Genomic DNA, 144,179 nt, shown 5'->3' with positions numbered 1-144,179 from the left:
TTATTAACTGCTGCTCCAGGCCCTCATATACATTTTTCATTGAAAATAATTGTCTTGAACTCCGGAACCAGAAAAAACACACAGATTTGATTATGAACTGGTAATATCCGATCTGGAAATAAGTGATCATAATAAAAATTTCATCTTCAGTGTCCAGATCGGATATTATAATGAATTTTTTCTCAGTGCACACTCCAACAGAGGTACACTGGGAATTCCTGCTTGAAACTTAAAGAGTCTTAGGCATACAGAAGATGATTCAGACCACGGCATATGAGGAGCCTTCCCCAGCTGCTATTAACCCCTGAAGTGGTTCCAGGAAGCTGCTGTTTGGTAAATTTATGTATAGCCCATTGATTCTTATAATGGACAGAAGGTTGTCCTACTGCCGACAGGAAAAAGACCCATCCCTTTTAGTTCTGTTTAGGTGTGAGCAATGCTGGCTGCTGCCAATCAAGATCCCAGGAAGGACTGGAGGTGCCAGAAGAGAGGAGAAAGTGAGAGGGGAAAAAGCTATCACAATGTCAGCTCAGCTCAGATAGGGTCTGAACCTTCAGAGAAGGATAGACTGGAGGAATCCTATCTTCGAGTTTGCTTCGTGTATAAGTAGGTTAAACCAGTGAATGTGTGGAGACAGGGTTTGTGTCTCCAGAATTTAATTGGGAGAGAACCTGCTCTGGATACTTTAAGAGTCTCAGAATCTGTCTCCTGGGATAAAGCAGATCAGCTGAAAGAAAAACTCAGTTCTGCCTTAAGACAGAAGCGGGAAACTTCCTCAGCAAGAGACCAGGTAATTTTATGTATAGCTCTGCTTGGTGGTGTGAGGGAATGGTTTAATGCTTCCTCTAGGAGAGGATAAAGTTGCGAAGCCTTTCTCTGATGATGAGTAGACCTGGTAATTTAATAAGAGTTTATACACCGCCCTTCTGAACAGATTAGTGCCCACTCAGAGCTGTGAACAATATCATTGTTGTTATTGTCTCCACAATACAGCTGGAGAACTAGGGCTGAGAAGAGTGGCTTACCCAAGGCCACCTGCTGAAATGGCAATAGTGGGAGTCGAACCAGCAGACTGCTGATTCACAATCCAACCACTTAACCACTATGCTACAGCAGCTTTCTAGGGTTGGTGAGAGAAATACTCTTAATTCCTCTGTACCCAATTTCTTCCTGAAATCCAACAATATTCTTCTTCTTTCTAGGAATTTGAAGTCCATTGCTAATCAATTCTGTTTTAAACAAAGAGAATTTTAAAGAGAGGAGGGGGAGGAAGAGAGATTCTGCAAAATTTCAGAATTTTGCTCTGTAGATGCTCAGAGGCAGGCAACGTCTTCTCAAGCTTTCCTGTTTTCCTGCTGGAGCACCACTCTGGGGTGTATAATATAAAACAACTGCAAGGGTTGAAGTTACCAAAGTGTGCCTTGATTTCTCTTCAAAGAGAAATGAAAGAGAAATCCTGTTCTTAAAAGAGACAAAAGAGAATAAGACGAATCAATGGCTATATCTAAAAAAAGGGAATTTTGGAAAAAAGAAATTGCCCACCCCATAACAACTCTAGTATTTCATGCATTAAAGAAAGTTCATCACATGACCTGCAGGTAATTAAATCTTGTTTTTTGTTTTGTTAAACCTCCTGCTCCAGGGATCTCTGTACTCGTCATGCTCAATACAAAGATTACCTCCCAGTAGCAACCCAAAGCCTTGACATTCACTATGAGCCTAAGAATATCTTGAAACTGAGGGGAAGGTTTATATCTCAAAACCAGCCAGATCCCCAAATTCATAAGTGGTCATGTGGGTCTCCTCTGACCTAAGAAAGGGCTTATCACAGTACCCTTGTAGTCCAACAGTACATTTAAGTTTCCCCAATGGGGAAAATAGTGGCTCCCCAGGGCTATTTCAGGTCATGAATATGACTCGAAGGAAAGCTTGATCCACCTCTGTTCATGCAGCGCAGTCCCAGTTTGGATCACCCCCATATGCTGGGGAACCTACATTTGAACCAGGATTCTCAGCCCACATCTGCTTGACAGGACCACAGGAGGACCAAGAGATGAACCTGGGAACAGTGTATCACTAAGATCCAAGCTACAAGAGTCGAATTCACGAGGAGGAGCACATGGAGTTGCAATATTAGCTGGGAAGCTGAGTTTTAAAAGAGATCGGAAGTCTTTGTTAATTTCCCCTCTCTAAAGAGTCAGGGAGATCACTGCTCAGAGGGTTTGTTAATTTCCTCTTTGCCTCCAGAAGGCTCTGTGAGTTTCACCTCCCCTTCTAAGAGGCAAAGAGGAAATAAACAAACCTAAGCAGCAATCTCCCTGGCTGTGTAGAGAGGGGAAATTGACAAAGCCTTCTGATCTCTTTTAAAACTCAGCTTCCCAGCTAACATTGCAACTCCCTTCACATGCTCCTCTTCATGTAATTCATCTCTTGTAGCTTAGCTCTAAGAGTCTCTCTACACAAGACCTCTTATATGAGGATGCTCAAGTGAAGGGAAACGTAATGTTAGCTGGGAATCATAGTTTCAAAAGACAGAGCCAAAGGCTCTGTAAATTTCACCTCCCCTTTGGGGAGGCAAAGATGAAATCAACAAACCCTCCGAGGAGGGATCTCTGCTGGCTCTAGAGAAGGAAGACTGACAGAGCCTGTCTTTTGAAACTATGATTCCCAGCTAAAATTGTGTCTCCCTTCACTTGAGCATCTTCATGCAAGAGGTCTCATGTAGAGAGACTCATAGTTAGGCCCTCAGTAAGAACTAGATCCCTGAGGAATAGTACAAATGTAGTTATTCCTTACAAGTAGGTTATGAGGTGCTGAGATCTGATTTGAGTGATGATGAAGCCAATATAGCTGAATGCTTACAAGCACTTTGAAAGACATTGGTCAGGATTAGAGACGGGCACAAACCGAAATATGAACCAAAATTAAGCACGAACCAGGCCGGTTCGTGGTTTGTGAACCAGCAGTTCATTAGATCCCATTTTCAACAAACCACCACAAACTTTAGGCTGGTGTGTTTGGTTCGTTTTTTGGTTCATCACTGCAGACAGCCTGGTGCCAATCAATCAGTTTCCTAGGCAACAGAGGATGGACTTCCTGCAGACCTTCTGCTGACCTGGAAGTGATGATTTTCTGACCTGGATGTGACGTTTTCACGAACCAAACAAACCAGTTCATGAACCAGGGGAAGGTTCGTGAAAGTCCGTGGTTCGTGGTTTGTGAAATTTGACGAACCATGAACTGCATGGTTCGGTTTTTTTTGGTTCGTACCCAACTTTAGTTAGGATACAGAAAGCCACAAACAGACCTTTTCCTCATCCTCCTTCTTGCTGAGTTACTCATAGTCAGTCCTGAGGACTGAGGCCCCTTCAGAATACTGTGGGATGTGGTGCATGGGGCAGCAGCCAGGGGGGGAATTGCTGGAAGTTGGAGATCTACCCAGGAACAGTCAGAGGTCTGCAGCTCTCTCTCCTACTGTTTACAAAGGAGACTATAAAGCCATTCAAGTACTGCATATATTGCATGCCGGCTTTAGTATTTAATAAACGATATGGAAACCTGTGACTCTCGTGTGGCATGTGACCTCATGAAATGGCATAAATGCCATCAAAATTCTATGTTTGCTGCTCCAAATTACTTTCCAAATCAAATGACATTTGGCATTAATTTAGAGATGTGCAAATCCACAATCACAAAAAATGTCACTCATCAAGAATCTGTTTGCACTTCTCCATATTCCTAGTTTTGCCTGAGATGGAATCTCAAATAGTTTGGATTTGGGGGTGGGGAGGTTTGTGCTTTTATGAATGCATTGTTCTTGGAGCCTTTGTTGTATGGCACCATGATTAAATGGAGAGGCAAGGGGATGTATAAAAATAAAGACTCTGAATTTTGGTTTCGTTGGAATGAGGTAAACAGGTTTCTTTAAAAAGCATTTGATATGACAGAAGTTGATAACTAGAGCTTCTAATTGCTCAGATTTTCATTGCTCCATTGCTCTGGTCAATGTTAACCTTTTAATGAAAGATTGCTCTGACAGTAGCCACAATGCATGGTACGATTGGGGAGAAAATGATACAGCACCCTTGCTGGATCTAAGCAAGTACAAGTCTATTCAGTATTTGGAAGGAAGATTTACTATATTTGTCTCTTTGAGTTCCATGATGGAAAAAAGGCAAAATAGCAGTGTTGCACATTATTTTAAAATTATACTATGTAAAGAAAACCCATGAAGTTGGATTCCGTGGATCCATTTCACGGACGGTGATGCTTTCCACAGACACAAGGTGCATATACTGAAGAGGTTCTTGCATCAAAGGAAGGCTTCTTGTGCTGGAGGGAAGTGTCACAGATAACAGAACTGTGGTATCCAACTAGAATCCCTTTCCCCTCAAGAAAGGCATTGAATGACTCCACTGTGTGTAGAATTATGCCTTATAAATAGGGTTGCCAGCCACCCAGGAGCCCCCTGAAGAGGCACGACATCACTTTCAGGGACACCTGGAAGTGACATCTCTACTCTCTTGGAATTGCCAAAAATTCTATGGTTTTACCATAGAGTTTCTGGCAATTCCTAGAGAGGCATGACATCATTTCTGGGTTTTCCCCAGAAGTTATCTCACACTGTTGCTGAGATAACTCCCATGTCCCCATCCCCTAGGTCTCGTGCTGATTGCTAGGCTGGGCCTGATAACCCTACTTATTAATTAGATCATTTTATCAAAGGGCCCAAATAAATATTTGTAAGTGTTCAAATAAATATATTGAGCACTGGGAATTGTTTATAGTGTTTTGGTAAGAGAGAAAGGTTTCCTTATGTGCTTTATTAGTTATAATATCTCATTGTTTATTTCTGTGATTGGGAGTATGTTATGTTATAAATGTTGTGTTATACTTTGCATTGTGTTCTAGCTTGAAAAATGTAATAAAATCCAATAAAATAGCTTGAGAAAATTGCCTAACAGCTTTTTTGTTATATTGAGGACTCAGTTGTCACCATTTTTATTTTATGAAAATCAGAAGTGTAATGCATAAAAATGTTACATGACTTCTTTCCCCCTTCCCCCCAAACCCTACTCACCTCAATTGTTTCAGCATGCCATGAATCTTAAATCAGGAATGCTGCTTGTAAAGCAGCTTTAGGTTTAGTCTCAGCATGACCTAGAACTGTAAATGGCAGGTGCTCTGGGCAGGCATCCAGCACTGGGGATTAGTATAAGATAAGAGAGCCCACATCTTAGCAGAATGCTGATGTTTGGGTTCATGACACAGGTAATGCTTGGTTTAGGTTATAAGATAGATGTGTGGATCTTCATTTCCCCCTGCAACCCTCACCCACTCATTCCTTCTCTTTGGTGTACTGTATTCTTTGGACAGTGATTATGCATTCCAGTACATGGTAGATGGAAATACTAGCATCGTTTTTTTGATAGTTGAAGGAACGACTTAGAACTTTAGCAGTAATTTTTTTGGCGTTTAGAACTATTTAGGTACTCTTTCTAAGATGTATATGCAAAGACACATTTCATGCACCAGGCTTTTGCTTGCATGCAGGAATGGAGTTAAATATTTGTTTCTCACCTACTCCCTTTTGTCTCTTCAAGGACTATTTGGATGTATTCATTCACAGATTACTCAATTTATTCAGTCCTGTAGGATTTGAATCTCATTAGGGATTTAACTTCTATCTTCTTTTAATATAATTGTTACTTCTTGCATCTGTTTTAGCTTTGATCCCCATTTTATTCAATAAAGGTTTTTAACTTTATGTGTTTTCCCATAGGGACATCAGCATAGTGCCATTTTAATGGTGTTTTACTAGAAGTCGATAATAGCTGCTGGCAATAACCTGAATTCAGAACCATTAGTATTACGGGGTTACTACTGTTGTTTCCTTAGTAACATGACTTTCTCATGACCCAAAAGAGCGATCTGTTGCCTTGAAGAGGTAAAACAAGACAGACTGCTGAGTCTGGCATATGGTTGGCATGTATACAGATCCTGAGCCGGTGGTTGAAGAGCTGAGAGTAAAGCCAGCACATGATCAATAGTAACAGCAGATGAGCGCTCTTTGACATGATTTGGAATCAGTTTGTTAAGTATGAGCTGTCTTGCTAAATAATCACGGGGAAAGTATTTGAGCGTTCTGTCCTTGGCTGTGAATGTTGGCGAACACTTGCTGGATGCACGTCAGAGCCAAAACAGATGATGCACCTGATGCGTGGAGGACACTAGTCAGTTTTCCATAAGGGTCCATGGGAAGTATAGTGAGAAAGAACCACTCCTAGCTGAGCCCCTCCAGTGCGGCCTCAGCGGCTTGAAGGCGGAGAAAGGGAAGTGACAGCAGCTGCAGCTCAGCTGGGCTCGGAGGTGGCACACACTGCTTCCAATTGTGCCCCTTGCTCCCCTAAATGCACTCGGCAGCCAGAGGGAGCCGAGCACGTTGGCAGCAGCAAGAGGGACAAGGTGGCAGCAGCTGGGATATGCCCTCGTGCTGAGGGGCTGGGAGCCAATGAGGATTTGGAGAGTAATTCATGGTTGCTGAGTGGGAGAAGAACTGAGCGCGCCTGCCCTGTCGTCACTCTTCTGGGGCTGCCAGCAGCAGGAGGATGGATGGTGCGAGTGCAGGGAGCCATGGTGGGGCTCATGCCTTGCCCACCTGGCTGAGGTGCTCCTGCAGTGGGGTGCAATTGGAAGCATCGTGCGCCTCCTCTAAGCACAGCTGAGCTGCAGCCGCCCCTCTTCCCTTTCTCCACCTCCAACCTCTGAGGCCACACCGGAGGGGCTCCACTGCTCCTCACAGGTGTGGAGGCTGCAAGGAGCAAGCTTTTAGATGAGCAAGGGGAGCTTTTAGGGGAGAGCTTTTAGGGGAGCAAGGGGAACTGGCAGTGGTGAGAGGAAGCTCTCCCTCTTCCCACTGGCAGAGGTTCTTTCTCATTACACTTCCCGTGGGCCCTTGTGGGAGACTGATAAGTGTCCTCCATGCATCAACCATCTTGTCTGTTTTGGCTCTCAGCCTTATTGTATTGGCCCTGGAAACTGTTCCCAATGCTTGCTAAGGTTGAAGCCTGCTTAGAAATTCAACCTGGCCTAAAAACACACTCAGAGCACAGCTAGAAGGTACGCTGTCCCTGGGGACAGCCATTTTACAACAGGCATTATCTTGCTTTAAGAGTGCCATGAAGGCCTGATCTGTTTGAGACCACAACTTGGGGAGAGGAAGGTCTCCTGTCTCCCCCCCCCCAATATTTTTTCAACAATCTAAAATGCTAGGGCATTTGGGATTTAGGAGAAAGGCAAGGGGTAAGACAGGAGCCCCTCCTCCCCCTGTGCTTCAGTCTCAAGCAGGATTGGGCTCCCAGCATTTTTAAAGCAAGAGGATGCCTGCTGTAAAATGGCTGCAGCCTCCCCGGATTGCCTCTGGGGGCATTGTATCGTCCTGTTGTGCCCCCAGAAGCAAGGGGTGTTTCTGTGTTCAGTTCAAGGTGCAGGATCGCCTGTTTCAGCCTGTGTGACACTTCCATTCTTCACAGTGACTTCTTCTCTCTAGGCTCTCCAATACTGGCATATGGTTAGCAGCTACCTCTGTGTGTGTGTGTGTGTGTGTGTGTGTGTGTGTGTGTGTGTGTGTGTGTGTGTTTGTAGTTGGCCCCATGATGTGGAGCAGCCTCTCAGAACAGGTGGTGAAAGCTTCACCTTGCTTCACCTTTAGACAGGCTGTAAAATGACTCAGAAGAGTGTTGGGACCTCTTAAAGTAATGGAATTAAGAGCAAAGAAATTGCTTCTTTCTCAGTGGACTATTTATTGGTGATGGAGAATGCTGTTGAGTCATTACTGACTAATGGCAAGCTCTGCTGGGGTTTTCATGGCACAAGATATCAGAGGTGGTTTGCCATCGCCTGCCTCTGCAACCATGGTCTTCGTTGAGGGTCTCCCATCCAAATATTAACCAAGGGTGACCCTGTGTAGCTTCTGAGGTCTGATGACATAGGACTTGCCTGGGCTATCCAGGTCAGGGTGACAGTTTATTAGGGCACTGTTATTGGTTTAATTGTTATTTACTATTGAGTCTGTGTTTTTTTTAATTCGGGAGGTATTCTTTGTGGGGGAGGTTCTAACTGCTTTGGTTGGGGGCGGGTTGGTGGAGTTTGCCATAGAAGGTTTCTAGGTTGCCTTAGGCCAGTCACACACTGTCAGCCTAACACACCTCGTGGGGTTGTTAGGATAATGTGGAGGAAAAGAAAACTTTGGGTCCCCATTGGGGAGAAAGACAGGATATAAATGCAGTAAATAACTGATTGATTGATTGATTGATTGATTGATTGATTGATTGATTGATTGATTGATTGATTGATTGATTGATTGATTGATTGATTGATTGATTGATTGATTGAATGTTTTGCTTTCCTATCCCAAGCAAGGAGCTGATTTTTCACTAGGCAATTTTGATGCATTTGAGCGCATTCATTATGCACAATGAAGTGGCATTGACATGAACTGCCTCCTTCACTGACCACCATTTCACTGGTCCAGAGGAGTTATCCATGTTAGCCTGTAGTAGCAAAATAGTAAAGGGTCCACTAGCACCTTTAAGACTCATCAATTTCATTGCAGCATAAGCTTTCGAGAACCACAACTCTTTTCGTCAGATCTGATGAAGAGAGTTGTGGCTCTCGAAAGCTTATGCTACAATAAAGTTGTTTAGTCTTAAAGGTGCTACTGGACTCTTTACTCTTTCACCATTTCACTACGCTGCACCACTAATCATTTAAAGTAGCAATACAGGGCCAAGCTACAAGTGACGAATGACACTTGAATGGCAAGTGGATTGAGTGGAGGGCAAGTGAACAGGGAGAAATACACTTGTCGTTCAAGTGTCATTTGTCACTTGTAGCTTGGCCCAAAGTCAAATGACATAAGCGTTTTAAAGTTGCCTGGTAAATACTGGGTCTTACAGTTGGGGGCTGGTTTGAATTTGTTACGTGATGTTAATGGCTGCCAATTGTGTTACGTCTTGTGCATGTGCATTCTTGCATAGCCTCGTGAGAATTGTAGTTCATTCCCCATCACTGAAAATGTTTTGTTTTTTTTACTGTAAAAGTAATTAAGGGATGCATTGTTCTGTCACTTCCTAGGCTGCTGTAATTGGCTGCTTCATATGCTGTATGTTTCAGTTTAAAAAGTTGGCCATCAGTCAGAAGGAAATGAAACTCCTCCACCACAGTTAGCTAGCTCTGTGCTCAAATGAGATGGCAGTGAGGTAAGGAGAACTGAGTGTCCGCTCATGATGAGTGATCACAGAGTTATCATGAGTGATCACATGCCTGTTGAATGTTTCCCACGAAATTCATGGCATGCCTAGATATAATAATAATAATAACATTTGATTTATATACCACCCTTCAGGGCAACTTAATGCCCACTCAGAGTGGTTTACAAAGTATGTCATTATTGTATTGTCGAAGGCTTTCACGGCTGGAGAACGATGGTTGTTGTGGGTTTTCCAGGCTGTATTGCCGTGGTCTTGGCATTGTAGTTCCTGATGTTTCGCCAGCAGCTGTGGCTGGCATCTTCAGAGGTGTAGCACCAAAAGACAGAGATCTCTCAGTGTCACAGTGTGGAAAAGGTGTTGGCAGGTCATTTATATCTACTCAGGAGGGGTGGGGTTGAGCTGAGTCATCCTGTAACAGGGCACAGTATCTTATTCCAGGACACCAAAATACTGGACAACACTTCCAACTACTTTGTCAGACTGCACAGGGAAGCCATTGAAATTCACAAGCATAAGCAAAACTTCAACAGGAAAGAAGAAACCTTAAGAATGAACAGAGCATGGTTTCCAGTTCTGAAAAACACCAGGCTAACAAAACACTCTACACCTGACAATAGCCCTGCAGAGAAGATTAGCACATCAAGCACCAATCCATATGCAAAAGAACCTCCTCAGGATACAGTGAAGCCTCCCGCCATTAGCATTCCACACCCTGGGAAACTCTTACAGGATGACTCAGCTCAACCCCACCCCTCCTGAGTAGATATAAATGACCTGCCAACACCTTTTCCACACTGTGACACTGAGAGAACTCTGTCTTTTGGTGCTACACTTCTGAAGATGCCAGCCACAGCTGCTGGCGAAACGTCAGGAACTACAATGCCAAGACCACGGCAATACAGCCCGGAAAATCCACAACAACCATATGTCATTATTATCCCCGCAACAAAACACCCTGTGAGGTGGGTGGGGCTGAGAGAGCTCCAGAGAGCCATGACTAGCCCAAGGTCACCCAGATGGCTTCAAGTGGAGGAGTGGGGAATCAAACTCGGCTCTCCAGATTAGAGTCCCATGCTCTTAACCACTACACCAAACTGGCTCTCATAAGTGCTTCATGTTTGCATAAGAGATATTCTCTTATGAAATGCTAGAGGAATCTTGCTTATCAGTGAAAGAGAGTAGTTGCAACGTTTCGCCATTCCATTCTGAAATCTCTGTTCTAGTAATGTGAGTGATCACATAGGCCAGATTGAATGTGTTGACTGTAAAACTCCTGAACTCAACAAATCAAGAGAATCTTCAAAGGAATTTCTGATTTCTATCAAGCTAAGGCACAGCATTCCCATACAGGGTGAATTGTTAATTAGAATTAGTTGCACTTTAGAACAGAATCATTTGTCACAATATAACTCACATTTCCTAACAAGGAAAGATGACCGATTTAATTTTCTTGTGCGCATGCTGTTATGAAGAGGGGCACGCTCACTAACTGTCCAGAAAAACGTCCATAAAGGATTTGCTGACACAAGTGATTTTGATATCCCTAAATAGTGAGTTAAGTTGTGCTTGGTTCTTTCATTAAAAGCACCATTAGACAGCCAGATGCATAGAAAAATGAGGGCAGCAAATGTTTTTTTTTTTCCAGGCTGTTTCTGATAATATTAAATGTGGTTGTCATTTCAATTGATCACTAGGCACCTTTGGTTGAATAGCCATTCATCTGTGTGAGCTGACTGCTCAATATCTTGCATGAGAAATAATTGGGGCAATTTGAAGGAAAACGCTCGTCGGCTTAGCAGAACTGTGAAAGTGTGTGTGTACATTCTCTTTAAGAACCAACAAGTGATGCGCAGCACCTCACTGGAAATCCAGATGTGTGCAATTTGGCTCCTAAAACCTGCTGCGAGCTGCCCAGTTTGGATTATGGCTGTGGCCTGTTAAGGAATTTTAGGGCCCCTCCTCAAAAATCCCATATGTGAGCGTTCATTCTCTCAAGGCAGAGGACACATGAGGCAAATTTGCCTTGGTAGACAGATTCTTTCCCCCACACTTTATAGACATTAAGCAGTAGGTCAACTTAGTCTTATAGTGAAGCAAGGAAGTTCCTTTTAACTATAACAATTTCTTTTGTTTTCACTTTGCAACTAAGTTTTAGCCTTGGATAAACAGTTTCCCAGGGAGGCCTCAATTCCATAAAAAGAAGAGCAGCTCCAAACATTTAAGTCATTTGTATTAGAATAAGATCTGACTGTCCTGTCACTTAGGGCCAAGCTACACATGACGAATGACACTTGAACGGCAAGTGTATTTCTCCCTGTTCACTTGCCCTCCACTCAATCCACTTGCCGTTCAAGTGTCATTCGTCATGTGTAGCTTGGCCCTTAGTGTCAGAAGTTCTGGGAACTATAATTCTGAAGAATTGTTTATATTAATCCTCTTGATCTTTTATTCAGTAAAAAATTAACACTAAAAGTATATAAAACAGCTATCCAATAAGTGTTGGAAGTGTAAGGAGCATGAAGGTTCTCTATTTCATATGTGGTGGACTTGCTGTAAGGCTAGAGACTTTTGGACCAAAATATGTACTGAGATGTCTTTGATACTTCGGTATAATGTTGCAAAGAATCCAGAAATGCTGTTATTATCACTGCATTTGGAAGATGTTAATAGAAATGATAAGATATTGTTATATTATATGATATCAGCAGCTAGAATAATATATGCTCAGTACTGGAAGAGAGAAGAAATACCTGAAATTGAAGAGTGGACAAGGAAATTGCTATACATGGCTGAAATGGACAAATTAACAAGGAATTTGAAGGAGCAAGATCCAGAAGCATTTTTGGAAGGTTGGAAAAAGTTGAAAAAATATATGGAAAAGAAATGGGATGTTAAGGGACAATTATGGTCTTTCGAGGGGTTTTAAAGAAATTAAGTAAGACAAGAAATAACTAAGATCTTTACTAATAGTAAGAAAAGAATAATATTAATATAGTAATAAGCTATTAATAATGGGGGGTTGGAGCGCTGTTGGAAGTCATTATTGCAAAGCGGGGAGGGGAGGGGTGGGGAAATATATATAGGGGTATTGAAATGGAGTGTATTTGTATTTGAATTTGATTATATATTGACCCATCCAATAAAAAAGATTTATCAATTAAAAAAAAACACTAAAAGTATATAAGGTTCTCTGATGTAACTGATCTTCATGCATATAATCTAGATAGAATATGCGTCTGAGTATTAATGAAAATGAAGCTCATATCTCTTTTAAGATCACTGTTTGGTGTCTTAGCTCTGTGTGAGGTTATTGGCTGAAGGGGGATTTGAATTGGCATACAGAGTACTCTAAAATAAATCTCCTTTCATGGCCCTCAGGAAGGGCATAGTTGCCTGCTCTCTGGTAAAAAAAAACAAGGTTGCTTCCATTTTGGGTTACTTTAGGCCTAGTGAAGAAAATACAGTACAGGAATCTGTCCTACTGAAACCTACATTTTTATAGGCCTGATTTCATAGGGAGGGGCTGTGGCTCAGTGGAAAAGCATCTGCTTTGCCTCCATAAGGTCCCAGGTTTGATTCCTGGCATCTCCAGCTAAAAGTTTTGTAGCAGGTGATGTTAAAGTCCTTTACATGAGACCTTGGACAGCTGCTGCAGGTCAGAGCAGACAATACTAAACTTGATCAAAAATTGCCTATTTTAGACAATTTTCAGAATCATCTAACTGGCCCCTCCCAGTGTGGGGGGATGCGTGCCCCAACCTATATTTATTAAATCTCAGCCACCCTGCCCCGTGGATCTTAAGGATGATAGATGTAGGGTGCAAGGTGGGCTGTCTTAATATGTTTTTATTGCTGTATTTATATGACTGCTACCAGAGTTTTAATTGTTTTTATTATATGCATTTATATGTTGTTAATCTGCTCTGAGCCCACATTTGGGGAGAGCGGACTACAAATAAAAATAAATAAATAAACAAGGTGTTTGCGAGCCAAACAGGGTTGTCCAGCAAGCCACTAGATAGAAGGCACTGTGATGTATAAGTTTCAGAGGTAGGGCCATGGCTTAATAGTAGAACATCTGTTTCAGTCCAATACTTGCCATCTCCATGTAAAAAAGATCAAATAGCTGTTAATGTAAAAGACTAAAGACCTTGGAGAGCTGCTACCAGTAAGAGTAGAAAATCCTAACCTTGATAGGGTCAAAGGCAGTTTTACATGAGCTCCTCCAAGGAGTTTAGGGTTCTGTGCATGATTGTCTCTTCCTCATTTCAGTCTTACAATAATCTGGTGATATTATGACTGGCCCAAGCACATCTACTGATGTTCTTGACAATGTGGGGATTTGAACAAGGGTCTCTGTGATCCTAATCCAACCCTCTGATCATGACACTGCACTGGAGAAGTAGATGGGGGGGCAGCAAGAGGAAGATTTAACCCTTCTTAATTCTACAACCTTGTCCCAGGCCATGCACCAATTCCCCCAGCCTCTTATTAGAACTAAACTAGACCACTCATATCACTTCAATGTTTAGCCCTGAGATTTCGGGAAAGTGCAAATTAGGGGATGTTATCCCTCATTCTTTTTCAGCACATTGTTTCCCACAACTGTTGCAATCTATTATATTCTCAGACATTGAGGACTTTTGGCCCAAAAACTGTTTTTCCTGAAGGCGGAAGCCCTTCTTTTATGTCATTGTTTTGCTTTGGTCAATCATTCATTAGTATCAAAGCAGGACATGCTTTTTCCTACCTATGATGTGTTTCCCAAAAGTCCTTGAGAACTCTGTAGCCCCTCCAACAACTGTCTGTGTTATTCACTAGAGAATTCAGATCTATATTTGGCTCATAGATCTTCTACAGATCTAAAAAGACAAATCAGCCATTCTTGCTGACCCACTGAGAAGGATACTCAAATGTTCAAGGTGTTTCTATGGCACACGGAAAGCTGACATCTCAGACATGCAAAATCCAAGGAGCCCACTTTAGTAGAAAGGTTGAGAAGCAGACATGGTTACGTTGTTTGCTACGTGCCTCCTGTGATAGTTTGGATATGGGTCTAGCCAGTTTTCTTTTACTAAATCTTCCCTATTTTCCCTCCCTAATACAGCCCCCATCCATGGAATTTGTACATGCAGGACCTATGATTCATGGAATAGCCTTTTTGAGTGGTTGAAAATGATACCTTCTTACTTTTCCTCATGTAGAAAAAATGTCTACTTCAACACCCAAAGTCTACTAGTAGAGGGCAAGCCATAGCAATAATGGATGGGAGCAATGGGCTTTGAGATGTCTAGCATACTCAGAATGTGGAATGGTGCTGAAAAGCACTGTAAGTTGAATAATGAAACACCCCCTTTGCATACCTTAAAAACCATTCTCTGTGTCCTTTGGAAAATTGTCCCAAAGCATTAAACATACTTCTTTTGGAGGCAAAAAAACTCGGGAGTGGGAGGAGGCTGAAATAATGTTCTCTCTTTCCCAGATGCACAATATGACTGACTTGCACAATCATAATGGAGGCCAGAGACTCTACTATGTAGCATGCTATAATTATGTACTATTGTGGTAATACTTTAATTCACACCCTCTTACAAATTATGCTCTTCCAGATGGGAAGGACTTGTGTATATCAGAATATAAAAGCTTCCCTGAAGAGGCTGTTTTATTATTCATATTTTCAAAGCAGGCAGTATTTTGAACACCTGCTGCACACCCTTCATTTTTATGCTGGTGACTAGAAATTGCTTTGCAAGAAGCTGTAGGTGACAACACTTCAGTTTAAACTTAGAATCGAAAGGGGAAGACGAATAAATGATTGTAGACTCTGAGACAAGTGGCTGCCAATTAGACTTCAAGCAACTAGAGCGGTGTCCGTTTGCAGATCATATTCAGATTTTGAACTCACAGATAATGTTGTCCCAATGTAGTGAGCGCGTCGGAAATGAGTGGTGCTGAGGCTAAATGCTTAAAAGCCCTCAAATAACAAGAGTACATCTTGAATTTCTCAAGGGGATTATGTTGAAAATGGCCTTCCTAGTGATACCCGCTGGGGCCTGTAATATTTACGAGCACTTCCTATGTGGAACTTAAGCATCACAGTATGAATCTCCATGTCCCTCTATTAGACTTCAGAATATGGAGTAGAGATTTGCGGTGAAAAGTCCAAATTTCATTGGTAAATGGTTTTGAACATTAAGCATCAAGTAAGGCTCTCTCCACTGGGAAGCCATTTTGGCAGCATCCCAGGTGACTCCCGTGTGTGCTATGACCCCAGCTCTTCTTTTGCCCCCCCCCCAGTCGAAATAAAAGGCAGAGACTGTGTTGGGATTTAAACAAGGGCCACTTTATTAATTAACATAACATAACGTGTCATTGCGGCATGGGATCTAACTGTGGTACAGGTCAAGTTCTGGGGTCCCCACCGGACCTCCTCCTTGACCTGTCTGGACAACCCCCACTGCCTCGGGGGTGTTCCATCCATAGGATGGCTGGGACCCGGCGGACATGCAAGTGGTTCCCCTTTAAAGCACCAACCCCTACCAGCCATGGAGCCTGGGGGCGGCCTTGTCCAGGGGTCCCACCAGGCAGTCTGCCCTCACAGCTGGCAGCCGTACAGCCTCACTAGCCACTCCTGACAGACCCCCAATTCCTGACTAATGGGAATGTGCCAAGGGGGTCACCAGCCCACTCAATTTATCCTACCTGCTAGTGGCCAAACTATTTACAAAAACTTCCAAACCACTCTAATTAACAACTCCCACAGTGCAAGGTAGGCGAAAAACAACTCTGCTGTTGTGCCAATTAGGGAAGAAGAAAAAATTCCTACCCGGCCCTGTTAAACAGTGACTGGCTCATCCTGCACTGTATAAAGGGAGAGGTGGGTGGGCCGAGCCAAATGCGGCGACTGAAGGGGTCTTGAGGGTGGAGCCGGCTTATAAGCTTTTGGCTTCACCCCCGGGCCAATGCCCGGATGGCCGGGAAAGAACGAGCTGCCTTTTACCATTCCAGGGCAGCAAACCTGGCCCCCTGTCCTAGCAGCTTCAGCTGCCGACTGGGAAGGGCCACATTGTTCTTTCTGATCTTCTAAATAACCAGCTTCAATGCCTTTCATGTCCGGGATGTAGGAGGAATGTCTTTCCCTTCCCTTTGCCATTCTGACTTCAAATTACAATGCAAGTGCAGACAAAGTATCTAACTTAAATGGGCAAAGCCTAGAAGCCTTCTTGGCACTCAGACAAAAGAGTATCTAGGCCACTAGAAGTAATAGTTTCACTCTATTTCACAATATATTTGGAATACTGTGTCCAGTTATGGGTTCCACACTTTAAGAAAGATGTAGACAAATTAGAACAGGTTCAAAGGAGGAGGATGAAGATGGCTGGGGTTTTTGAAAATAAGTGCTACAAGGAACACTTGAAGGAAGTGGGTATTTTTTTATCATGGAGAGGATTGAAGGTTTGTTATGCATAGAAGAAGGAAAAGATTTGTTCTTTGCCACTCCGGATAGACTAGATCTATCAGGATCTATTATTTATTTATTTAAAGGTATTCATTTATGCACTTCATTTATACCCTGCCTTTCTTCCCCTACAAGGATTTAAAATGGCTTACTTTGTTCCCCTCTCCTCCATTTTATCCTCATAACAACTTTGTAAGATAGGTTAGCCTGAAAGTGTATAAGTGGCCCAAGGTCACCCAGCCAACTTCGATGGCAGAGCAGGGATTCAAACCTGGGTCTCAAATCCTCGTGCAACATCCTGACTCCACTGACCATATCACACTGGCTCTCAAGGCATTAGACTACAAGAGGGTAGATTTTGATAGAACGTTAGAAGAAACTTCCTAATGATGAGAGCAGTTCAACAAGGAAACAAATTATCTAGTGTGAGAGGAAGGGAAGGCTCCAGCTCTGAAATCCAGCATTCAGAAGGGCACTGAACTAGGTGGCCTATAAGGTCCCATTCAGCTGCAGGACTAGAGTGATCACAAGGAGATGAGGGGAACCAGGGGTCATTTCATAGAAAAAGAGCTGGAGGAACTCATTAACATAACTCATTAGCACATGCCATGCCCCTTGCCATCACCAGAAGTGTGTCATTAGCATAACTGATTGCATATGCCACACCCCTGACATCACCTATCCTGGCTGTTTTGGGCCCAATCCTGGCCATTCAGGGCTGAAATTGGGCCCAAAATGGCAAAAAGAGGGCTGAAAATGGCTGGAAAAGGGCCCAAAATGTTCAGGATTGGGCCACTGCTGAGTGTGAGAGTGATCCACCACCTGTCAGAGGCCCGATCCGGGCCGTTTCAGCCCCAATCCAGGATGAAATGGGCCCAAAATGGCCGAGAGTCAGGTGGGTGGGGCCACCTGACATGTGACCTTTTTGGGGAACTGCTGGAACTGCATTCCTGTGCATTCCCCCTCGAAATGAGCCCTGAGGGGAACAATATTATATCATTATGTATTATACTTTATATCAATTCAATCTAGGTAAGTATAACTCCTCCTTCACCATCAGAAACCCTGAAAAGGCAAGGTTCTGACATTCAATTAAATATATGTCAGTTGGGAGCAGGGACAGTGCCTATAATACAAGCCTAATCCCTCTGCAATGCATTCAGTTAACTTCTGAAAGGGGCTTTGAAATTCAGCAGTTAAATATACCGATCCATTGGGCTGAAGTCAACCACCATTTCTATTGATGAAAAGGGGAAGGATCATAAAAGAGGCTATGCTGGAGATCATGCAACCTGCATGGACAAAAGTTGTGAATGATGGAGGCTGTATTAAGGAGGGGGATTGGGTGAGATTGAACACAAAGTTGGCTGGATCCAACTCACATTTAAGATCAGATGAGATGAAAGTTCAGGGGTTTGTTTTTTTTAATTAAAAGTTGTATATAATTAAAAACAAACCTAGAAAAAACTACAACAAAAGAAAAACAAAAGCAACTAATCAACATACAAAAAACATACATAATACTGAAAAAACAACAAAAACAAACAATCTAAACTAAAAGGTGTTCCAATTTTCTCCAAAACAAATATTTGCATCATATCAAATCTACGCTTTCTTTAAGTATTGATTAACAGTGCTCTTTTTTCTGATGTCAAAATCCCTTAATCCAGAAATCCAAAATTCATCAAATCGTTATCTTTTTCATATAACTTCAGTTTACGATGATGAAATCCACGATGGCTTCTTGAGACATAATTATACCATTAGCTTTTGCTTTTTATAATTTTTGGTTGGGAGTAAAAGGAAAGTCATCTGCTTCAACCTTCTCATACACACTTGATTTGATTCAAAGCTTGGTTATCAACTTGAAGTATCATTTTCCTCTGAAGATGCCCATTTTCCTCTTGTAAAGCAAGGAACATAAATACGTGTAATTATTCGGGATGCAAGAGATAACAAACATTGCAAATGATGTATGGATTGGCTCTCATCTTTATTGATTCATGCACTAGTCCTCTTTTCCTATCTTGTCAGAGCGAGCCTTCCATATATCATTTTAGCATTGCATAGATTTATATCTTTACAATCTGGGATAATATTAAAATAGATATTCTTATCTCCTACTCCAAACATCAGGACATCTCTTGCAGATAACAATGTGGTTCATATATGCCTCCTTGTATTTCCCCCCAAACAACAGCAACACATGTGCGCGCACACAGAGGCTACTTCCAGACCAGCTAATTCCATCTAAAACTTATCTGCAATATTCGTCTATAGCTATCCCAAATTCAGAACAGTTACAGGTTGTTTCTTTGACCTTCAAGGTAGGTAAAGGCCATCACTTTCCAAAAACTGTAGGATCTACAAAATTATGAACATCAATATTACAGGTGCACAAAAATACACCTTTTCATTTATTTTCAGTTCTGTATGTATGTTGAAGAAGGCCTGTTTTCTTTTGCCCTTTTTGTTTCTTGCTTTTATGATATTTTAATGTCATTTTTATGATATTTATCTGTAGGTGACACCAAAACAGGTATTGTTTTTAATGTCCATATTTCTATTCAATTTAGTTAATATAGTCAGGAAAAGGTTGACAGCTGTGTGGTTCTGAAAGAGAAGAAAGCTTTTGAATCTAACAAAATTGGCCATTGAAACTGGCAAAAGAATGCAAGTCTTCCTGATCCTCTGCAAACCATAAAAGGAATTTAAAAAGTACATCTTGATACACTCGTACTATTGATGTTAATGGGAAGAGTCCATGGCTCCACAGTAACTGAGCCAAGCTCAGTTACCAGCACCTCCAGTTAAAAGGATCAAGGTGATGTGAATGACTGAAACCCTGGTCAGGTGTTGTCAGTCACAGTAGACAATAATGACCTTGATGAATCAATGGTTCAATTCTTTATTTGTTGATTTCTGTTATTTATAGTCTGCCTTTCTCATTGAAAAGAGTCCAGTAGCACCTTTAAGACTAACCAACTTTATTGTAGCATAAGCTTTTGAGAACCACAGTTCTCTTCGTCAGCTGCAATGACTGTGGTTCTTGAAAGCTTATGCCTCAATAAAGTTGGTTAGTCTTAAAGGTGCTGCTGGACTTTTTACTATCTTGAAACTACAGACAGGGCCAGCGCTAGGGTTTCTGGTGCCTGAGGAGAGATACCTGCTTGCGCCCCTTGCATCGTGCATGCATGGCCCTGCTTCTCTCATTCCATTCCTGTCTTACTGACCAGGACCAGATGGGGATAACTGCCCAATGCCATAGTATTTATGCTGCAGGAATCCCTAAGCCTCTCTTCTCTCACCCATGCTAACCAATATTTACACAACACCACTGGAAGAGGTCATACTGAGATTTAGAGCACTATCCAAAGCCCACTGACTTCAGTTGAAGGCTATAATTCTGCACAGGATGGTACGGTTAGAACATGCTGATGGTATATAAATCTATTTCTCCTTAACAGTACCAAGTGAGACGGTAGATGTTCTGATCCAGTCATAGGCTGGATGAGGTCCCGTAAACGGAAGTTCAGTCTAGATAGTATGCATCTGATGAAGAGAACTGTGATTCGCGAAAGCTCATGCTACAGTAAAGTTGGTTAGTCTTAAAGGTGCTACTGGACTCTTTGCTATTTTGCTACTACAGACTAACACGGCTAACTCCTCTGGATCTTTCTCATTGAGACGTAGTGTACACAGTGTAAGTCAATACTATCAACGGCTGGGACATTCAATAAACATTTCAATACGGTAGCTTCATATGTTCATGCACAAACAAAGATGTTATTAAATTCATTAACATTCCTAATCCAGAGGAGTTAGCCATGTTAGTCTGTAGTTGCAAAATAGTAAAAAGTCCAGTAGCATCTTTAAGACTAACCAACTTTATTGAGGCATAAGCTTTCAAGAATCACAACTCTCTTCGTCTTCCTAATCCACAATCATTGCGGAACATTCAGTACTTTTGTAAGGTTCCTGACCATCTATTAATTGGGCAGGCAAAAGAACACAGTGATAGAGCCATTCTTAGTGCAGCTCATTACAATGTGTTTGTACCCTCATGACAGATAATGCAACCAAAATCAAATGTATGTAACAAAGGAAATGTTTAACACTGCACAACCTTTAAATGCAATTGTTGCTGCTCTGACTTTCTGTTACTTGCTGGAATTTTGAACAAGGTAAATATTTTTTACCGTAATATTTTTACACAGCATCCCATCCCAGGAACTAGCTTGCTTCTCATGTGTCCAGCTAACTACAACTTCCTTATCTTTCCTCCAAACCTATCAAAATCTTCACAGGTAAATGTTGCAGGTATCTTTGCACTGGAGTAAAAAAGGTTGCCTTGATGGGGAGACAGATCCAGATGAGTTAGCCATGTTAGTCTGTAGTTGCAAAATGGTAAAGAGTCCAGTAGCACCTTTAAGATTAACTAACATATTTGTAGCATAAGCTACAATGCATCTGAAAAAGAAAGCAGTGGTTCTTCAAAGCTTATGCTACCATAAAAGTGGTTAGTCTTAAAGGTGCTACTAGACTCTTTACTATTTTGATCTGGAGAAGCTATGGTTTAATGGAAGAGCCTCTGGTTAACACATGGATGGTCTAAGGTTCAATTCCTGGCATTTCTGCTTTAAAGGATCCAGTTGCAGGTAATGGGACGGACCATTGCCTGGGTCCCTGGACAGCTGCTCCTAGTCCAAGCTGCCAAGCCTGACCTTGACAAACCAGCTGTCTGATTTGGTAGAAGGCAGCTTTGTCTGATGCCATGTTCATGTGTACTTCTGCATTAGAGGGCCTCATAATTAGGAAATCCCCATGCCATTTTGCGCAAAAAGGGAAAGGTGATGTCATCACTTTTTTTGTGATGTGATACTAATGTGTTCATGGTCTATATGCACACTGATAGATAACTTGCTAGATATCAATATGCAGGGCTTTTTTTCTGGGGGAACGTCCCGCTGTAGAAGAACAGCTGGAGATGGGCACAAACCGAAATATGAACCAAAATTAAGCACAAGCCAGGCCAGTTCGTGGTTCACGAACCAGCGGTTCATCAGATCCCATTTCTGATGAACCGCCACAAACTTTAGGCTGGTTCATTTGGTTCATTTTTTGGTTCATCACTGCAGACAGCCTGGTGCCAATCAACGGAGGATGGACTTCCTGCAGACCTTCTGCTGACCCGTAAGTGATGATTTTCTGACCTGGATGTGACGTTTTCACGAACCAAATGAACTAGTTCGCGAACCAGGGGCAGGTTCGTGAAAGTTCATGGTTCGTGAAATTTGACGAACCATGAACCACATGGTTCAGTTTTTTTTCCGGTTTGTGCCCATCTCTAGTAACAGCACCTCTTTACAGAGTACTGGTACCTCTTGATTATTTGGAACTTGGGCTGAAAGAGGAGAACAACATGAGTATTGACACCTCTTTTTTGTTTTTGTTTGTAGAAAGAAAGCATTGTCTATATGGAAAGTTCTAGCAAGAATTGCATTGATTGCCTTGAGTTCAATCTGCAAAAGAGTCTCATGTTTCTCCTGAGATAGCTACCACTTTATATTGTGGGGTCATATCACAATTCTCATCACCATCACCAACACTATAACTTGAAATACCTCTTTTAAAATATATGCGCTCGCATACGCATACATTGCCTGTACTGTTTTGTAACTAAATTTCCTAATGGAACTTTGAATTTAAATGCCAAGAAAATGATGGCATGCAGCATTTTTCCCCTCTGTACATTGCTGTTAAGCTCAACAATATGAGATAATTGCCAAAAAGATATATTATTAGATTTCTATAAAGAGGGACAGTCAAATTGCATTTACTGCAAGCTACAAATCACAAGCTGATGTGCAAATAGCATTTTAATTTTTTTTTAAAAAACTATCAGATTTCTATAAAATGCTTCTGAAAATAGAATGAGTGTTAATTGCAACTCACTGAGTAATTAGGGAGAACGAATAAAAATGTATACCTTTCAGAGGCAATTAGGTGCTGTTGAACATGACAGCATTAACCACCGGGTCAATTGTACTATTATGCCGCTATAAATCCAGAATAATTCCACAAATGTCAGGGTTTTTTTTTCTTTTCTTTTTTTTGCTGAAGTGTTTGAGATCAGAACATGGCTCAATATCTGTTTTTTTAAAAATTCAGAAAACAAAAATTCTACATTTATTATGAACACCAATGTAATCACACTGGTTAGAATTTTATTCAACTGTGTGTTCAATGTATGTATGTATATATGTATTAGGGTTGCCAATCCCCCATTGAGGGGGCAGAGGATCCCCCATCCCCACCCTCCACCCCCCTGCCCCCACTTACCTGGCTGGTGGGGGAAAAGGTAGGGGGAACATGCCTCCCAGGCTGTGGTCCCAGGTGGCACGGCATGCTGTTGTGTGCCACAGTGGCACAATGTGTCCCGAATCAGGCTGCTGTTAAGCTCAGGAGCACTCCAAGGCCCCCTCATGCCACCCCAACAGTGCTCTGGTGCTCCACCATGGCCTGATTTGGGCTGAAGTGGCCACACTGAAGATGTTCCAGGCATATGGAGCTGGTTCATGCCCATTCAGTGGCCCTCTTCTACTGTCCTTTGCTTAGGTGCCATGGTGCCAGGGCCATCTCTGTAACTAAAAAAGTCCTCCAAAGATAGCAGGTCAAGGAGCACCAAAAGGAATTTCACCTTGCCCAGAAAGCCTTTCAGCTTTGGGGGATTTTCTTATTAAAACTGTTAACCCAGTGTTAAATGACGGGGAGGTAGCCGGTGTGTGCATTTCAGACCCACACATGCACACACACCAAAGTCTTTCCATATCACTATTCCTTGTGGAAGGACCGATATGGTCAGGTTTTTTTATTCTCTGCCAGAGCAATGGGACTCTCCCCTTCACCTGTTCCCATCATGGTTAAGTGCAAATAGAGGTTCATTTCCCCACCCACCCCCAAAGAATAGTGTGAGCAAGTGTGCACACTGCGCAGCTGCCCAACACTCGCCTTGACATGTGCCTTCTCCAAGCATTCCTTGGGGGGCATAAAAATGGAACTTGGTGGGTTGCTCGTTTAGAGGGAAAACTGTGTTCTGTGCAATTTTGGTCCCCACCCCCATTGAAAAAGACAGTGTGCATCTGCACAAAAAGAAGGAAGGAAGGAAGGAAGGAAGGAAGGAAGGAAGGAAGGAAGGAAGGAAGGAAGGAAGGAAGGAAGGAAGGAAGGAAGGAAGAAAGAAAGAAAGAAAGAAAGAAAGAAAGAAAGAAAGAAAGAAAGAAAGAAAGAAAGAAAGAAAGAAAGAAAGAAAGAAACCAGATCAGTTCCAAACCAGCACTTGGAACAAACAGTAATGGAATGGAATTATTCCGGAAACCCGCACAGCGGAACCGAAACTGAAAAGGAAATTTTCTCAGTATGCACCCCTAATTTGCATGCAGCTCCAATCATATTACTTTTGAACCAGTGTAGTGTTGTGGTTGGAGTGTCAGACTACAATATGGGAGACCCAGGTCTGAATCCCCTCTCTGCCATGGAAACTTACTGGATGACTTTGGGCCAGTCACACACTACCTGACAGGGTTGTTGTGAGGATAAAATTGATGAGAGGACAATGATGTAAGCCCTTTTGGGTCTCCACTGGGGAGAGAGGTAAGGTATAAATGAAGTAAATATCTGTTTGTGGGCAGAGGAGGGATTGCAGAGAACCGGATGCAGTTCCCCCTTCTTCTTAGCTAATAAATGCTAATGCAGATTATTGAAGTGGGTCTGTGTATGGGTAGCCCCAGATGCTCTATGGGTTTTTGGAATGGTGGGAACTACACAGGCATGGGCCAATAGATGCCAGCGCCGGATCCAGGGTTGCCCACGCCCGGGGCAACCCTTGGCTTACTGACTTGCGCGCGCATGCTCCCCGCGCTGCATGATGACGTCACTTTGGTGACGTCATCACACAGGGCAGACGGAGGCAGCATGTGGGGCTGAGAAGCCGCCCGCCCCATTCGCCTCCCCGCAGGTGAATGGCGCGGGTGGCCTCACAGCCCCCCCCCCCGCACTGCTTTTGTCTGCTCCGCAGGACAGGGGGCAGCCAGCTTGCCGGGCACCCCCTGCCCTCCAGGGCAGGCAAAAGGCAGCGCGGGGGTTGCGAGGCTGCCCGCACTGCCGCCTGCGTGCTCTGGCAGCTGGGAGCTGCTCCTGGCGCCCCCTCCCTGGTGGCGCCGGGGGCAGACTACCCCCCTGCCCCCCCCCATAGATCCAGCCCTGATAGATGCTAATGGACCCAACTGGATTGAAGTGTGTGTTTTGTTCAACAAGGAATACATTCTCCTCTGCATTCTTTTAAAAGGGAACTATGGGTTATTTAGTAGAGAGAACCTGAAGATGAAGAATTGGTGAAGAAATCCCCTCATTCTGTGAGCTTATTGAGGGTAGCAAGAGAGAGACAGTTTTTATACCACTTCAATTATCATGACTTCTCTCAAAGAATCCTGAAAATTATAATTTGGTGCAGGTGCCGAGAGTTCTTTGTTAGAGATTTCTAGCTGTCACCACAGAACTACAGTTTCTAAGTTCCCTGGGTTGAAGGAATGGATGCTACACTGTTGGAAGCCTATGGCACCTCACCCCAAACCTGTTTTTTTTTCCAGTTCTGCCTTAGCTCAGCCCCAGCTGCAGCGTGTCAGATTATTCCAAACACTTGTGTAATTCCTGTGATACTTCATTTAAATCTCAGTGGAAAATGGTACAAAAATCCATTGTTGTATCAGAAAAGAATGAAATATAGACCATGTTGAGATATAAGAGGCACCCTCTGACTTTGGGGTTCTACCTTCATAAGGATTCATCTAAAAACCAGTATGGAATCTCAAGTTATTTACCTGCTCTTATTATACCTATAAACCTTAAACAGCTTGACATTTAAGATTATTTCCCAGCAGTCAGCTTGGAAAACCATCTTAAACTCCAATACACTGTGGTGTTGTTGTTTTTAAAAACTTCCTTCCACTTTTTCTGGATTCTGACAAACTTCCTGCTGATTTTTTGATTTGATGAAATCTTTCTATAACTTTCAGTGGCAGTTTATTATACTCCCCTCACCACACTACACTGCAATCTTCCTTGGGCTCTTGTTTACTGTCGTTTAGTAGTATGGGCTTTCAAAATACTTCAGTGCATTTACAACAAGAGGGGGGGAAAAATCTTTGTTCACAGAGTCAGAAAAAGGCAAAATAACAGCTTCCTTTGCAACAACATGTTTCCTCACTTTTTTCACTTCCTTCCCCTTCTTTGATAGAACTTTCCTTGAACTTTGTTCTGCTTGTGAAAGAATGTACCCCGCACCCACCCACCACCACCCACCCACCCTGGAACAATGGTGTTCCAATTTATGCTTGCTTGAATAGAAAACCAGTACTGAAATGTGCCACAGCTCATCCCCACAAATCACACAGTTATCAAGGGTCCAACCAATGCTACACAGCCCTAAGGATGCTTCCTTCCCAACCTCCATCTTTCAATCATAGACAGAGCCTGCAGAAAAAAGAGAACAGTTAGAAGGAACTGTTGAGCTGACGGAAGAAAACATACTAGATGACATTTTGTTGTTGAAAAAGAGAAAAGTGTGAAAATCAAGAGCTCCTAACTCCCCACATCTGTTTTCTTTTGCTCACATGGAATACCTTTTAGAGCTAAGCTACAAGTGACGCCTGACACAGGTTGGACACTTGTCAGCTTCCCTCAAGTTTTGATGGGAAATGTAGGCATCCTGGTCTTGCAGCTGTAATGGAGAGCCAAGCTGTAAAACCAGGATGCCTACATTTCCCATCAAAACTTGAGGGAAGCTGACAAGTGTCCAACCTGTGTAAGGCGCCACTTGTAGCTTGGCTCTCAGGAGAGATAGTGGGCCAAGCTACAAGTGACAAATGACACTTGAACAGCAAGTGTATTTCTCCCTGTTCACTTGCCCTCCACTCAATCCACTTGCCATTCAAGTGTCATTCGTCACTTGTAGCTTGGCCCTGTGTTGACAATAATGCCATCTCTGAGAACACACTGGAGACTAAGTGCCGTTGTATCACATGAATGGGTGAAGTGGCTAATGGCTTGTTGTGACTGTGTGATTTCCATGACCTTTTACCTTCTCTTTGCAAATTAAAAAAGGGAGGTGGGAAGGAAAAGAATCCACACTTCACATTTAGCTTATGCTTAGTGGAAATCCGTTAAAAAAGAAGGTCCCTTAAGAGCAAAACAGATATTCAGTGTAGTGTTTTTTAAACGGACCCAATTTTTCTGTTGTTCTCCTCCAACGTCTAGGATTTCTCTGAAGAAGCAGGTAAGAATACCGTCTTAAGGAATAGAGACTTTGGATGGTTATCTCATTATCAGAAGTAACTGCCTTTCAGGCATTCCTTTCAGATTCAGCTATGGAGAGGAGGGGTCAACCCAGCCTCGATTGTGCACTCCACCTCTTTCATGACTTTTGCAACTGATCTACTCCCCTCTCCCCTCACCACCTATATATCTCTGGCCAGTTTCTTCATACTTTCCATGCATCTGACTAAGAGAGCTGTGGCTCTCAAAAGCTTATGCTACAATAAAGTTGGTAAGTCTTAAAAGTGCTACTGGACTCTTTAATATTTTGCAGCTACTGATTAACATGGCTAACTCCTTTGGATCTTTATTATTTAATTATTATTTCAATTTATAAACTGCCCATCCTCAGGGGCTCTGGGCGGTGAACAACAGTTAAAATCAATAAAAACAAGAAAACAATAATTCTAAAATCAACATACAATAAGCAATAATAAAATAAATTAACCAAATACATTAAAGTGCAATGGTGGAGAGAACCCTCCACCCCAAAGGTGGGAGGCCGACATGGCACCACCCCCTTCAACCACTAAAGGCCTGGCAGAACAGCTCTGTCTTACAGGCCCTGTGGAACAATAATATCTCCTGCTGGGCCCAAGTCTCCATTGACAGAGTGTTCCACCAGGCTGGGGCCAGGACTGAAAAGGCCCTGGCCCTGGTTGAAGCAAGGCAGGCTTCGTTAGGGCCAGGGACCACCAGTAAACATTTATCCACTGATCGAAGCGATCTCCGGGGAACATACAGGGAGAGGCAGTCTACCATGCTTAAGGAATGGAAGCCAATTTTTTTTTTTAAAAAAACAAGACACTGGCCATATGTTATCCCTGGATAGTATTAAATTTGGTATTTAAAATAAACCTTGCCAAGTTAGGAAGGTGGGACAGGTTAAGAAGAGGGAGTGCCGGTATGTAGATATGCCATTTTCATATAATAGGAGGGACAGGATGTACATGCGTCCCCTCCCATTGCGACCCACTGAACCCTCTGAAATTGTGTTCCTGTTGGTCAGAAGACCATCATAAACAGTATTAGGAGCAAAGAGGGGGGGTCTGATGTGAGAGGAATAACAGGAAATAGCTCCCGCTTAGGAATGACAGGAAATAGTAGCTTTCCTTCATCAGGAACAGATAGTTGACTAAGCTGATAAATATCAGTATTCTCAATATTTGGGTACCTGTATAGTATTCAGATTTGGGATATATTCAGGAATTTGAATACACTTGTCTCCATTATTCCCTATGACAGAAACTATCTAGGGGGCTGGGGGTGGCATTTTGCATTAAAAAACCACCAAAATTGCAGGGCCCTTTGTTCTTTCTGTCCTTCCAGTTCAATACAGAGCCACAAGTTTCAAGAAGATTGGACAAGGGATCTAGTCCAGTGGTCCCTGAACTAGGTGCCCCGAGCTACTGTCCATTGTTCCCTATGGGGGGGCAGGGGCGGGAATCCAATGTTTTCCAGGGCAAATAAACCAATAATACACCTTACTAATAATCCAATAAGGCAGTTTCAAGGGGAAATTTTGGTGCAAGGAGTGGTGTGAAAATAAAGAATTGTAGGTTCGTTTTGCAGAAGAGAGAAGTGAAATTGAAAGCAGGAATTTGGCCAATGATTAGAAAGCCAAAAGCATCTCTAAGCATAACAGCTTGGCTCCGTGCTATAAATGGCACCCAAGCAGAAATGTGGCAAAATGGCTAAACTGGATGTAAATGAGTATTGGGGGGAAAGAAGGGAAAAAACGGAGGAGAAGCTCTAAATAAAACCATTCAGGTCTTTTCTGATGCTTATGAGGGAAGGAAAATGCTCGAGAGCTTCTGACACTCTTGCTGTAAAAGCGAAGATTCCTTGGCCTGCCAATCGCTTTCTTTTATTAATTTATCGATATTATGAAACACTAATAAAATGGTAACTTTAAACAAAGTTCCAATGCAAAAAACCCCCCCTCAATAATATACAATAAAAAATAGTGGGTCATAGCCTATGACTTCCTTTTGCTAAATGAGGGACATTGCTCCGGAAGAAAAAATCTGGCTTTGCATGAAGGAGCCTTGTGCCATCAGAGAAGAGTTTCCTCCGTCAGAAGGAGGTCCGTAGGTAACAGAAAACAATCTTATGATCCAATCCATTGAATCCATTTATGGTAATAAAAAAAAAATGAAGGTAGCAACACAGTCAGTGTAAAACCCAGTGTACAATACCATCTGGGACATGATTACCTGTATGGAATGCCCCCTGAAATTGGGAGCGGGGAGTCTTAACTTAGTGGTGGGATGAGGTAAGGAAGAGGTTTGGTAAATCTTTTGGGGAAGTGCACAAAATGGCTGCCTCCCTTGGAAAAGCTGTCTCCCACCCTCAGTAACAGAAAAACCAGGAAACTGGACATGGGCGGCACTTCCATTGATTATAACATGGGGGAACAGAGGGGAGGAGACAGATTGCTCATGTATTCAGAACCAGGGCTGATGGACATTAAACACTGGTGGAAGTGTTCCATCTGTCACTGATTGAACACAGAGGATATCATAGTTAAATTTACACATATTATATCACTGCAAATTGAAAGTTCAAAGTCATGAAAATATCCTATTTTATAACCAGTTTATTCATTATGAAAGCCATAGGATTCAATCAAGTCAGTGAAAAAATTTGGAACGGGCAATAGAGCAGTGGATTCTGTTATTTAACACATTTAAATAGATGAAGATGGAAATTTTTTCAGAGAGCAAATTGCCTCCATTTTGCATTTGCGCATATAGAGAATAAAATTGATCTGAGGTTTCTGAGATGAAGTGAAGAAAATGTGATAGTGAAGTTATTTCAGAAGAGATATTTGCGTCATCTTTAAGATTAGCTCAACGATTATGTAAATGTGCTTCCTAATTTGTCTCTTTGTTTGGTATTGAACTGTTTGTTCTAAGTCTGACTAGAATATTTGCCATCTCAGAAGCCTTTTTTACTCTATAACAAGTTCCCGCCACATAAAAAGGTCTTTATTCAAGTTGCCTTTCTGTCACGGATTCTTTATTCTAGGAAAATCTAATTTATTAAAGCAGTTTGAGATACATCTGAATAGTGCTTGTCATACAAAGTACAGTCTTCAAAACACTCTTGAGTCTCTCCTTGGTCCAGGCATCTTGTTCAACAGGTAGTTCTAGTAGTCAGAACTTGTGAGGGACTTCTTTCAGAACTTCAAGTAGGGTCACAGTGAATCTATTCCCAGTTTTGGAATAAAGTTTTTTTTAGAGAATTTCCCCCAATATTCGGCTGAAAAACACATAATGTTTCTGTTACATTTTTTAAAAGAATTACCTCAGGTTATACAGGAAATGCATCAGAACAATAGTGGAATTCAACAAGAAAAGAGAATCTAATAATATTACATTCAGGACTAAGATGTCTAAAGGACCATCTCTCCCCATATGTCCCCGTGCACGAGTGGTGATCTTCTACATAATGTAGCTCACTTGGCATCTACTAGAACTCATTTCTTTACTAGACGGGTCCCACCTCCTGGAATGGGCTCCCTGAGGAGGTGAGGGGGACACTGCCCTTAGACTTTTTTAGGATGTCCTGTAAGGCCATTTTATTTATGAGGACTTTTACTGGGACATAATCTGCAGGCATTGGGTGATGGGTTTTATACACAGACCAGGATGATCCAGGCTAGCTGAGTCGAGTTTCATCAGGTTTTGGAAGCTAAGCAGGGCTAGCCCTGGTCAGTACTTGGATGGGAGACCACCAAGGAAATCCAGGGTTGCTATGCAGAGGCAGGCAATGGCAATCCACTTCTGTTTATCTCTTGCCTTGAAAACCCTATGGGGGGGGTCACCATAAATCGGCTGTGACTTGATGGCACTTCACATGCACAATGGGTTTTATTGTGTTTTGTATGGTTTCTAAACAAAATTTACATACCTTTCTTTGACGGCTCACTGCACTTAGTGAGTTCAAAACAGAGGAGGGATATAAACCAAGGACACGACAATTCAAATTTCAAAGTCTAATCCATGGTTTTATAGCAACTTACCCGTAACAGAAATCAAATTGGAGGGATGATTGAGGCAGAACATCTTAATTATCTGTATTGGTATATGAATTTGTCCAGCTCCCAATGCTCAACTGGATTATAAACCAAGACTCAGAGCTATTTCCCACAAGAAATGCAACTCTGTTTTTTCCTGAGTGGTTCCCCTACCAAAAAGAGATTGGAGAATTCCACTGTTGAGCAGCTACTGAACAAAGTAACCTTGGTTTGGGAAATCCCAGCAAAAAAATGGTACAATATGGTGAGTCACCCATGATTGGTGGTGTAAACTGTAAGCTTGGAGATGCAGGGGCACTTCTGTGCACTCTTGACCCTCTGGCATACCAGGTGCATGCAAAACACCCGAAAGTCCTGTTTGAACTGCATGCATATGAAAGATAGCATGCATAAAGTCTTCTCTCCCATCGTGTTTAAATCAGTTGTACTACCACCAGTCACTTTCCAGGTGCTCAAGGGCAATTTACTTTACATAGAAGATTCCTAATAGCTTTCTATGACTGTTGGTGGTCAGGAGTCAGACAGACCAAGGCACATCGCTCTGCCGGCAGTGCAGGGGCCACTCAGCTCTGACCTGTCTCATGATGCCAGTGATGTATGTTGGCTCAATGTTGCCTCTTCCTCCATCACTAGGGTTGCCAGGCTGAACCTGACAACCAGCAGGAGGGGTAGGGGTGGGGATATGAGGGGGCGAACAATGTTGGCTATGTCATGATATCACTTCCTGAGAAATTCAGGGTAGGTCTAGGAATCACCGCAAACTCTATGGTTTTATGGAAGTGATGTCATAACATAGCCGGTTTCACTGCTTTTACATTTTTTCTCCTGCTGCCATTTGAAGAAGCATCATACAAACATATCAAAAGGCTTACGAGACCTATCCATCCCTGCAAGAATGATGCCTAGGGCTACCATGTACCTGCTTCTGGTGGGAGTCGTCCCACGTCTCCTATGCTCACTCAGAGCTAAGCTACAAGTGATGCCAGATGTTTTTTTTTAATGTGTCAGGGATGCAGTTTTACCTGGGAACTGTAGTTGGAAACAGCATTATGTCCTTAGTGCAGGGAGGCATGGGAGTGGAAGAGTTTTTCAAAGACAGCAAAGACAAGGCCACACGTGATTGCTAGGGGAGAGGAACTTTGCAATTGTTTTCTTGCAATCTCAATGGAGAGATGAACTACCAGTTCTTCCCCTCCCCTGTCTCCCTGTGCTAGGGACAAGGTCCTGTACTCCTCTCTCCATTGAGATTGCAAGAAAACTAAGGTTCCTCTCCCCCCAGCTATCCTGCATGGCTGTCTTTGAAAACTGTCTTTGAAAACTATAGTTCCCAGGTAAAATTGTGTCCCCAGCACATTAAAAAACACGTCTGACATCACTTGTAGCTTATCTCTTAATATAGTAGGGGTTGTGGGGAGACATCAGTTGAAGTCATGATGTAATTTCCAGGTTTTACCATAGAGTTTGGGCCAATCAGTTTCTTTTATTAATTTAATCACTATGACGTCACTTCTAGGTAAAACCCTTAAGAGATGTCACAATTTCGATGGATGCTCCCCCTCCCCATGCCACACCCACAAAAGCTCCCGGGCTTTGAGGGCAGAGATCTGGCAACCCCAGTGGTGCCAGGTGCCAGCCATGAAAAAGGAGACAATGTATGAGCCTACATCCATTGTTGGCACTGTTGCCAGCTGAGCTTTGTGACCCCTGCAACATTGGCTAGCATGGACCACAGCAAGAGCCACCTGTTTTAGTCTGCATCTGGGCCATTTTAACTCCCCAGTCTGCCCTTGTAGCTGTCCTTGTTGTCTTGTTAACTGAACATCTCCTTGTCACTATTCTTATCTTATTTTTTTTTCTGTATTAAGACCGGGAGGGGGAGACTTTTCAATAAAAATCTATCACCAGATCAGTATAAAATATGGATTTGCTACTACAGATTACAGTGGCAAGTAGATCAGAGCAACTCACAGTGATAATTTTCAAAGGGATATCTGCTGTTGTAGAATTTATGATGCCAATTACTCTGCCGTTCTACCTGTAGCGAATGCATTATGTTTCTTAAATTTCCTGGGAATGAAAAAGAACATAAATATCTTTCAATTAGCCAACCTCTAAAGCAATATGCTTAAGGAAGTTATTGTCAATTTTCCCCCCAAAGAACAAGCATGTGAGTCTATTTTCTAGCAGTAAACAGTTTGCTATTCACAAACTCAACCCTTCTCCTATGTTTACTATTAATAAATAAATAAATAAAAAGTTGCAGTGTTTTTGAAAAATCAAGTAATGGTAAAAATGTATTGTCGAAATGTAATGGTAAAAATGTTTCCCTCCATAAAAAAGACTCCATCAACGGGATGCACACATTTTGATACAAACATTCACGTTTGCAGTGATAATATTTATTTTATAGAAGTCTGATATAATACGGAGAATGAATGAAATGAAATCCTGCCCTCGAGTCAGAGTTGACTTATCGCGACCCCTGGAGGGGTTTTCATGGCAAGAGACTAACAGAGGTGGTTTGCCATTGCCTGCCTCTGCAACCCTGGTTTTGTTGGAGGTCTCCCATCCAATTACTAACCAAGGCCGGTCCTGCTTAACTTCTGAGATCTGACAAGATCAGGCTCACCTGGACTATCCAGGGCAGAGTTAAGCTGGAGAATAGGAGCTTGAAAATACTAGAGAGTTATTTTACATCTGTCTAGATACCTTGCAAATGGCAATTGTTATTTCTGTTATTTAAAGCGGGAATTCATTGTTTTGTTCCAGAGGCTGTATAAATAAGCCTTGGAGAAGTATATACCCATGGACCCCTTTCCATATACCAATGAACCCCATGAAACGTTCTAAATGTTTCTTCCTTCATGAGTTCTCCATGGGAGCCAATCCAGGGTGGCGAAGACACATAGAAGCTTTAGGGAATGGCTTTCATAAAAAAAGGAGAGCCCAAATGGGCTCAGAAAGCTGCTGCCGGGGGAGGGAGAGCTCCTGCCTTTTCCTAAAGCTTTCTTCCCATGTGCAAAAATATTGTGTATAGGGGGAGAGTTTTCCATTTCGTCTGCTCCATGTGGAGGTATTTCGTGCATATGAAGTAGCAGAAATGGGAAGCGCCCCCCCCCCAATACACACTATTTTTGCACTGGGGAAAAAATTAGGGAGAAAGGCAGGAGTTCTCCTTCCCCTGGTGGCAGCTTTCCAAGCCCATTTGGGCTCTCCTTTTTTATGCAAGCTATTTCCCAAAGCTGCTGTGTGTCTGCATGAGCCTTGGTTGGCTTCATGGAGAACTCATGAAGAGTTCTTCCTGAAGTGACCCTCATTCATGGGCCAGCTAATTAGCCCCTTGAACTAGTTAGTTCAGTTCAATTCACAGCAGAAATACATGGTCCCGGAGCAGTTCTCTTGCTGACCTGAAGACAGCTGGAATTTACTGGGGTGGCTCTAGCCAGCTTTTTCACTCAATCTCAACCAGTTCTCCTCCTCTCTATAGCCCCAAATCTTGAGTGGTGCAGAGTGCCCTCAAGTCAAAGCTGACTTATGGTGACCCCTGCTGGGGTTTTCATGGCAAGAGACTAACAGAGATGGTTTGCCATTGCCTGCTTCTACAGCCCTTTTCTTCCTTGGAGGTTTCCCATCCAGTTACTAACCAAGAATGACCCTGCTTAGCTTCTGAGATCAGATGAGATCAGGCTCACCTGGACTATCCAGGTCAGGGTAGCCCCAAATCTTAGCTGACTTTTATACATACAGGTCCTGTGATCCCTAGAATAATCTTTTTCAGTAGTCAAACATAATCCATCTTTTCCCACCACCATGAAGACTGGTTGGATCCAAGAGTATTTTTATCCCACCTTCCCTCCAAGGAGCCATGGTGGCATGCACTTTTCTCCCTTCCTCATTTTACCGTTATAACAGCCCTGTGAAGTAACTGTTGTTGAGACTGGTTGACTGTCCAGTTATTGAGGAGATTTGATCCCCAGCATTAACACTGGGGATGGGGACAAGGGAGCATGCATGTGACATCAGTGACATTGCCTATGTTACTTCTGGGGACAACCTCAAAGTGACAAATGGTCACTGTAGAAATCACCAAAAACTCTATGGCAAAACTCTGTGCTTGTACCCAGAAGTGATGTGGCAACATTGGCAACATTACTGTTTTTTAATTTATTTTTCTCCTGCCTCTGCTTTGAATGGCATGGCCATCAAAGCCTCCCAACCTCTAGATACCTCTCCCATGTTTAATTCATATCATAGCAGGATACATACCATAGCAGGATACACAGCAAGCCTAATTTGAAGTTAGATCACCTAGATCAAAATCCAGCACTCTGTTATACAACACTAGTTTCCTTCACTGCATACATATGCTCTACATAGAAAACTATTGCATCAAGAAGAGGGCTAGATTAGTCATTCTTTGCAAGTTTTGCATCTGTAAAGGAACATGCAATTCCCCAATGTGCAATAGTAGAATCCAGTGAGAGCTGCACCATGTGATTCTCCTAGTTACGTATTTCAACTGGGGATGGAATGGGAAAAATGGTAATCAATTGTTGGTGACCAGGACTAATAACCGCTATTGCAATGAAAAGGGAAAGGTTGAAAACGATTGCATCTAGATACCTTTCCCATGTTTAATTCATATCATCGTTCTATTGAATCTTTGGGTCTCTCGTGCATGCTACCATGTATAGCAATGCTTAATGAACAAATGAACAAAAAAACAAAAATAATGTTACAGTAATATGTACTAGCAATTGCCTGTTAGCAATGTGTTGTTGAAGCTACAGGAACAAAATTGCAGCAATTATTCATGGCATACAGTTATTGACAGGCAGAGCTTCAGATCTAATTACAGTTTCCCAGGGCGTTATGTACACGTAACCCATCAACACATGCTATAAATCATTACCATCTTTGAAGGGTATTGAAAAGGGCATGACCCTGGTTGGATTCAGTATGGGAGTCTCTTGGTCCTTCTTGCAAAAATAGTCACGTGGCACCTTCAACACTGATGCAATTTTATTCCAGTATAAAAACGGAATATAGCTCACTTCTTCAGAAGCCATGGATGGATTTACACTAGGTGGACATTTTACATACTGTGGAAAAGGAAGCAGCAAAGTCAAGGGATGGTGACATGCAGAAACCACAATGAGATGGAATGAAATCATTTTTAAACTTAATCAAGAAAAAAATAAAGAAAATTGTAGTGCTGTTAACAGTGAAAAGTGAAAAAGAGAACAGTTTAGTGAATATTTTCCCTTTGGCCACCACCCCGAGCAATTCTCTGATGAGAGGAAGAAGGTAAGCATTTGACACGGAAACTGCATTAATCCCTCTATAGCCAGTGCACAGCTGGAAGCCGCCATTCTTTTTGCAAAATAACACCGGGGCTGCATGGGGGTGGGGGAGCTCACAGCTCGAATGAAACCCCGCTCCAAATTTTTGTCAATGAACTTGAGAAGTTCTGCTCTTTCAGCTGGGTTAATGGAGTACAGTTTCCCCTTGGGGAGGTCTTGCACCCATGAAAAAGAGAATAAGAGGAGTCTAAAAAAGTGGAATTTTGAAAAAAGAACCTCCACTTCCCATAACAGCACTAGTCTATTCAGTAGTTTATACTAAGCTAGTTAATACCTGTAATGGGCAGGTAAGATCATATTAGTGAGGTACCAACCCAAATTTACTTATTCTTATTCTGCAATGGTTGTTTTCTGTGGCTATTTAATGAATACCAGAAATCCTAAAAGAAAATGAAAAGCCCATAGAGATATTGGGGGTTTGAACACGGCGAACATGGAATTTGGTCCCAGCCCAGGGAGAGTGCTGCAGGCTGCCAGATGAGTCATGATTAGACATGGGCACGGAACAAAAAAAAATACGAACCATGAACCACGGAACTGGACCAGTTATGATCCAGTTCGTGGTTCATGGTTCGTAGGGTTTAAATGCCCCTTTCTGGCCTTAGCAGTGGCAAGGGAAGGGGCGTTTAACAGTTTAAAGGGCCCTTTCCTGCCTTGCAAGCAGCAGGTCCCTTTAAACTGCCCAAACCTCAGCCCCCCACCCCCTACCCCCAAGCCCCAGCCCCACACTTACCTTATCCTGCAGTGCAGCGTCCTTCCTCTCCTCCCAGGAGGGGCAAGAAGGCCATTTTCGGCCTCTTCCGCTGCCCGGGGGGCCTGCAGGGTGACAGAAAAGGCCAAAAATGACCTTCCCACCCCTCCTGGGAGGAGAGGAAGGACGCTGCACTGCAGGATAAGGTAAGTATGGGGCAGGGGCTGGGGAAATGGCCATTTAAACTGCCCTGTATATACGACCCAACGAACCAGCATGGAAAGGAGCTTCCATGAACCCTGGTTTGTGAACCCCGAACCAGCCTGTTTCGTAGGGTTTTTTAGGTCATATTTAGGTTCGTGCCCATCTCTAGTCATCATGATCACACCTGTAGCAAGCCATATCTCAAAGAGAAGGTAGGCCTCCATTGATGACATGAGGCCACCACTATTAATCTAGTATAATCCAGACCAGTACAATGTTCTACAAGCCCAAGACTGTCCTGATTAAAATAAAATACAAAATAAACCCAAATGAAATTCTCATGACATTTCTGTTGTTTTTGTTAACATTAGGAATTAATTAGAGTTTACAAATGTGGGGGGTGAACATATTTTTAAAAGAGCCTGTGTACATTGGCATGTAAAAATTCTGTGAACTGGAATCCCTCTCTTGGGAACACAAAAAATATTTTCCATTCAGCCAGAGGGCAAGAAGCAGCAGTGTCCAAACAATATGCGTTTGACACATTATCATGTAACAAAACCCAAGTGTTGGTGTGATGATGTCTGGAAGGAGCACCAGCTAACCAAATCTGATTGGTTGCATGGGTGACGTGATCATGTTGCCTATATCATCCCAGTCACAGATGGGTTGGGGTCATCTCAGGAAGAAGCCTCTGTTTAAAAAAAAAAAAGAATTGGACCACTGCCACCAAAATGGAAAAGAAGTAGCAACTAGACCAGTTGGCAAATACTAGACAAAAAAGTTCAAGGGAGGGATTTCCATGAAGATTTTCATGCCTGCTTAACAACCTGCATTGCCCAGGTGAGCCTGATCTCATCAGATCTCAGAAGCTAAGCAGGGTCAGTCTTGGTTAGTAATTGGATGGGAGACATCCAACCAGGGTTGTAGAGACAAGCAATGGCAAACCACCTCTGTTGGTCTCTTGCCATGAAAACCCCACTATGGGTCGCCATACGGCAGCTATGACTTGAGGGCTCTCTCTGCCACCATTTAACAACAACAATAGCAACAACACCTTTTCACTCTAAAAATATTTGTGGATGAACGCTCAGTAAAGCCCTAATTTCAGGATACCAATGCTTAACTTCCCCATTAAAAAGGGGGCTGGGCCATGGTTCCATGGTAGAACATCTGGTTTGTATGCAGAAGGCCCCAGGTTCAGCTCCTGGAATCTCCAGTTGAAAGGCTTAGGTTATGAAAGACTCCCCTGTGAGACCTTGGAGGGGTCAAAGTAGACAATATTGACCTTGATAGCCTAATAAGGTGCTAAGCAAAAGGCAGCTTTAGGCGTTCACATGATTTTTATTTGGTTGGATTCTTCTGGTTATTATATGACTAAACTAAATCCGCCGTCTGAATTTGGTGCTCTTTACTTTCCTCAAAAGGGAGTTCTTTTATTTGTCTGGTGTTCATCAAAATGCCTGAAGGGCAGGATCAAAACAAAATTAAATTAGTTTAGGTCCTTTTGATTTCAAAGAAAAGGTTCATGCTGAAGTCTCTGCTATATAAATGATGATACTTAAATGTCTTGTTGCTGGATCATGCCTCAACAGTGGGAAGTACGGAGAATCATGATGACTTTCCCTCTTTACCCTTCCTCTCTTAATTTTTTCCTCATGGGGGTATTCTCCGTCTCTTCTTTTATTAGCATATTTTGAAATTCGAGGCACTGCTAATGTGTTAAGAGTCGTAATGCCCTCCAGGATAAGTAAAAAGCCATTAAAAATGAAGTCAGTAAAAGTCTAATTCTCCAATGTAATTTGTGAGGGGACAGCAGTGGAGTGGCGTTGTGTCACCCATCCCACGCTGTTCCCTTCAGCATTCCTCCTTTCAGGTTTAATAAGACTGGTTGAAATCCATGCGGAATTGAGAGATTTAAATAGGACCAATGGGTTTTATCCTTGAATATATATTGCCTTGAATATTACATTTCCCTGTAGAGGCGAAAAACATAAAATTGTAGCACACATTGAAGGGCGGGGGGGAATTGAATAAGGAGTCCTTAGAAATGAAGGAAATTTGTTTGAGGCTTATCCATTCTTCTTGTGATGAGACCTTTTGAGATGGATTTTTTTTTAATATTATTTTTATTTGACTTTTTAGACTGGTGATGAAGCAATTGGAGGGATGATTCATATACCACAAAGAGTATGGTGTAGTGGTGGGAATAACCGGCCCAAAGTCATCCAGTGAGCTTCAAGGCAGAGTGGCAATTTGGACTCAATCTCTGACTATGGCCTGTTGGGTGACCTTGGGCCTGTCACATTCTTTCAGACTTACCTACCTCATAGATGGGAAATGTAGGCAGCTTGGTGGGATGTTGGACAAGTGACAGTTGAAAAGTCCATTGGACAGCAGTCGGAGAGCCAAGCTGCAAGACCAGGACGCCTACATTTCCCATCAAAACCTGAGGGAAGCTGACAAGTGTCCAACCTGTGTCATTTGTCACTTGTAGCTTGGCCCTCAGAGAACAGGCCTGATTTGTCATCATGGAGAGAACTCATAACTAATCTAATAGGAGCAGAAAAAATGGTCATTGCAGCTAAATGGAAAGATGATTGTTCCCCCCCTATTCAAACATGGCCCAAAAATCTATGGGAGTTTTTTTACATATAAGAAACCCTCACAAGGTCTGAAACAGTCAAATACAGAGGACTCCTAATGCCAAATTCACGTAAAATTGTTTTCCGCTGCTGACTTACCTCAGCAAACATGCCATGTTACCACCTTCCTATGTCCCTCAGGCTCTCGCCTCTTTCTAAAATACGTTGGGATCTTACATGACTGGTAATCTAAACTCTCCTGATCTTTTGTAATGTATTTTATCTCCAGTGTTAGTTTCTTCTAGCACATTTTTATGTTCAATTATTATATTGCATTGATATTCTTGTAATTTGAATTATCTATTGCAATCTCTGTATTATGAATTTTTTAAGAATGTCAGTAAAGGAATTTGAAAAAATAACTCTTTAGAGGAAAGGCAGAATAAAAATAAGAAATACTATTTCCTATTTTATTTTTATTTTTGTAATTGCCATCCATTTTGGTCCTCTTCATTTGCCATTGATTTTATAGATCGGATGTGTTGTGCATGCATGATGTGTGAGCATTATATGAAATTTTGTATGGTATTTATGCTCTGGGCTGTATCATTGGTATACAAAATATGTGTATAAAGTTCACAAAAGGAAGAAGTGACGTTGGGAGTGGGGACTTTATGATCAAAAGAGCAGGAAAGAGAAAGTGGAAACCATACCCAATCAATAGCAAATCTAGTCTTTGTCAGGAATATATAAAACTCTAGGAGGGGGGAATACATGAATTCCAGGAGGAAGTAGGAGTGTAAATATCCAAACTGTTTTGCATTCTGCATGAGAAATGCAAATCTCATTCCTTGTCAGCTCTATTTTCTAGTAGTGAATAAAAATATGAGCAGGAATGTAAAGGGAGACCTCTGTAGGAAGAAATAAGGGCATCACCGGAGAACACTACATGCGGAATAGTTAGGATGTGTCAAAATATGCTGGCCAGATGGTATCAATAATGAGTTCAAAACCTGCCCCATGTGTGCGCATGTGTAAACACACACATGGACACAAATACATGCACACGCACTTGATTGCTTTGATTATATATCTGCCTTGTTTTAGCTTAAAGCTTAGACTAAACTACTCATGTTTGTTCGCAATAGAAATAGCTTCTGATTTTTGGTATTCCTCATTAAAATGTATACATGTTCATCTATATTGCTCTCACTTTCACCCCTTCAGTGGTGTAACAAACAACTTCATCTGAGTGGTTATGTAATATTGTGACATCATGTTATGCATCTACAACATTATGGGGATGCAAATTCCTTTTTCTGAAATTTGCTTTTTTTTGATGCGGCCACTGATTCTTCTTTCTTTCAAAAGAGGATTTTCTCTTTAATTGCCTGCCTCTGACACCAACACTGTGAAATTTTGCAGAACCTGCCCCCCTCTTTGAATTTCTCTTCGGATCAAAATGGACTTGCTTTGAAACGCTCTCCCAGTTGCTAACAAGGGAAAGAAAAAGATGGTTGGTTTCCAACGAGAACTTGAGCAAAGAGAAATGATGAGAATTTCTCTTAACAAAGCGAATCACCAGTTAAGAGCTGGTTTGCAAGGCCTGCGATCTGAGGCCTGTCCACAGAGATGAAGCTCATGGCAACTAGACACAAGTTTTCCTCGGCAGTGGCGCCCCTCATTTGAAATTCCTTCCCCCTTGAGGTCCCACCCCCTGTAGGCCATAGCCCCAAGACTAATGCGTTTCTCTTTGTCCAGCTTTTCAGTTGAAGCTTTGGCTCACTGTTTAGCCGAATGTTTATATGATGGCTTGTATCCTGCTTATTTGCCGTTCTTCTGATCTACTCTTTTGCTGCCTTATTGCATAGTGTTCTGTGGGGTCGCTAATTCTGGGTTTGGAAATTTCTGCCTATTTGGAGCTGGCAGCTGGGAAGGGTGGGGTTTGAGGAGGGGAGGGAGCTAGGCTTGCCATTCCCCCAATCCCACATCCTCACCCTGGCTCCACTTACCTAGCCAGTAGGGGGGTGTCCCCTGGGGTACCCCCCAGAAGTGTGGGCACACCCCCGGGCAGCATGGCACACCCCCACACCCTGCCATGACACTCTCCTGCACCCCACAATGGGTTCATTGCAAGCTGAATTGGGCCCGTGGGGGACAATTCAACCCTTTGGGGAGCACACTCACGCTCCCAAGCTGTGCCTTTGACCTGCATGATGACATCACTTCCCGGAAGTGACATCATCATGCACGCTGGGAGCGCATGCGCACTGTGCAAGGTAGAAGTGCGACGCCACCACAAGGTAAGTGCCGGCATTCCATTTTCCCGCCAGGGGACTTTGGGGACCTGGCAACCCTAGAGGGAGCACACCAGGGCAATATGCCATAGAGTTCATCCTCCAAAACAGCCATTTTCTCCATTTTCTGGTCTCTGTAGTCTGAAGATCATTTGCAATTCTGTGAGATCTCCAGCCCACCCCGTGGTGATTTACAACCCTAGGTATGGCTTACCATTTGTATAAAAGCAGCACTTCCTTATTTAGCAGCAGTATAGCCAAGATCAGCTACCAAACAGGCACAGAATATCATTCTCTCCACCGTTTGCCTTGCGGTGAAAGCAGGATTTATTTATTTTGGGGGGAAGAAAACTTTGACTGTATCCCTAACATCCCTTGTGGCCCACTCATTTATGATTTAAACTACATCTTAAACTTTGTCACCTGTCTGAAACAGGGTTTCCAACATAAAAGGCTAAACAAGGTTAGCACTTTCCAACGACCAGCAGATAAAATCAATTTATAGTCTGTCATAGCTGGAGTTGTGGAGCTTTACAGGTGATTAGATTGAAGGTGGTGCTCTGGGCAAAAACAGAGGAGTGTCTCTTGATAAAATTAGGATCTTGCTTGAAAACCATGCTATAGAACTAGAGAAAGTCTCTGTTGCTGTGGAATGTGGGTACAGGGGGAAAGAGGTGATCACAGGGCTGCTCATTTAAAGTGTCCCATGTAGGATATGAATGGTACTTTTGTTCACCTATGTGTATTCCTCATTTGATGTCCCAAAATTTGCTGGTAATTTACACGTGCGAACAAGCCATCACAGATCAAACACCAGAACTTTCATTTTTAAAAATGGAATCAGATCACATTGGCATAGATCCAGACTAGTGCTTCTGTGGGTGAAAGGGTTTCTACTAGCACAGAGTGGTTTTCTTACTTCCTCATTCCCACAACAGCCTGAAATGTGCCAAAAATCTGGTTTGGGGGGCATTACCTGTCCCTCGGGAACTGGATTTGGGGGCATTTTTGTTGCTGCAAAAAGGAATTCTGGGAAATTATGTTCTGCAGGTAGAAATCCTTCTGCCCAGGAAATGCACGCCGTTGTCTGCTGTAAAGTCATCAAGATAATACGAACCTGTTCTTTTCTCTGTGTGTATTTGAGCTGGGCACATGTAATACATACTATCACTTTCAAAGATTTAGATCCATTTTTTCAAGTATTGCCAATATTTACTTGACAGATGTATCCCAAACATGTGATGCTGGCATATGGGAAAACCTATGAAAATGAAGCGGTGAGTTTTGCACATCCTTCCTTTAGTGTTTTGATGTGCTTGGGCAGAGGGTTATAGGCTGCTTTCTTGCAAGACTTAATGTGTTCATCAAGCAGAGCAGGTGTTAAATGCAGAAATATTCAAATCCCTCAAAGCAACTTCAGTACATTCCATTTTCATAAGTCGAAGCTCATTTACTTTAATATATGTCATAACAAATTTTGGCTCTTCAGCTGAAAAAAACATAACAGCTCAGAGTAAGTTTTAGCCTGAAGGGTCTCTTAATTACATCTGACTATCCACATAATACCCATTTAGCGTAAATTGGCTTAAGTGCATAGCCATTTGTAGACTTCTGTAGATTTACACCACTTGGAATCTGGACCCCCTAGAATCTTCACACCCTAGGAGAATACAAACAATTTTAAAAAGTCAAATTCTCTTTGCAAAAATCCTAGCAATCATTTTAACCATATATGACTTGATCATGTTGGAAATTACCAGTGCCCAAACTTATTCGTCAGATGGGCTGGATAAAAAGAAACAAACTCAAAATCTGCCAGTATATATTATATTGATGCTTACATTTCTGCCACTAGAGACCTTAACAATATGAAGCTCTCAAGCACTATTCAGAAATTAGTTATTCTTAACGAAGTATGCTGTAATAGGCTGCATCTACACAGCACTGGATATTGCGTTATCGTTGTGCTAGAGCAATAATTCATAACTGGATTTTCTTACCCACACTGGGAAAATCAAGTAGTGAATTATTGCTGTAGTGCAATGATTGCGTAATATCCAACCATGTATGGATGCAGACTTAGACTCATTATTCTGTTATAGCTGTCTTTGGACTGCTTAGGTTATGAGCCTCACTGTGTAGGTTGCCTAATCTGAAAACAACAATAACAATAATAATAATATTTGATTTATATACTGCCTTTCGGGACAACTTAACACCCAGAGCAGTTTACGAAGTGTGTTATTATTATTATCCTTACAACAATTCCTGTGAGGCGGGTGGGGCTAAAAGAGCTCTGAGAAGCTGTGACTGACCCAAGGTCACCCAGCTGGCTTCAAGCAGAGGAGTGAGGAAAATCAAACCCAGTTGTCCTCATGCTGGTGCCTGTATATGCAGTCATCCTCCATAACCCTGGCTGCTATATGATGGAGGAGGAGGAAATGGAATTTTACACCATGCCTCCTTCATCACATTCAAAGCTTGGGGAAGGACTTTTAACACACACCCTGTTGTTCAGAGGTTGGCTATAACTGCTTCTCCAGATAGTACAGATTAGACATGGGCATGAACCAAAAAAAATTACAGAACCAGAGGATTGTGGTTTGGTGCAGGCCACAACCCCGAATTCCCAAACAGCAATGAACATATCCCGTTCCTGAACCCGGATTGTGGATCGTGGATCGTGGAGGCCGCAGCGGAGGGGCATCTCGCTGTTCCCAGTGATACAGGACCTGACCAGATCAAGCACTAATGTGAGCCCTCAGCCGAGGTGCCCACTGAGCTTGACCCCAGAGCCAGGCAGCAGCCCTGGAACCAGAGGAGATAGATCCCTATCCACTAAAGCCAAGCACAATTGTACTCTCTCCGTCTCTCTCTCTCTCTCTCCAAAGGCTAGCAAGTAGCAAGCAAGAGCTCTGTCCCACTCCACTGCTCACAGAAAGTGAAACCCAGCCTGGGAGACCATGGCTATTTATAAGCATGGGTCCCATTCAGCAACACAGGAGGTCTGTGTTTGGCCGTCAGAGCTGCCTATCAGGGTTTGCACGGATGAGATTGGAATGCCCATGGCTACAGAACACCCCCTCCCCTCTCCCTCCCCTGGGTGTCTTCTCCCAACTTGTGACTGCTTTGCTGCTCCGTGGTTGGAAGGAAGCCCTGCTGATCAAGGAAAGCTGGGCTTCCATTCGGGTTTCCAGGGCGACAGAAGGAGGGCAAACAGAGCTCAGGCATTCCCCTGGCTCCGTTGCCATGGGAATAGATTGCTGGTGCCTGAGTGTCTGGATCCCCGAACCAAGCCCAAATGCCACGATCCAGGCCTTTCCCGACTGCTGGATCGTGGGCTGTGGACAATCACGATCCACCGGGCCACGATCGCGTGATCGCCATTTTTGTGGGTTTTTTACGTTGGTAATGCGGATCGTGCCCATCTCTAGTACAGATGGCTGTGAAGAATAAATTTCCTAGGCTGGATTCCAACTAAAAACACATTGTAAATGCTGACTTAGATGAGGCCAATATTTTTCCTGAGAACAAGTAGTGAAGAATTATATCCACAACATACCAACAAACAACTAGAGTCTCCGTCCTGAATAGGCATTTAGAACAGAGATGTGGTCTGCGTTCCACAACTGATGGCTTTTGGAATAGAGCCTCGTTAGAATGCAAAGGGCATTTCCCAAGGGATGTAAGGATAGAATTGATAATTTAGAGACATCCCTTCTGTTCAATAACATTAGAGAACTGGTAGTTCAAGGACTTGCCCTACCATCACATGGTCTTGGTTAGTTCTAGAACAAGGCTTAGAGATGGCTGAACAAGCCATGTCTACCCTTCAAAGCCCTTTGACTTTGGTGGATGTAGAATGGTATAACTCAGCTTTTGATGGTTGCTGTTCAGATCAAATTTGTGGGAATACATTCTGCATCCTTTATTCTTGATCAAGAAATATTACAAGAGGGGAGGGGATCTTTAAGAAACCTTGGATCCAGGTCATGTAGGACTGTAAATATTAGCACATTGAACTGAGTCCCCAAACATGCTCTAATTTGTCAACCAATAGAGTTTCTTTCACTCATGGCCTATGGCAACTTGGCGATCTCTGAGACCATAATTTCAGCATCATTCCCTGATGTGCTTCCTCCTTTCGTCTAGTGAGCTCTCTCAGTCCAATTCATATTTAATGCAGTAGCGCAGAAAACACTTCCACCTGGCCTATTTCTATCCTGGTTATCTTTAGCTTGAATGATGCTCATGAGCACTGTGAGTTATGTGGCTATTTCTCCCATGACAATGCCATTCTTCCTGAGGGGCTGGAGGATGTTTGTATGAGAAAGACCATATTTATTCCCCATATCCATGTAATTCCTCCTTATATACCATACAGGTTTGACATGAGACCACACAACAGAGAAATGCAAAAACATATGAATCAGGTTTCTGCATTTCGGTTAGATACAGCCATTTTTTAAAATTCAATCTCACCCAATTACCTCCCATACTAAAGCCCTGTCACATATAGGCCGTTTTCGCACTGCTTACTGGCCACAGAACATTGCACGAAACTCCTGGAACGACAGCGTCTTGATGCTGTCGTTCCGGGAGTTTCGCACAATATTCTGTGGCCAGTAAGCAGTGCGGAAACGGCATAGTTTTTGCCAGTGGAGGTCCTCTGAATCTCAGCCTGGCTTTTTTGGGTGGTCAATTAGGAGCCCTCCTTCGTCAGCAGCAGCAAAAGCCAGTTGGCTCCAACCTTTAAGTTCAGAATAACTCCAGAATGTAAACAGACTGCATCTTCTTAGAAGCGGACCCATCCAAACATAAGATGCTTGCACACACATAGGATGATGCAACTTTCAACGTGCATTCAACGCACTTTTTAGTGATCGTTTGCAAGTGGATTTTCCAGTTGCCATTTCCGCACATCCTGAGAGGTGTGGATCACCCTCAAAACTGTGCCGTCTTTTCCCCAAGCATGCACATGTTACTGTTTGTCGGCCATGTGCAGGTTGCTTTTCCCCTAGATTTTCTGCAGATTTACCAGAGCATTTGTTCCGGTTGTTGTTGTGGGCTTCTGGTGGAGTTTTTTGCATGAATGTTCGAAGCATTTCTGAAGAGATCTCCCACTCCTCTTTCAATCTCCACCCAGTTCTTCCCACCAAGCTCTTCTCCCTCCTTCTTTACATTTCTGTTCAGCTGCAGAAGTCTGCTTGCAACAGTAGCTGTGTGCAATAACTCATGTGAAAAGTAAAAAAAGGGAGAGATGGGTGCTTTTCATCTAAGATGATGAAGGCACCCAACCACTCCTCTAAAATTGTTTTTTGGTTTTTTTGGGTTTTTTTACTATCTGGGGTTTTTCCTGTGACCTCATAACCAAAGGTAAGCACTTGTGGATATTGCATGTGGAGAATGAGTTGTTGGGGCAACTCAGAAAAACACAGCCCTAAAGTAGGGAAAAGATGGGAGCAGCAGGCTGTGCAGAAATGGCCCCACACAAGAAAATCCACTTGCAAAAGGTAGCTAAAACGCATTGAAATTGCATTATCCAGTGTGCGTGAAAGCAGCTGTAGTCATGCAATTGCTTCGACGTACACCCCCGGCAATTGACATGGACAATGCGTTTGTGCAAATCAGCTGCGATGTTTTCAAGAGAACCTGGAATTAAATTACAATATAAAACAAAACCCATCTGTGCCGCTCACTTCCCATCCTCGTTTCTTGTAATCCTATCCTTCCCACCCACTCTTCTATAGAAGATACTGGTCCTAAACATCACACTGGAGAACAGAAATAACGCTGTGTCACCCTTACAGTCGGAGAGCTCCTTCTGCTCTCTCTCCCATCTTCCCCCCCCCTTCCTTTCCCAGGTGCTAACAATCATGTTACAGTAGCCGTTGCAGGTGCCTGACCTGCTAAGGAACTCTCAGCGTCTCTCCTTCTTGGCAGCCTAAACAGGATTTCCAAAGCATGAAAGATATTTTAATCGTTCCAAGTGAAGATGCTAATCTCAAACTTGCTGTTGGCATACTCCCAGCCTCCTGCCAGCTCTGATAAGGGCTCCCGACTTACAACAGTTGAGGAGGAATGGAGATGTCAGCTCGGAGACTCGGGCTTTCTGGTTCCCTTGGCTAATGGAAACGAGATGAGAGTTTATACCAAGCAGAAGCTTGCACTCATAAAACTTGACTGTGAGGTTTTGTGGACTTCTCACCTTTCTGCTGCAATTTTTCTGCTAGAAATACTGGGGAAGGGGCGGATGCTTATGCAGGTCCATCTGCCTGTTGTCTCCAGTTTCCTTAGTTGTTCATTGCAGAATTCTAGCAACGTTGGGCTTTCAAAGTACAATTAATCAGAGCCATTTACTGCAGACAACTTAATTTAGCACAGCACTCTGCCACTAAGTGCTCAACAGTTTTTGAGTGAACAGATAGCCACGGGGAGCTCTTTTCCAGTCTTCTCACTGATTCTCCTGGTCATCTGCTCTCCAGTTGCTTCTTTTTACACAGGAGAAAGGAACAACTACACAACGCCGCAAGTTCCTTGCCTGGGGGACTTCCGTGTTCCTCTGTGATGCTAGAAGCCCACTGCTGCCTGTGGTTGGTTGCATAAAATGTGGGAGGGGACATAGAGTTGTGGAATTCACTGCGAGTGGGTGTAGGGATGGCCATGAACAACAGATGACTTTAAAGGTTTTAAACAGATCCATGGAGGAGAGGTCCGTCCATGCATCCACTAAAGGGAATCTTCATACTCATGTGAAACTCAATGCTAGAAGGGTTCCTACTCATGTCTGAAGAAGGGAGCTCTGACTCTCCAAAGTATACACTCTGAAAATCTTGTTGGTCTGTAAAGTGCCACCGGACTAAGGTCCCGCTGTTCTACTGCAGACTAGACATGGGCACGAACAGCATTACCAACAGAAAAAAACAATGAACAGCCTAATCTGCTGTTCTCGAACAAGCTGTTCATGAGGCCCCATCCTAAACGAACAGGTGGTCGTTGCAATCCTCATTCGTTGCCTTCGGCAGCCATTCGGCAAGCCAGACAGTCTGGCACCTACTGTAACCAATCCTCTTGGCAACCGGAGGGAGGGAGGGACTGAACTCTGTCTGAACTCCTTCTGGCTTTCCTTCTGGCTTTAACCCTTCAAAGTACTTCCAGCAGAGAGTCCCGTTTTTGCCACTGTGAAGAGAAAATGACAGCCAACGGGGAGACCCATGGATCATGCCTTTCCCGGGGTGCAATCTCTCTGAAACTTGGGGGGTCTCCAGAGGACAGAGAGTACTATGTCCCCTGCAAATTTGGTGAGTATTGGACATTGGGAAGGTCAGTTTGTGGGGTGTTTAAAGGGCCCTGCCCCTTGCACGTGGCAGGAAAGGGCCCTTTAAACTATCCACTGGCAAGCAGCAGGGGAGAATCCTCCCTGCCACCTTCCAGCTGATAGTTTAAAGGGATCTTTAAAGGGCCATGTAAGTGGGTTTGAGGGGAGGGGGGCTAAGTGGGGGGTTTGGGGGGGTTCTGGCCCCCACGAACAACGAACATGTCTGGGAACAGTTCATCCACGTTCGTTGTTCATTGTTCGTGGATGACAATGAACAACGAACAGGGTGTTCGGGCTTTTTTCCCATTCATGCCCATGTCTACTGCAGACCATTACAGCTTCCCACCTAACTATCCTAATGCTAGAAGGCAACATTGGGTTGGAGGCTTGGTCTCAATCCATTGTTTGTTGGTCCTCTAAGGCAACTAGTTGGCAGTTGGAAGGGAGGTAACAGTAAGTACCTACCAAAATCAGATATAATAGCTACTGCTTCGATCACGTGGAGGGCTTTGGAGATGTGATGGCTGCTTCATAGACTGCCATGTGACATGTTCCCACTTTGCGAAACATCAAGCAGATTGTGGCAAGGGGTCACCTGTCTTCTGGAAGAGGTGAGTTTGCGATCACATGACCAAAATCAGATGAATTGCATAGGAACATGCTACAAACAAATATCTTCCAATCTACAACAGAACCTACTTGCTTGCATTACCAACAGCTGCCAGCTTGACTGCTTGAGGGATTTTAGAATTATGTTCCAATTGGATGAGAGCATATAGGATGAAAGTAATTTACAGTGCAATCCTAAACATAGCTTAGAGGGATGCTAATTCTACTCCAGACTGGAGAATTAGAAAAGTTTTTTAGGTTAGATGGAAGACCGCCAAGGGAGGAGAAGGAGTTTATAGATTTGTGAGTGGTTCAAAGGAGAGTGAATAAGGATTTTTTTTCCCTGTCACCCATGACACTATTTCTTGTCTACCCAATAATATTGATTGGCAGGATATTGAGAAAAGACTGAAGAACTTCTTCAGGCAACATATAATGAACTTATTGAATTCACTGCCACAATCTGGTGGTGGCCAGTAGCTTAGAAGTCTTTTAAAATGGATTAGACAAATTCATGGAGAATGAATTATCCATGGCTATTGATCTGCAGTGGCAGCACAGTTCTAGAGATCAGATGCTGGGGACAAGTAACAGGGCAAGGGTCATGCCCTGCTTGAAGGATTCATAGACACCTCTGGCAGACCATTACTGGAGAAAGCGACCTGATGATCAGGTAGACATTTGGTCTGACCCAGCAGGGCTATTCTTATCTTCTTCTATATGTTATTTTTGGGATAAAGCTTGGGGAGCGGCTGTCATCCAAAAATGAATTCTCCAAATATTAATGCATTCTATGATTGATACCTCTATAATTTAGTTGACATTTTATTCTTTGAAAACAGCCGTTTCAGATAAAAGCCCAGAATTTGTATTGCTTTTAAGATTTAAACTGTAGAGTCTTGTGAAAGGTACTCATCCACAAAGGAAAGGAGTGTGAGCTTTTCATTGCTATGATATCCCAGCAAGAATGGCAACTATTTCTGTTTACAAAAGGTTTTTTTTTCTTAAAGCAGTTTCTGAGACAGAGTTTTGATTAAAGTTTTTATAAATTTAAAAGAAGATGAGTCCTTTTTCTCTGTGTAATGAAGGAGCTGATGTTGTTACTCATTTCCATCAGGGCAAAAGAAAGAAAGAAAGAAAGAAAGAAAGAAAGAAAGAAAGAAAGAAAGAAAGAAAGAAAGAAAGAAAGAAAGAAAGAAAGAAAGAAAGAAAGAAAAGCACACGGGTCTGATTAATACATAAACGTGTTGAAAAAAAAAACTTCTGGTGTGACTTTGCACAGGCTCTGGGTCTCATTGGCGCTTGTGCTGCTACCAAAGGCATGTAGAGATCTGCAATTCCTGCAAATATTGTGCAAGCAAAGTCGCATGTGAGTCAGGGCACAGCCCAGACCAGTGAATGAATACGTGTCAAAAGCTGGCAAGCAGCATGGCTAGTTTAGACCTCATTGAAAACTACACCAGTCTTCTGAATCTCAGCCTGCTCATTGGATTGGGAAAACTGTTTGTCTGTTGATGACTCCATAGATCCAATTAAAAGGTGCCAAAGAGACATTAATGCCCCAAGCACGGCATTTAAGCACTAACATTGCTTAAACAAACAAAGATCCTAGGACATTAATTTCATGTCAAATCAAGTGATGTGTTATGGTAGCTACATCAAATGTGCTGAGCAGAGTTTAGTACCTGGAAATGGGATGCAACATGGTACTTATTTTATAAAGGCAATATATAGCTATTTTCTGTAAATTGAGACAGCATATCTATAGGCTACAGTTGTGGTTCCTGCTTTTAGAAGTGTCAGGCCATTTTCTCAGAGGTCATATGTGATGAAGTAATAAGATGTGGTAATTTTTTTCTCTTAGAAGATTCTTTGCCAGACATTCAGGTCCACATGCCAAGCTTTGCCACTCCAGTCGGAACGAAGAGACAGACACTGAGCTTGGATCACCAAGCACTGCCACAAAATGGCAGCTGCCCCCAACAGGCCAGCACCAGGCCGTAGGGCCTCCCAAAAGTCCCAACCATGGGCCAAGTTCCTTTATGAATTTTAGTCTAACTCTTTATTATAAATTTTCTTAACAATGGTGCCTATGAGGGCCGAATGCTGAGGGGAGTATAGCCACCGGCAAAACAGACCCCCCCCAAACAAGCCACAATGAGCCGCACCCCTGTTAAACCCCCCTCCAACCAGTGAGGGGTGGGTGATATGGTAGTGAGGGATGCAAGCCTCAAGGCAAGCCCCCAGCATGGACACCATAGCAGCCTGCCCCCAGGCCGCAGAGCAGGCCAAGTATGGAGTGCACCCCATGCCACTCGTTCTGGGCTGTCGTGGCCTGCCTCTACACCCTCCTCAGCCCATTACCACAAGTCTGAGGCCTGGAAAAGGTGCAGCCACCACTGCCCTGGGTGCCACCACCCGCCCAGTAAAGCAGTGCCTGCCTGAGGGTGCTCAACTGCAGTGAAAAAAGCAGCAGCTACAGCCTTCCACAAGCCGTCCATCAGTGGTTCACTCGCCACCACCGAGCTGCCTCTACCAAGCTGCCAGTGCCGCCACTGCTGCTAATGCCAAGCACTGGAGATGCAGGCACCGTCCTGCCTCTTTGAGCACTTGATGCAATTGCAGCCGAGGACAGGTGGAGCCACCTAAATGGGCTACAGGCTCCGCCCCCCCCCCAGCAAGTACCCAGATGCCCGGGAAACAGTGCTGCCTTTTCCTCCTTCCAAGGAGGCAAAGTGTGGTCCCCAACTTGCACGGCTTGAGCTAGCAGCTGAAGGGGCCGGTTTGGCTGAGGAACAAAAATTATTAAGCACAGCAATTTGGATGGGGGAAAGACCCTCTGAGAAATTTCCCCATCTCTTTCGACACACCTCAAAAATTGTCAGAAGTTTTAACTTGCACTCTCACACCCAGGATTTAGTCTGTCACTCTTTATGCGTTCAAAGACATCAGGACACAACTGGAAAGCACACCAAGTTAAAAATGACAGGTGTAAAACAAGCATAAACCTGTTGTTTAAAATTTAGCAGGATCCTCAAATGTAGATGGGGGGGGGGGCAAGGGCTTCTGAACATTAAGGAATGCAAAAAGAACAATACATTGACAGGCTGGGCCTCCTTGCTTAAAAACCTCAAGCAACAGAAGCACCATTACTTACAGTGCAATCCTAAGAAGAGTTATGCTAGTCTAAGCCCATTGATTTCAATGGTCTTAGACTGGAGTAACTCTGCTTAGGATTGCGCTGTTACTTAATTTTGATTACTCAGAGAATTTTGATAGCTTCTGACTCAGGCCGTTTTCACACTGCTTATAGATCGCGCAAAACTCCCGAAACGACGCACCTTCTTGGCGTGATTTCCCACGATAACTCTGGTTATTGCGGGAAATCGCGCTAGGAAGGCACGTCGTTCCGTGAGTTTTGCACGATCAGTAAGCAGTGTGAAAACACCCTCAGTGTGGGTCTTGTTTCCCAATAAAGGGTTGGATCCTATTCTTACACTAACAGTGTCGTTTTCTTCCTGCATAAGCAGCTTGCTGTTTGTGCAGTAGAAAAGTTCCACAGGATCCAGTCCCTGAAATACTTTCTGACTACAGAGGGTGCTTCTGTTTGCAGAATAGAACATCCCTGCCCCCCCTGCCTGCTGCAGCCTACTGATGCTGCTCCTGGGGGATAGGGGACCCTCCAAGAACAGGATGAAGGCAAACTGGTGATCTGCAGCAGAAGTGGGGAATTGGCAAAAATGGCCCCCTTCCATTAGCAGAAATTATCCTGTAAGCCAACCCATATTTTTTTCTAATGTGTTTTTTAAAAAATCAAAGAAGCCATAGAATAGTTTAAGATTAATTTAAAATTATCATTTTAGCACAAGAGAAGGGTGTTTGCCCCCCTCCCCCGCCAGTCGAAATAAAAGGCAGAGACCATATTGGGATATAAACAAGGGCCACTTTATTAACTAAAACATAACATAACCTGTCATTGCAACAAGGGATCTAACTGCGGTACAGGTCAAGCCCTGGGGTCCCCACCGGACTTCTGCCTTGACCTGTCTGGACAACCCCCACTGCCCCGGGGGTGTTCCTTCCAAAGAATGACTGGGACCCGGTGGCCAGGCAAGTGGTTCACCTTTGAAGCACCAACCCCCACTAGCCATGGAGCCTGGGGGCGGCCTTGTCCAGGGGTCCCACCAGGCAGTCTGCCCTCATGGCTGGCAGCTGTATAGCTTCACCAGCTGCTCCTGACATACCTCCAATTTCCGACTAATGGGAATGTGCCAAGGGGGTCACCGGCCCACTCAATTTATACTACCTGCCAGTGGCCAAACTATTTACAAAACTTCCACACCACACCAATTACAAAACTCCCACAGTGCAAGGTAGCCAAAAGAACTCCCCTGTTGTGCCAATTAGAGAAGAAGAAGAAATTCCTACCTGGCCCTGTTAAACAGTGGCCGGCTCTTCCTGTGCGGCATAAAGGGAGAGGTGGATGGGCTGAGCCAACTGCGATGACTGAAGAGGCCTCTGCCCCCAGGCTCCACCCCCAGGCCAATGCCCGGATGGCTGGGAAAAAGCAGGCTGCCTTTTCTCCATTCTGGAGCAGCAAACCCGGCCCCCTGTCTCAGCAGCTTTAGCTGCCGACCAGGAAAGGGCCGCATTCTGACTTGAAACAGGCCACAACACACTATCTCGTATGTCATATTATTTGTTTTCTTATAGTTACTCAGTTGGTTGATTTGCCCAAATCTCTTTCTGAATAATTGCACATAAAACTGCTGGTTTTATGTTGATTCTGGGCAACAAACGACTCAATCCTATGCATGTTTATTAAGACAAAAATCCCACTGTATTCAAATGGACTGACTCCCAAATAAGTCCATAAGCTTACACCCTATCTATCTGGCCCAGTCTTGTCTACAATGGCTGGTCGCTGCTCTTTCCAAGGTCTCAGACAGAGACTTTTTATTACTCAGCTCCCCGAGGTCCTTTAATGAGAGATATCATGGAATAAAATGACACCCCATGAAAAGAAATATCAAATGCAGCAGTGTGCAGAGAATCTCCTTGCAGCCAGTAGCTAATTACGCATACCACTCCCCCCGCCCACCCTGTTTCACATCAAACAATGGAGGCAGTCGCATGGAAGAAATGTGAACTAGCAAGTTCACATCAGTGTTATGCTTCACGCATTATCTAGAGTTGATGGTGCATGAGTTTCTGAAGAATGTAGCAGAATTAATATGCTTCTGGAATGGAGAACTGGAGGCACATCACCCATTTTCTTGTCACAGAACAGTATCATAAAATTATTTGAAATATACTGACCAAAAAACCAAAACAAAACAAAAACCCACACGTCGTGTTTTAAGTAGGTTTATCACCTCTGTAGAATGTTGCTTAATGTTTGGAATGATACAGGGTTGCTAAGTTTTTAGGAAAGCTCATCTTTTTCCTTCTTTCTAGGTTTTACTAAAATCTGGAGACTGTTTTATCTTGTACTGGGACAAGATTAAACACAGAAACGTAGAAATATAGAGCTGGAAGGAATCCCCAAGGATCGTCTAGCCCCACCCCTGCACAATGCAGGAAATTCACAGCTATCTCCCCCCTCACCTCTCCCAGTGCCCCCTGCTCTATGCCAAGAGGAAGCCTAAAAATCTCCAGGATTTCTTGTTAATAAATCAACTTCAAACCATGCTTTCAGATGCTGGTTTGATGCAGACTAGCCATGGACAATAGAGTAGCCCACATTCTCATAATTACAGGAATAGTAAACATTGTTAGTTTCATTAAACTCTGGTTTCACATGATGACTGAACTTAGCTAGTACGTCCATCCACTGATCCATTTCCACACAAGCCAAGACAGCTGGGCTCCCTCAGCTAGGTCATATACTTGGACTTGCGTCACTGGGATTAGAAAACTCTCTCTGTGATAGGGTTACCAGTGCCTGTGATAGGCAATGCCTGGCAACCAGTGAGAGGGCTGTGGGCATGACACCAGCTGTGGCACCACATCACTTCTTGTAAAACCATAAAGTTTCCTGAGATTCCTAGAGCTACTTATGTCACTTCCACTTTTTTTTTTACCAGAAGTGATGTAACATTGCACAAAACACTGAGGGTTTAAAAAAAATGTCTTCCCCCACTGCTCAGGATGGTGGCAGTCCTCAGGAGAAGTGTGGGGGATCCTCTGCCTCTACCAGGGGAATGGGACCCCCTACCCTGTATCCCTGAAGGACGGAAGCCTCTCCTTTCTTGACAATTAAAACCAAGGGATATTCCAAAGCAATGAGCTGAATCCAGCTTTCTTCCACTTCCTTAGGGCACGAGGAGCATCAGAAGGGCCTGCAGGGCCTGCAGGAAACATCTATTTGCAGGCTACCTCTGCTGTTTGGCTTGAAACTTCCTCACATTTTATGATTGGACTTGCCTCCATGGAAGCCAACATGTGATAGGCCTACTCTGTGGCCATTTTGTGATAGAGCCTACTTCCCTGTCTGAGCAAGGCTCAACAAGGTTGGGAATCCCCAACTTAGTCCATCTGAGAAGTGAAGTGCTCAGCCTAAACAGGCAATGATCCTACCTCTATCCTACCACTCCACTGAGCAAGTTTGAAGCCTTCCTCCAGCCTAAGAAGATTCCTTCCAACTTAAGCAGCTGTTCTGTGGGAGAAAGAGCCACTTACGTGGGAGAATAGAGAGAGCCAGTTTGGTGTAGTGGTTAAAAGTGGCAGGACTCTAATCTGGAGAACCAGGTTTGATTCTCTACTCCTCCGCTTGATGCCAGCTGGATGGTCTTGGGTCAGTCTCAGCTCTCTCAGAGCTCTCACAGCTCCACCCACCTTGCAGGGTGATTATTGTGGGAATAATAATAACATACTTTGTAAACCGCTCTGAGTGAATGAGTGTTGTTGTTGTTGTTGTTGTTGTTGTTGTTGTTGTTATTATTGATAGAATAGAATAGAATAGAATAGAATAGAATAGAATAGAATAGAATAGAATAGAATAGAATGGTTCTTTAGACCGGAGGAAGGCTCTTTGGTTTCCAGTGTGGAGTAGTGGCTAGAGTGGCGGACTACTTCCCTGTCTCAGCAAGGCTCAAAAAGGTTGAGAATCCCTGACTTATCCATCTGAGAAGTGACGTGCTCAGCCCTAACGGGCAATGATCCTCCCTGGCAGATCTGGGTGACCCAGGTTCGTTCTCCACTCTGCCAGGGAAGCTTGCCGGGTGACCTTGGCCGGTCACACATGCTCGGCATAGAATAGAATCATAGAGTTGGAAGGGGCCATACAGACCATCTAGTCCAACCCCCTGCCCAGTGCAGGATCAGCCATCTACTTATCATAACCTACCTCACAGGGTTGTTGTGAGGGGGAAATGAAGAAATGGAGAATGATGTGAGCTGCTTTGGATCCCCATCGGGGAGAAAAGTAGGGTATAAATGAAATAAAATAAGTAAATACATGGTAGGATGGTTGGCTCCACCCCAGCATTTCTGCTGTAATGACTGAAAATATATATATATAGGTAGGCAGCAACCGAAGACAGACCTTTCTCAGCGGAGCCTGCGCAATGCCCTTCCCCTTGAGGCCCCACTCTCTTTTAGATGACAGGCCAAAATGTTTCTTTTTACTCAGGCTTATAATTAAGGGAATTAATATTTTAACATTGTTTTATAGCCTTTATTCAATTGGAGGATTGTTTTATGAGACTTTTTATGAGTGGCTTAATTTTTTTTTCCAATATAAGACTGGTATGGAATTTAGTCAAACAGAAATGAAAAAAATAGATAGCTAAAAACAGTAATAGCGGTTCAACATGTTAGTATCATACCATTCTATACTCAAAAGAAAAAAAAATCCTTTTGACATGTATTGTACATTTTTCCTCTATATGTATAGGACCAGAACCAGATGTGTTTCGGCCCCAGGGCCTACCTCAGTGATATAATCGCATACAAAGCATATCATAACAAATTAATACAAAGTGCTTGACCATGCACAGAACAGACCTAAAAAGAGCTCTCTCTCTCTCTCTCTCTCTCTCTCTCTCTCTCTCTCTCTCTGGATAGCTAGCTAGCTAGCTAGCTAGCTAGCTAGACAGACAGACAGACAGACAGACAGACAGACAGACAGACAGACAGACAGACAGATAGATAGATAGATAGTACAAGGTAGCATTTTCTGGGGAACAAAATGTATTAATAGTATAATATCTGTTTAAAATATTGTAAAACACATTACTCACACAAAGATGGTATTATTAAACTATCACGGTGTAAATGCATTCAAAGCTTCCCATGAAAAAACCTTAGAAATCCAAGGTGGACAACACATTAAGTTAAAAGTTTGTGGTAGGTTGCAGTACTGCAGCCCAAGCTCTGCTCACAACCTGAGTTCAATCCTGGCTGAAGCCAGGTTCAAATATTCAGCTCAAGGTTGACTCAGCCTTCCATCTTTCTGAGATCGGTAAATGAGGACCCAGTTTCCTGGGGGTAAAGTGCAGATGACTGGGGAAGGCAATGGCAAACCACCCTGTAAAAAGTCTGCCAGGAAAACTTCGTGATGCGACGTCCCCCCATGGGTCAGTAATGACTCGATGCTTGCACAGGGGACTCCCTTTTACCTATGGGGTTTTTTTAATGGATCTGAAATGGGTTTTTGTTTATTAAAAATGTTCGTTACGTTTTTATTACATTTTGTTTTGTGATCTGCCTTCTCTTGCTGGAATGGAGGCATGGAAGTGTCATATGTGGGTGTGGGTCTATGTATAATAAAAATATAAATACACATACATACATATAAAACCTCAACTTCTCTCTGAAATGCTTCAAATAGCTTATATATGGAGTTCCAGATGATTTCCCATTGAGATAGTATACAAACTTTGAGTATAACCAGTACTAGCTCTTAGAATGAAGAAATATGGTGCTGTGTAATGTTCTCCTTCCATCCTTGTCCACTATTAGCAGCATTGACATGGCTTTCTCATACTGTTCCCTGATAGAAAATATTTTTCCTCTAATTATATTACATTTCCTGTTGCCTTGGCAAGGCATTTGCTTCACTTGTGTTCTCGGGAGAATTAAGAAACGTGTTTTGTAATTAAGTGTTCAAGTATTAGGATTTAATCGTTCATAATTAGGAGTTTTTAATGAGAAATTGCTCTTCATATGCAATTTCAGCAGCTGAAATCTAATTTATATGTCCACCTCTAGGGAAGCACATGAAATAAACTAAACCTAAGCAATGTTATATATTTTAGTGATGGGTAAAAAGAGTCACCCATGAAAGCTCATTTAAAGGTATGAGCCAGAAATCCAAATAATATACCACATGATCCTGCAAACCACAATGACATTCTTTTGAAACATACAATTCACTATTTTAAATACTGTTGCATTTAATTTGCCTCAAGTCATTTGTTTTCTCTACCTTCACTATACGTGTTGGTGTGAATTCCTTCAATGCGAAATAATAGTGGGATACCTTATGGAGTGGAATAAGAATAGATTCTCATGTTCATTTTTAACATGAGGCACCATATCTTCTCCATATTATGGAGACAGATTAAAATAAAAACAAATGTGGTGAATTTAGGGGTAAGATTTTGGCTCCGTAGCTTGGTTGACCCTCCTGTTTTTCTAGAGACCAATACAGGAGCTGACACAAAAGTGTTTTCCCTCTAATGGTTTCAGGCAAGTAGCCATGTTGGTCCACAGTAGAAGAGCAAGATTCATGTCTAGTAGTATCTTAAAGATCAACTGGACCCAAATCTTGCTCTTCTCTCTAATGGCATTATTGAAGAGGATCTAATCGATACTTTTCAAGCTCTTCCACTTCAGAGCAAATGGCAATCACTGCCGGATTGAAGAAACTGAGATCCAGGCTCAAGGAGGAATTGTTTCAATTAATGTTTGAGTTCTGCTCCTGCTCAATCAAATCAATGGCAGAAGCTCAGTTCTTGAGCAGCTCTGGGGTCTCCAGAGTAGAGATGGGCATGAACCACAAAAACCCTGAACCATGAGGTTCGTAGTTCGTGGGTTTTTACAAACCAGGAACCATGAACTGGCATGAACTGAAGTAAGTTCACAAACCAGTTCATGGTTCATGGTTCATGGGGTTTAAATGCCCCTTTCCGGCCACTTAGCAGGGGCAGGGAAAGGGGCATTTGACAGTTTAAAGGGCCCTTTCCTGCCTTGCAAGGGGCAGGTCCCTTTAAACTATCATCCCCCCCTCCGCCGCTTGCCAGCTGATAGTTTAAAGGGACCTGCCACTTGTAAGTGGCAGGAAAAGTTTATATGGCTTTTAAACTGCCCCTTTAATATGAACCAAACGAACCAGTAGACAAGTTTGTGGAAGTTAGTGGAAAGAAGCTTCCACGAACCACTGGTTCGTGAACCACGAACCGGGGTGGTTCATGGGGTTTTTTGGTTTGTATTTGAGTTTGTGCCCATCTCTTCTCCACAATCACCTGCTGATGGGGAAAGGGTTGCTTAAATTAACCAGATTGTTTGAGTGTGAATCAAAGATGATGATCCAGAAGAAAGAAGAGGCTTGAAAATTTCCACATCAAGTCAGCACCTGAACAACAGACAGAGCCAGTAATTTACTGAGATGTTTTCCTATTTAAATTATACTAATTATGTGTAAATTGACAACTAGAGGGGTGCATTGAAAAAAAATCCACTTCAGTTTCAAATCTAGGGTTCCAAAGGAACTATGTACCAGTATTGTTTTTTTCCGGTTGGGGCTTTGCCACCCTGGATCTAATTTGTTTGTTTTTTTCTGTTATCATGAGTTTCAGACCCATTCATTGCAATGAAGGCTTCCAGGCTGTTTGGGGCAGCTGTTTTTGCACTTAATGCCACTAAAATCACACAGAACTCAACCCCCCCTCTAAACAATTGATCCACTGAGAGTATCTTCAGTTAAACTACATACACACAACACACACACACCAATGTACCCTGAAGAAGGTGAGTGTCAGAGGATGCATGCTATGTTGGGGAATTGGCTGGCAAAGGGATAGCAGGGTGACAGCATTAAAACAATGTTGCTTTATGTTCATTTTTTCCTTTTTCTATAGTGCCAATAAATTATTACCTTTGCATCTCGCTGTTGACTGTTGGCACCATGTTTCCTTGTGCTTTGCAGTTTTGTTCCCACAATAAGGGGTGTTCTTTCATTAATTGCCACCAATCTCCATTGTCCAAGTGCAGGCATCTTGATTGTCTGAACCTCCCCCTCCCCACCAGCCTAAAAAGATCAGTGTTTTTTCAAAAGTTTTCCTTTTGTGGTCGGCAGGAAGGATTGATTTGGGAAGGGCAGAGTAGTCAAATGGCTCAAGGGAGGGGAGGGATGCAATCCTAAACAGGTCTACTCAGATGTAGGACTTGTGTTATTCAATAGTGCTTACTCCCAGGCAGGGCTTTTTTTCAGCGAGAATGTGGTGGAACGGAGTTCCGGAACCTCTTAAAAATGGTCGCATGGCTGGTGGCCCCGCCCCCTGATCTCCAGACAGAGTGTAGATTGCCCTCCCTGCCGGGCAATCTAAACTCCCCTCTGTCTGGAGATCAGGGGGCGGGGCCACCGGCCATGTGACCCTTTTCGCCGAGGGCAATTTAAACTTTAAAAAACTCCCCCCTTGTTCCAGCTGACCCAAAGTGACATCATTATGCGGTCTTGAGTTCCACCACTGAGTTCCACCACCTCTTTTCCCAGAAAAAAAGCCCTGCTCCCAGGGAATTGTCCTTAGAATTGCAGCCTATGATTGAAGTCTTCCAGGGCATTTATCAAGTTTGATTGATAGATTGAACAAACCGTTTGTACCCCACCCACAGCACTTTTCCTCACAGTGACCATCCAGGTGCTCTGATGTGGGTGGGGGAGACAGACCTGTGCCCAGGTAGCACTGAAAAACAAATCAAGATGCACCCCTTATACAGTTCTACTCAGATGAAAGTCTCTTGTTATTCAATAGTGCTTACTCCAGGGAAGTGTCTTTAGAATTGCAGCCTATGTTTGAAGTCTACACATTCCCTCTTCCAAAAGTTTCCAAAGCCAATAAGCAGGGAGGGGTCTCCTCTTGTGAAGACTTAATTGGCAGGGGAGACAATGCCATTTCCCAGGGGGAAAACATGCACTTATGTTCATTGTATGCATTCCCCCTTCGCACCAACACAGTTAATTAATTAATAAAATAAGAGCTCTCTCCCTTATGGAGAGATCTGATTGATGAATGTTAAAACAAGATGCTGTTGCTGTTCCAATGTAAGAACTGTCACAAAATGAACACACAAATCTTTGATGGGAGTGTGTTGCCAGTAATTTCTGGGCGTATTTCTGACTCATTTGTTTCATTTTGCGCTGTAGCGTAGTGGTTAAGTGGTTGGGATGCGTATCAGCACTCTGTTGGTTCAAATCCCACTATTGCCATGAGTTCAGAAGGTAGCCTTGAGTAAGTCATTCTTCTTAGTCCCAGATCCCCAGCTGCAATATGGGGATAATAATAATATTGACTTTGTTCATCGTTCTGAGCATGGTACTAATCTGTCTAGAAGAGTGATATATAAGCTCATTATCACTACCATCACCATCACCATCATTATTGCTATCTATTAATGTCAGTTAGCATATGCAAATTTTATCCTCTTCCCTCCTCTTTTGTCCTGTTTTTGAGAATTGCTGTCCTCTTTTCTGACCTTCCAGAGACGGCCATCAAAACTCCCAGATCTAGGGTTGCCAACCTCCAGGTAGGGCTTGGAGACCTGGAATGACAGCTGATCGCCATGCTACAGAGATCAGTTCCTCCAGAAAAAATGGTTGCTTTGGAGGGTGGACGTATAGAATTATACCCCAATGAGTTCCCTCCCCTCCCCAAACCACACCTACTCTAAGCTCCACCCTTCCCTAGGCTCCACCTATGAGGAGTTGGCAACCCTCCCAAGAACACCCAAAGCATATTATATCAATGTCCCATTAAATTCATGGAAGTATGTTTGATGTTAGCCACAGTTTCTGCAGCTGTTGGAATGTTCACATTTATTTCAAAGCTATACAGAGCAACAAGGTGAAAAGCAAAAAAAAAATGTTATGAATATAAACAAGGTCTGGCCTGTGAAAGAATACAGCCCGAGACTATTTTCTCAGACTAAAATCTTGTTAAAATGAATACTGTTACAGATCAAAGAGAAAAAGCACAGAGCACCAAGCTCTTTAAGCACAGTAATTCAACAGGAAAATTTCTACACCGAAAAGAAGTGGAGAAAACCTTTAGTCACTTTGTCTTAAGATCTTTCTTTCATTTCCTGGTTTGACCTTTGTATCTCACTCAAATCATTAAAAATCAGCCATAAAATTCAACCAAGCTCTCGTCAAAGTTAGTTTGCATGGGGATTGCAAACATCTAAAATAACCATGGTTGATTTTTGTCCCAAAGAACAAAAGAACCAGTTACAAAACACTCATAAATGTCATTTTTAAACTGTGGCATAATGGAGGGGGACTAAGAAAGCATACAATGTTGTACGTTGAAACTCTGTCTCACTTTGATACCTCCCTTTATCCAAGGAGCAAGTTATAGGGTCCCCCATCCAACTATATAAAAGGCAAAGCTGTATTGGCAATGACTCACTTTTTATTATCACGCAGGCACACTGCCAACATCTCTGGCCTTGAGGTTGCTACAAGGCGCCCACTTGCTGCCAGGAGGGGGCCCACAGAATCAAGGGCCTGAGCACTCCTCCCCATGCCTCCCTTCAGTGCCCTCCCGCCCTGGCCTCCAGGCCACTGCAAAGAACCTGTTTGCCACCAGGAGGGAGCCCACCGAATCAGTTTTCAAGAGCCCGATATATAACTCTGTTTTAGGATTGGACTATACGTGAACTTCATGGTAGAGCTTGTGTTAGAACTCAGGTCTCTTCAATCCTAGAGTAACTACCTCAGAGAGATACATGCCTGACAATGCAATTCTGTACGGAAAGTTACTCCCATCTGAGCCAACTGATCTCAGTGGATTTAGACTGGAAAAACTCTGCCTAGGATTGCACTGAGAATCACCGAAAGGCGATTGTCAGCATTCACTGGAGTATATCTGAAGAATGTGGATATAGATAGGTGTTTTTAGATTGTCACAAAATATATCTGGGGTTGTCAACATTTACAAGTGTGTCAAAATTTGAGACCTACCATCCAGAGCTCCTTTAAATGTGCAACCACAAACACACATGCACACATTCACACATACACTGCACTCCAAATAAAGCTTTGTTGGAGTTTTTGGCATCTTATGTGTGAAGTTTGAACATTACACTTTTCTGCATTAGCGCTGTCAAATTCTCAGTTCTGCAGACCATCTCCCATGGTATGCGGCTTCTAAATGTCATAAATGTCATCGAATGAGGTGCTAAGCATCAAAGTGTGCACACAGTCATGCACAGAGAAAACACACAGTCGTAGCAGCACACTCCATGCACATGAATAACAATTGCATATAGGGTTGGCAACCCCATGTTGGGAAATTATTGAAGATTTGAGGGCTGAGCCAGGGGTGGGTGGATGGAAGGACCCCAGCAGATTAGAATGCCATGGAGGTGGTCATAATGAGGAACCAGTGCTTGGAGAATCAATGCTAAGAAATACACCTACAGGAGTCGTGATTAGATTTGTGGCAAGCTGTTGATAAAGGGAGTGAAACGAAGGACCAAGCCGGCTCTTTGTCGGGCGGAGCCGTGGGGACTACATATTTTCTTTTGGAAAAGAAAACCAAAACCAAAAAGGACTAAACTATTGCAACATTGATTATTTATGGGGTTACCTATGATTTCTTCAATGAACTATATCGGTTGATTATTAATGGTCTTACCCAGGGTTTTTTTCCTGGTAAAAGAGGTGGCGGAATGCTCAAGAGGGAAATGAGGGAGAAACACATGGGTTTCTTTGAAATAATATTATTTTCACATGCCATTGTCGAGTATTTTCAAGAGGTGCCAGAACTCTGTTCCACTGCATTCCTGCTGATAAAAAGCCCTGGTCTTACCTTTTGGTGGTTTGAATGCGCCGTATCAGGTCCATGTGAATAATGTCTTTTAGATGTATTTAACCTCTTATTGCCTATTTATGTATTTATGGATCTTTAATATATTTATTCACTGAGCACTTTAAATGGGCACTTTAGGAGTATTTATGGACTACTATGGAAACTGTTGAGCTCTTAGATAAATATTAATGATTGCCTTTGAACTGTGATTTGTGTATAAGATATTGTGTGATCAAGTTTCTTACTGCTTGTAGTTAGACAATGACGGTGGGATTTTTTTGTCCACCTTTCGGTTGGCAAGCTTAACCACATACCACTGTGCCATTCCCAATTTTCCTTTTGAAAAGCCCAGCTTCTGTCCATAAATGTTGTAAGTACATACATTAAAAGTAATTAATTAAAAAAAAAAATCTGCAACCTTATTAATTGAAGGTGTTCTTTCCCAAAAAGTTTGGAACTCATTGATCTCTTGGGGGATCAAATGCTGAAATGGCTGGCTGGGTTCCAGTTCACAAGCCAGTAGCCAAAGGCAGGACACCAGCAGACTGTTTATCTTCAAACTGCTACAGCAGGCTGCACTCTTAACCTTTAAAGTAGACGGCCTTTTGTCTTCCCTGCTGTTTCCTAATCCATTAAAAGGACACAGTAGAATAGAAGCTTAGAAAAGCACAAATGTGGACAAAAATCCTACGGAGCGCTAGCCTGACACAGTTGGAGTCTTGGTGTTTTGGTCAGACCCTGAACTGGTAACCCGATAGTTCTTAGGATTCTTTTCCATTTCAGGTTTTGCAGAGACTTTCAGATTCTTGAAAAATAAAGGCTTGGGTTGTTTTTTAGTCCACGTTCCTTGTTTAGATTGTGTAAAACTCACTAGGAAACTCACTCCATCGTTGGAGCAGGTTAGGTTTGATTTCCTGAAGAAAAGGTCAATGTCGTGCATTTTTGGATGTAAAATTTGTGCCAGTCAGGATGCATTGCTTCAAATGGTCCCGTTTCCCTTGAATATTTCACAGTGCTTGCCTAGATCACAGATATTTCTGCTGACAAAATGTTTTCATTGAGGAGGGGGAAAAATCCCCGATTCCTACTTAAATAGCTGATAGGTATTCTTAAAGAAAACTATGCAGCCCCAGGAAGTTGGATAGGAAAGATATTACGGGCTGGATGCAACCAAGTTGTCTTCTAGTCAAAACGGAAGGAGGGGTCCTTTTTTACCATGGAAAAAGCTGGGCCGTCGTCACACGGGCATCTCTTCCGTTAAATTTACAGCATATAGCGTCCTACCTGTTATCGGCACAGTAACGTTTCTTTGGGTCGCCTAGCGGCTCTTCGCGCCACCAGCTGTCTACACCGAAGCACTCTGTTCTGTTCTCTCTAACCGCACAGAAGCAGCTCCTCCCCCCCTTTTTTTAATTTATTATTCTGGCGTTTAATTCCGCTATAATGGAATAACAGCATATAAACATTCCGTTACAGCAAACTATTACGACCCTTTTGTTTTTCCAACTTTGAAATTATAGAAATAGCCCTTTGCCCGCAGAAAACTCCCTGTCTGGCGTGATCCCCATCGCTGAAGACTCTGCCATGGCGATTGAGTCATTTTTACTTCAGCAGAAAGTTTGCATTGTGTTATGGCATTATAAGGACATAATAAAATTTTAAAAAGGGGAGTCGCAGGAAGAAATGGATTCTGGGATTGAAGGGAGGGCATAGGACATTGCGAGGCGAAATACATCAATGTGAGGCATTCACACTGAGGCACAAAATAGCGCGACTATCAAGCACAAAGCAGAAGAGAGAAAATCGCTACTGTGTTGGATTAAGGTGGGTGTTTGCCGGGAAATAGTGCCATTTTAGCGCTAAATAAAAGCCCGTGTGACGACGGCCCTGGTGTGAGGATAAAATGGGAGAGGGAAGAACAATGTTGTAAACTGGGCCTTTGCCCCCTCAGTCGGAATGAAAGGCAGACACAGTATTTGGGTTCTAAAATGGGCCGCTTTATTAAAGTTACAACAATTAAACATAAACTACGGCAAGGGCCTAACTAGTGGTACAGGTCAGGCCCTGGGGTCACTCCTGGACCCCGCCCTGACCTGTCTGGGCGAGACACCCGCTACCCCAGGTGCGAGCCATCCATGGTATGGCTGGGACCTGGCCTGGCCAGGCAAAGTGGTTCACCCCTGTAAAGCTCCCCCCACCCGGCCGTATGGCAGCGGGGGGAGACTGGCTTGTCCAGGGGTTCCCCACCCAGCGCGCCTGTCCCGCAACTGGGCCGTATGGCAGCCAGCCGTTCCTGACAAACCCCAATTCCCCACCAATGGGGAGGTGCCAATGGTGCTCACCAGCCCGCTCAAATTTCCCCCTAACTTAAATCCTGCCACCAGGGAATTACCTCAGTCCCACCATGCCAATTACCTTCCTCTTCTCACAGTGCAAGGTAGGCAAAAAACCTCAATTCCCAAGTGCCAATCAAGGACAAGGAGAGAAAAATTCCTACCTGGCCCCAAAAGGTGACCAGCTAATCCTGCACTGCAATAGGGTGAGGTGGGTGGGCCGAGCACGAGGCACAACTGAAGGCAATGGGGCGGAGAAGCCAACTAAGGCTACAGACTCCACCCCCAATGCTAAGCCCTGGATGCCAGGGTGTGCCTTCTGCTTTCCTCCTTCCGAGGAGGCAAAGAGCAGCCACCGGCCTGAGTGGCTGTTGCCACTGGCCGGGATGGCCGAACTGTCAGGAAGAAAAGCAGGGTATGAATGTCTAAATAAAGGATGACAATTAATGTAGTTTCTGACATAACAATGAACAAGTGGCTTGATCTGGTATGGCTTATACTTTATTTTCGGACATGGAACTTGTCATTTTGAAAGGTGGGAAGCCATCTTGATCTGCAGTAAAACAGACGGCGTTGAATCCAGGGCACCTCAGAGGCCGACATGATTTCAAGGGTCTGCCAAAACCACATCCCTTCTTCAGATGTGATTTTGACAGTTCATGCAACAGCCAGAAATTCAAAAGTGTGCAGCTTTGGATGCGCAGTGAGGCACAAAGTGATACTAGTTGATTTCTGCCCTTGTGGAAGTCATAACCCTGCTATACTTCTAGACCCTGTTGTGGTTCTTGTCTAGAATACATCCTTATTCTCCTAGGGTCCCCCCCCCCCATCTCAAACACTTTTCCTTCTTCCAGATCTGGTGAGGCAATCTCTATCCATTTAGGGGTTTATGGCCAAGCTCTCATTGATTCTTTTCCAACCCCTGCCTGTAATTATTCCATGAGGTTTTATGGGCACGTTAGTGGAAAAACAGCAAATACACTGATCATCATTAGTCTTCATTCATAGAAGATGGGATTTAAATAAACGTCTGTAGGAGCGTTCAAGCAGAGAAGGTAATATCAATCCCGCTACTTGGTTTTCGAGATGCACAAAACAAATCCAGAGAAATTTTGCCCTGAGTTTACCTAGGCTTGGTTCATTTACATTTTTGTGAGGCTTCTATTTTTCTTGCAAGCTTGAGAAGTATGGTTCAGTGTCTATAAAAGAGAAAGGAAATGGCCATTCCAGTCCAGCAGTAAATACACAGATTGCTTATCGGGTTTTCAACATGGAGGCGAAACTAGCCCCTGCTTTCTACGTAGCCAACAGGTATTTTTAAGAATGTCAGCTGTGCAGCCCCATCAGCTGAACTGCAAAGGATAGTATGTATGGATCTCCGTTCACGTTCTGGAATCTCCTAGGCAGAGATGGCCACTGGTTGTGTTTCACTGGTATCTCCAGCAAAAAAAGTTTAACATAATATTATTTATTTTGCTGTATTCTACAACACTCAGCTTCTAAAAGGCCCAGAGTGTGGGGTTGCCAACCCGCTTTCCTTGTAAGCAAGGGGGTGGACGATTTCTCTGCTTCCATGCACATGCTCTGGAGGTCTCTGCTGAAGTCACTTCTGGTTTAAAAAGGAAGTGGCATGAACTCAGTGGGGCCAAATCAGCCCTGAACAGCAAATTTTGCTGGGGTGGGGTGTGATTTGGGCCCACTAAGCCCACGTTGCTTCCATTTTAAACAGGAAGTGACCTCAACAGAGGCCTCTGGAGCTCATATGCCATTTTTTTTAATGCATGCTGTGGAGGCTCCAACCAGCCTCCCAACAATATGTCCCTCACTGCCCAGGTAAGTGAGGGTGGGGAACAGCAGGTAGGAGTGGGGGATCCCCTGCCCTGAGTGCAAGGAGGCTGGCAACCCTACCAGGGTGGTGTGTGTGAGATCTGACATGATATTCCTTTTAAGACACTTAGGATGTCCATAGCCATATAGTTTCAACAGTGTTTGTGTTTCCAGACCATTCACTAACTTAGGGTCAGTTCTTGTATTACATAGTTTTAGTGTTCTGTATGTGTCTGTTCTAGGACCTTCTGATCAGATGTGCTCTTGGAATCCTGGGTACAGAACTTAATTCCCAGATATATATGAGCCTGATCAGATTGGGTCTGTGGCAGACAGGGAGGGGAGCTTAAGTCTTCTCCCATATACACACTGTCTTCCTAAACTGAAGTAGTCCCTGGGAGCACCTGTTTGACCCAATGGAGGCTTCCTGTGTACTAAGGGCAGACACATAATTTTCCCTAAACACACAGCAATGCTGATTCTGTGAACCAAGGCAGCAGGGCCGGTGCGCCCATTGAGGCCAGGTAGGTGGTTGCCTCAGGGTGCGGGGCACTGGAGGGGGTGCCGGAGGAGGCGCTGGGGGCAGGAGCATGCACCACAGAGCTGCAGCCTCCCAGCCCTCTTGCCCTGTGCTGCCACCACTGCCGCCAGCACACGCCCCCGGCTGGACGCAGCAGCCATGGGCAGGCATCTGAGGCAGTGCAGGGCAACCGAATGGGAGAGCTGGGAGGCCATCCGCACACCATCCCAGCCACCCACTGCAGCAATCAGGCTGGCTCATGTGTGCGCCCATGATGATGTCATATGTGCCATCATCATGCAGGCTGGTGTGCGCGCATGCGCACATGTGTGTGCACACACCCGGCCCGCTGGCTGGCCGCAGGTGCTGAAAACCCAGCCACTGCTCCTGTGAAGCAGATCATGAGAGGGAGGGCAGGCAGGGCAACATCAGTGCTTAGTTCTCGTGGCCCCTTCTTACTTGCTCAGGGTAAGGCCGATCGCCAGCTTGGGGTCAGGTTGCAATTTTCCCCAGGCTAGTTTGGCTAGGGATTCTGATGGTGTTTTGCCACCTTCTGGGCATGGAGTAAGTGTGTATATGTGTGGGGAGGGGGGGGAGACTACTTGTAAATTTCCTGAATTTTGCAGGGGATTGAACTAGATAACCCCAGAGGTCCCTTCCAACCCCTATGATTCTATGATTCTATGAACATGCAGACCTGTTTTTTCACCTATGGTTGAAATAGGCTGCGCTGGGGAACCAATTTGATTATATTACTGCAGTTTGGTGGTTTTAACAGGAAAGTGGTTGTGCTTCAGGAAAGCTCCAAATGTTTTAGGGTATAAAAAATTCCATTTCAGATTCTAGACGCCCCCCTTCCATTTCTGTAAGTTACCGGCTAACGCTTAATGTAAGAAACAGAGAAGAATGGGACTCAATAGCTAATATGTAACAAAGTAGTCAAATATACCTTTTTTGCCCCCCCCCTCTCTCTCAGAAAAACAAAATATGCAGTAGGACATCATCGCTTTGGAGGTTTTCCGTTCTCACCATCATAAGTAGCAGAAAATGAAGTGGAAGCAAAGGCTGGCAAATTCTGAACATTGTAACATCAAAGGACAATGTTATGGTATACCATGAATATACATTTAAGATAAAAGGAAGGGAAACAGAATTACTGTTGCTTCTGTTGTTAGTAGTACATTCCTGGCCATAGAGAATGGAGGCTGGGGGTACAGAATTCCCTGAGCCTGGACTGTTCTGGATAGACTAAGGGCAAAGCTAGACATGCAGGTTTTTAAAAGGTTGGCTCCAGGTTTCCCAGACCCAATTCGAGTTCCCTGCAGCTCCACAGCAGCTTTGGGGAATAGCTGTTAAAAATAAAGGAGAGCCCAAATGGCTCCAAAATGCCTCCATAGGGGGAGGAAGGGCTCCTACCTTCCACTCCTGAGCATGGGAGGGAGGTTTTTCCCCTGTTTTTTTCTGTTCCACATAGAATATTCTGTAAAAACAGAGGGGAAACTATTGTGACATGGGCAAACAGCTTGAGGGAGGAGCCCCTCCTTTCCCCATAGAGGCATTCTGAGGCTGTTCAGGCTCTCCTTTATTTTTTAACAGCCATTTACTTTTTAACTGCTGTATGGCTGTGGAAGCCCTGACCTGGACAGCTCAGGTGAGCCTGATCTTGTTAGATCCCAGAAGCTAAGCAGGGTCGGCCTTGGTTAGTAATTGGATGAGAAACCTCCAAAGAAGACCAGGGTTGCAGAGGCAGGCAATGGCAAACCACCTCTGTTAGACTCTTGGCATGAAAACCCCACAAGGGGTTGCCATAACTTAACTCTGATTTGAGTGCACTCATCACCACCACCACATGGCTGTGGAAACTAGAACCCAGACCCAACTCTTTAAAAACCTGCATATCTAGAGAGGCCTGAAGAAGTCAGGCAGACCACCAGCCTGCTTTGCTCTCCTGTTGTCACTCAGCATGGTGCCTGCAATATCTGGGCTTTGGTAACAGCTAGAAGTCTTTCTAGGAATCCATGCCAACTCAATTTAATCCTTTGCTTGACCTGAAATCCTAGCAAGAGTTCTTGTGCGGCAAAATAACACTTGCTATTTTTTCCATGTAAACTAAGAGTTAAAGTGAACTATTATGGATTCCTAGAAAGGCTGTTTCATTAAGGATTGGTGAGTTCCCGTATATGAGTTCCCTCATATGTGTGAAGAGAGCTCTAAAGTATTTTTCCCCAGGTGCCAATGGTGGCTCTTGGCAGTCTTGAATATGACAACCAGAATGTGTAATTTCAGTCATAGGTGTGAAATCTTTGGCTGTCCTAAGCATTCTTGAACTCTTGTATTTTGACCTATAGTTCAGTGGCCACCACTAACTAAATTCCTCATCACTGTATTTCATTAAGGGTTCAATTTATTCAGGCTATTGTAGTATGCCCTCATGCCCTTTCTTGAATAAATATATCAGGCAACCTCCTCACACATCTTTGTACCAACAGCTGTATCAGCACACATTCCATAACCAACATGTACACCAAATATCTAATGAAACAAAGCATCTATGAGGAAATCTGCACTTCAATCATTTACCAGTGTCAGATCCCCAGGCACCTCCTCCTGGCTGCGATGGGTCTGACTCCGGTAGGCAAGCGTTGAGCGGGTCTGTCCTTTCCTTCCTGCCAGTGGCCGCCTGGTTGTCTCCACCCCCAAGAGTCTGGTGGCCTGGTGAGGGCTCCCCCAATAGCCTCAGAAAGGGTGGGCTGGCTGGGGAGTTGCTGGCACCGCCCAGGGAGGCCGCCCCTTAGCCTCAGAGATGGACCTCCACCTTCTCTCCTCCCCAGCCTGGGTCTGGAGCCCTCCTTATATACCCCACCGTCTTATTGCCATCCCCATGAGCCCCACTCCCCACAAGCTCACCCCAGAGTCATTCCCACCACCTTGGCCAGGTGTGGCCACACCCCTGGGCTCCACCCTGACCCTGGCATTTCACCAGGGCCCTCTCCTGTCCCTCTCCCTATCTGCCTATCCTGGCCTCCCAGGGGGTGGATGGACAGGGAGCTGGCCATTCCTGCCCTTGAAGGGGCCTGTCTACTCCTGTGGGGTTTGGGAGGCAGGACTGCTGCCGACCTGATGGGGTGGGGTCAGCCTTCTGGTGCTGTCCTCGGGCCATGACTCCACTTGCCTCTCCACACGCTGTTGTCCTCCTCTTGGGGAGCTTATGCTGGTGCTGGGTGTAGGAAGGAGCTCAGCCTCCTCCCCCCCCTGCTCCACTGCGTCTGCCTTCCCTGCCTTGCTCCAGCAGGTGTTCCAGCTGGCTCCCGGGCTTCCTCAGTGGCTGCAACTTGCGCCCCGGCCCTCTCCTTGGCAGTGGCATGCTCCAGGGTCCCTCTAGTGGTGGCAACTTGGCTTGCATCTCCGCCTCCAGCTCTGTCAGTGGCCGGGTAAGTGCTGGGCTGCTCAACTTCCGGGCTGCCAGGGTGAGGGGGCCCGAGAGTCCACAGGCTGCTGGGCAGCTGACCCGGACAACCGGGAAGAGGCAACAATCCTAAGAATGCGGTACTCCCAGCTGCCACACAGTGGCTTGAGCTGGGGACCATACTTTGCCACTTTGGAAGGAGAAGCAGGCAGAGACATCACCCAGGCATATGGGGATATAGCTGGGGGGGCGGGGCGGAGACAAAGCCTTCAGAAGACGGCTCCGCCTCCCCTGCTGGCAGTTGCTCTGTGTGCTCGGCCCACTCACCTCACCCTGTAGTACTGCAGGATTAGCCGGCTGCTGTTCCCAGAGCCAGGTAGGAATTTTTTCTCCTCTCCCCATATTGGCAAGGTGGGAGACGTGGTTTTTCGCCTACCTTGCACTGCAGGCAGAGGTTTGAGGTAATTGGCAATGGTGGTGCATCGTTGTAAGTCACTGGCAGGAGAGAGTTTGGGGATAGGGAGCGGGCTGGTGAGCACCCCTTGGCAATTGACGTGACGGCTACCACCACCTGGAGTCTGCCTGCAGTGAACCCCATGTGTAAGTCCTTCCCTCATGCTGTACGGCTGAGGCTTTAGGAGCTTGAAGGGGGGAACCATTTTGCCTGGCTGGCCGGGGAAAAGCCATTACATGGATGGCTCCTACCCGGGGCTGTGGGGCTCGCCCAGACAGGTCAAGGTGGTGGTCCAGGGGTGACCCCATGGCTTGACCTGTACTGCTAGTTTGCCCTTGCCGTATTTAATGGTTGATGTTATATTGATAAAGTGGCCCTTTAGTTCCAACTCCTGTGTCTGCCTCTTCATTCCGACTGGGGTGGCAATACTGACCTGGTGGTAAGCCTCATTGAATAAAATGCAGATAGTTTCAGATGGGTAGCTGTGTTGATCAGCAGTAGAAGAGTAAGTTTCAGTTCCAGTAAAATCTTAAAGACCAACTAGGTTTCAAGAGTATGAGCTTTCGAGAGTCAGAGCTCCCTTCCTCAGATACATTTAGAAGTGGAAGTAAAATGAGACTTACTTCAGAGTGACCTGTTTAGGATTATTCTCATAATCAGAGAACGAGTTCAGGACTTAAGTAACATAGCAAAGTGTCCATAATTTGTACTTCGGGCACATTGCTAAATCTAGTTCAGGTCCTTTTCAAGAGGAAATGAAAGCTCTTGAAAATTTCTAATTGCACCTCTCAAAATGGTGTTTGCTCAAAACAAACAGCAGCCCATAAACTGCACCTGCAAAGATTTATTCAGGGAATGAAGCATAACATTTACAGAGCAGAGAGGCTTGAGTTAGAATAGAGAGATGACCTTTGGCAAGTAGTGCAAATTTCCAAGTCTGAATCTTTCATTCCAAGAGATTAGTTTCCAGAATGCTTAGTTCCTTGTGAAAGAGAAGTCTAGACAGCACATACAAGGCCCGGTTAAACTGAATCTGTTAAAGGAAACATAGTAACTGATTTTTAATTGCACTGGATTGGTGGGGGGGCCTGACCGGGTGAAATTTTTGGTTTTTCACCATTGCAATATCTTGGTTTTGTTTATTTGCATTTTTTAAAGCATAAATGCCTAACCAGGGACATAATCACAGACTCCCCCAAAACGCAGTATATTAAAGTACTATAAAACTTAAGTCCAAACATAAAGTCCAGTCAGTGGAAAAATAAAATTCAGACTTTTAAATATTATTCCCATAATATAAATGTTGCCCTGACCTGGATAGTCCGGGACAATGCTGACCTCAAGCCATTATGAGCGAAACAGGATGGGAGGCTGGGATGGGCTTAGATCGTAATGGCTCAGTAATTTCCAGTCTAAGGGGATTCCTTCTGAAATTCTTCTCCATCCTTACTCCAAGCTGTGAACCTGCTTTTTCGGGAATCATGACCATTTCAGAACTCATTTAGAACAAGTGAAACCATTTCTTCAGAACCATACAGGTCACAAGCTGTCATCACTTTAGTTTGGGATTTAACTTTAGCTGGTTTACCGTCATAACTGCATTCAGGCGTTAGCTCAAGGGACTCTCTCCTGCATCCAATGCAAAAGGGAAAAATAGACGTTGGTATCTTCAACATACTGAAAAGGAAGGGTAGGGGAGCCTTAGTGTATAGTACACATGTGAACCTGAGCCATAGCCGCATCTGCGCCCAAGAGTAAATACTAGATTGCTGCCCATTGCTCTGCAATAAACGTTTATCTGCTGTTACATTTAAATGTGTTACAATTATGAGCCCAGTTCACTGAGGAGTTTGATAAATCCCCAATCAGTCGGGAGAACATGTTTTCCAGCCATTTAAGCATCTCCTGCCCCCATCACAAACCTAAGCTGGGCCAACATCCATCATCCTAAATGAGTAAGTCAAAACGTAGTAGCAGAATGCATCCAAAGTAACCGTAGTGCAGCCGACACAACCCTTCCCTTGGCATTCATACAGCAGGGGAAGAAGCTCACCCATGACAGTTTTCTTCTCCAGCATCATCATCTTTTAATTAAAAAAGACATTTTATATGACAATGATATCCAAGCAGAAAAGGTTGAGAATTGCTCCCTCTCCCTTTCTTATATGCACACATATTTCCTCCCACTATATAAAAGGCAAATCGTATTGGCGATGACTCACTTTTTATCCTTGGGCAGGCACGTTGCTGATTCCTCTGGCCTCAAGGCAGCTTTGAACCACCCGCTTGCTGCCAGGAGGGGCCTGCCAAATCAGTTTTCTAGAGCCCATTGTATTTTTTCACACAACAGGCATTATTTCTAGTAATACATAAAGGTACTTGCAGCTGACAATCTTGCTAACTCACAAGGGTGATGATGTTGTTAAGATATTTCCACATGAGCTGAAACCTGAGATTTGATTCAATGTAAGGGACCCACTACACAATCTGGTATGCTGGTTCATCTGTGGGTCAGGTCATCATAAATGTTCTGAGAGTCCATAACTCCCAGGTGAGTGCAACCCCAATTTGGATTAGGACCACAGTGCATAGGGAAAGGACTTAAGAGTCCATGCTCTGCTGTTTTCCCAACTTGAAATGTACCCACAGGAGCCATTTGCCCCGTTGGAGACTGATGGGGTACCCAATGCTGCAAACACCTGGGTTATGAGGGGAGAAATGGTTAAGTGAGAAGTTTATTCGGAAGTCAAAATATCATAATAATAGTTCAGTCACCAGTGGTTTGCGACTGACAGATCCAACCTCAGCTGAGAATTAGCAATGGCAGCTAAAAATATATCCTTTAATACACTTTGTCATTGATGACCAGGTGATTACCATTTAATAATACTGAATGGGACAGAATGGGGAGTTATGGGAATTCTGTTCTTCACACAGCCGAATCCACCTTAGGGGTGGCAGCCAGGAATGTTCACTCAATCCTTTTAAGGAATGGGAGATCACTTTTATTCAACAGTTACCTAACCAAACATCAGCAATGCAAGCAAATAGATGTTCTATTCACTACCTTTAGGCCACTGGGGTTTAAAATGTCCTCAGCTTGCACCTTTCTCCTAAAAAATCCAGCTCTCCCACTCAAAACACTTGTCTCCTAACTGACTTATCCTTGCTTTTTCCTGTCACTGTCCATGGCTCTAACTTAGTGCCAGCAAAACCACAGGGGATTAATCAAGACAGGGTTTGAGGCCACACTTCCAGGAATGAGCAGCAAATTATATAAATGTGTTATTCAGTCTAGGAAGTACCAATTTGTACGAACCATCAGTCACTTTTCAGTTGCCAGAGCTGATTAAATGACACATTCATAAGAGGCCAAGAAGTTGGATGCTTGCATGATTTGAAAGTGGGACTCTTGAATGGAGCTACCTTGCTTGTTTGATCTTGCAGAGAGTCTATAGTCCAGTAGAGCTGAAAATCAGAAATTATTCACAAGGCTTGGGCGAGCTACTCTGTCAGCTGCAGTTCCCCCATCTGTAAAATGACCCATTCCACAATGATAAAATGATACTCTAGCCCAAATAATGTTGGTTATTTAAGATTGGGGAACTCACTTCCTAGAGAAGATCTAGGAGGCATTTTTCTTCTTGTTTTTAGACCAGTAGTTACATGGCGATCCTCTTTCACCAAGCTTTTAGTGATTGTCTTGCTGATGCAAGTTAGAAATATTCCTGTTTTTGTTTAGCATTTTATTGTGTGTGTGTGTTTTAAAAAATATGTTATTTGAATAGAATTGTCAGGTATCAACCAACCAACATTTCAATGGGCAAGCCAGGGCCACAAAGTGGGAAGCTAGAGGTATTATATTTTGAAGGTCTCAGTCATCCTAGTGGCACAGAGAATTGGGAAAGAATGTAGATTGTTTTCATGTCATGTTTAAGTTGGGTCCAGGGCCGGATCAATGGGGGGGCAGAGGAGTAGTCTGCCCCCGGCGCTGCCAAAGAGGGAGCACTGGGCGCAGCTGCCAGCTCCGGGAGCGCGTGGGTGGCAGGACAGGGGGCATGCTTGCTGTGCAACCCCTGTCCTGCGGGGCAGGTGAAAGGCAGCACAGGTGGCTGGGAGGCCTCTTGTGCCATTTGTCTGCCCTGCAGGACAGGGGGCGTGCAGCAAGCTGGCTGCCCCCTGTCCTGCAGCACAGGCAAATGGTGTGGGCAGCCTCCCAGCCACTTGCGCTGCCGCCGTCAGCCCCACGGTACGCCAGGACAGCTGGCTAGCTGCGGGGCAACACGTGCCACCCTGTGTGATGACATCACGGAAGTGATGTCATCATGCAGCGCCAGGAGTGTGTGAGTGCTGCGTGTGCATGCACACAAGTGGCCAGTCTTTGGTTGCTCTGGGCACTGGCAACCGTAGATCCAGCCCTGGTTGCGTCTGGGCTAAGTGAGGGGAAATCCTTGTCTTGGGGGGAGGGCTATGGTGTCTTTTGGCATCCTTGCAGATTCTGAATTAATTTCTATGAGAGTTAAACATATGCTTATTTGTTGGATCATACCTGCAGTTTATGTAAAAATAATGTACAGATAGGGAGAAACCCTAGCCCCCCCCCCATGCCTGTGTTAAAACTAGTTGTGAAAGCTGCACACTGTGTTAAAGAGTGTAGAGGATAGCATGATGGCTGTATTTTATCCAGTTTCCATGTGTGCCAGCCCCAGTGCTGCAGTTGACTGTGTCGTACGAAGGGATCCTGAAAATGTCTTCTAACATTGTATTATTTATGTATCCTCATAACTGTATATGGAGCTTTACAAAACAATCATAAAAAGACAAGGTCCCATCCAGAGGATGTAGTACTATCCTGCAGAATGGATTACAAATGACAACATAAAAATGGATTGTGAAATATGCCCCCAAATCAACATAGAACATTTGAAGGACAAAGTACAATGAGTGCCCGTGCGGCTTTATTGCCATCATGTTGTTCACATAGGTCAAATCCATTCCTCAGCAGCATCAATGAAGTTTTACAATGGATGATGACAGGCCAGGATCTCTCTATCTTATGAAAATCTTGAAAGAGTCTGAGTGTCAGAAACTCAGAGCTCTTCTTTCTTCCAACCAAGAACTATTCGATATGCTAGGCAGAGGCAAAACCAGTATAGCTACAAACTGTACACTCAACAAGACTTGCAGCCGATCATGGCTGTCTTGATTTTCGGACCTGCATGTCATAAATGTTTGAAAATGGTTTAGCTACACTTTACAAGTTTAGGTATGCACCAAAAAAAATATGGTGAAATGACCCCGAGAAATATGGCTCATTCTTCAAAAAGGCATTTTTCTTTTTAAGTGAACAAGGATTCAAGCAATGCTCAATATTCTCCCCTTCCAAAATGTTGGGAGTGAAAAAGAGATTTCAAGAACAGTGAAAATGTTTCCTGAGAAAAAAAATTATCTTTTTTGAAGTTTCCCCCCACTAATTACAGAAGTTGTCTTCCTTCCTCTGGTAATCCCCCTTCCCAGAGCAAGGCCAGCCAGTTAGGGATCACATAACAAATGCAGTGACATCATAATGACACACAGCTCATCTCATTTGGTTATGTGATGATATTCTGAAGCCAATTCAGAGGAAGAGCAAGAAACATTGCCCTTGCTTAGGACAGGGATTGGGAAGGGAGTTGCATTGGGGACATTTGCCCATATTCATAACTTTCTCCTGAAATATGGTTAAAATAGAATTTTCTTTCCCTAGAAACAAACATGTTTGCAATTAGAGATGAGCATGATTCGCAACACGATCGAAAAACCCCCATGATAATGGTGATCGTGCAATCGTGACCCGGCGGCTCGTGATTGTCCATGGCCAACGATCCAGCGATCGGGAGAGGCCTGGATCATTGTGTTCAGGCTCGGATTGGGGATCCAGACACTCAGGCACCAGCAATCTATTCCCCTGGCAACGGAGCCAGGGGAAAGCCTGAGCTCTGTTTGCCCTCCTTCTGTCACCCTGGAAACCCAAATGGAAGCCAAGCTTTCCTTGATCAGCAGGGCTTCCTTCCAACCACGGAGCAGCAAAGCAGTCACCAGTTGGGAGAAGACACCCAGGGGAGGGAGGGAGAAGGGGGTGTTCTGTAGCCATGGGCACTCCAATCTCATCCCTGCAAACCCTGATAGGCAGCTCTGATGGCCAAACACAGACCTCCTGTGTTGCTGAATGGGACCTGAGGGGAGGCAGCTCGTTGCCGCCTCCCCATGCCCACCAGACCCAGCAGCTGTCGCCACCACCCACCTTTCCACATAGCTGGGAATAGCAGCGCAGCCCGCTTTGGCCTCCACGATCCACAATCCACGGCTCGGGAACGGGAGATGATTGGTGTGGACCGTTAATTCGGGATCATTGCCGGCGCCGATCCACGATCAGCTGGATCATTAATTTTTTTTGGGATCGTGCCCATCTCTATTTGCAATATGTACCCCAGTTCAGCTCAGCTTTAGCAATGTCTGTTTGCAGCCCTAAATGTGTGCCGGTGATATGGATGTTGAGTTAATGTGTGAAGCCTTTTTAGGGAGGTCAACCCACACTAAAAACTTGACACCTGGATGCATAGGGTGAAAATCAATATGGAAGCAATTAGACCCCATGGGAACATCTTGGTATTTTCACTTTGTCATTTTTACAAGTAATTGGAATGGGTAGATTTGAACAGCCTTTTTCAACTTCTTGAGCATAAGTTCTTTTAATTCTATTTTTTGTGGAATATTGAGGAAAGTTTTTAAAAGGGTTTCGGAGACTAGAGCAGTGATCTCCAACTTGGCATCCACCAGCGTGTTTCCTGGCACCCACTTGTTTCTTAAGACTTTGGGATTTAATCTGGAGGGTCTTGAATGAAATCGCAAAAATGGCAAGGGAATAGTGGATCACTCCCTGCCAGCTGACTGACTAGCAAAGCTTAGCGCTCATCCCGGGCTGGCATGTAAACAGATATGGACCCTTGTCTTGGGCATAAACAACCTGAAGAGAGTATCATGACAAATAAGTAACAGAAAAACAGAATCATGAAAACTAATTAAGAAATAAAGTAAACCACTGTTTGTTGATTATACTACGTAGGTACCATAATAAAGCTTTCACTAGGAACTATCCTTATTGTTGTGTTAGAATAATTATTATTCATATAATGTATGCAATAGTATTTAGTGTAGGAGTACATTCATAATCTGTGTCATTCATAAATCTATCTACTACGTTCTTTTTGCTAAGTTGTAGATAAGTCTCCTGCTCAATAGCAACCAGTAAACCACTTGTCCTGACCCAAATCAATAAAATGCTAGTGCAACGTTAACAGTTCACATAACTGAAAAGATGTGACCTGTTTACTTTGCACTAGCACTTTATTGATTTGGGTTACTTGTGAGTCAGGATAAGTGATTAATTTGTTGTTATTGAGCCGGAGGCTTATCTACGGCCATTTCCACATGCGGGCTACTTACTGAATGCTGGTGTTTTTTCCCACAGATTCCAGATGCCTCCAATTTCAAAGCAGAAGCAGGCAGTTTCACTTTCGTTTGTTCAGCGTCTTTTGTGAGAACGGGATTTCCCACTCTTTCCTGTGCCGGGTAAAGGACGCTGAACAAACGAAAGCCAAACTGCCTGCTTCCGCTTTGAAATCGGAGGCATCTGGAATCTGTGAAAAAAACCTCCAGCATTCAGTAAGTAGCTCATCGCTTTAACAGCGGCCGATTCCAGACGGCCCTCCCCATGCCGAAACGTTGCACGTCGTTGCACGGAAAACGCGAAATATCGCGTTTTCTCGCGTGAGTTTTGCGCGACGTCGCGCAAAACTCACGCGAGAAAATGCGATATTTCGCGTTTTCCGCGTGACGACGCATGACGTTTCGGCATGGGGAGGGCCGTCTGGAATCGGCCAGCATGTGGAAACGGTCTACAACTTGGTAAAAGTAGTAGACAGATTTATGAATGAGACAGATTTAGAAATGTACAGTTGTACTTAGCACTATTGTATACATTATATGAATAATAATTATTGGAACACAACAATAAGGATTGTTCCTAGTGAAAGCTTTATTATGGTACATAGTATAATCAACAAACAGTGTTTTACTTTATTTCTTAGTTAATTTTCACTATTCAGTTTTGCTTGGGCATAGGCAACCTCTCCCTGGGAGCAAGCCTGAAAAAACTGAAACTGTGCTGCGAAGCATAAAGTTGCTCTTTCCCTCAATGTCCACCAGCTTTTGATAATGCGGCATCATCCTGGCAGCCATGTAACAGTTTAAGCCGGGGGCCAAGATTGCCTCTTCGGATGGAGGAGGACAGGCATTCTTCCCGGGCATCCAGGCTTCAAGTGGGGGGCAGAGACAGTAGCCATAGTCGGCATTTCCACCCCGGTGCTTGCAGTTGCTCTGAGAGATCGGCCCACCCTCCTCACCGTTTCAGTGCAGGATTAGCCGGCTGCTGTTCCAGAACCAGGTAGGAATTTTTTCTCAGCTTCCTAATTGGCACTGTGGGGGCTGGGTTTTTCACCTACCTTGTACTGCAGCAGGGGTTTGAGGTTTTCTGTGCTGTGGTGCCTAGTAGGTTTCCCTGACAGGAGAAAGTTGGGGGATAGGGAGCGGGCCAGAGAGCACCCCTTTGTCAATTCCCCATTGGTGGGGAAAGGGGTCTGTCAGGAAGGAGGGTATGCTTCATGGCTACCACCACCTATGTAGACAGCCTCCAGGGAACCCCAGGTGCAAGTCCTTCCCTCATGCTGTACGGCTGTGGCTTTAGGAGTTTGATGGGGGGAACCCTTTGCCTGGCCGGCTGGGTCTAGGCCATTCCAGGAATGGCTCACACCCAGGGCATCGAAGCTCGCCCATACAGGTCAAGGTGGAGGTCCTGGAGTGACCCCATGGCTTGGCCTGTACCGCTAGTTTGCCTTTGCCACAGTTTAGTGTTGATGTTGTATTTAATAAAGCGGCCCTTAGTTCCAAAGCCTTGTGTCTGTCTCATTCTTCTGACTGGGAGGGCAATCCATTTCCATCAGCAAACTGTGATTGGCTCTGCCCTGGCAGCCATTTGGTAGTAATGCTCACTACTGTTTCTTAAAATTTTAAAAGTGCCTGCAGGCTCAGAAGTGTTGTGGGCCTTGGTAACAGAGAGATTTAGTGCGGGGTATGTGTCTTGAACATCCCTTTGTGACACTGTACAGAGAAGATGTTAGACAGAAATCCTTAGTTAGAGCATTCCAAAGTTGTGTGACGTTACAACTGAAAAAGATCTACTTCTAATCTATGCAGCCACAGATCATACCCACTGTAGAGGGGTCATGAAGGAAGACCTCTTCATAAAGAGCGCTGAAAATCTGCCTGTGGTATAGGATGTAGAACTAAATAATCCTATATCTATATGATTCAACAGAGCATTAATCTTTATTTTCTCTCGAAAGCCAGATACTTCCAACAGTTGGCACAATATCCCAGCAGATGCCTTTAAACCAAAAATATAATATTTCTTTCTCATATTTCTCACCCACAGGAGTACAGAGGCATTGTATTCCTGTCAGGTTTGCCATATGACTTATCTAACTCAAGTGCAGTTATGACTGGAGGAGAAATGGGAAGAAACAAAGGAAATTCTGCTTAAAATGATTGTGCCTTTCAACATATTTCTAAGGCCACTTGTTATGGTCCAAAATCTAATAGATTTCTTCTTTCATTGCATTTCTTCCTTGAAATTCCTCTGCTTGAAATGTTTGTGTTTTGTGATATAACCTCAGAAGGGAATTCTGCCGTCTGCTCTGGCAGAAGGTTGACAGTTATATTCATATCTTGTTATCAGCCAGCAATTCTGCTTTGATAAGTAATTAGATTAGCACATGGGCTTCTCTTCAGCAATGATTTTAGGCAGATTCACACAGCAGACAAATTCTTCCGAACTCGTGGCAGGATTTTTTCCCCTCATGGTAACAGCTTGAAAAGGTAACACACTTGAGCTTTAAAGCCACAGAAAGGGCAAGATAAAATGTTGCTGGTACTATCCTAAACAGTATTTAGTTCTGGAATAATTTTTTCCAAGGTATAACCATTGCAATGGAATTGTCAACTCTTAACTACTGTGCTTTTAGTGATAGGTAGTATGATCCCCATTTTGATGCGGGGTGGGTTGGGCCGTTTTGGAGAATTTGTCAGAAAAATGTCAGGTGTTCACAAGAACAGTTCAATGCACAGAAAGACCACTATAGCTAGTCTTCTCATTTGCTAGTCTCCTCACTCTCTTTTCCACAGTTTTTTGAAATTACAAGGCTGGAGGAAAGAATGGAAAATGGCAGCTGAGAGGGCTTGCCAACATTGCCCACTCTCTGAAGTGAAAGTTTCTGAATATGCTTGAGATGAATAGAAACTCCTGCATTGGTTATTTTGGGAGAGTAAGAGGGCAACTGAGGCAGGATACAACTGCACAGGTAAAAGGGCTGACAATGAGCAGAGGTGAAATAAGTGGAGGATTTGGGCTTGTAGGTTGGTTTTCAGCCACCTCTTCCTTTTGAAATTCTTGCTTTTCCCTAGCTATGAGAGTTTTTGTCAAGTTCCATTCCAACCATCATGCTGAATCTATCTTTAATTACAGATAAGGTTAAAATGCATTTACACTGAAAATATAAGCAGCCAAAGTCAAGACATGGCCCAAAGTGGGAAACTTTATCTGGTTCCCTACCTTGTTGTAATCCAAGGATGTTGTAAAATTTGCCCACTGTTCTAATCATAAGGAAAAGTAATATGTTTTTAAGTTGACAGAACTATATTCTACGTTTCAATGTGATATATAAAATCTAGACAAGATATGTAGTATGTAAATGTTCATCTTTCTGAGAAATGATCTCCTTGAGCATGTATGTTTCATAAGCTGGAGGCCTTCTTTAGAACTTCTGGTGAAAAACGAAGGCCGTGCCCTCAGACTACCCCTCAAGGCTATGCTGTTAATCTAGAAACCTACATGTACAAAAGCTATGTGGGATGGGGCCCAATTAGGGTCGCCAGCTCCCCTGGAGCCCAACCTGGGGGATGAGGGGGTCGTGGGGGTGGCATAGGAAGGGGACTTACCTTGCGTGTACTCTGGAGCTTTTTGTTGCTCCAGGAATAATGTCATTTCTGGAACGACAAGGAAGGCGAGGCCCCCGTGTGGGATTGTTTTGATGAAAACTAGCCCCTTGGTGGCCAATTTTCATCAAATCAGCCCCCTGTGGAGGCCTTCACTTCCTAGTCACACCAGGAATGACGTCATTCCCGGCATTACAAAGAGGAGCTCTGGAGCTCACAGGAGCACACTCCAAAGCTTCTGGTTCCATACCTCCCCCCCCCCCCAATCCAGGTGAGTGGTGACATAGGGCAGAGGGTGGGATTGGGGGATTCCTCACTTGTTCTGGAGGTCTGGTAATCCTAGGCGTGATAGGGTGGAAAGGAATTGTGTGAGATTGAGTAAAAACCCTGACTGAAACTATCCCTTTGTTATGGGGTCGATTTGGGTGGCCGAAAACATATATGAGTCCTTTTTGTCTAGAGAATAGTATGAATCCCTTGATGATGTACTTGGCCTTCCTTGAGTGTGTGAATCCCTTGAGGACATAGTCCCCGATCTAGAGAAGGCATTTTGTTGACTTGAACAGCATCTTCAGTGTATTGGTCCATCTTGAGCTTCTAATACTCTAGTGATCTCCTGCTCTAAATCTGTACAACGAAACATTTACCCTGAAACAGAGCCCAGGGCTCTTATTGCCGAAACAGCGAAAAAGATGATGTAGAAACTGATAGGGAAAGCTGTGGAGATTCAGGATGGATTTGTTTTAAATCAAGGCAGTTTGAATTGCCAAGATTTCACTTGTGATCAGGGCTTTTTTTCAGCTGGAACGCGGGGGAATGGAGTTCCGGAACCTCTTGAAAATGGTCACATGGCTGGTGGCCCCGCCCCCTGATCTCCAGACAGAGGAGAGTTTAGATTGCCCTACGCGCCGCTGAGCGGTGCAGAGGGCAATCTAAATTTCCCTCTGCCTGGAGATCAGGGGGCGGGGCCACAAGCCATGTGACCATTTTCTCCAAAGGCAACCCACTGAGTTCCACCATCTCTTTTCCCAGAAAAAAGCCCTGCTTGTGATCTATTGTATTTATCATGCTTGTTTTTCAGATGTTTATAAACTCCTGGGAGAGAGATTTTCTCCATCTCTCACCTGCAATTTCCATTATTCTGTTACATCCTCAATGGTAGTTCATTCACCTTTGTGAACTGTAACAATGGTCGACGTTATACTGTACCTTAAAGGTACATCCAGGTTTTTAAAAATTTGCTGTGAAGCTGCTGTTTAAATGCAGTGGAAAGTGAGTGGCTTGTATCTCGGTTTCAGGAGACAGCGTTATTCAGAATCCAAACCATCTTTCCATATTTGTGCTCCTCTAACTCTATATGCAGCCGTGTATCACCACTGGGAATTTGTATATAATTCAAACAGCACGCAGGTTTAAACAAGTCTATTGTTAATACAAGCACGACCTCCCACTGCTAAAAGCTTAAAAGATTTCTTTCCTTTTATACTGTGTAGTTCTCACCTGCTGCTCTCTGTGAAGTTTCCAATTTGAGCTTTATTTGTAGTGCTTTTTCAGAGAGCAAATATTGCTACTTCTTGAGAGGTGACACTTCACCGGCATGCCTCTGTGGAGAGCACATACTTTTCGTGTACCAAGTACCACTTCACCAAGTAGAGGAGGACCTCCGGTAGCAAGGCTGGGAAAGAATTTTGCTGGGATCCTTAAAAAACAGAGCTAATGCCAGTCAGAGAATGGTATGAGGGCTCAGTGCTTAGCTGGTCTGACTTGCAGATTTGTTAGCACTGATTAGGGGTTCGACAGAGGGGTTCGGAGGTTGGTATATAAATTGAATATTGCTGTTGTTGTTGTTAACATTAAAATTAAACAGAAACAGAATGGTCACGTAAAGATTAAGAACCAAACTAGATGTTTTTTCCTTCTATGTACTTTACTTTAATGATACTGCTCATACAGGCTATTCGGCTCTGAGCAGTGCCACACAAGAATTAGAGTTAAAATAGGAAAAAAATCTTTTAATATATAATCTTTATAATATTAAAATTTAGCAAGTTTTTCTTTAACCAATTGGGAGAGGAACTTGGCCACTGCTAAAGTAGTATTAAAATCCACCCCTGCTAAGAGGAGCCTCAAATTGTCCTCTATACTATATGTCTTTTCCACAGGTTCACCATATGGATCCAAGGTGTGTTCCTTCCACACACAACAGCTGTGGGGAAAGGAGAGCCCAAACAGACTTGGAAGGCCAGTGTTGTGGAAGGAATGGCTTCTGCCTCCCCTCAAGCCGTTTCCCCACATGAAAACAGCACAGTGGAAGTTGGTTTCCCCATTTTTGCTGCTCCACATGGAATGAGCATGTGAAGCGGTGTCCGGGGTCTGGGTCCCAGCCCCCAGACTTGGTAGGAGGGAACAGCAGGTCAGCCGGGCTGACGGGCAAACAGAGGGGGCAGCCAGCAGCCAGCAGGTCAACTGGTCAGCCAGCAGCCAGCAGGTCAACTGGTCAGCCAGCTGACAGCAGGTCAACTGGTCAGCCAGCTGACAGCAGGTCAACCGGTCTGACTGGCAGGCAGAGGGGGCAGCCGGGGGACAGCAAGTCAACCCCTCCCACGGGCAAATGGAGCCAGAACCTGCCGGTGCCAGGGGCAAGGGGCAAAAGCCCAGGGCCTCAGGAGGCAGGGGGAGACAGAGAGAGGCCAGCGAGTCCCACTCCCCTAGGGAAAGAAAGGGGACTAAGCAAGGCGGAAGGGGGCAAGGGCAGAGGGATTGGAAGCCCAGGGGTCACCCACCAAAAGACCTTACCTGAGGAGGAGAAGCAGCAGCAGCTCCAACAACCCAAAGCTACGTCCCAGCTAGAAAATAGTAGCCTGGCCCAGGAGTTGCCAAAAGCCAAGCCACTCCAGGTGGGGCTATTGGAGGCACTCTGCAGGAAGCCCTGGGCAACCAGCCAAGGAGCCACAGCTGGACCCACCTTCAGCCATCAGCTCAGCCAGGCAGGCCGGGCTGCTAGCCAGGGGACTGCAGCTGGACAGGCCTTCAGCAATCAGCCAAGGCAGGGAGGCTGGGCAGCCAGGGAACAAGGCACAGCTGGTGCTGGTCAGTGGGGCCAGATCAGCTACCCCAGCTGCAACTGCTTGGTGCAGCCCAAGACAAGGCTGGAAGAGGGGTGGGGCAGTAGAAGGAAGCCCTATAAAAGCTGGCTGGGAAGAGTCCTGTGGTGGTGGGTGTGAGTGAGGAGTGATGATGTGGAGTGAGAGCAGTAAGATGCAGGGGTGGAGGCTTGGAGGAGAGTTCTGGAAGGAGGAGATGAAGGAGGACGCAGAGGGTAAGCAGGCCAGGTTGAGCAGGCCAGCGAGTGGACTGAGAGGGAGTCTGGGTGAGGTATACTGCCCCTCCTTCCACAGAGCAGGGTCCTGCAGAATCCCTGGCCCCCCTATGATGTCAGGAGCAGACCGCCCAGTGCCACGCCCAGCAGCAGCGGCGGCAAGCCCTGACAAGTGGCACAAACAAGGAAATCACTTCTCCTGTGCTATTTTAGTGCAAGGAAATGACTCCGAGGGAAGGCAGGAACCTCTTTGGGTTCTTCCTGCCCCCTCCTTTAGAAGCCATTCCTTTCAGCCGCTGTGTTGCTGCGAGGAACATGAGTTGAGCCCATGGTGAACTTATGAAAAAAGTAACGTCTAGTTGGCTCTAAGAACGTTTCTGCTGGCATCAGCTCTCACGAGTTGGAGCTCACTTCATCAGTGTGCATGAATGGCACACCTAACAGCTGTTAATTGTGTTGCCTTGCCACAGACTAACAGAGCTGCCCCTCTGGAAATGACAAAGTACTCTGTGTTCTGTCTTTTCATTTTTGCTGAAACAAGCCATAACACTGCCTCAGTAGATTTCCTTATAGGAAGTCGAACCAACCTGGGGTTTTATGAAAGTACTTTGAGCACCAGCGGGGTATTCTCACATCCAAGTCTGATTCACATGTTACAGTGAACGCACGGATATCTGGCCCGTATATCTAGGTCATAGAAACCACATTAGTCACCAGTTTAAACTGGGGCAGTGGGGTGGAATTCCTTCTGAGCCATTAATTTCAGGCTACAGGAAGGCAAATCAAAGGAGTGTGTCTCTGTTAGTGGCCTTGCTCTAAGCCCCAGTCATCCAGCACTACCACTAGAAAAGCAAGTTACGGCAGCTGCAAAGAATGTTTTCTACAACCTCACTCTAGCCTGAAAGAGCACCTCCTACCTCGATATTGCTGATGTAGCCACCTGGACCCATGCTATGGTAACAGCAAGACTTGACTATTGTAATGCACTATACATAGGTCTCCCGTCTAAGTTAACTAGCAGCCTCCAGTTGGTGCAAACTGCTGCAGTTCGGCTATTATCAGGAGCAAGCAGGAGCATGAATATCACACCCATTCTGCAGTCACTGCTTTGGCCAGCTATCATTTCCCATGCTCAGTTCAAGGTATCTGCTATCGCATACAAGGCTCTTCACAGCCTCAGTTCGGCATACAGTTCCCTCATACCCTCTATTTCCCCCAATGCAACCAAGGCCCTTCTGTCTTTTGGGCACAGAAGCTGCCAGTATTCTCCTCTCCATCGTCCTCCTTGTATTCAGCCATCCTGGGTGTATTCCTGCCCCTTCCTCAGACTCCACCCTTTTCAAGGGCCGTTTCCACACAGGCTTACCTTGTTCCAGAAAACAGCGAAATCTCGCACGAAATTGCGCAAGAAGACACTGTTATCGTGTCTTCTCACATGATAACAGCATCTTCTCGTGCGATTTCGCACAAGATTTGGCTGTTTTCCGGAACAAGGTAAGCCGTGTGGAGATGGCCAAGGTCTAACCCTCTCTCCTTGGGCTAACTGTTGGGGTCAAAAGCCTATTTCCAGGCCTTGAGTGATCCTCCCCACCCCTGCCCTCCTGACCTTTCAGGGTTTGGCTGCAGTGCAGAGCTGACCATCCCCCTCCCTCCCACACAAGGTTGAATTTTCCAACCAGGAAGTGGCAACTCTACTTCCTGCAGCAGCCATTTTGTGGTGACACCCATTATCGTCCCTCAAGATTCCAAAAGTGCCCAGAGGCCCAACAAGGGGCGAATCCACATTACTCATTCTAAGTTGCATGTTCTCCGCATTCCCGAGTGCCGGTCACATTACCTCATTAAACAGACGCATTTCATTCACATTTCTCCCGAATATGTGGTCACAGGTTTTCAACGGGAGTTTCACGGTGGCCATGAATGGGCCAATGTGCAATTTACGCAGTTTTTTTTTAAAAAACTGCGTAAATTGCTGTCTCTCCCTTCCTGTCTCTCCGGCCGTTCTGAGAGTTCCTGTTGGCTGATTCAACTTGCAAGTGCTCCGTAGTCTGCAAAAGAATGTTTTTAACTTCATAGCATTGGATATATTGATTATGCTGTTTCTGAATCAAATCTGGTAGTTTGAAAAATCATTTTGGGGTGAATCCATCCTCAGAACAGACTCGCGAAACTTCCTTTGTAACTGTTTTTTTTTATTTTATATTACTGTAATATCGAAATTACAATATCCTTATAATGAAATACAATATCCTTATAAGGCAAGATCGAAATAACGGAAAAGTTTTTTTTTTTTAAAAAGGCGGGAAGATTTGTTTCCTCCCTCAAAAGTGGAAAATGCGGGTGTGGGGTGAATGCGGATTCGGCCAGTGACTATTGGGAGCGTAATGACACTCCAAGGAAGTGAAACTTCAGTAAAATTTGGGCACTGAACTGTCCTGCATAGAAAATGCCCACGAAAGCTTCCCACGTGCTTCCAAATTTCCAAAAAAGAAATGGGAGAGAGCCATCAGTGCTGTCAGTGGGGGAAAGAGAGGCATCATTATCTTCAATGATGTTTCTTTATAAGGCAAGATCAAAATAACAGAAAAGTGTGCTCAAAATTTTTTTTAAAAAATGGGTGGGAAAAAAAGGTCCCGCCCAAAAAATCGGTTTTTGAGCGGCCGTGTGACCAGAGGGACGCGCGAGAAAGATGGATTGGAAGCAGGAATGTGAACGAAGAGGAAAAAATCGCAGATTGGTGGCAAACGGAAGATATCCGATAAACATGCGGGTAATGGGTGAATGTGGATTCGACCAAGGTTGGGGGCCTGAGGCCAGCAGTCTTAATTGTACATCCCAACAAAAGAAACCTAAGGAATACGTGGAAGAACAAGTACGCTATATTGAGTTCTCAGACTATCTAAAATAACAGTTCTGTGTCCCCCCTCCTCTTTTGTTACTTCTCTTTGTTTTCATGCTATTCAATACAAAAATTTCTCACCTATCTCAGGGCCGAGGGCCTGCCAAGGCCAACTCAATAAACCTGGGCTCCTGCTGGTAAATGCAATCAGAGCCCAGGGTAATAGTTCTTGGTGAAGAATGCAGAAGGCCCAAATGGAGAAGGAGTGCTTCAAAATAAATTACTTTATGCCACAGTACAATGCTGATGCACGAAACAGCTGTTGACTCTCAGGGTGACAGTGAGTGATGCATCTGTAGCAGGCATTCTGTTCTTTATAGAGAGCTTTAAAATCTTATAGCCTTAATGTCGGAAGACCAGACGTTCCTCTTTCATATTGACTGTGTTCGTCGAAACTGAATATCTCCCCGTCAAAGGTGTGATTAAATCCATGTTGGCTTGTCTACAGATATGAAAATTATCTAAATAAAAAAGAATACATTTTTCTTGTCTTGCACATGCTATAGTACACCAAAAAAATCTCCACCTTAAAAGAATCCTATACATTATTTAATTTTGCATAGCTTCAGGATGTTCCCTTTCTTACATTTGCTTATGTTGATTTCCCCAGTGTTTTTGGTTCCCCACTTTTTGCTGTTGCAAGTTATTACTAAAATGCATGTATATATTATGGTTTTCTACACAATTTATAATGGCATGTATCCAACCACCTGCAGACTTCACGGGGCAGGGGCCAATACGGGGGTCTCCAGGACAAAGAGGAATCAGTGAAAATTGCTGATATTATACTGCTGGTTTGGTGGTGGAGGAAAGTTTTGCCAAGACTTAGGCAACTTATGGCAACCCATAGGGTTTTCAAGACAGGAGACATTCAGAAGTGGTTTGCCATTGCTTGCTTCTGCGTAGCAACCCTGGACTTCCTTGGTGGTCTGTCATTCAAGTACTAACCAGGGCTGACCCTGCTTAGCTTCCAAGACCTGAGGAGATTGAGCTAGCCTGGACCATCCAGATTGAGGTGTTACAGCAAGGTGTCACAACAAGGTAGCAAAATTTACAGATAATAATAAATTATTAAGAGTAGCAAATCCCTTGACAGCAAAGAGCTGTGGCACTTCTGACACCATTCCCCAAAGGGCACCTGCCCTGTTTTCCAAGAGCCATGGCCATTGTCCAGTAAGGCTTCTGGTAGTCAGATTTTGCAAATGGAAACAGCAACCATCATATGGAGTGGAGGATGAGTAAGCTGTGAAATTCCCTGGACTCTAGGCCTTATGCCACAGTGGAAGTAAAGATCCTATCATCTCCAAAAACATCTCTGCAACCTTCTTTGCAGCCTCTGCACTCATTTTATAACATGCAGGCAGCTACTGGGAGGAGAGCAAGCTGGCCATAGAGTGGTGTCTTGGCTAACTCAATCCATAATCTGAGCTATTGTGCCTCAAACTGAGGCACAGAGGAAGCCCTTCCCCTCACTCTAGATACATAAGGGCTGGGTAATATATCCACACAATGTCTTTTGGGGGGGTCAAAGTTCATCTATCAGTCAAACATGTTTGGAAGTCATAATGTTATCCTTCACTTTAAAATAATTGCATCTGACGAAGAGAACTGTGGTTCTCGAAAGCTTATGCTACAGTACAGTTGATTAGCCTTAAAGGTGCTACTGGACTCTTCTATTTCACTTCAAAATAATCCGCTTGATGCAAAGTTCAAAGTTCAAGCCGAATCAGAGAGCCTGGAAAATTTGTTTATATTCCTACAGTAAATTTAAATGAACTTTTTAGCAAAGTCCCATGTATTTTTTCTCTTCATTTTGTTTGGAGGTTCTAGCACGGGAGTGCAGCTGTTGTACAGTTCAGGAGGAGGACAAAAAAGCTGGACCCTCATCAAAGGCCCGGTGGAACATCTCTGTCTTGCAGGCCCTGCGGAACTGTAAAAGGTCCCGCAGGGCCCGGATCTCCAATAGGAGTGCGTTCCGGGGCCAGGGCAGAAAAAGCCCTGGCCCTAGTTGAAGCCAGTCAAATATCCCTTGGGCCGGGGACCACCAGAAGCTGCTTATCCGCAGAGCGCAAGACCCTGTGCGGGACCTAATGTACTCTGCCTTGAGTTTCAGTGAGAAAGATGACTGTAAATAGGATACATGAATTCACCTTCAAATATTTGTTTATTTACTTCATTGATACCCTGCCTTTCTCCCCAGTGGGGGCTCAGCAAGCATACATTGTTCTCCCATCTCCTCCATTTTATTCTTGCAAGAACCCTTGTTGAGAATACGTGACTGGCACAAGGCCACCCAGTGAGCTCCAATGGCAGAGTGGGAAGTTGAACCTGGGCAGGGGTCATTTCATAGAAAAAGAGCAGCAGGAACTCATTAGCGTAACTCATTAGCATATGATGCACCCCTTGACATCACCATAAGTGTGTCATTAGCATAACTGATTTGCATATGCTACACCCCCTGACCTCACCTATCCTGGCTGTTTTGGACCCAATCCTGGACATTCAAGGCCCAAAATGGCAAAAAGGAGCTGAAAATGGCTGAAAGGGGCCCAAAATGGTCAGAATTGGGCTGCTGCTGAGTGGGAGAGTGATCCACCACCTGTCAGAGGCCTGATCCTGGCCATTTTGGGACCAATCCTGGCTGTTTTAGGCCCGATCCTGGCCATTTGGGGGCCAAATCAGGCCAAAATGGGCCCAAAATGACCCAAAATCAGGTGGGTGGGGCCACCTGACATGTGACCTCTTTGGAGAACTACCGGAACTGCGTTCCTGAGTGTCCCCCCTCAAAATGAGCCCTGAACCCAACATTCTAACCATTATATCACACTGACTGACTAAGGAGAGACAGAGCTGACAAATGGCTTAGCACTTAAATTTTCTGTATCATAATTGCTAAATTTCATCATGCACTTGCATTGATTGTTCTTCAGAGGAATACTGTTTTGAGGAAAAAAATCATTCTCTTCTGCTCAAATCTTTGCTTAGTTATTTGGTGCATAAGAATCTGATTATGTATCTTCATTGGAAACAGATATGGCTAATCCAGCAGACAAAATTCCAATGGGAATGAAACCTAGCAAAATTCCTATAGTATCATTTGCCCCTCATGTAATAGAGTTAACTTTTACTCTTCAATAACCTTTATGGCATCTTTAAAGTGGTATTGATGTTATGAAAGCTATTCAATTCAAATCTCAGAAGGGCTGGAAACCAGTTTCAAGTTCAACATCTCTCTGTGACCTGCAATGATTTTGTTTCTGCCGTCTGGCGAGTGAAAGCTCTTGTGAAACTTTTATTGTGTCTGGCTAGCCAACATCCACCTGCATTCTCTGCCCCTCCTTTCATAGGTTGCTTGGTTATACTGTTACGTCTAATGTATTCATGTACTCTATATCGTCCCTCTTAATTTAAACCACAGTGTTTGGATTGAGTTGGTTATATTGTCCAAAATATTTATGAACTACGTTTGTCTTTCGTGTAACTTCTGCATAGATTTGGAAGGTTATGATTGGGGCTTAATATGAATCAAATGTTATTTGGCCTCAAGGCTCGATCCTCTATACAGATTTCTTACATGGAACCCTTATCTCCCTCATTATAATCACACAGAGGTAAGCACGCTGATCCAATGGTGATGGAAAGGCATTCTGCACATTGTGCTTTTCAGGCACCTGGCTAAGAGTCCTTTTTTACCCAGGCTTTTAACTAAGGTGTTTTTTTTTTTGTCTTTTAAATGTTTTATAGTCTGCTTCTGGCCAAGAATCATTTTATCTACAGCAGTCCAGACTGCTCGGGATGTATTTTATGCTATTGTTATGCCCTGGCTTGTTTTAATGGCATTGGCCTGTTTTTACTGCTTGCGTTTTTAATGGCTCGGCTTTATTAGTTGCATGCCACCTACAGCAGATCACTAGAGAAAAGACATATAAATTTTCTAAGTAAATAAATAAATCCTAAGGATGACCCCTGGCATCGAAAACAAATGGTTAAGGGACCGCAGCTCAGGGATGGTTTGCATGCAGAATGCACATGGTTTGCATGCAGAAGATTCTAGGTTCATTCCCCACCATTCTCCACTTAAAAGGAGATTTAAAGTAGCAGGGAAAGGGGCTTAGCAAGAGACAATGTGGACAGATGACAGTTCAAGGGAAAAGGGCTGGGCTAGCTGGGCTGGTGGTATAAGGCAGGTCCATATGTTCATGGGCTATTGAAACAGGAGGCCTGTTTCAATTCTGTTTCTAAAATAATCTCAAGTAAATGGCTCTGGGAAAGACCTTTTATTATTGCTGTTGTTGTTGTTGTTATTTGTTATTTGCTATTTCTCTTTCTTACTGAGACTAAAGGTGGATTACATAGGAGTGTGCATCCAGAAAGTTTCCATTTCAATTTCAGTTCAGTGGATTCTGGAACAATCTCAGTTCATCACTAGAACAATCTCAGTTCATCACTAGTATGTTCTGGCTGAGCAGGTCTTGGCTTGGAATTGATCCTTTTGGTTTATTTAGTTTTGGTCCATTGCACTTGTTTTGGCCACATATGCACAAAAACATGCCGTTCTTTTTAGGGATGGGAGGGTTAATGACGCCCTGGTGCAGATCTTTTACGCTTAACCAAAACCATCATCAACCATTAGTCCCCCTCTTAATCCTAACAATCCACTGAGTTTTTCCTCAAGCACAATAACACACACACAACAACAGACCCATAATTCTGTTCATAATGCTGTTCATGCCCATGTCTAGGCAGGAGAGGTAGAAGAGACAATTGTAAGCATCTAGAGCTGCAAAGCCCCTGGTGGGAGCAGGGAATCCCATATCCCAAGCTCTCTTTGTTCACCACTGTTCCAAGAGGCAGCAGGGGAAAATTAATAAAAAATGATGCTTGTGACAATGTGACAGGGTCATTTCTGGAGGAATCCAGAAGTGATGGTGGGCAATTCTGGGAATCATCTGAAACTCTGCTTGGGCCATTCTTCAAGCTACCCCTCATCGCTTCCAGCCTTTTCCCTGGAAATGATGGGGTCATGATGTGATGCTGTCCCACCTACCATGTCGCACCCCAACCTTTCCACCATTGGGCAGGTCCCGCCTGGCAACGCTATGAGCCTCTCATGGCATCACAGTAGTGAAGGGAAACTTAGGAGATTCTGCAAGGAGGTCACTTTGGGACCATGAAGGATTCACTGGCCATGAAGAATGTTGGTGGGTGGACTGATGCAAGTGCCCTCATCAGCATCTTCCACTGGGCCCACTTGCTGGGCTTCTGCTATCCTGTCACAACGCTTCATTCCCCAAGCAGAGGTTCCCCCGGGGCCTCAGATATAGGGAAGGGCAGATCTACTTGCCTCACCAGCCTAACTGCACACCTCCTGGTGACTGTTGCCTTTCTGGCATCAGGCCAACACTTTTATCTCCTCCCCTGCTCAGGTTCTTGAGCTCCCTTTTATCTGTCTTCACCACCCCTGCCACACTGCAACTTGGGACTGCCCCTGAAGGCCTCCCTACTGGACCAGTAAGCCTGTTTGGCCCCTCCATCTCTGGTGGGGGGCTGCAGGTCTCCTCAGGCTGGAGACTGGGACAAGCTTTTAGAAAGGGAGCAGTCCTGGTCTTGGGGCACTATATATAAGCCAAATTTTAAATTTTTGAAAACTTGCATTGGTCAACATAAAAGTAACATTTTCCTTTGAAGAAAAAAAAAAACAGGAGCTCCCTTGGTTTCACACTTCTTTGAGTAACAACAACAACGACAACAACAACAACAACAACAACAACAACAACAACAACAACAACATTCAATTTATATACCACCCTTCAGGACAACTTAATGCCCACTCAGAGTGGTTTACAAAGTATGCCATTATTATCCCCACAACAAAACACCCTGTGAGGTGGGTGGGGCTGAGAGAGCTCCAGAGAGCCCTGACTAGCCCAAGGTCACCCAGCTGGCTTCAAGTGGAGGAGTGGGGAATCAAATCCGGCTCTCCAGATTAGAGTCCCGCGCTCCTAACCACTACACCAAACTGGCTCTCGTACAACCATAGCCCTACAGACATCACTTTGGGGGCTCTTCAAAAAGCTTTGTCATCACTGCTGAGGAAAGAGACAGAATGGATTCTTAGATTAGAATCTACAGTCTCTCTAAGGTTAAATGAGAGTGTGGATTTTTTGCACCTGATTTGACTATAAATTATACTGTATTCTGGAGAGCCAGTTTGGTGTAGTGGTTAAGACTAGAGTGGTGGGACTCTAATCTGGAGAACCGGGTTTGATTCCCCACTCCTCCACTTGAAGCCTGCTGGGTGACCTGAAGTCAGTCACAGCTCTCTCGGAGCTCTCTCAGCCTCACCCACCTCACAGAGTGATTGTTGCAAAGATAATAATAACACACTTTGTAAACCACTCTGAGTGGGCATTAAGTTGTCCTGAAGGATGGTATATAAATTGAATGTTATTGTTATTGTTGCTCTGGTTGTTATTATCCCTTATTCCTCTGAAAAAATGTAGCAATGTTAAGTTTTGGTGCTAGCAGCAAAAACGCCCAAACAAACATATCTCCGTGATTCCCCAACAGGGCAGAAACTCCAATAGGATTGTCACTTGATGTCTCTCTGGTGGAACAGCTCTCTCCAGAAAAGTCATACATCACATGACCACCACAAGGCCGATAGTGCAGTTCTAGCTTTCATCCACTCTACCAAAGGCTAGAATGAGTTTTAGAAATATATACACATGCCCAGCTTTGTGCAACTAACACAAAAAATGCATGCAACCAAACTTAACAGACGCACACAGTGAACAATACACTGTTCATATGAGCAATCAACAGAATGCTCCTTTCCTGTGGAATCCTTTCGCTCTTTTTCAACCAAGGGCTTTAGGAAGTATTTACTTAATGATAAGATTGCACTTCAAGATAAAATGTCAAGAGAATTTCAGAGGTAGAAAACATCACACCTGCGAGAGCAAATTCTGTTCTCGGGATATAAAGGTCCTCTGTACACAAGTTAAAACCTCACCTTTTTGTTGTGATCACCATCAAATAACCTGGGAAGTGGATTACAGAAGGCCTGTCAACAAAGTTTAAACTCTTTACAACCTTCATATAGGAGTGAGAGGGAAGAAAATTGTTTTGCCAAAGGTGAGTTCACACAATCCATTCAAGTGATAGGCTTTTCTCTGCTAATCTGGCCTTCTGTTGTTAGGAAACCGGTAGGAATACAGGGGAGTGATGGACGGTGACAACTTCACACATCATAAAGCATCAAAGTGACAGCCTCACTGATTAGGTAATTTCAGAGAGCCAGTGTAGTGTAATGGTCAGAGTGTTGGGCTAGGATCTTGGAAACCTGGGTTCAAATCCCTGCAATGCCTTGAAGTTCACTGGCTAACTTGAGCCGGTCACATATGGGGGGAAGAAGCTCCTTGGAGGAAAAAAGGCAGGACTGAAAATGTGAGGAAAAATATTAAAATGCACCCATGAAAATCATGAGAGGGTTTAATTTTATGACCCATTAAAGCTTGGTTGGAAAGATTAAGAGCCACAAGAGCAGTTTCCCAAAACAGCCACATGTGCTGGAAAAGGTTTGGGGAGTGGGTGCTTCTTGTGAGAAGAAACCATTAGTCTCTGCCTCTCTCCACCATCAAATCACATTGGAGATATTAGATTCAGTGCTCACAAAATGTGTGCAGCCATGCATACAATTACACACAGAGATACTTATCCCTCGCAGTCACTTCCTTATCCTCCTCAAGTCAGAAACCTTACCCTTCTGAAAGGGAGAGGGTAACCTAACAGGAGGAGAGCTCTTTAAACCAAGGAGGGGGGGGCATATATTTCCAGTAAACTATTTATCTGTATTTATTTAAAATATTTCAGCTCTACATTGCCAGCCCTATATATGCAATAAAACCAATAATCCCATTAAAACAAAAATCATAAAAACAAAACAAAAATCATAAAAACAAAACAAAAATCATAAAAACAATCAGCAGCACTATAAACCCTCGGCAGTAGTCATAAAACCAGTAAAAGCAAAACAGAGCAAGTTTCAAATCTTTGAAAAATAATATAAAAAACGAAAGCTACAAAACTGTATAAAAGAATTGGCAACAGCTGTTTTGGAGGGGAGAGGAACAGGTGGGATACTGCCCCCACCTTTACTGCCACGACTTTCTGCAGGAGTTAGTTTTTGTTGCCTCCCAATTTAAATCAGACTGCTGACAAAACTACAACTCCCATAAGCTCAATTCAGTCCATTCTGAGCATGTGCCATAGTCGTTAAAGAGTAATAATGACCAATGGCCATCTATTGCTCATTTTAAATTATGAAACACCATCCGTGCTGTTGTATGGGGCGTTTAGCTTGAGAGAAAACAGTCATTGGTGACAGGATCAATTCTGTTTTTGAGTATGTCAGTGTAGACTTTGAACTTCCCCAGGCAGGGGAAATGGAAGGATTGGGATGCCCCTATGCAATTGTCCCAAGGTCTGGGACCATCAAGCACTTCCATGCTGTTCCTGCAAGAATATACTTCTGTTGGAAGGTACCTTTCAGTGTTCTTTTCTGTATTACTTGATGCTGCGATATGGCAATCTACATGGTTATATTCTCATGGATTGTAGATTTAAACTAGAGATGTATGTCAGCCCCAATACATAAAAACAACCAAGATTTGGCAGCCTTTCCCGATACCAATAAGGTTTCTGCCACACAGGGAAATTGCACATGATGAAAACGTTCATGTTCCAATCTTGGCAAACCAATAAACAAAACTAAAGCAAATGTGACAAAGAAATTTCCACAATCTTTCACACTCCCTGATGTTTTCAGCGGTTTTCAACAAATTCCCACGATATAATGCTAGCGTCGTTGGATCCAGCAGGTTTCTGTCACATTTTGCACAATTTGTATAATGCTTGCCGTTTAGATTCTTAATTGTTGTAAAACAGAATCCCTCCGAAACCTCTTAGATCTTCACCTGTAGGGGTATAGTAAAGAGTCCATAAGCACCTTTAAGACTAACCAACTTTACTATAGCATAAGCTTTTGAGAACCACAGCTCTCTTCGTCAGATGCAACTTTATTGTAACATGAGCTTTTGAGAACCACAGCTCTCCTCGTCAGATGCAACTTTATTGTAGCATAAGCTTTCAAGAACCACAGCTCTCTTTGTCAGATGCAAGGTCTGCATCTGATGAAGAGAAGTGTGGTTCTCGAAAGCTTATGCTATAGTCAAGTTGGTTAGTTTTAAAGGTGCTTCTGGACTCTTTACTATTTTGCTACTACATGGCTACTAACATGGCTAATGCCTCTGGATCTGTAGAGGTGTGAATTTACCCATCTGGGGTTGCACTCTCTTGCCGAGGGGCAAATAAGCATGCAGAAATCAGATCAAGGGATTGAAGCACCTTTCCAATGAGACATAGCCAAAGCTTCTAGTGCCTTTTCAGTTCAGAAAAATGTTATTTTTTAATTTAGTATAATTGTATCCCACTCTTTCTGAAGAAGTGTGGGAGAGCATATACAGTTCTGTTTCTTTCCTCATGCTCTCCTCTCACAGGGAGTGTGTAACTGGCTCAAGTTCACTCAGTGAGTTTCATGACCAAGAGGGGATTTGAACCCAGGACTTCCAGATCCTAATCCAACACTCTACTATGCCACATTAGCTATGTCATGAGAGTCAGTTTGGTGTAGTGGTTAAAAGAGGCAGGACTCTAATCTGGAGAGCCGGGTTTGATTCCCCACTCCTCCACTTGAAGCCAGCTGGGTGAATTTAAGTTAGTCACACAGCTCTCTCGGAGCTCTCTCGGCCCCACCCGCCTCACAGGGTGGGTGACTTGAGGATACACTTTGTAGACCACTCTGAGTGTGGCGTTAAGTTGTCCTGAAGGGCAGTATATAAATCAAATGTTATTATTATTATCGGGGAGGGGAGAGACAACTGGAAGAGGGTTATAGGAGTGAAGCAAATAAAGCACAGGTCTGGGGAAAACAGGTTGTTTATGTCCTTATTTATTATTTTATTATTTTTATTTATTATATTATATGATTTATATAGTATTATTATTTATTTATATTACTTATTATTGCCACACTAGTCAGAAAAGAGACGGACACCAAGTTGGATCTAAGGGCCACTTTATTAACTTTATACAGACAAAACAAGCCAAACAGCGGCAAGGACCTAAAGCGGTACAGGTCAAGCCACGGCGTCCCACCTGGACCACCGCCTTGACCTGTCTGGGCGAGCCCCGAAGCCCCAGGTGGGACCCATCCAGTGGATGGGGCGGACCCAGCCGGCCAGGCAAATTTGGTCACCCCCCTTTAAGCTCCTGACACCTCAGCCGTCAAGCAGTGAGGGAAAGGCCTCGCAGGCTGGGGTTCCCGAAGGCAGCCTGCCTGTGGGCCTGGCAGCCGTCACAGCAGTACCAGCCCTTTAGGCAGGCCCCTCTTCCCACATAGGGAAGCGCCAAGGGTGCTCACCGTCCCGCACCCTACTCCTACAAACCAGCCAGGACACTCCTAACAGGCACCACCTCAAAACAAATTTCTCAATCCCCAAGCATCGGTGTAAGGTAGGCGAAAAAACCCCCCTTTACCACAGCCAATTCGGAAAGGAGGGAAAAAATTCCTACCTGGCCCCATAACGGCAGCCGGCTGATCCTACACCAATAAAATTAGGGAGAGGTGGGTGGGCCGAGCGACTGAACCGCACTGAGCTGGGAGGGCAGAGCTGCGTAGCTATGCTTGCTCAGCCCTCCCAGCACTTCCATATAAGGAAGGAGGGGGTGGTGCCGTCTATCCCTCCAGTGCGGCAATGGACGGCCCCTGGCTGAGCAGCGTTGCTGCTTGCCAGGAAGGGGCCGAATTGCCACACTAGTCAGAAAAGAGACGGACACCAAGTTGGATCTAAGGGCCACTTTATTAACTTTATACAGACAAAACAAGCCAAACAGCGGCAAGGACCTAAAGCGGTACAGGTCAAGCCACGGCGTCCCACCTGGACCACCGCCTTGACCTGTCTGGGCGAGCCCCGAAGCCCCAGGTGGGACCCATCCAGTGGATGGGGCGGACCCAGCCGGCCAGGCAAATTTGGTCACCCCCCTTTAAGCTCCTGACACCTCAGCCGTCAAGCAGTGAGGGAAAGGCCTCGCAGGCTGGGGTTCCCGAAGGCAGCCTGCCTGTGGGCCTGGCAGCCGTCACAGCAGTACCAGCCCTTTAGGCAGGCCCCTCTTCCCACATAGGGAAGCGCCAAGGGTGCTCACCGTCCCGCACCCTACTCCTACAAACCAGCCAACGCCAGGACCAAGCCTCTGCTTAGGCCCTGGCGCCCCACTGATGGCCTAAGGCCAACTGAAGTCCTTGCCGCAGATCGTCAAGAAAAATCTGGTTGCCTGTCCGAGACAAGCGCACCCCATCACCCCTGTAGAGGTTGGGGAATTCGGCCCTGATCCGAGGGCGAGGCAAATAAATGCCTAACCCGGCCCCCAAACCCTTATGGCTGGCCCCATTGGCCTTCATCCTGGCCCGCTCGATGGCCTGGCGATCTTCAGCCTCCCTCCAAACTCGACGAGGGATCATGGCCAACCACATGATCAGCACTCCCGGCCAAAGTGCCGCGATTAGGCACATATCAGATAGCGCCTGAGAAGATAATGCCTTACCCTGCATCAAGGCAAAATCATTTCCACCTAAACAGACAACCAGTATATGGGGTGGCGTATCACACCCAACTCCAAACAGCAGTGGCAACAGGCCCGGCCACCGAAGGCCCCGCCGGCCCCGCCATTCAACAGTAGCCTGGTCACTTAACCAGAGCTGGGACCCAACTGGCGTCCTGCGAGCTTGATGGGCAGCCCAGAAGACAAAAATGTGCCCACATCAAGATGCGTTGACGTCCAACCCGAGACGCAGGACCTAAGAAAAAACAACAATTAGTGACGTTTAAACATGCTTCAATGGACGTACCTAGGAGCAGTAGGCCGCAGACCGCCACCTACCAACCTTTGAATGGCCTGACCTGAATACCCCATGGCAGCAGCTGTCGAAGCCGCTCCAATTCGAAAGGAATGAGTACCAAAACTCACGCCTTGCAACCCCAGCGCCACCAGAGCTCGCTTAGTCACCGCCCAGAACTGGTAGCGAGTTAAGGGGAAGCCATCCTGGAGCTGGAAAAGGCAGCCTTGCTCGCTACCACGCACCTGCCAGCACCTCCTCAATGCACGGACAGGGCACAGCTCCACCTCGGAGCCAGAACCCAACCGAACACAAGCCCCCATACGCATCTGGTCCGTCTTGGACCAGCGGATCGTCAGTGAAACCATGTCACCCTCGAAAGCTAGGTCACTTGCCATAAGGGCATGGCTGGAAGTATCCTTACAGGATGAAACCACCAGCTCCCCGTCCCGAAGGGCCCCCAAAAAGGCAGTCAACGCAGCCGCGTGAAAAAGCCGTGCCTCATAACCTGAAGAACATACCCCTTTCCAGACTGCACCAAGGCCCCTAAGGACAGACGGAGAAATGGGCTGGCGCGGGTCCTTGTAGACCGCGCACTCCCTAGACCATCCATCGAGCATCTTCCGCACTCGGAAATCACCCGTGGCCTCAGGAAATCCCCGAGCTCTGCTAACAAAGGCCAGGGCTGCTAGTTGCCCCTTACTGGATTTCACTGCCAGCCCAAGGACCTTCTGGTGGACACAAAAATTGGAGAATGTGCTCAACTGGAATGGCCAGGGGTTACCAATCCCAGCTTCCCGCCTGGACCCCACCAACTGGCCTACCGCTCTCCAATATAGGTGCGATGGCTAGCTGGATGGCGCGGCACGCCTCGACCTCCCAAGCAGCCAAAGCTCTGGGGGCATCACCCGGACGAGGATCCGCCTCCGGGCAAGCTGCCAGAAACGCTCCATCTGTAGGCGAGACAAAGCATCCGCCACACCATTGCACACACCAGGAACGTGCCTGGCCTTAACAATATATTGTGCCGCAGGCACAATAGTGTAAACGCCCTAACCAATCGCATGACCCTGAGGGACTTAGAGGTCAAGGAGTTGACGACGTGAACCACAGCCAAATTGTCACACCAAAAGTGGACAGTGTGGTTCGCCAGCTCCTCGCCCCATAGATGGACTGCTACCAGAATGGGAAAAACTCTAAAAAAGTCAAGTCCCTGATGAAGTCTGATGCCAGCCTATCAGCGGGCCACTGTTCAGCACACCAGTGCCTCCGGAAATAAACTCCGAAGCCAGTGGAAGCCGAGGCGTCAGAAGTAACTTGCAACTCCGCCTGAAGCAACAAATCCTCCCGCCAAAAGGCAATACCGTTAAAGTCACTCCAAAATTCCGACACCTCTAGGTCGGCGTGCATGCCACCTGTCACTCACAACCTGTGATGGGGTGCACGCAGGCGAGACATAGCGTCGCACAAACTACGCAAAAAAGGCCTCCCAGGCGCAACAGCTTTGCACGCAAAATTAAGGTGCCCCACAAGCTGATGCAGCTCAACCAAGGATGCCTTGTGCTTACCCTTAAAATCCCGCAGACGAGCCCTAAGGTCGTCGACCTTGTCCAAAGGCAATCGGAAGGATTGCTGCACCGTGTCCAACTCAACAGCTCAAAATCCAGCAGATGGACAGGGAGAAGACGAAATGCAGACTTAATACCGCATTTCGCCAGCTCCGCGCCCACTACCTGCACAGCCTGATCAAAAGAGGTGTACCGGACAGAGCACAAATGCCCAGGGATGGCATCATTAACTGGACCACCTTTAGGATACGAAAGGCGGTGGATAAGGTGATACTCGCCCGCCACCTTCTTCGGCACCACCCCCAAAGGAGACCCCGGAAATTGGGGGTTGGAGGGGCCGCAACCGGCCCCAAAACTCTAACTTCTGCGCATTCCTTCTGGATTTAATGCCTAACTATGTCCTCCTTGCCTTGAACAGAACGCAAGTTCTCAGCCATAAATGGGGCCCTAGCCCCCTGAACGGGGATTCTGAAACATCCCTGAAACCTTCCAACCAATAAACTGCATCCTCCTTAAGAGGATAAGAACGTAACAGGCGTTCAAGGACCCTCAGCTTTACCGGGCAGGGGCCCTTTTCCAGGAGGCTGTTGGCTGATGGAGCCGCCGCCCCCCTGCTTCCGACCTCCCCACCCTTGACGGGCTTTACCACAGGCATTGTATGGATGCTGGCCCGCACAGGATGGGCATTTGTGCTGGACCCGGCAAGGTTTTCTAGGGCAATCTCCCTTATACGCATACTCCCAACAGAGCAGCCGGGGTAAACCTGCTGCCCCGCGCCACCGTGGGTATTAGACGACTGGGCATTGTGAGACACTACATGGCCACTGTCCGAACGATCCCTCAAATTAGGCTTGGCAGGGGACATCACCGACCGCCACAGCTGCTAGTGAATGCGGTCCAACGGGAGGTTAGGGTTCATAGCCGCCCTCATACGGAACTCCTCATCGTACTGCATCCATGCAGCCCTGAGAAGCCCGTATAACCTTTCAGAATGATGTCGAGATACTGAAACAGAGACGCAGCCCGATTGGGCTGTGCCCTGGCAATCACCCCGGCGTAAATCAAGAAGCCAGGCAGCCAATTGTTCCAGGTCCTGTCAACTCGCCTCCTTTTCAAACGTTCCTTGTCTCTATCGTCCATCTCGTCTTTGTCCTTCTTCTCTAACTCACGATAGAGAAGGGAAAAGACATCAATATACTCCCCACGGAGAATTTTATCCCCCGTGGCCTGCGCCAGGTGGTCGCCCAAAGGAAGGGCCGTGTCACCAAAAGGCATAGCATGAAAAGGAACCTGGCCATAATTCAGCGCCGGATAAGGATAGTAGCCCCAAGGGCCGGCAGGAAAGCCTGTCCAGCCAAAGGATGGACCCCCCCAAACCTGAAGGGGAACCGCTTGCTGCTGCTCAGCACCAGGCGAAATCCCTTGATTAAAAGCAGGCTGCACACTACCCGCAAGGGCAGCTGTAGTATTGGAGGGAGCATCCTGCACACCACTAATCGTCCCACTGGCGGCGCCCTGTGCCCGCGGGCCCCAAGGCCAAAGGTAGGTGCAGTGTGGTGCATGGTCCTTACCAGTTGCCTCCACTGGGTCCACAGCCACTGCACCAGGCGGTAACTCCTCCGGCGAGTCCACCCCTTCCACCACCGATTCCTGGACTTCGGACGTTGTCGCTGCACGGCCACTGCTGCCTCCAGCTGCCGGGGATCCATTAGCACCCTCCAAAGCAGATAAACGATGCAAAATATCACGATTAGTTGCGTTCCTAGCTGCACGCCGCACAGGCCGTACCACACGCACCCCATGCTGCATAGAGGCCATGTCACCTTTTGACTGCACGAGAGCCTCAAGGCGCCTCTAAATCTCCTGCTGGTCCCCCAAGGAATCCTCCTCCTCCAAAGACGAAAGAGCTGGAGGAGGGGGCCGCACAGGCGGTGCCCTCTTAGCAGGCTGCTTCCCCTTGGAGGTCCCCTTACCTTTTTTGGGAGCCATAGTAAAGGCGTAACCCACACGTTTAGTACACAGCACAAGCAAACAACCCCCAGGGCCTAAGGCCGGGTCCAGCCCACGACCCACCAAACAAGGCCAACCCTGCTTAGCTTCCAAGATCTGATGAGGATGGGGAAGCCGCCTATAAAGGCAACGGGAATCAAAGCCGTTACCCCGCACCTCTCCCCACTAACTACTAGGCAAGGCCGCCCTTGCGTAGCGTAATCCGAGGTAGGACCTCACTGACAAGGTAGGCAGGAATCTCAGCCTCTCCCAAGGGCCCAAGGAGGCCGGTCGGTTCCCCCTGCTAACAAACCTCACCACTAGGCAACACTACCCCTCGTCAAAATTGAGCAGCCAAAATGGCCGACTCCACAGAGGCGCACACAAAATGGCCGCTAGGGTGGTAAAATGGCGGCAACACGCACAGGGCTAGGCCAATAGCTGCCGCCCTCTAAAGCTCCCCCAACAGGGACAACTCCCCGGCTGGGAACCTATCTAGGGGCTTTCTCCCAAAAACCGCGGCTGGAGCCGCAGAACAAGCAACCGAAGGGGCGCGCCAAAAATTTTTCAGCCCTGAATGTGCCGCCCCCAACTCCCGGGCCCCTCACACGCGGACCCCGGCGTGTGCGTTAGGGAGGAGGCCACACGGGCGCGCGGCGCCTCCGCCGGCCGGCGCACTCCCCGGGCAGCCGAAATCGACCCTCCAAGGCCTCCCTGCGCCGCTCCAAGGCTGCCCTCCTTGCCTCGCCCCCCAACTCCCGGGCCCCCTCACACGCGGACCCCGGCGTGTTCGATAGGGAGGAGGCCGCACGGCCGCGCGGCGCCTCTGCCAGCCAGCGCACTCCCAGGGCCGCCGAAAACGACCCTCCAAGGCCTCCCTGCGCCGCTCCGAGGCCGCTCTTCTTGCCTCGCCCCGACCGCCGAAGGAAGGCCCAATCTAAGGCAAGCCTCCAAGCCCTCCGGCCCAGGCGCGCCAATGCCCTGAGCCTCAGTCGCTCGCTGGAGCATCTATCTCCACCGAGCGACTGAACCGCACTGAGCTGGGAGGGCAGAGCTGCGTAGCTATGCTTGCTCAGCCCTCCCAGCACTTCCATATAAGGAAGGAGGGGGTGGTGCCGTCTATCCCTCCAGTGCGGCAATGGACGGCCCCTGGCTGAGCAGCGTTGCTGCTTGCCAGGAAGGGGCCGAATTTTTGTTATTTATTTATTCAACGTATTTATTTAATCAACTTATATACCTCCTCTCCACCCTGTCTAGTGCTTGAGGCAGTTTACAACATACATATTTATGTACATACTTATAACATACAAACATTATACCATTGGAACTGGGAATCTCAAAGAAATTGACTGATAGTAAAAACAGAACAGATAGAACAAAGTCTATAGCCAGTTCAGTGTAGTTATTAAGAGTGCAGGACTCTAATCTGGAGATCTGGGTTTGATTCCCCACTCCTCTGCTTGAAGCCAGCTGGGTGACCTTGGACTAGTCACAGCTCTGTCAGAGCTCTCTCAGCTCTACCCACCTCATAGGGTGTGTTGTTGTTGTGGAGATAATAATGGCATACTTTGTAAACTGCTCTGAGTGGGTATTAAGTTGTCCTGAAGAGTGGTATATAAACCAAATGTTATTATTGTATTATTCTTATTCAAGATAACTCCAATAATAAAAGTATCTCATTTGTATTTAATACAGGATTTGGTGAGAAAGAGGGAAGCTTTTAGAAGTTTTATAAAATGTAAAAAAAAGAATAGATTGCAAAGACTACTTCAGTATGCCAGCATAGCTACATGTTACACTGGTTCCTGGTCTACCCTACAAACCAGACACATGCTAGTAGTTCCATAACTGGAGTTCTCGGTATTTTGGGAAACTTAATTCTTAGGTATGTGGGGGCCCAATTCAGATCAAGTGTACAACGTGTGGGGTCATGGGCTTACACTTTCCACCTCAGTGCTCTTCCTGACTAAAAGCACTCCCATGGAGCAACTGTTTGCTCTTTTGGTGAAACAACAGAACTCTCCGCTCATGTCTAGGCTGTTGCCAGGACCTGGGGCAGACCTAGAAAGAAGAGTGTAACATGTAGTTAGACCCTGAGCTGCAGTTTGAGTCATTTCCGAGTTGGAAAGCCTCAGGGAACTCACAGCTCTCTAATTTCCAAGATACAAGTGTGTCTCTGTAATGAAGTCCAAGCTCCTGCCCTAATTTGCCTCTGCTTTCTTTTCTTTTTCATTTAGATGAATTGTACACTGCTTTCCAGACTGCTCACAGCAGCTGCGAACTGTTATTAGTGTCCAGGCCTTGGACAAAAAAAAATCCTAGCTGAAATTTTAAGGGGAGATAAAAGCAATATGATAAACTACAGCCAATATTATTAGCCAGGAGAAAACTGTTGGGGAAGGCAACCTGTTAATAAGAGTTCTCTGGGGAAAGTCATTAATACTGAGCTGACCTAGGCCGATTCCAGACGGCCCTCCCCATTGCGAAACGTCGCGCGTCGTCGCACAGAAAACGTGAAATATCGCGTTTTCTCACGCGAGTTTTGTGCGACATCGTGCAAAACTCACGTGAGAAAATGCGATATTTCGCGTTTTCTGCGCGACGATGCGCGACGACGCGCGACATTTCGCAATGGGGAGGGCCGTCTGGAATCGGCCCTAATTAAAGCAGAGGGGTATTTCCCAACACTTCATGCTATATCACGCCATGCTGATGTAACTGCTGCCTTTGAAACTGCAGTAAATATTTGCTGTTTTGCAACTGAATATTAAGTATCTGGGCAATTTTATATGGTAGCTAATAACCATATCTGAAGGAGAACAGTAGCCCATGGGCCAGGTATAGCCCCTAATCTAATTTCCTCTGACACAGGTTGGCAATTCTAGTTCCTAAGCAAGGCAGAATAAGAATTAAAACGTGCAACTTTATTCCTCACCACTTGTAAGGACCATTTGTGTAAATAGACAACTTGGCCATCTCCAGTCCGACACAAAGAAATATAATCGTGAATGCTTACTAAGTGACAAATCTAATTTTTCAATCAGCATACAATAAACAGTCAATAAACCATTTTCACAAAAATGAAGTCTATTTCTTGTGTGTATTGTAAGGTAAAGGTAAAGGTAGTCCCCTGTGCAAGCACCGAGTCATTACTAACCCATGGGGGGATGTCGCATCACGACATTTTCTTGGCAGACTTTTTACGGAATGGTTTGCCATTGCCTTCCCCAGTCATCTACACTTTACCCCCAGGAAACTGGGTACTCATTTTACCGACCTCGGAAGGATGGAAGGCTGAATCATCCTTGAGCTGGCTACCTGAACCCAGCTTCCGCCGGGATCGAACTCAGGTCATGAGCAGAGCTTGGACTGCAGTACTGCAGCTTACCACTCTGCACCACGGGGCTCTTGTGTGTGTATTGTATTGTATCACAAAGGGTACTAAGATAAAGCAGCCTTCAAAATGCAATAACCATTAGTACAATTAATCACTCATATATCAGTACCCATTGATGTACTTATTATATACCATTTAATAACTGAAAAGTGCTAGTGCTTAATCCTATTAGTACATTCATTTCATAAGTCCATAATTTATAATAAATATTCAATCAAATATTGCACTAGTTTCTTCAGTATCCAAAATCCACAAGCAGCTCTGGACATGCAAAAATTTAATGCATTTTAATTCCATTCCATGAGTTCAAACAAAGTCCCAAGTTACTGGAGCCGACTGGGATCAAAGCAGTCAAGGCAGACAACGAAACAGGGTAATAGAACGAACTGGGCGACCCGTACAGTCACATGTGATTTCTGGGCTCCATCAGTTGGTTATTGCGTCTTGAAGGCTGCTTTATCTTAGTACCCTTTGTTATTCAATGCATTACACACAAGAAATAGACTTAGAGCCAAGCTACAAGTGGTGCCTTACACGGGTTGGACGCTTGTCAGCTTACCTCAAGTTTTGATGGGAAATGTAGGCATCCTGGTTTTACAGCTTGGCTCTCCATTACAGCTGCAAGACCAGGATGCCTACATTTCCCATCAGACCTTGAGGGAAGCTGACAAGTGTCCAACCTATGTCAGGTGTCACTTGTAGCTTGGCTCTGAGTTTTGGTGAAAAAAGGTTTATGTTGTATGTTGACTGAAAAATTAGATTTGCTGCTTAGTAAGCATTCACGATTATATTTCTTTATGTTAACCTGTGTATCATGATACTCTCTGTGCATTTCCAGTCCAAAACAGCCATTTTAATTCCCAATTGAGACAGAGAAAAATGAGACAAACTCAGTGCTGAGCAACATTCCAGAACCATACTTTTTAAAGACATTACAATCACGTATATGAGGAGCCTAACAACTGCACGTAACAGGAGCATGCCCTACTTGTCATCCTCCCTATATGCGCAGTCACCATGTTGTGTTAACAGTTGTGTAAACCCTAAAAAGCCAGTGGTCAGTTCATCCCCCACATGGGTCAGTAATGACTTGGTGCTTGCACAGGAGACTACCTTTACCTTACCACTTCATGCATACCAAAGATGTACGTGCATGATAAATAAATATGTTGACTTTGTGCAATATTGTGACCAATGCATATTGGAAGGATTGCTGGTAGCGTGCACTCCTGTTATGCATGGCTTATAGACAACCTGGAATGTATGACTGTAACATCTGAAAAGGTTTGACAGTGGAATGGAATCAACATTTGCTCATTCCAGTGTGCAGGCCATTTTGAGTCATTCTCAGAACTGATGTGTGGGATAAGTAAAATAAATAAAACCAATCATTTGTTGTTGTAGATTTTCTGGGCTGTATGGCCGTGGTCTTGGCATTGTAGTTCCTGATGTTTCGCCAGCAGCTGTGACTGGCATCTTCAGAGGTGTAGCACTGAAAGACAGAGATCTCTCAGTGTCAATGTGTGGAGACAAGATGTGTGGAGAAGATGTTAGCAAGTAATTTATATCTACTCAGGAAGGTGAGTTTGGGCTGAGTCATCCTGTAAGAGTTTCCCAGGGTGTAGAATGCTAATGGGGGGAAGCTTCATTGTATCCTGAGGAGGTTCTTTTGCATATGGATTGGTGGTTGATATGCTAATCTTATCTGTGGGGCTATTGTAAGATGTAAAGTATTTTGTTAGTCTGAATGTTTTTCAGGACTGGAAACCATGCCCTATTCATTCTTAAACTCTCTTCTTTCCTGTTGAAATTGTGCTTATGCTTCCCTGTGCAATCTGACAAAGTAGTTGGATGTGTTGTCCAGTATTTTAGTGTCCCAGAATAAGATACTGTGTCCTGTTTGAGTTTGGCTATGTTCAGCCACTGCTCATTTTTCAGGTTGGCCAAGTCTGCAGCGTCTTTCATGTTCTTTTATTCTTGTCTGGATGCTACGCTTTGTGGTCCCGATGTAAACTTGTCCACAGCTGTAGGGTATGAGGTATACTCCTGCAGAGGTGAGGGGGTTTCTAATGTCTTTTGCTGATCGGAGCATCTGTTGTATTTTTCTGGTGGGTCTGAATACTGTTTGTAGGTTGTGCTTTTTCATAAGTTTTCCCATCTGATCAGTGATTCCTTTGATATATGGCAAAAACACTTTTCCTGTGGGAGACTATTTTTCTTTAGTTGTTTGATTTATCCTTGGTTTACTCGCTCTTCTGATTTCATTTCTGGAGTAGCCATTTGCTTGAAGTGCATGGTTTAGATGATTAATTTCCTCGTTGAGAAAGTGCGGTTCACATATCTGTCTTGCATGGTCTACTAATGTTTTTATTATGCCTCTTTTGTCTTGAGGGTGGTGATTGAAGTTTTTGTGTAACCAATCCATTGACTAAAAAAAAATTATGTAGGTGTCCCTAAGCAATATATATGTGGTCTGAAATGTGTGACAGGAGATATCTGTCTCACCCCCAGCTCTCCTTTAAATTGTGGTGTAAACTTTTTGATGTAAAATGTTGGGATATTCTGATGCACGATACGATTGTCACTCCAGTGAGTAGAGGAATACACCCATCAAAGCATTGAAAAGTCAGCCATGGACTATTCCTTTGACCTAGTCATCATATTGTATTGAAATGACTGGTCCCGTAAATGTATGCATGTTTCCTGTGTAAATAATAATAATAAACATAAACAGGTGGTAAGCAGCTGAAAAAGAATGTCCATTTACACATCGTATTTCATTCATTGAAGGAAAACAGTATTAGCTGCTGTGACTAATGTCAATGACTTTCTGAAATCCTATAGCAATTTGATATAAATGAAGTGAGTGTTATCTTGTAACTCCATTTGCTTGCACTCCTCATCTGGAGATGCATTGAACCCATTTTGCACGATGATATGCTATCTTGCAGACTACTCCTTTAGGAGGGTAGGAGTAATTTCAGTGATCAGATAAAGGTGGGTTGTTTTTTTCTCCCAGCCCAAGAGATTAAGAAACGTTGACTATACTCAGGGCTGGTATTCTGAACTAAAAATAACATTACCTAGTTACCCACTGAGATGTAGGTTAAATGTCCATTTTCTAAGGTAATTCCACTCCTACGATGGCCTTCATAAACTTCTCCTAGGGGTAACAAATCTTATACCAAAAAGAGCACCCTTCAAAGCTGTTTCCTTGAAATTAACTGGTACATGGTACAGAGGGAAATCTCCATAGCTGAAGCATTTTCATCACAGCAAGGCCTGTGTCAAAATCGCCCCTAACTTTAAACTCAAATTTTCCTGTTCTTCACTAAGGAAAGACAAAATATGAACCTGAAATAGAGCTTCCAAACTTTCTCTAGTATTTGTGTTTCACAGTTTTTTGAGGGTCTGGTGGGTAACAAGAAAGGATGGAACATATTGATCAGGAGGTCTTGAGGGTGAGGAGATTTGATAATGGATATGATGCTATTCAGGGAGCAAAGGTGCTGAGAAAGCCCAGCCTGAACACTGCAGAAATTCTGAACATACAGCAGATATTACTTCTCTTCCAATAATAGCTTTGAAAGCTAAAATCAGCCTTTCAAAAAAGAATACTTACTCCGAAGCTAAATTCTATGCTAAACTGTTCATAGGTCTGTCAGTGACTATTAATCATGTTAGTTAAATATCCTTTTAAATGCAGGCTATCAGGAACAAACAAGCAACAGGTAGGGCTAGAACAACATTTGAGTCCAGTAGCAAAATTTGACCACAAAATTTTCCAGGGTATACACTTTTATGAACCAAAGTTCACTTCATCAGATACAATCTGACAAAGTGTGATTTGGGTCCAGTACCTACTGGATCTGAATCTTGCTCTTCTAGCACAGACCAACACAGCTACCCACTTGAAACAGTCTGACCAAGTATATCTGATAAAGTGAGCTTTGTCACACAAAAGTTCATACCCTGCAAAAGTTTCATCTTTAAGGTGCTACTGGACTTGGATGTTGTTCTACCATTACAGACTAACACTGCTAGCCACCTGCAACAGGTAGGGATGGGGCCAGCATATTTGCTTTGCTTACAGAAGGTCCTAGGTTCAGTTCTTGGCATCTCCAGTAGAATGGCTCAGGTAGTAGACGATATAAAAGACCTCTACCAGAGACCTGGAAAACTAGCCTGAATAGACAATGTTATATGGAAAGCAGACCTATGCCATTAAGAGCTGCATATCAAGTAGACATTGGTGAATAGACCTTTGTTTCTATTTGTTAAAGATGTGCTGTTTCTAGTCCTTAAAAATAGAGAAAGTTCAATAAAAGGGAATGAGGGGAATGGAGGCACAAAGGAAGATGACTTCTCCATCTGTCTTAACCCCACCCACCCCCCGCCACCTAATCCAAAGTAGAAGCTACTTGAAGGATTTTTTGTAGCATTCATTGCAGTATTTCACCCTTTCCTCTATTTCAGTGGTATACAAATCTTATGACCAAATAATTCCTCATTTGTTAAAATGCATTTTATCATTATTGCTTGTTTAGGGCCTCTTTGTTAAAGCATTTTCTGAAGTTCTGCAAACAATTTATGATTCTTTAATCTCAAGGGTGTTATTTAAGTGTGGGAGAGGACCCTCTCCTCATGTATCAAAACAAATTCTGTAGGATTCCCTAATATTTTTGGACAACTTCCTGTTTGACAATTTGAATGACTGATTTTCTAAACAATTAAATAGACTCTGTTTGCACAAATGCACAAATCTCTACTGCAAAGGAAGAGAGGAAGCTACAAAAATGCTTCTAATACGCATTGCTTTTTTTTTGCAATTTAATAGTGAATATATCCAAGAGTGAGCATTTACACAATGTTCAGAGAATTTCAACCTCCCCCCCCCCGCCCCACTAAAATCTGAAATTCTTTCTCCGTTTGATTTGTCTGTAAATGTAAATATTTGTTACAGTAAAAAAAATAACAAAGTTGGAAGATGTGTCTCCGTGATGAACATACTGGGGAAAAATGGACCCCCAGTTCTACTGACAAAATACGTTTCATTCCTTTCCACTTCTCCAGTGATTTGAATGCCAGCAGGGTAAAAAAAAAAAGTACTATAAATAAATCATAAAATGTAACTATTTTTTTAGAATTTAAGGTAACAGTGTTCCATTGTCTCCGAGAGGGAGGCCCATGAGATTGTCTCTAATTTGCATTTCTTTTTGCTTTTGTCTACCTATACATCATGAGTTATTTTGGTTGTAAAAACTGCCGCTCTGCAGAGCTGAGACTAGATTTAGTAACATTCCGGCTCATCTGTTTGCATAATGTTGAGCAGTCAAATATCCCGCAGCGCATTTACGTTAAAATGCATTCTCTGAAAGTTGGGTCCCTTGGGGTGATGATGTACCTTCCTTGAGCTGCAAGCGCTACAGTGTGTTTATATATTAATTTTGGCAGTTCCTTGCCTGCTTTAAGACAGAAGCAAGTCCATTAATGCAAATGTAAGATGCAGAATGGAAGGGATTACTGTTTGGGAGCTGAAATGGGAGGGGAAGTATTGTGTAGATGGATGCAGAATTGCAAACAAAAGTTTTAATGATCTTGCAGAGCATTAAACTAAAACCAGGAAACTGTAAATAAAAAATCCTGTGCATCTTTATCTGAAAGTTAAAATAAGATTTGGGGAGGAAATGGGATCCCCCCCCCCATTATATTTAGGGTTAGCTGTTAGAAGTAGTAATGCCTTGGCTTTTTACATGCAGCTTCCTTGCGAGAAATCTTTTTTCAGGCATTCTAAAGTCTGAGAATGAATGCTTATGCAAGAGCTAATGGAACTGAAGAGGCAAGCAATGCCTCTTACATATGCACATTTATTGGAAAACATGCATAGAACCTACACGTGTGCAAGTGTTCTTGTTCTTCAGGATCCAAAATGCTGCTTTGCCTGAGCTCCCATTTGCTTGGAAAAGACTGCATGTAATACATGGTGCAATCCTACTGTCAGTCCTTGGCAGGTAAGATCCCCAAGTTCTCCACAGCAAACACGCAGGTATGTTGGTTGAAGTAACTTTATTAGAGATCCATCAGTTCAAGATGCTCAGACAAGTGAAATTGGCAGAAGTGACATAACTGTGGTTGGGGGTGTTAGTTATAGGGAACATTCCTGCCATCAGGATAAGGACTGTTAAAGAATTGGGCGCGAAAGAGCCGGGGGGGGGGGGGGGGTTAGGGAGAAGCTAGGTTTAGGACAGACAGAACAAAGAATGCAATCATCTCAGTTCCCAAGAAAGGTACATTTCGAGCTGGCTGCAGCTAGCCTTCAAGGACACTTCTGGAGGCAGCGGGGAAGGAGAAAGTAAATACTTGTGAGATAACCTACTGCCTTAACATCAAGAAGAAACTTCTCATGCCCTCAGAGGACCAGTACATAACACAGAGTACATTCATGGCAGATATAGACACAGAATACATTCATGGCAGATATGCAGACAGGTGTATATGACACTTATGCAGAGTTACTGCAGTGTCATCCCACTGATTTCAAAGGGTCTAGCCTGGAACGACTATTCACAGGATTTCACTGACACTTGTTCATGCATTCTGGGTGGTGCTTGTTGCAGTGATCCTATACTCCCCAACACACATTCATTATTAGGGCCACCATCTGCCTGTTTACCTACTCACACACGCACTTGCCTACTGATGCTGATCATCATGGCAGAAGAAAGTGTGCGTCTGTGGGAACTGTGTCCGAATCTGCAAGTGACACGAAACACTTTAGGAATCTTCACACTCTCTATAGATTGGGAGGATTCCTAGAGCATTGCCCAGAAGTGAATGTCACTTCTAGGCTCAGCCACACACCCACACAACCACATAAGGACAATCATCAGGCCTGGCAACTCTATTAATGATTCCCTCTTAGGATATCTGGAAAAGATCATAGACCGGTGTTCCTGTGTGCAGTCTATTTATCGAACATCAGGGAGCAGGCAAGTATCCAGAAAGCTATTTTTAAAATTCCCTTCTGAGGTCCACCTTGCTCTATTCCTTACTGATATTCCCGTCTATTAAAGCCGATCAGTTTTAAAAGGGCCTTTCAGGGTTAGGCTGATGGCTATGAGAGCCAGTTAGATGTTTAGAGTATTGAATGAAGATATGGATATAATGGATCAGCTTGAGAAGTGACCTCTGTTAGGGATAGGGTTAGGGTTAGGGATAGGGTTTTTCCAATTCTTCAATCTTAGCCCCACTGCCTTATGTCATTTTACAGCAATCTTTGCTGTTTGACTCAAATGTTACCATATTTTGTAATCTGTGTATTGATTGACTGAATAGTTCTGTTTTAGTAGGAATCTTTGCTGTCAGATTCAAATGTTGTTATCATTCAAATGTTATATTTTGTATTCGGCCTGTTGATTGGCTGAATAGTTCTATTGTACTTGTGAAGTCCAATGAGAATGGTGGACTACAAATGAAGATAAAAATATGAGACTGTGCCTTGAATCTTGTATCCACTGACAGAATTTTTATCAGACTTTTTCTTCTTCCATCAGCTGCAGCCCAAAACACCTACGGCAATGCTGTTCTTAGGGTACAAAGAACCCCTCTGAACAACATGAATGGGAAATCCAACATCTGCTATGGGAGAAGGGAAATGAATGAAAATTTCATCCTATCAGCAGAAATCCTCCATGAAAACCACTCAATATTTGGATGGCAATCAAATCTGTATTACTTTAAACCGTCTTAAAAAGGAAATGGTTTATTTTTTAAAAAAAACAAAAATTTGTCTGAACTTATTTTATACAACTATTCTGAAATTTTTCACTTGGTGTCTGCCTAATTTTGATTGGGGCATCCGCCAGAGAGCCACCCATCTCAGTTCTGCAGTACTATTTCCAATTATAATTTGTATAATATTCAGGCCTTTGCACAGCCCTGTAAAAGGTCCTCCCTCCCTGAATGGGGATGTGATGTTGGCGTAGAAGATTTTGTTCTCTGAAAACCTACTATTTTCTTGGGAGCAGAAAGTCTCAGAACAGGTCCATTTGCCCCAGCAACACAATCCTAAAACCTACTTGACCTTCCTATACTCACAGTCTCTTTGTTGCACCTGAGGGCTCTTTGCTCCCTGCTCCCCCTTGATTTCTGTGGTGAATGGAGGCTGAGGGAAAGGGCAGTTTGCTACATCCCTTGCTGCCCTATCCTGATTGGCTGAGCCACCTACCTCAGCCCCTACCCATCACACCTTGTGCCATATTCAGATTATGTGGACTGGGGCAAAACTAGTCCATCGCTGAATGCAATGAACTTCACTTTCCTCAGCGGCATTTCTTTGCTACATGACTAAAGAATTACAGCTAATCCTAAGGGTTCCATTGGAGTCAGAATTCCTTCATGGTCCAAACCATGCTGGTACATTCTCAATTTAGAATCCTCGTCCCAAAGCTTTAAAAAATGTCAGTTTTCCTCAGTACTCTAAAGGAGGGAAAGGGGCATAGTTAAGGAGGCCACCCACAGGGACCTGGTTTTCTTTACTATTGCACTGTGCAACTATGTTCATTTCTTTGGTATCTCAAAAATCCTGCTAATCAATTTGCCTTTCCCAAGCAACTGAGATATTTTTTTCTTCCTCAAAGCAGCCACACTTTTATGAACAAGAGAACTCCTGGTGGAGGGGATTTGTTCACCCTTTCAAACAAACTATCATCCTCTCAGTGCCAATGAATTGTTTCATGTTGTCTTTTTCCTATCATGTTATTTACCAATCTCTTCATTCAGCCTTGGAAAGAAAAGGAACTGCTTGGGAGACATAAGAATGGTTAATTCCCCAATGAGAGAAGTGAGGAGTGACCAGGAAGCTTGTAGCTTTATAAGGATACGAAAAAGGAGAGGACTGGTAACCCTACTATTTTGGCATCTGAAAAGGCATTGGAGGAGCTCCTGAGGCTTCCATGCCATGTGCATGATTCAGATCAGGCCCTGTGGCTAGAGATGGGCATGAACCAGGAAAATTCCAAATTGGCGGTTCGTGGTTCGTAGCGTTTCACGAACCACAAACCATGAACTTTCACAAACTTGCCCCGGTTCATGAACTGGTTCATTCGGTTCATGAAAATGTCAATTCTGGGTCAGTAGAAGGTCTGCAGGAGCCCATCCCCCCTGTTGCCTAGGAAACTCATTGGTGCCAGGCTGTCTGCAGTGACAAACCAAAATGTGAACCAAATGAACAGGGCTAAAATTTGTCACGGTTCATGAGAAATGAGCTCCTACGAACCGCTGGTTGACAAACCATGAACTAGCCTGGTTTGTGACGAACTTTGGTTCATATTTTGGTTGGTGCCGACCTCTACCCATGGCAATTTTTAATGAACTACAGCTGCTTTTAAAATGCCATCACTTGTAGTTTGGCCTCAGACTAATAACTGGAGGGGCCAGAAAATGGTATAAAGGCACATGGTACAGTTCTTGCATGAAAAGGAGCAGGTTTGGCCCTGGAAGATGACTTGTTGGGAAATTACACAGGAAGTGTATGTAAACCATTCAGAGCTCCTGGGAGAAAGATTGGGGTAGAAGTGTTTAAATTAAAATTAAAAAAAAATCTACTCTCCTGAAACATAGACTAAGACACTGGCTCCCAAAATTGTCTTCCGCTTGCTGTGGTCTAGTTAGGTGTGGCCTACACCTGTGCAGCCTCCTGCTGCAGGGTGAGGTCACAGAATCATGAGGTAGAACAATAGGCTGTACTGCTTCAGACTGCAGATGGGAAAAGTTATATTTTTCAATGCATATCAGAAAGGTTCTAATCTATGCCAAGCCTTAGCATGGGAGCTTGGGGACTGCAAGAAATGAAGAGGCAAATGCATGCCAAACTTTGTGACTATCCAGTTACCAATATTCTCCAAAGATAAATTTGTTTGTATGAAATTGGCCCTCGGTCATAACCAAATGAAGTTCTTTATCAGCAGAGGGCAGGTGTTTGGAAGGGCTATTTGAGGCTTCTCTCTACTGACACCTCTCAAGAATGGGTTCTATAAAAGGCACTATATGAATATTTCTTTCTCTTGCCACCGTTAAAAAACTTTGAAATAATTGCTAGCTTAAGCATGAACATTCCTTCGAGAGCTTGATGAACTACATTTTTAATCAGCATTTGAAGAAAGCCAATTTAGCCTTAAGATACTTTCTTTCCAGATGAGATATTTATGCATGTGAATATGTGAGAGAAAGAAAAGATGGAAAATATGTGAAAAAAGAGAAAAAAATTGATTATCTCTCTGAAAAAAGGTTTACTGAAGGGCATCCAGGAATGGAGTTTAGTTTTGTGGGTCTCGCTACGTGATTTAACCTACTGGGGTCAACCCTACTGGTTCAGCCATCAATCCTTCCTGCAGAAATTAACCTTGCTGTTTTTTCTTGAACACCACTGTAGATACATTTTCTGCTGGAATCAGTGTATAGTGGTACCCTCTTGACTAAAGGGGAAATGAAATTGGCAACCAGCAGGTATGACAGATAGTGTGGAGAGATCTTGGACTAATGGAAACAAACCCATGACTGATTTGGATTAGAGTTCCAACTCTGGGTTGGGGAATTCCTGGAGATTTGGGGGTGGAGCCTAGTGAAGGTGGACTTTGGAAAGGGAGCTCAGTGTGGATGTAATCCAAAGAGTCCACCCTCTAAAGCAGCCATTTTCTTCAGGGAAACAAGTCTCTGTAGTTGGGAGATCAGTTGTAATTCTGGGAGCACTCCAGGCCCCTGGAAGGTTGGCAACCCTAACTTGGAAGAATGCTGAGTGACAGCCAATGAAGTAGGTCACTGATTAGAATGAACAGGCACTGCTACAGGGACATTCAGAGGTGGAGAAGACAGTCCTCTTCTGGTGAGAATCAGGAAGCAACAGTGAATGGAGGTGGCATGGCAGTCAACACTGTGAAAGTATGCAATTGTTTGCAGCTAGAAGCTCCCACGGACATCTGTAATCCATGCTGGGTGCTGCTAGATGGAAAGCAACTGCAGACTTGCATGGTACTAAGACCCACCCCGCTTCGCTCCACCATCACCTCCCCACAGAGGTTAACTGTCCCCTCCCGCTTTGAATGCTTTACAGGGATAGTCGGTGGTTGCCACCAGAGAACCACCACACTGTTTCCTGATGGATATCAATCCCTTACTTGGTCACCACCAGGTCTGGAGGTAGATCCTGCAGCTGTCAGTTTTATAAGTAGTGAAATTATGGCAGATTTGCGTTGTGACCCAAGACAGCCTGCATAGGGAATCCTTACCCTGTGAGGTGGCAAGCCCCCCCCCCCCAGATGCAACCATGCTGTGAATTCAGAAAAATTCCTTATGCTTGACAATTTGATTCAAATTTCTGTTTTGAGTGGGGTTTTTTAAAATAAGGGATGACATTGTGGCTTGCAATTAAATAGAAGGATGAAATACCAGCTGCCCAATATGTTTGACTGACAGAATATATAGACTGACTGAAAAAAAAAAACAGACATACGTATTTATATCTCTCGTTTTGGTTCTGGGGGTTAAATAATATTTCTCTGCTGACTGATCATTCTTTTGTTGTACTAATGACTGCCCTATTTTTTCTGAATTATTGTAAGTCCTCTGAGCCACAGAGATTCAACTTTTGGGAAATGTTTATTTTGAAGAGCACCACTTTAGTCAGCTGGGGAATTTTTGTCTTCTGAGTAATGTATTGTCATTCTGCTGTCTTGTTGTTTCAGGTGAATTTTATCCCATAACTGCAACATTTTCTTAGGTGCATTTGATGAGGGAAATTTTGCATTCATTATTTGCTATTATATTAGAACAGTCAGTGAGCATGTAGGGTTTTTTTCTAACCTGATCTTGCTGGCTGATCACTCTTTTATTCTGTTGATGATTGGCCAATATTTATTACAAATTTGTAAATGAAGAGATAAGACCTTCAGGTTTTCAGAGATTCAACAGTGCCCCTCTCGAGCACATTGAAGCCCTCTTCTGGACCTCACACAGTTCCTATTTCTTTCTTATTTAAAAAAAAAATAGTATCTTCCAGCATCACATCCACTTTCGTCCTTAACTCTTGAGTTCAAATTTGTCCTCAGCAATTCAAATTGGTCTCTGTGCTCTTCTAGTTATCAACCATATGTGTCTACTATGTGCCTTTCCACAGCTGCAAGACTGTCAAAAATTTAAAAAAAGACATTTTCCCCATCACTGTCTCTCCAAGCCAGGAAAAGTTTTAACACTGTGATCATTGTCCGATTCAACAGTTTGGAAATGATTAAAGGAAAGAACTTCAGAGTCACTTTGGGATTTTCTATTTTATATATGATTCATTGTCTTCAGCAAATTTTGCTGGCACAATCGGGGTTGGATCCCACAATTTATCCATGGAAGGAGTTCATGATTACACATCTCCCCTGCTTCTCCAGGAGTCTCTTCTGACCCTGGGAAAGTTGATTTCTGGTGTTGCAAGTCCTACAGGAATAGTCACATGGGTGGGTGGGCTGCAGTAAGGAGGGCAAAGGAGGAAAATTTGTTCTTCTTTTCTATTCCATCAGGAGAGCTATACTAACAGAAGAGGGAGGAGGGAGCAATTTTTACCCTCTTCCCACTCCTCACTGCATCCTGTAGATTCATATGGATCCCAGGATCCCAGGAATCAACTTCCCCATGATCAGAAGGAACTGCTCTGGGGAAGTAAAAGTGGGAAAGATGCATGATCATTAAATCAGTGAGCACTGATTCCAATCCAGTCCCATCAAGTGGAAAAACATTAAAGGGTAAAGATGACAAGCATATTGCAGGCATAGCAAGCAGGTGTATTTTAGTCAAGTAAAATCCAAAAATGTGGCCAAACACGTTTACAGAACAAAAAGAAAAAAGAAGCCTCTGAGCTTCTTGAATACAGGTGAATTCTAAAAGAACCCAAAAAATTATAGATTTGTAAATCCTTACTTAATATTATGCACTCAGAAGTGTTCCACAAAATTATGTGGAATTGCACAGAGTATATAAAATTGTAATCATCCAACCCAAAGCCAATTCCCACACAGACCAGATTCCTAAGTTCTGTGGGCCTTATTTCTATTTTAAGTTGCTGCTGAATTTTACCCAGAGAGACAGTTTGAGGCAGGAGGTCTGTGCTCAATCAAAACATCTAAGGAATTTTGAGAGAAGCAAACAGCTCTAATGAAACTAGCAAAGTTCCTTCGTGTGGTTCCATATATCCCCAATTTACCATCAGATTTCACCTAGAGTGAAATTTCAAGGCAGAACTGGAGGTCTCTTTGCAAGCAAAACATACATCAAAGCTCCTTTGAGGAAAACAAAACGAGTTTCAAAGAACCTAGTGAAATGTTTCATTTTAGATTTCACACACTCTTGTTCCTAAATAATTTTTTTTAGCTTCTTCCACATGGTAAGAATTCTCTGTTCTGTGTTCATTGCTATTCTGCAGAGGCGTTCTTATTAGCAATGGAACAGCCACATGGGTCCCTGACCTAGATGATCCAGGCTAGCCTGATCTCATCAGATCTTGGAAGCTAAGTGGAGTTGGCACAGGTTAGTACTTGGATGGGGGACCACCTAGGAAGACCAAGGTTGCTAAGCAGAGAAAGGCAATGGCAAACCACCTCTGTTCACCTCTTGCCTTTAAAACACCAGCAAGGATCACTATAAGTCAACTACAACTGGATGGCACTTTACGTGCACACACATCCACACGGGAGATTTCTTCACACTTTCTTCCTTCAGTCACATTTCCTTGCGTTTCCTCCCACAACATGGCTGGAAGAATTTTTGAGAGCTTTTTTTTAAAAAAAAAACAGTAATTCCTATAGCACTGACATATGGAAGTATCATGATACAGCAATTTCACAGTTTTTTAAAGCCCTCTAGCAGCATGATGAGGAAACAGGCATCTGTGAGGGGCTGGTAAAAGGTAAAGGTAGTCCCCTGTGCAAGCACTGAGTCATTACTGACCCATGGGGGGATGTCACATCATGTTTTCTTGGCAGACTTTGTTTTACGGAGTGATTTGCCATTGCCTTCCCCAGTCATCTACACTTTACTCCTAGGAAACTGAGTACTTGTTTTACCGACCTCAGAAGGATGAAAGGCTGAGTCAACCTTGAGCTGGCTACCTGAACCCAGCTTCCACCAGGATCAAACTCAGGTCATGAGCAGAGCTTGGGCTGCAGTACTGCCACTTACCACTCTGTGCCACGGGGCTGATAGAAGGAAAATAGCACCAGTGTAGATGGAACCTTCAAGAATAAGAGTGATTCCGCACATGTTGGAGAATGCACTTCCAATCCTCTTTATAGATCATTTGGAATGGATTTTTTGTGTGTGGAACAAAAAATCCACCTCAAATGATTGATAAAGTGCATTGAAAGTGCATTATCCAACATGTGCGGAATCAGCCTAAGTGTCCTTCCACCCACATGCCATGCCGACACATTTGGACTGTGTTCTTTTGGAAATGATCATCAGAAATCATGTTTGAGGAACAGTGTGCTGAGGCCAGGAAAATGTGAAAAGAGTGTGATCAGAGGGTGACATTGTGTGTATGTCCCCCTCAAACAGCACTCCAGTTTGGATGCAGAAGCGGAGGAAAACATCCATGAGGAAGCAATCTGTGTCATATCACCAAATGATCTGCTTTTATAAACCTGAACTGAAAAGAAAATTAATTCCATCTGAAAAATGTAAATGTGTGTGCCATCTTCATTTCCAAATGGCAGGCAACTGGAAAAGGAAGCCAAGGTAACAAATCAAGGGAGGGCAAGTGTAATTATCTAGTTGTCAATGAGCCAAAAAAGCCTGGGGAGTGAAACAAACACTTTTGTAACAAAAGCTGATTTAAGATGAATCCCATAAGTAATTCAGGCCTGCTCTATCAGATCCTGGTATTGAATTCAAACTGGTGACACATAATGTATTCTCAACCTATTACTTATCAGGGGGAAAAATACAGAGGCACTTCTAAAAGCTGAAAACTCCAAAATAATTCTATATTATTCGCTGCTGTACTGTTTTTCTAGCTCCCATGGTCCTATATTAAGTAGCCATACTATTTCTCATTTTGTCTGGAAAAAAAATATTCTTTTTCAAGCCACCATCTTTCAAAGCTTGCAATTTAAGGCCTAATTCCTTATCCAGCCAGCAGCAAGAAAGAAACAGGCTATGTCTTATCTGATAGCAGTGTTACAATATAACAAATGTATTACAAGTTAGGAATTACCTGGAGAAACGTCAGCTGGAAGTCAGCCTGTGTCCAGCTCTTAATGCAAGGGGAAAATACGTACCCTCTATAATCCTGATATATTGATACACAGCCAAGGTTGAAAAATACTTATGTTTTATGGGGTGACAATTTAGTCCAAGGAAACCAAAAATGAAAACAAGAATCAAGTTCCATTTGCAGAGATGAAATCAAAATCGGTCATAGCTGAGAAATTTAAAATAATTCCCCCTAATAACTGTAAGGGAGGGATCATGCCAATAATTTCTGCTAATGGAAGTTTTGGTGATAATTTTCACTGCTTTTCCTCCCCCGCATTGCAGACCTCTGATGTGCTCCTCACGCCGTTATTCCCCTGTCCTCTAGGAATAGCGTTTTGAGGGATCTCAGAAGGCTGCAGAGAGAAAGGGGGGCATGAAAGTACCTTCCATTAGTGGAAATGATCAATGGAATCCAACCTCTTAGTTTCAGTCCGTGAAAACACCTGTGGAAGTTTAAACCCCTTCTCAAGCACATTGAAGCCCTCGTCTGGATCAGGGGCTCATACAGTTCCTATTTCTTTTCTTTCTTTCAGTCAGCGAGCATGTAGTATTTTTTCTTACCTGATCTTGCTGGCTGATCACTCTTTTATTATGTTGATGATTGGCCAATATTTATTACACATTTGTAAATGAAGAGATAAGACCTTCAGGCTTTCAGAGATTCAACAGTGTCCCTCTCGAGCACATTGAAGCCCTCGTCTGGGCCTCACACAGTTCCTATTTCTTTCTTTTTTTAAAAAAAAAAATTAATATCTTTCAGCATCATATCCACTTTGGTCCTTAACTCTTGAGTTCAAATTTGTCCTCAGCAATTCAAATTGGTCTCTGAGCTCTTCTAGTTATCAACCATATGTATCTACTCTGTGCCTTTAAACAGCTACAGGACTGTCAGAAATCCAACAAAAGAAATTTTCTCCATCACTGTCTCTCCAAGTCAGGAAAAGTTTTATCATTGTCATCATTGTCCGATTGAAGTATGGTGGCCACATGAGGGAAAGTTGAGGCCCTGCCTGTAGATATCTCCAGTTCATCCTGCTATAAATAGGGGCATGTGTGTTCCAAGCCATGTGGCAACAGGAAGGAATGAGGGGGGAACCACATGTAGAAAAATGGTGAGAATATAAAAGCTCCAGGGCAGCCATACCCTCAAATGTATGTGATTTGGAAGAGCAGAAGGAAATGGACAGAATTGTGTAAAAGTCTGTGTGATGGAGCTATTCACATAGCAGAGATCTATGAAGTGGTCCTTTTAGTGTCAGATTGATGAGGAACACCGCAGGGTGAAGTGGTTAAAAAGTACCTAATGGATACAATTTATCACATGACTTCCATTTGTCAGAGGGTTATTACCAGCACAGCTTCCTATATATCTGTTCTGCAAATATTGTGGTTGGGAAAGCTTGCCTAAGCCTCTTTCAGAAGTTACAAACACCCGTATTTTAAGCAGGGATAAATTATCGATGGCTTCAAGAAGTAATATAAACCAGCACACACATGTTAATTCAAACTGACAAACCTGTAGGCAGGACTCCAGAAGTGGGAGCGGAAAGGCAAAGATAAACAAAGTCTTAATAATTGCTCATACCAATATCAAATATGTTAGAAAAAGAGTTTCCAACATTTCATTAACTCAGTTCCAGTGACTTTAACTTGGGAGTATCACTGGATACTTCCTAGTAAGCAAGCACTGAGCTTTAATAGCAGCAAAACCTACAAATATTAAGCAGGTAAAATTCCCTGTGGTGCAGAGTGGTAAGCTGCAGTATTGCAGCCCAAGCTCTGCTCACAACTTGAGTTTGATCCTGGTGGAAGTCGGGTTCAGGCAGCCGGCTCAAGGTTGACTCAGCCTTCCATCCTTCCAAGGTCGGTAAAGTGAGTACCCAGTTTCCTGGGGGTAAAGTGTAGATGACTGGGGAAGGCAATGGCAAACCACCTCGAAAAAAAAAGTCTGCCAAGAAAATGTCATGATGCAATGTCCCCCATGGGTCAGTAATGACTCAGTGCTGGCACAGGGGACTACCTTTACCTTACCTAAAATTCCCCCACCACCCTGGGCCAGGAAAAAAGATTCAAGGTGCTAAGTTTCTGGGTGTCAGATAGAAGTTAAATCACAGGAGCAAAGTAGAGATGAACAAATGTTTCCTTTTAAAAAATAATTTATATTTGTATAAATAGTTTTGCTCATCAAGATTGTGCTGTCTCTTTTTGTATATTCTTCTGTATATTATACTCATTGTATTTAAAAATTATTTATATGGCATTTCAACATACAATGTATTTCTTCTCTCTATATAACACATATATGTATACTGTCAAGTTGCAACCAACTTATGGTAACCCCAGCAAGTGGAGTTTCAAGGCAAGTGAGAAGCAGTAGTGGTTTGCAGTGCCTTCTTCTGCAGAGTCTTCCTTGGAGGTCTTCCACCCAAGTACTGACCCTGCTTAGTTTCTGAGATGCGATGAGATTGGGCTATACCATGCTGCCTTCCCTCCCCAACAGAAATATAAATGCTGATTTATTTATTTATTTAAAGTTGTCAGGGAAAATTTGGTGCAACAAAATAGAACATTGGTGTGAAAATGAAGAAATAAGAAATAAGATTAAGAAGTGGGTTTGGGTCTTTGAAACAGCAGAGAAGCTGAATAATTAGCCAGAGTTCTTCCGACTATTTTTCTATTAAAACTTTATTACCAAACCCCAGCAACATGCAGCTATTCAAAATATAAGAGGCCTCTTCAAGCACTGAAGTCAGAACACTCATTGGTCTAAGGGGAGGTGAAGAGAGCCAATTGGCCAAACCATTGCTGATGTCACAGCCAGTGCTGTGCATCATCGCCTAGCACTGGAAATTTGTGAGCAGTCTATATTGTGACCTCAACATTTGTCATAAATGTTGCAGACCAAGAGGTTCTGGGTTGAATACATAGGAAACCATAGCGGTTGCCCCAGGACTGAACATCCTTAGCTTTGATCTCAACCGTTTTTTTCTAAATGAAGGCTTGCAGGTATTTTGATTTTGATTTTTGTAAATTGTTTTGTATTGTGTATGCATTTTGTATGGTTTTAAAGTACAACTTATGTGGTATTTATAAACACAAAATGGCAAAGAAATACAGATTCACAAGTTCAGTCCTCTCAAGGGAAAAATATAAATGAAATGGAGATTTCTGGGACAAAGAGAAGGATTGATAAATTCAAAAACATCCCTAATATTTAAACTCCAGTTGCAAATGTAGTTATTCATCTATTCTTGGCAGCCATTTATCCCTCACTGAGGTATCTGAATATATTTGATTTACATTGTTCTCCATCTTCGTTCACATTGAACCAAATAATTTATATTATGTCCCAATTCTCCTTCCCACCAACAGAGTTAATTCATAACATAAGGTCTTTTCCTCCTTGGGATCTGATTGGTGAATGCTGTTCCAAAAAACAAGCTGCTGCCCTGATAGAAGATATGAACAAAACACACAAACTTTTGGGCAGGAGGGACTTGTTACACTTTAGTTTCCTGGATTTGGTTCAGCGTTCTGGAAGCCAAACCAGAAAGTTCTGTGTGTATTTTTGGCGTTCCCCCCCCCCCATTATGCATACCCCTAATATTTAAGACTGGTTATGACTCTTTCTTGTAGCAAGGTAACAACAACAACATTCAATTCATATACTACCCTCCAGAACGACTTAATGCCCACTCAGAGCGGTTTACAAAGTATGTTATTATTATCTCCACAACAATCCCTCTGTGAGGTGAGTGGGGCTGAGAAAGCTCCGAAAAGCTATGACAGACCCAAGGTCACCCAGCTGGCTTCAAGTGGAGGAGTGAGGAATCAGACCCAGTTCTCCAGATTAGAGTCCTGCCACTCTTAACCACTAAACCAAACTGGCTTTCAGGTTAACGTGAAAGATTCTGGTGTCCTCTCACACGTAGACGGCTACATGAGGTACAATGTCCACCATGAATATGAATGTGCACTTATTAAAGCTAGTAAGCTGGAATAGAGTTGAAAACAAAGAGGAAGGAGAGATAAATTCAGGATCAGGAGGAGCTATTAAAGAACACCATGGCACTCCTAATGATTATGTATGTCTGAGTGTCTATGTTCTTAATACCACAGTCTATTTGCAATTATCAGAAAAGAAATTAACTTCAACAAGGCTGGGGGAACGTTGTCACCTCTGCTTCCACCCATTCATCTCCTGGGGTAGCAACAAGGTTTTTTTAAAAAAAAACTAACACAGAATTTCTTCCTTAGCAAAGAATCTCAAAATCAGTTTTCCTTATTCTTTTAGATATAATCAAGACCAGCTGTTTTGTACCTTTATTTGTATTACATATTTATTGGTTCTACAGTGTGGAAAAAAACAAAATCAAGTTTAGGATCCTTAAAGCATGATTCAGCTAAGAACTAATTTGCTTTGTGGTCCCTTGCTGCATTTAATTTAATTTATTGGAAGTAAATTAAATATGGAATGATCAAAAAAATTTCAGAATGGAAATGGAAGCAAGTGAACTAAACAAATCAACAGAGAAATAAAAAAGAGGTTGCTTGCCATCGTTCATGGGATAATCCCCATTTTAATTACATTAATCCTAATTGTTAGTACATAAGTAACAACCTCCCCGCCCCCGCCGCATCTATCGCTTAGGGACAAAGGAGTACGATATAGAGGAGAAACAGATGGAAATTTAACCACTGAGTTCAAATCAATGTCATGTTCATGTTGTGAATCTGAATCATTACCAACAAAGTGTACCCAAATAACAGGACTGAATATATATATATTCAGGTGCAATTAGGTGCAATTATTTACAGAACTTTGTCTACAACATTTGCACACTAATTATATTCATTAGTGGATGGTGTAATGGCTTCTAGCGGAGACCAGCTGTAGGGAGACCTAATGAGACAGCTCTCAAGAGCCAGCTGCAGCCATGTTGGAAGGGTGGAAAGTAGGACTGTTAAGTGGAATTCTCGTAATGTTAAGTGGAATTCTCGTAATGTTAAGTGGAATTCTCGTAATTCCTCTTTGTTGAATTTCTACCTGAAATCCAGCAATCCATTTCTATTCCTCTTTTTAGGAATTTGAGTCAGTTTCAAATCAATTCCTCTTTCATGAAAATGCAGATTTCTAAGAAATGCAGATCTCTAAGAAATAATGTCTTTATTTATATACTGCAAGTATGTTGCAAAATTAAGAACAAGGTGAGCTGTTCAATGAACAATTAAGCACAAGCCAGGACTTGTCCGAACATGTTCTTGCTGCATAATAATCATCCTTGCTGCTTTTACCATTTATAGCGGCACAACAACAGGCAGAAATCAACAAGTGAGGGAATCTACACTGTCACATGGTAAAAATCAAAAGCGAAAAACCCTCAAAGATACATTAACTGGGAAATCAAAGGGAATTCCTCTTTTGAAAGAGAAAAAGAGAATAAGAGGAATCAATTGCGATATCTGAAAAGGAAAATTCCAAAAAAGAAATCCCACCCCCCGTAACGATCCTAGCATCAAGGATTCAGGTGGATAGAAATGCTGTTTCCATGAAAAGCTGATGGTTGCCAGCCCCCCCTTTGAAACCAGGGGATGGGGGTGATGAGCAGATGGTGGGCCCTGATCTGGGTCTTGTGTGCACTTGCAGTCTGAAGGCTATCTGATGACATCACTTCTAGAGTAAACTGGAAGCAATGGCATCTCTCCACTGTTAAGAGGCAGTCACACAGACATGAGAGGCCAAGGCCATGAATGGAATGTGATAGTCATGGCCTTGAACCGAGCCCAGTAATTGATGGGAAGCCAATGGAGTGACTGCAGTGTGGGAGTGATACGTGTGCTCCGTCTAGCTCCTGAGAGTAAACATGTTGCAGTGTTCTGCACCAGCTGGAGTCTCTGATTCAGCTTTGAGGGGAGACCTATGTAGAGCGCATTACAGTAGTCTAGTCTCGATGTTACTGTGCCATGAATCCAGGTGGCCAGATCAGCTGTTTCAAGTTAGGGGACCATCTTCCAGGCAAATCTAATTTGGGAGAAGGCCTTTCTTGCAGCTGCGTTTACTTGTTTCTCTAGCAGCAGTGCTGGCTAGAGTATAACTCTTTACTGAGTCAGCCAGGGTCAACTGAACCCCGTCAAAGATCAGAAACACAATATCCTTCAAGATCTCTGCTTTTCCAGCCAACATCACTTCCGTCTTGTCTGGGTTCAATTTCAATTCATTGGTTTTCTTTCAGTTGACAGTAGCTGTTAAACAGCAACTCAGTACCTCCATTGCATCAACAAGGGAGTTGGATAGTGAGATATAGAGCTGGGTGACATCTGCATGTTGAGGGCATCCAATTCCATAGCTACGAATGAGGCTTTATATTGAGACTGAATAATATCAGGGATAAGATTGTGCCTTGTGGAGCACCACAAGATAAATCTGATGCTGAGGTTAGCTGGTCTTCAATAGCAATCCTTTGTGTTCATCCCACAAGGAACAATTCAAACCATCCATGGCACATCCCCTGATATCTACTTCTGCCTCCAAATGCCTCAGCAGGATAGCGTGATCTATTATGTCAAAGGCTGTAGATAGATCCAGGAGGAGCAACAATGAAGCATGCATAGCCTTTGTCTAACATTAGGCAGAGGTCATCAACTAGAGCCACTGTAGCCACCTCCAGCCCATAGTCTGACCTAAAACTATACTAAAATGGGTCCAAAGTACTCATCCAGGAAGACCTGGTCGACTACTGCTCTCTCAACCGCTTTGCCCAGAAAGAGTAGATTAGAAACTGGGGGATAATTGGCTACATAACTTTTATTTAAAGATTTTTTCAAAGTGGTGAGCAGATTTACGAGGCTGAGGGAAGGTGCCTTGAGTTAGTAGTGATTGATTTATGATAGACATCAAGGACTCCTTTATGGGGTCTTTACAAGATTTTGGTAGCCAGGATGAGTGAGGAGAAGAAACTCCTTTAAATTTGGACTCATCTGAAATAAATCCTCCTGGAGTACCTTATTTGATTGCTTCCATATTTTTAAAAAAATATATGTAGCTGTGAAACATATTTAAGTGAGCTTAAATGAACAATGGGAAGTTCTCCCCAAGCAGCGTGGAATTCTATCACCATAGTGGAACCATACATTGCTGCTGCCACTGCTAATTAAAAAGTTCTCCCGCTCCTACAGCTGCGCTTGAGGGTTTCTTTTCTTTTCTTTTCTTTTCTGCTCTCTCTTGGCATGCTATTTTCTCTCCCTCCAGGTCATTTTGTAATCTTAGCTCAAGCCCAAGTGCTACAGGTATTTCATTATGTACTTAAACTTCTAGGCTCTGCTGTGTGTATATATTACCTACCTGTGAATCTCTGGGCAAATTAAATTAATCGTTTGCAATGACTTTAGAGGATTAACTCTGGAAAAGAAAGTGAAATTACTTTGTTACTATGAAAGAAAGTGGAGGAAAATACAACGGATTTTGGCTGCAATCCTAAGCATGTTTTCTAGGGCATAAGTCTCATTGAATTCATTTAGGAACTTACTGAGGAACTTACTTCTGAGTATGCATGCTTAGAAATCCTCTGCTTAACAGTAACAGATTTGTTGTTAAATATCCACCATCTACATTAGTATAGAGCGGAGAAAATGGATTCCACTCTTTATTGCCCCATCTTCTTGTTGAGTTTTACAGGAGCCCTCATTACAAAGATGCAATCTATTTCTGCTAAAAACATGTGCAGGGTTGGTATCTTCTGTTGACTTGTGGAAAACAAGAAAAGTGTAACAATAGGCTGCAGAAAGAAGTTGGACACAAGCACACATGCATTCAATTGTATAACAAAGATACAAATTCTGTCAACAGAAAACCCAATCTACAGTAGGAAGCTCATATTTATTTGTTTATTCTAGCTGAAGGAGCTATCAAAGCCCTGCGTGTATGTGTTATGTGCCATCAAGTCGCCTCCAACCTATGGTGACCCTATCAATGAAAGACCTCCAAAATGTCCTATCATTAACAGACTTGCTCAAAACCCGCAAACTTGAGGATGTGACTTCTTTTATTGAGTCGAGCCATCTCATTTTAGGTCTTCCTCTTTTCCTACTGCCTTCTACTTTTCCTGGCATTACTGATTTTTCAAGAGAGTCTTGTCTTCTCATGAAGTGAACAACGTACGATAGCCTCAGTTTTGTCATTTTAGCTTCCAGGGAGAATTCAGGCTTGATTTGATCTAGTACCCACTTATTTGTCTTTCGGCTGTCCACGGTATCCGCAGCACTCTCTTCCAGCACCACATTTCAAATGAATCAATTTTCTTCCGTTCAGCTTTCTTCACTGTTCAGCTTTCCCATCCATACATAATAATGGGGAATATCATAGTCTGGATTATCTCGATCTTGGTTGCAGGCAAGTGCTAAGTGGGGGAGGAGAGCGGAGAGGGGGCACAGTGACAAAAACACATGGACACAGTGTTGGAGGTAAAGAGGCCACAACTTTATTGAGATTGCAGCTCAGGGAGCCAAGGCTTTGGTTTCAAGTTTTCACTGTTTTCTGCCAGTAACGTTTTCTCAGAATATGTAGTATTCTTCCAAAGCATCCCTGGGGACTTGTTCAGTTTGGGAAAATGGCACAGAGGAGGAACTTTCTACTCCTTGTCAGATATAATCTTGGTCCTAATCAGATACTACATATGTGGTAATTGAGGTGAAACTCACAATGCACATTTAATTGTGTAATCATCTGACACAGAATGGGGACTCCAGACGCAACTTGTGTACTGTATAATGTGTGAAGAGACACTAATTATAGTCCAGGATTCTGATTTCTAAAATCAGCCGACCAGAAGCTTCTAGAGCTGGGGCTGACAGGTCTCCTCTGGGGCCAAACTGGGGGGCACGGGGCAGTGGGAACTTACCTCCTGCACCCACTCCTCACACCAGAAAATGACATCATTTTCCAGTGTGATGCAGAAGCTATGTGTTGTACTGGGAGAGGGATGTTATTTGCTAAAAATTCACTCCTAATGTGAAAGCATTGCAGAATGCATGAGATGCCTTGGTGCCTGATGAGGGCTTTTGAGAGGCAGATGGTAGGCCTGCCGCTAGTGTCGGGTCCATGGCCGGAGGGGGGTATACCTTACCCTTGCACCTTCTTGTCCATTCCTCCACCTTGCCTGCCTCTTGCCTCCTCTCAGACTCCCGTCCATATGAAGCATCCTCCTTCCCCTCCTCCTCCTCTCTCTCCCCTTCTCATGCTGTCAACAACTTGCTTGCCTTCTCTCTCCAACTGCTTCTCCCACCCCGTCTTCCTCTTCTCTCGCCCTTATATGGGGCCTCTGGAATGGGTGCCAGTCCTATCCTCGTGGCCCTGCCCTATCTCCACAGAAGCCCCTTCCTTCCCTGTTTGTGCTCCTAGTGTCCCATTGGAGGGCAGGGCTGACCGGCTTCCACCTGCCCCATCAGCCTTGCTGTGGCTTAGGCGTCTCTATCCTTCCTCCAGCTGTTAGGATGGGTGGGGCCCCATAGCTGGAGTCAAAGTCCATTCTTGAGGCACAGTCCAGCTGCAGGGTGGCCCCTTCCATGGCCACCTGGGTCCTGGCACGGCCTCCTTCTGCTGTCACACCAATGCCCATGGCAGCAGCAGTGGCCTCGCTCCGTCCCTCTGTGTGCCAGGCTTCCCTGGCATCGGCATGGGTAGCTGAGTTGCCGGCTCCTAGTTGTCTCCTGTCCCTGTCTCCAGGTGAGTCCAGGGGCTGAGCCTTGGACCCTGGACAACAGAAGTGTGATGTGGAAGCACATACACACTTTGCATGTGTGCCTCCCTGACCAGCACCTTACCCCCCACTAGTGGTGGTGGGCAGGGGCTGGAGGCAAGGGATTCCCTGACTCCAGTGGGAGATTGGCAGGCCTACCTGGAACACACCTCTGCAGACCAGGGCAGCAATCTCTCTAAGATCTGGTATCCAGAGGTATATTAATTAAGTGCTATATGAAGAAATTTCTTTTGCATCTGTGTGAGTTTGTGCTGAACATGCCGTCAGTCAACTTAATTGGATGACCCTGTGTTCTAATATTATGAAAGAGGGAGATAAATCCCACGCCACCCCCCACCATGTTGATCTACTTCTTGTGCAACTCTTTGAGGACATAGTATAAAAATCTAATAAACACATCATATTCAAAAATATACTGCTTTGTACTTAGTATTTTAATTGGTATGACTTTCACCAGTCCTGGGAAGTGGACAGGAACTGTTTCAGGAATTCCCCAGAGAGACATGAAGACATGTTTAGGACTGGAAGAAACTGCTAATCATGTTAATTGACACACCATCTTAACAGCATTTTCAGAATACTGATACTCCAAAGAAAGAACTTGGCAGTTCTAGAACCAAAGGTTTGCCGTCAGCTCAACCCCTTAACTGTAAAAAGTTGGTGGCAGGAAGTGGATAAATGATCAAATATACTGAGGTCACATGTGGTTACTCTGATGAACGTTGATAGTCTTCTCAATGGCTATCATTCTGTTGATTTTGTTGGTTTTTATAGTGCCTGATAGCTTGGACAAAAAAAATCCCATCCTTCTCTCCTTGATCAAGAGAGGAAGAGTCCAGATGTCTTGACACAGGAGACACTGCTATTGTTATTTTCAGAAATTTTCCCACCCAGCTTACAATACCTCTTTATAGAACTGAATTGTTTACTGCCAGGAGGTCTACGCTGGAAGCATTTCATGGTTTCTTTGGGCTGTTATTGTTTTTGTCATATTGATTTTTATTACCTGAAATTTATGTCATTAGATGGTTGTTAGAAAAGAAAAGTGAAATAGCATTTCTCGGGTGAAGGTTTCAGATAATAAATTTTAGAGATGTTAAAAGGAAAAAAAAAACGCTTAAAATACACGCACAGCCTGCTTCCATTCTCATTCCCCCCCCCCAAAGCTTCTGTCATGAAATGAGATAAAATAATAATTTAATACATAAAATTGTCCATGCTAAAAATAAGAAAGAAACATAAGTCTGGATCTGAGAATGTGTGAGTGCCAGTCCTGGGAAGTGGACAGGAACTATCAGTCTCAGAAATTCCCTGGAGAGACATGAAGACATGGAGCAGTTTCGCCATTTGTCAATAACCTGGGCAGGGAGAAGAGAGCAGAGAAATGAATGGGATTTGAGCTCTAGGCTTTTCCCAAGATGCCATTCCATTGTATCACATTTTTATTTCAGTCTTCTTCTGAGGAGATCAGGGTGGTACACAGAGTTCTTCCCTCCTCCATTTTATCCTGACAACAACCTTTTGAGGTAGGTTCAGCTGAGAGAAAGTGAGTGGCCTAGAGTCACACAACACGCTTCATTGCTGAGAGGGGATTTGAACGTGGTTCTTCCAGATTCTAGTCCAACACGAACCACTACACCAAAACTGGCTTTCTGAATAGCATAGAGAAGAGGGATGAATCTGGGACCAGAGAAAGTGCTTCACTAGGGATTCTTGTGAAATTCCCCCGATTGCTCACAGGTTTTGGAATTCTGGATGACTTGGTCTTGAGTTGGACCCAATCTGCTAGCGCTGACTCTTCCAACCAGGATTTGGGCTTGTTTGAACAGCTTATCACTGAGGAGACTGGAGGCGGTATATCAAAAAATCTGGGGAAGAATAACTTGAGAGAGGATTCCAGAGAGAGAGAGTGAGGGACCAAAACTATATAATAACATAATAATAACATTCGATTTATATACCGCCCTTCCGAACAACTTAATGCCCACTAAGAGTGGTATACAAAGTATGTCTTTATTATCCCCACAACAAAACACCCTGTGAGGTGGGTGGGGCTGAGAGAGCTCCAGAGAGCCGTGACTAGCCCAAGGTCACCCAGCTGGCTTCAAGTGGAGGAGTGGGGAATCACACCCGGCTCTCCAGATTAGAGTCCCACACTCTTAACCACTACACCAAACTGGCTCCCATATGAGGGAGGGGAGGGAGAAAAGTTAACACATACACTGATGGTGATACCTGAGTGTCATCCGAGTGTAGCTGTATGATGGTGGAAGACAGTTTTGGGGTAAACCTGAACCTAGATTGTCAATGTGAAAGCTGGTCTTTTAATGTCTAAACTCTAGCATGGGGAGCAGAGTTTCTTTTTCCAAAATGCATTTTTGAAAAGATATAGCCATTGATTCCTCTGATTCTCTTTTTCTGTTTCAAAAGAGGAATCTCTTTTTGATTTCTTGGTGTAGTTTTCTGCTGTACCTTTATGCACACTTTTAAACTTCTGCCCTTACAAGGTTGGTTTTTTTTTTTTTTTGGACATTACATGCTGCAAAGAGGTGCTTTAGCAGCAGGATAAGAAGGTTTGGGGAGACAGCATTGCCTGCCTCTGAGCATCTGCAGAGTGAAATTGTGAACTTTTGTAAAACCTCCCTTCCTGCCCCAACATTTCTCTCTTCGAATTGCTGTTGGATGAAAATGGAATCTGTTAGATACAGATTTCACACTCCTAAAAATGGTTGGATTTCAGCGAGAAATTAGGTATAGTAGAATTAACATAATTCCTCCTAACAATGCTACTAAATTAATGGGTTTCTGTTCATGCAATGCTAGAAGAGAGGTAAGAAATGGAATTACTCACTGAGAGCTTCTCTGGGGGCTATGCTAATTTAGAATAGAAAATTATCTTAGCTTTGCTCGGATGGATGCTTGACTGTCTTGATGGTTTGGTACCCTTTTGGATATTTGCAAAATAAGCAAGAACATCTGTTAACAGCTGACAAGTCATTCTGATAGTCCGCATTAAGGATTATCACACCAAATCACAAGCCAAGCCTTTAAGCTGAGGAGTGATACAGTTTTCTGGTTTATTACCTCATTGTAAGAAAGTTTTTTTTAATTTAATCTTATTTCTTTGAAGGGTTGCTCCAAGTTCCTTGGCTTGATTAAGATGGAGTCTGCCTGGTATACCAGTGTCTTTTCTGGACTCTGGATTACAGGGGTCCCAGGTACCAATACTTTAGCATCAAGGTTCCATTTTAAGCAGTGTTTATCCTCTCCATAGGAGCATGTGTTAGCATCAGTAATGCCAATGCACCAAAACAATTTCCACACAATATGCACAATCTTATCAAGACTGCTTTTCTGGAGTGTATTTTCAGTGCATGTTGGAAAGGCAGAGAGGGGAAGATGCTTGTGATTTGAAGCAATAGGATGTTGCAACTCATAGAAATTGGAAAGGAATTTATTTCAGATCAGCTATACACAGACATGCACCCACATTACCTTTCAGCATGCAGCAGTACCCAACGCATTTTCATGACACCTATGCTGTAGCATTCCACTGCCTTTGCTCCAACAAAGTTTTTGATTTGCACTTCCAAAGCTGTATTTTCTCATTTTCATCTCCAACAGATGCTGAAAATGAGGACCTCAGCAATGCTAATTCAGTATAACACTAAAATCATTGCCCAGTATGTCACAGTTAGATGTGTCAACATATTAACATATGAATGTCTGATGTTGTTCCTATTACGAGTGATAGAATGCGAGTTATTTTTTGTGTGTCCCCCCCCCTTCTGTTAGAAGTGGAAATGAAAAGCATATGCAGCGTAGGATGATGTTATTGACAGATCTGTAAGCAATATAACAGATGCTTAAAGCTTCAAGAGAAAGGTACTACAAGTAATTCATATTTGCCCCAATAACAGTAACTACATGCAAACTTTACTTGTGTTATTAGTGATCCCTGCTATATTTCTCTATGTATGTTTGTGCCATCATCACAACCAACCTATGGTGACTAGAGATGGGCACGAACAGCGGGGGGGGGGGGGGAATGAACATGATGTTCGTTACCATCTACAAACATGGATTTGCGAACATCAACGGACATGACATGTTCACGAACATGTTCGTAGTTTGAGGCTCATGGGAGCCAGAATGGCCCCATTGGGACTTAGCTGAACTTGAGCCGGGGAAAGGAGAGTCCATGGGTCTCCCCCTTTCCTGTCATTGTCTCTTCACAGTGGCAAAAACTGGACTGTCTGCTGGAAGCTAATTGAGGAGTTACAAACTGACCTTCCCAATGTACAATACCCACCAAATTTGCAGGGGAAATAGTCCTCACTGTCCTCTGAAGACCCCCCAAGTTTCAGAGAGATTGCACCCCGGGAAAGGCATGATTCATGGGTCCCCCCCTTTTATGTCATTTTCTTTTCACAGTAGAAAAAAACTGGACTGTCTGCAGGAAGCTACTTTGAGGGGTTACAAGCCAGAAGGAGTTCAGACAGAGTTAAGACAGTCCATGTCTATGTTGCCAGGGGAATTGATTGAAAGGTGCCAGACTGTCTGGCTTTATGAATGGCTGACAAACACCATGAAGAGGGCTTGGAACAAACACATGTTCACTGGGAATGGGGCCTCATGAACAACTTGCTCGTGAATAGTGGATTGGGCTGTTTGTGGCTTTTTTTGTTTGTACTGCTGTTCGTGCCCATCTCTAATGGTGACCCCAACAAAGGCCTTTCAAGGCAAGTGAGGTGCAGAGGTGGTTTGCCATTGCCTTCCTCTGCAGAGTCTTCCTTGGCTGTTCCCTGTTCAAGTAAACATCCTGCTTATCTTCAAAGATCTAATGAGACTGGGGTGTTCTATACCATTCCAGACCCCATACATCTATTACAAATGCCTTCATTTTGGACCATGATATATATTGGCTTTAATTGTAAATAGATTAGAACCTAAGCTATTCAGAAGCAAGACTGTTGTCCTCTCCTGTGCACCAAATGTTTAAAAATGAAGTATGTGGTTCATAAATATAGCCTGGATTCTTTCATAAATGCAGCTCTTTTTTATATTTTCCTCCACCTTTTTCTTTGTCATATTGGATTCTTGATGCTTTCATGATGCCTGTAATCTCAGGCTTCAGCAACAGCTAAAATCTTCTCCAGGAAGCCATAAATGTTGATTATGACTGTTGCAAGTGCTCTCCTACAGCAAAGACAGTCAAGCCAAACAAAGGGTTAAAATGGGCGATTAAGGTTCCTAGTGAGACTTTTTCTCTTTCATTCCTTTTTGTTGAGTTCCCTGCCAGGGTACATGCAAAATAAGGATGTTTCCCATTTTTCCATCCCTCTCCTTTCGAGCCAATGTTTCAATTTTGCTTTCCATTTCATGAAATGAACCTGCTATTCTTGTCTCATTTTTCAGTTTCTTGAAATGCTATTTGGGAAGATCCTTTTCAGCAGAAACGGATCTGGCTGAATAATATTCTGTCATGAACACTTCTGGTTTCTCCTTCCCCACTATTACCCAATAGATCCCATGTTTGGACTGTCATGTGAAGAGATTAAACTTCAGGTGAAACCAGAGACTTTTTTATTGGGAATAATGGACAGCTTGTTGGAAAAAAGCTTTAGAACACTGTTTTTATACTTTACTACAGCAGCAAGGGTGCTTTATGCACAAAAGTGGAAAACTATAACATTGCCTACAGTGGCAGAATGGTTGACAAAAGTTTTGGAGTTTGTGTTAACGGCAAAACTTACTGCATTAATTAGAGAAAGGAGATTAGTCAACTTCTTGTCTGAATGTAAACCGCTAACAGACTTTTTGCATGAAATGGATAACAAGGATTTGATAACATCTGGATTTATGGAATAAGAAACAGGAACAGTAGAAAAAAGGGGGTTTGTGACTAACAGAATAAGTGGGACTCTAGAAATGGTATATACTTGTGGCGGAGAAAATCGGAACTCAACTTGTAATGTAATCTAGGTGTTTTTTTCTTTTTTCTTTTCCTCTTAATTTTATAGATATATGTATTGTTAGTGTGTTATGTTTAGAAATGTGTTTTTTCTTGTTCTCTATGTTTGTTGTTTATTGTCTTGTGGTGTGTAGTTTATAGATTAAATAAAGAAAAATTTAGACCATGCAGAGTATCCCTTACACATGAAGGACTAGAATACAGGCCCCAGGATAAAAAGATATTGTTTGTTGTATACATAGTGCCCAGCCTGGCACATTGAATCTCCCAGGGAAAGAAAGTAATTTTATTACCCTTTCCAAAATACAGACCAAAGAAGGGAAGCAAAACTGTTGTGGTGCAAGACAGCATGAGTGTGCTATTCACTGGCAACAATACAGCAGCCACAATTTACCTGTGGCAATCCAATAAAATCCATTCACATTTGCACAATCCTGGTGTTTTCTTGTATTACTTTAAACTAAATACCCGACAGTTAATCTAAATTGTGTTCCTCTCATGTGTCTACTCCAAAGAAACTAACCCCAAAAGAAGAGATAGGTGATAGGTTGCCCCAAAAGGGACCAAAAAGTGCCGTGAGATAGATTAATGGGGAAGGAGTTTCAGATAAGAAGGGGGAAATTCCTAGCTCGGTGGGGGTGCTGTGAAGATCAGTTGGTAATATGGTGGACTAGCTGAGAACTTGAGAAAGGAATGATGCAGATGATTAAATTCAGGCAGGGAAGAATAACAAGAAAAAGAAAATATATTCTATTTCTCTTGATGAGGAGGGTCTGATCATTTCGTGCTCATGGCTGTTTTCACACGTCTTACTGGCCTCCAGAACATTGTACAAAACTCCTGGCAGACAGCGTCTTCTCACATGAAATTGCACCAGGAAGATGCTGTTATCCAGTTTTGTGCAAAAATCGTGTCTTCCTGGCACGATTTCGCGTGAGAAGATGCTGTCTGCCGGGAGTTTTGCACAACATTCTGGAGGCTGGTAAGACGTGTGAAAATGGCCCGTGATTCTGGAAGAAGGACCTCCTGGAGCAGATCTGACTACCAAATGGAGGGGGTGGGGAATCCTGTTGTTTAAGCAGTTGAAGAAGGCTTGGGAACAGAGCCAGTTACAAAATATAGAGCTTGGGGTACCCTCCTTATGCACTTGGATTTACCTGGGTGAAAATATGGGAAGAACTGATATTGGCCAAATTTGCTGCAAAATTAGGATCTGCAATGGCATTGGGCCAAAAGTGCAAGATCCAAGCGCAAGCTGCCCATTGATAGAATTCGGACTGTACTATAATTGGTGCAATGTTAGGATGCAAAACTCCATCATTTTGAGGATCAGCATGCTGGCTGTCATGATACAGTTCAAACTTTCTATTGTAAAGGGGTACCAGGAGAGAGTACCAGAATAATGTAATGGGGCCCAGGAGATGTGTCTGGTTTCAGACGACTGATGGGTGGCAGGCTTAACTGAGACCTGCTGACAATGGATCAAGATGGACCACTTTTTATCATCCTGAAAACTTGGGCAAACATATAGCAGTGGATGTGAGGACATTTGGATGATCCCAGGAAAGATCACTGATTAATGTTCCCTTGGAGCTATATTTTCTTAAAAATGCCTGGAGAACTACATGCCTTGATCAAGAAACCCTGCCTTGATATCAAAATGGATTAATTCATCTGTATCTCTGACTTTGGAATGCCAAAAGATCTTGGGGTGGAAAAAACACAGGTGTGTGTGTGGGGGGGGGGCGCTAGAACAACATGGGCAGCAACACCCCCTCCCTTCAACTGCCCAGAAAATGAAATTACACAGGGAGGTGCAGTAATAACTGACAGCAGGGCTTTTTTTCAGCTGGAACGCAGTGGAACGGAGTTCCGGCACCTCTTGAAAATGGTCATATGGCTGGTGGCCCCGCCCCCTGATCTCCAGACAGAGTGGAGTTTAGATAGCCCTCCACTCCATGGCACGGAGGGCTATCTCAACTCCCCTCTGACCAGAGATCAGGGGGCGGGGCCACCAGCCATGTGACCATTTTTGCTGAGGGCGATTTGAACTTTCTCCTTGTTCCAGGTGACCGAAAGTGACATCATTGTGTGGTCCTGAGTTCCACCACCTCTTTTCCCAGAAAAAAAGCCCTCACTGACAGACTGGAAAATGTCCAACTTCTTCTGAACATCAGAAGTAATTATTTTTAACGTCTCACAATTACATTATTTAAAATTGGGGACTGTTTGTGTGAAATTTTGATTAATACACTTCTGATTCCACATCCGGTGCTATAAAACGGAAAGATTCGAGTTCAGTGGCACCTTAAAGACCAACAAGATTTTCAGGATATAAGCTCTTGAGAATCAAAACTCACTTCATCAGATAGAAAACTAAGGGAGCTTTGGCAAAGGGAGCTGGGTTGTTGGAGTACAAAAATGCCTATATAAACTTGCAGAATAAATGTGTAAAATTACTTCTGAACATCACGTCTGATTTGCTTCGCAAGCAAAAACCAAAAAATTGGCGGGAACTCAGATCCACAAGCAGGTCACTAGGGAAAACTGAGTGGCAGCACAGAGAAGCCAAAGAAGCATTTTAATATTAAAGTTTCATACTTCCCTGCATTACCTTGACAGCAGCAAAATTAAAATACTACTTAGCAGTCAATGGAACTTATTTTTAGCAAAGCACCTACCTGTCTAAGAGTGTACCCATTGGAAAGATGGGTCTCTTAGGGGAAAAGAGACGTGAAGTGAAGGTGTAGTGTATTATATATGCCTTGGTGCCCATAAAGGGACTATTAGACCTTTCAGTGACTGTCACAGCATTGAAAATAAAACAGTCTATGTATGTTTAAAAATGAGGTACAAGCAAATATGGTGGTGGTGGAGAGTGCCTATCCTCAAGTCAAAGCTGACTTATGGCGACCCCTGCTGGGGTTTTCATGGCAAGAGATTAACAGTGGTGATTTATTATTGCTTGCCTCTGCAATTCTGTTCTTCGTTGAAGGTCTCCCATCCAATTGTTAACCAAGGCTGACTCTGCTTAGCTTCTGAGATCTGATGAGATCAGGCTCACCTGGGCCATCCAGGTCAGGAGATCACAAGCAAACGTACCTGTGATATAACTCAGAGCCATTTCTCATGATCACATCTAATGTGGTATCTG

The sequence above is a fragment of the Eublepharis macularius genome, chromosome 11 (assembly GCF_028583425.1).
Source record: "Eublepharis macularius isolate TG4126 chromosome 11, MPM_Emac_v1.0, whole genome shotgun sequence".
NCBI classification, from domain to species: domain Eukaryota; kingdom Metazoa; phylum Chordata; class Lepidosauria; order Squamata; family Eublepharidae; genus Eublepharis; species Eublepharis macularius.
Note: the sequence above shows the minus strand (reverse complement) of the source record.